The sequence below is a fragment of the Gobio gobio genome, assembly GCF_949357685.1.
Source record: "Gobio gobio genome assembly, chromosome: 3".
Taxonomy (NCBI): domain Eukaryota; kingdom Metazoa; phylum Chordata; class Actinopteri; order Cypriniformes; family Gobionidae; genus Gobio; species Gobio gobio.
The window spans coordinates 11,522,666-11,666,844 of NC_137099.1; the positions used below are offsets into that span (position 1 = coordinate 11,522,666).

General features: G+C 40.6%; 6 protein-coding genes and 1 long non-coding RNA gene across 11 annotated transcripts in view; 4 read left to right on the forward strand and 3 right to left on the reverse strand.

The window, feature by feature from the left end:
- Nucleotides 1–14,592: 14,592 nt before the first annotated feature.
- lancl1 (LanC antibiotic synthetase component C-like 1 (bacterial)) lies at nt 14,593–32,070 on the forward strand. Of its 2 annotated transcripts, XR_013816165.1 has the most exons (12): nt 14,593–14,938; nt 15,964–16,061; nt 16,200–16,317; nt 22,212–22,419; nt 24,064–24,211; nt 25,141–25,287; nt 25,379–25,558; nt 29,292–29,468; nt 29,835–29,907; nt 30,528–30,606; nt 30,698–30,843; nt 31,906–32,070. XR_013816165.1 is itself a non-coding variant. In XM_079811992.1 (11 exons), exons 2-10 carry the CDS (start codon nt 15,975–15,977, stop codon nt 30,602–30,604), a joined length of 1,215 nt encoding a protein of 404 aa, XP_079668118.1. In that variant the 5' UTR covers nt 14,593–14,938; nt 15,964–15,974; the 3' UTR covers nt 30,605–30,606; nt 30,698–32,070. The 2 variants fall into 2 exon arrangements, 1 of the variants encoding a protein (XP_079668118.1); XM_079811992.1 differs by having other exon boundaries at nt 30,698–32,070.
- A 10,431-nt stretch (nt 32,071–42,501) lies between these two features.
- mylz3 (myosin, light polypeptide 3, skeletal muscle) lies at nt 42,502–48,329 on the forward strand. Its single transcript, XM_079812001.1, has 6 exons — nt 42,502–42,887; nt 43,261–43,291; nt 44,891–45,034; nt 45,154–45,324; nt 46,233–46,310; nt 46,775–48,329. Exons 1-6 carry the CDS (start codon nt 42,885–42,887, stop codon nt 46,801–46,803), a joined length of 456 nt encoding a protein of 151 aa, XP_079668127.1. The 5' UTR covers nt 42,502–42,884; the 3' UTR covers nt 46,804–48,329.
- An 890-nt stretch (nt 48,330–49,219) lies between these two features.
- Nucleotides 49,220–56,236, forward strand: pcnp (PEST proteolytic signal containing nuclear protein). Of its 4 annotated transcripts, none has more exons than XM_079812000.1 (6): nt 49,293–49,365; nt 50,014–50,112; nt 50,185–50,341; nt 50,456–50,530; nt 51,193–51,248; nt 53,920–56,236. In XM_079812000.1, exons 3-6 carry the CDS (start codon nt 50,273–50,275, stop codon nt 54,026–54,028), a joined length of 309 nt encoding a protein of 102 aa, XP_079668126.1. In that variant the 5' UTR covers nt 49,293–49,365; nt 50,014–50,112; nt 50,185–50,272; the 3' UTR covers nt 54,029–56,236. The 4 variants fall into 4 exon arrangements, with proteins under 4 accessions (XP_079668124.1, XP_079668125.1, XP_079668126.1 ...); XM_079811997.1 differs by having other exon boundaries at nt 49,315–49,365; nt 50,038–50,064; nt 50,133–50,341; XM_079811998.1 differs by lacking the exon at nt 50,014–50,112 and having other exon boundaries at nt 49,220–49,365; nt 50,133–50,341.
- A 648-nt stretch (nt 56,237–56,884) lies between these two features.
- Nucleotides 56,885–64,392, reverse strand: LOC307123437 (interferon-induced GTP-binding protein MxB; the record flags this gene model as incomplete). Its single annotated transcript, XM_079811972.1, has 12 exons — nt 56,885–57,109; nt 57,194–57,436; nt 58,455–58,531; nt 59,048–59,206; nt 59,441–59,582; nt 62,542–62,664; nt 62,776–62,854; nt 63,044–63,242; nt 63,320–63,458; nt 63,606–63,760; nt 63,837–63,974; nt 64,194–64,392. 12 exons carry the CDS (start codon nt 64,390–64,392, stop codon nt 56,885–56,887), a joined length of 1,878 nt encoding a protein of 625 aa, XP_079668098.1.
- Nucleotides 64,393–73,841: 9,449 nt separating this feature from the next.
- LOC307123468 lies at nt 73,842–89,425 on the forward strand. Its single transcript, XR_013816166.1, has 4 exons — nt 73,842–74,059; nt 82,288–82,414; nt 82,726–82,844; nt 88,497–89,425. It is a non-coding gene; the product is annotated as an uncharacterized lncRNA (long non-coding RNA).
- Nucleotides 89,426–106,234: 16,809 nt separating this feature from the next.
- Nucleotides 106,235–110,612, reverse strand: LOC307123459 (interferon-induced GTP-binding protein MxB-like). Its single transcript, XM_079811990.1, has 12 exons — nt 110,250–110,612; nt 109,899–110,036; nt 109,668–109,822; nt 109,382–109,520; nt 109,106–109,304; nt 108,840–108,918; nt 108,607–108,729; nt 108,356–108,497; nt 107,963–108,121; nt 107,161–107,237; nt 106,813–107,079; nt 106,235–106,728 (listed from the first exon to the last, which is right to left on the reverse strand). Exons 1-12 carry the CDS (start codon nt 110,446–110,448, stop codon nt 106,504–106,506), a joined length of 1,902 nt encoding a protein of 633 aa, XP_079668116.1. The 5' UTR covers nt 110,449–110,612; the 3' UTR covers nt 106,235–106,503.
- A 27,816-nt stretch (nt 110,613–138,428) lies between these two features.
- LOC307123460 (interferon-induced GTP-binding protein MxA) overlaps nt 138,429–144,179 on the reverse strand; it is an 8,213-nt gene continuing 2,462 nt past the window's right edge. The window contains exons 6-12 of the mRNA XM_079811991.1: nt 143,983–144,061; nt 143,765–143,887; nt 143,521–143,662; nt 143,143–143,301; nt 140,224–140,300; nt 139,774–140,025; nt 138,429–139,684 (exon numbers count right to left, since the gene is read on the reverse strand). Of these exons, the coding sequence (XP_079668117.1) occupies nt 139,460–139,684; nt 139,774–140,025; nt 140,224–140,300; nt 143,143–143,301; nt 143,521–143,662; nt 143,765–143,887; nt 143,983–144,061 (1,057 nt within the window). The 3' untranslated portion in view covers nt 138,429–139,459. The remainder of the gene's footprint in view (nt 139,685–139,773; nt 140,026–140,223; nt 140,301–143,142; nt 143,302–143,520; nt 143,663–143,764; nt 143,888–143,982; nt 144,062–144,179) is intronic.

Below are 144,179 nucleotides of genomic sequence, written 5' to 3' on the forward strand. Positions count from 1 at the left end.
TGGCCAGGGTGACCTGAGGGTGACGGTGTGGAATAAAGCTCCGACGCTCGTGCCTCGGCCCACACCCCCCTCTCATACACTTGACCCGCCCCGTGTTCAGGCTCCTGCTGTCCCGACTGTGGCGTTTGGCGCGGCGGAAGACGAAGAAATGTCTATCGCCGCATCACAAGGTGGGCTGGAGTCATCTGAGGATGATGACTCGGCTGTGCTGCCAGCTTCGGGTGCGCCAGCATTGCCTGAGTCGGACCCAGAGTTGACAGCCATGCTCTCTCGGGCCGCCACGACGCTTGGGTTGGAGTGGAACCCTCCGCCCCGACCTGAGCGCTCGCGGCTGGATGATTGGTTTTTGGGGGCGGCGCGTCCGGACACCCGTCCGGCCACCCCTCCAATACCTTTCTTTCCCGAGGTGCATGAAGAGATCGCGCGGTCCTGGAAGAACCCGTTGTCTTCCCGCGACCGTTTGGCGAGCTCTTCCGCCTTCTCTGCCCTTGATGGAGCCGTGGCTAAAGGGTACACAGGGGTTCCCCCAGTCGAACGCTCTGTTGCGATGCAACTGTGTCCTCAGAGTGCTTCGACCTGGCGTGGCGACCCAAAGCACCCCTCCAAGGCCTGTAGGTTTTCGTCGTCTCTGGTGGCGAAGACCTATAGAGCTGCGGGGCAGGCCGCCGCTTCGCTGCATGCCATGGCAACCCTCCAGGCTTACCAAGCCCAGTTGCTGTGCGACATGCACGAGGGTAGAGCTGATCCAGGACTCAGCAATGAGTTGCGTGCCGCCACCGACCTCGCTCTCCGGGCGACGAAGGTGACCGCACGCTCCCTGGGTTAGGTGATGTCCACTACTGTGGTCCAGGAGAGACACCTATGGCTCACCCTGGCCGATATGCGGGACGGCGAGCGAACCCGGTTCCTCGACGCACCCATATCCCAGGATGGGCTATTCGGCGGGGCGGTCGAGAGCTTCGCCCAACAGTTCTCGGCCGCTCAGAAGCAGACTGAGGCGATAAAACATCCTGCCCCGGCGGTCAGCTGCTGCCTCCACACCACCGCTCGCACAGGTGCCTCAGTCTGCTCGCCGCCGAGGACGCCCTCCCGCGGTTCCCTCAACCTCTGCGCCACCCAAGCAGCAGCCTCCACCCGGGCCGCGCAGAGGTAACCACAGGAAGGCGTCCCAGTCCGCTCCAGCCCCGCAGCCCGCGAAGAAACGCCAGGCTAAGCGGCGCTCCTGATGCGGACAGCTCAGGGATGGGCAGTTCTTTCCAGGAGACGGCAGCAGGGCCGCTCCTTCCCCTGGTGGAGGGCCGGGGGAGAATCTTTTGTTCAGCTGCTGGCCCCCGGGTCAGCAGCACCCTAATGTGGTTAAAGAAAGAACTGACAATCCCATCCCTGAGCACCCAGAGATCGGTGATGACAGTGCGCGCCACCCCCGGGTCCCGCCACTCGCATCCCTCTCTGTCGCCAGCCTCCTCTCAGAGCAGACCCCAGTGGAACGTGCGTCCTTCCCTGGTCTCCTCTGTCAGGACGCAGCTGTTAACCTTGCCCCCACACCGGGACGCCCCACAGCCTCCCATGTCCGGGCCGGTAACGCTGCCTCGCTGCCCCACCCTGGGTACGTCTACCGTCCGTATGACCCTGTTGGTGCAGTTTCTGGAAGCCTGGCTTCAGCTTCCGGGGCTGTCCCGCTGGGTCGCGCGGACCATCAGGCGCGGCTACGCGATTCAGTTCGCGCAGGCTCCTCCCCGCTACAGGGGAGTCCGCTATACCATGATCGGGCCAACGCTCCTGTCATGCATGCGGAGATTGCCACCCTGCTGGCGAAGGGTGCGATCGAACCTGTCCCTCCAGCCGAAATGAAGTCCAGGTTCTACAGCCCCTACTTCATTGTACCCAAGGAAACCGGTGGGTTACGTCCGATCCTGGACCTTCGCATCTTGAACCGATCCCTTCACCGGCTTCCGTTCAAGATGTTGACTGCGAAACGCCTTTTCGAATGCGTTCGTCCTCACGATTGGTTTGCAGCGATCGACCTGAAGGACGCCTACTTTCATGTCTCTATCCTTCCTCGACACAGGCCGTTCCTACGGTTTGCCTTCGAGGGGAGGGCATATCAGTACGTGGTCCTCCCATTCGGGCTATCTCTGTCCCCTCGCGTCTTTACGAAGATTGCCGAGGCAGCCCTTGCGCCCCTTCGGCAGCACGGGGTTCACATCCTGAACTATCTCAACGACTGGCTCATACTGGGCCACTCTCGGGAGCAGGTTTGCGGACACAGAGATCGGGTGCTCCAACACCTAGCCCGTCTGGGCCTTCGGGTCAACTGGGAGAAGAGCAAACTCTGCCCAGCGCAGAGGATCTCTTTTCTCGGTATGGACATCGACTCGGTCGCCATGTGCGCGCAGCTTTCGAGCGAGCGCGCGCAGTCTCTGCTGACTTGCCTCCGTCAAATCGAGAGCAAGAGTGCGGTTCCACTGAAACTATTTCAGAGGCTCCTGGGGCATATGGCATCTGCAGCCGCGGTAACGCCGCTCGGATTGCTACATATGAGACTTCTGAGAATTGGCTTCGCGATCGAGTCCCGAGATGGGCATGGCAGTCTGGCACGCTCCGGGTTCAAGTGACTCGGCCCTGCCTACCGACGCTCACCCCGTGGTCGAACCTCAGTTTTCTACGGGCCGGTGTCCCCTTAGAACGAGTTTCCAGGCATGTTGTCGTATCGACGGATGCCTCTGCCACGGGTTGGGGTGCTATGTGCAATGGACAAGCAGCCGCGGGCTCCTGGAGGACCCCAGCGCCTCCTGCATGTCAATTGCCTCGAGTTGCTGGCAGTACGGTTCGCCCTGCACCGCTTCCGAGCGTTGCTGAAGGGTCAACATGTGCTTGTCCGGACAGACAACACGGCCGTAGTAGCGTACATCAACCACCAGGGCGGTCTACGCTCCCGCCGTATGTCTCAACTCGCCCGCCATCTCGTCCTATGGAGTCAGAAGCGCCTGAGGTCCCTTCGTGCTGTCCATATTCCAGGAGTCCTGAACCACGCAGCCGACGAGCTCTCGCGGTTTCAGCCTCTCCCGGGAGAATGGAGACTCCATCCCCAGACGGTCCAGCTGATTTGGGAACAGTTCGGCGATGCACAGGTAGATCTGTTTGCCTCCCACGACTCTTCCCACTGCAGCCTGTTTTATTCCCTGACCGAGGGCACGCTCGGCTCGGATGCACTGGCGCACAGCTGGCCGCGGGGCCTACGCAAATATGCGTTCCCCCCAGTGAGCCTACTCGCACAACTCCTGTGCAAGATCAGGGAGGACAAGGAGCAGGTCCTTGTGGTCGCCCCGTACTGGCACGGCCGGACCTGGTTCCCCGAACTCTTACTCCTTGCGACAGCCCCTCCCTGGCCTATTCCTCTGAGACTGGACCTCCTTACTCAGAGACGGGGCACCCTTTGGCACCCGGGTCCCGACCTCTGGAACCGCCACGTATGGCTCCTAGACGGGACGCGGCAGGTTTGAGTGGCCTGCCACCTACGGTGGTCGCCACCATCACTTCTGCTAGGGCAGAGTCCACTCGGCATGCCTATGCGTTGAAGTGGAACCTCTTCGTCACCTGGTGCTCTTCCCGCCAAGAAGACCCCTGGAAATGCCCGATCGGGTCCGTGCTTGAGTTCCTCCAAGAGGGGTTGGAGCGAAGGCTGTCTCCCTCCACCCTTAAAGTTTATGTGGCCGCTATATCTGCCCACCACGATCTCTTGGAGGACAAAAAGGTAAGTCAGCACGACCTGATCATCACGTTCCTGAGGGGAGCAAGGAGACTGAATCCTCCTCGCTCTCCTCTCGTACCCTCTTGGGACCTCTCAGTAGTTCTAAGTGCTCTGCAGAGGCCTCCCTTTGAGCCTTTGCGGTCGGTTGATATTAAGTTCCTGTCGATGAAGACGGCTCTGCTGACCGCATTGGCCTCCCTTAAGAGGGTCGGGGACCTACAGGCATTTTCGGTTGATGAAGCGTGCCTGGAATTCGGGCCGGCTAACTCTCACGTGATCCTGAGACCCCGGCCTGGATATGTGCCCAAGGTTCCTACCACTCCCTTCAGAGACCAGGTAGTGAACCTGCAAGCGCTGCCTTTGGAGGAGGCAGACCCAGCCTTGGCATTGCTCTGTCCAGTACGCGCTCTCCGCGCCTATGTAGACATGACGCAGTGTTCAGGACCTCAGACCAGCTCTTTGTCTGTTATGGTGGAGAGCGGAAGTGAAGTGCTCTCTCAAAGCAAAGGCTGTCTCACTGGATAGTGGACACCATTGTTTTGGCTTACCAGCAGCAAGGTCGACCATGTCCCCTTGGTGTGAGGGCACACTCCACTCGGAGTATTGCCTCCTCTTGGGCTTTAGCGCATGGCGCCTCGCTAACAGACATCTGCAGAGCTGCAGGCTGGGCGACACCTAACACATTCGCCAGATTCTACAATCTCCGAGTGGAGCCAGTGTCCGACTATGTACTCGTCCCCCCGAGGGGCCGGTAATGGACTAGGCTTTGGTGTCTTCGCTTGCTCGCCACTCCACTCCTCGGACTGGATACGTGCGATATTTTCCCTCAGGTGAGCTCCCAGAGAGCCCTGAGTTCCTCCAGCACTGCCTACGCCGATACCTGTGTGTCTGCCCTCTAAGCGAGCCCAGACCCTCGTCTCCGGCCAGGTGCCCCGTGTGCATGGTTCCCCTCCGGCGACCGCCACATGTGTATTTCACCGTAAGTCTCCGCAGCGAGCGGGTTTCTTACCTTGGCGTGTCCCCCGTCAACCCTAGGGTTAAAAATCCACCTTCGGCTGGTACCCTAGACATCTCCATATGCAGCCCCTAATCGGGTCATATGTGTCTCTTAAGTCCTCCCCACGGGTAGGCATCTTTGGCATTCCCTCACTGGGATATGCTTCCCAGTGTACCTTGGTAATCCTGTGTTAAGTGGGAGTCCTTCGTCCGTACTAGTCTTACGACAGGGTACTCACACTTACGCAGGGCACTGGAAGACAGCTGAGTGGCGTGATTATATTGGGACCCCCATTCGTTAGTCACTAACGTTACGTCGTAGTGACTGAACGAAAGGGAACGTCTCGGTTACGGATGTAACCCTCGTTCCCTGAGGAGGGAACGGAGACGTAACGTCCCGTTGCCACATCAGCTGTGCTACCTGGAATGCAGAGTTCAGTTTGGCTCCTCAAGCAGGTAACATAATGCGATATTGCCACGTACTTCCTTATATACTCACGCAGTGAGGCGGAGTCACGTATGCAAATTCCGCATGCCCATGGCATTGGCACGCCATTGGGCGTTTTCTCTAAGCTCGAAGATGATAGGCTTCTAAGCGAAACCCCCATTCGTTAGTCACTAACGTTACGTCTCCGTTCCCTCCTTAGGGAACGAGGGTTACATCCGTAACCGAGGCGTTTCATATCATTCGATGAATGAAAATTTTCCAGTCAGAAATGACCGAAGAGCACCAAAGGGTTAAAGCTGCAGTCTGTAGTTTTTCCTCTTTGTCGCCATCTCTGTTCGAAATCCGCAATTGCAGCTATCCGTGGAATTATCAATTTTACGTGAATTGTGCCTCAACATTAGCCTGGATGCCAACCGAACTTAGCCCCGCCCACAAAATTTTTACTCGGGCAGTTCGGTCTGGACTTGCTCAATAGAGAAGTAATTATGCCCGAACAGAAGCTGTTCGGACCAATGAAATTGTCAGGGCGGGCTTTAGACGATGATGGACAGATGATCAACAGTAACGTAATCATCCACGTCATCAAAGAGCGCTTGGGTTAAATTTGTTCTAATCCTAAACGGAGAACTTGTTCGTATATGCATTCACCTTTACTATTTCTCGATGATCGTGTTGGTAAGTACTCTGTGTATCCTTAAGTTCTTTTTTTACAACACCGGCAAAGATCGTTTACACTCATCTTTTTCTTCTAACGTTAGGTTACTTATTCCAGCGTGCGTGCAGACAGGGTTGCCAAGTTTTTACAACGAAACCCGCCCAATTGCTAACGTTCCTCAAAACTAGCCAAAAACAAGCCCAATAGCTTTCCAGGGGGGTTCTCCGGGAAAAAAAGGCATTTGGGGGGTAAAATATGTGTTATTTTGGCAGGACTGGCAGCTAAAATTCGCATTCCTGGGTCTGTACATCACATAATTGGGGTCGCTTCAACCCGTGGACTTGGCAACACAGTGCCGTTGAGTTCTGTTGACATTTGACAGCTAACGTTATGTGTCGCTCCGTTGCTCTGATTGGTTGTAGGTCTATCCAATTGAGGTCTTTCCTGGTTCGGTTGAAACACGCCCCATAATCACAGCCCAACGGAGCAGTATCCGACTCATATTCTGACTAGAATTGAGTATGACAACGTCAGGCTACCTCAACATAAGAATTTTCACCGGAATATGTCATCTGAACAAGTAGCTAACATCCACTTTTGTTCTGACCAACTAAGGGAAAAAAGCATTGCAATAAATTGTGATGATCAAATCTAACGACCACTTATCATATCACGTCAAACCGTGCAAATTATTCTTTGTTTTCAAATTTGTAATGTTAATAACAACATCAGCATTGCGTGACTACATTTCATGTGTATTAGGGCTACCTCTAGTTCAGTTTCCATTTCTGTAGGTACAGTCTCATTTCTAACTGTCATATGCCAACAAATTAGGTGAGGTGTAAAGGTGAATTGTTCCCTCTCAGCTAGCACAAAATAATTTATATTTACCATTTGCACATAGCAAAACGAGAAAGGCACAACAAAGAAAACTCAGTAACTGTATGAATTAAGTGAGCAATTGTGCTACTGTTACATAATTTAACCTTTGAAATGTCTTACCTGTTCAGCAGAAGAAAAAAAACCCGTCCCTGCGTCCGTTTTGAATCCCTTCAAAACAGTTCACTCCACCTTTCAAAAGTCCTTTTTATCGTTGTTTTCGCATGGGCCCGGTTGCAGTCTCTTTTTTTCTGTCTTTTGCATTTTACAGCAGGTGAATCTCCAGTTGTCACTGATGATTGTCGTTTGAACCTTTCTGGATCCGCCATCAAATTATATCAAGTGCTTTGAGAAAAGGCTATAAATCTCCACCTCCAACATCCTCACACGCTATATAGCCTACTAGCCGGGACACCAGGCACGTGCAGAGGGGGGGGGCTTTGGGTGCTCGAGCCCCTGCCCTTTTTCAAAATGAATCAAAAGTGCCCCTCTCAGACAAATATCAATGATAATATCGTGGTCAATAAAACTAAATAAATGTGATTATTATAACATGACAATGTAAACAATAGTAACGGGCTCAAAAGTCGGACAATTTCTGTTGAGGCGTTGCCGTAACGCGTTGCTATGGGTTGCGCGCGTTTTGATTGACTGCTGATTTTCCTCTGTTCGGAAACGGCTCTCGAGCCAAATATGGTCCTTTCAGAGAGTGTGTGGCCTCAGGGAAAAAATAAACCAATTTTTTCCCCCCTCCATAATCAGAGCTAATGTGTTGATTTAATTACAAATCTATATATTATATATTTTAAAGTATTACACAATTCACCAATGCCCGTTTGTCATGTATATACACCAGTGATGCGCGGGTTGATCCAAAATGAGCGGGTGCCCGCGGCCACCCGCGGTTACGAGTCATCCAAAAATATTTTTAATGATATTCGGGTCACGGTCGGTCGGATCGTCAATAAATCCTTATTTACCTTTTGAATGTTGAGCGTTATTAACTTTTGAATAAATGCTGACGCGGGACAAAATGCCCGATTTCCCAAAACGTTGAACTGAGCAATGCCATTGTACCATTTTAATAGGCTACTTTTAAACGCATTTAAAGTCAGTTTTATGTATTTTCTGAGAGGGGGCGGGATTTTTGTTGGGAAAGTCGGGGGAGAGACGCACACTTCGATTAGACTGGATAAACACATGCAGCATCTTAATTGTTAAGAAAATTAAACGAAATAAATGAATAAATCAAGCCTGTATTACATAACACTAGGCTATATCATAGGCTACAGCATTCAGAAAAATAACAGTTTGCGCTCCTAAGGGCTTTCACACTTTTCCAAATGTGGGCTGATGAATTCTTCAAGCCGGGTCGAAACATAAACATCGCGTTCATCAATAATATGCATCTGGAGCTGAAATGGAAAATGATGGGCCGCCGCAAGAACTTCCTGCTCTCGCTGCTGCACCTCTGAGCACACCACGCCAGGGCCTGAAACATTTTCTCAATGGCCCAATGAGCTACGATGAGCATTTACTACTTTTAAAAAATGCGGGTCAGGAAGCGGGTCGGGTACAATATTTTCTTCTTTTTTTTTTGCGGTCCGAGTTGCGGGCGGGTTAGTTGAAAACGTCGGTCGGGTGCGGGTTGTTTATACATTGACCCGCGCATCACTGATATACACCAACCAATCGTGATCTGGCAAAGCAAGTTAAAATTCCATTAGGCGATGTGAAGTGGTAATTTTCTGTTCTTATTCATAAATCGGTTGAAAATGACATGGACAGACGAACTAACGTTTGTGGAACGATTTCCTGCGGTTTGTCTCATTTTATAAATTGCATCACTGACAAAATGGATTTTAACTGACAACAAATAAATCACTGCACAAAACCATGCAGCAGCAAAAGTCGCATTAATGGTAAGTAGTGTTAAATTCACTTGTATTTATGTATATTGATACACTGTTTACTATTTCATGAAACTATCAAAGTTAACAAAACCCAAGTGCCACCGGCATCTACAGACCTATTATGCGAAGTGTAGGCTGGCGAAATGGTTACGTGAAAGGACTTTATTATATTAACGTTACCAGTTTTTAATATTATGCAGCATGATTTATGAATGAAGTCTCTTATGTTCATCAAGCCTGCATTTATTTGATAAAAAACAGCAATATTGTGAAATATTATTAAAATAATGGTTTTCTATTTTTAAATAATTTTAAATATATTTTGTTCCTGTGATCACAGCTGTATTTTTAGCATCATTACTCCACTCTTCAGTGTCACATGATCATTCAGAAATCATTCTAATATGAGGATTTAATGTCAATGATGGAAACTGTGATACTATTTTCAACATTCTTTGATTAATAAAAAGTTAAAAAGAACATTGTAATAATATTTCACAATATTAGGCTACTGTTTTATTTTTGATTAAATAAATGCAGGCTCGATGAGCATAAGGATATATATATTGCCCCTTTTTTACATTTGAGCCCCTGCCCCTGAAGAACTCTCTGCACGGCCCTGCGGGACACCTTATTTATGTGTACAGATGTGACGTAATGACGCGAAGATATGCTTGAATTTCCCGCGGAAATCCACCAGTACCACTGGAATTAAAAACATTATTACAAGCTTACCGTTGTAAATCGAGCTAAGGTGAGCAGATAGTATTGAACACTGGCTGGTTATCACTCTAAAACAAAAGGCTCGTAATCATAGGGGAACCTTTTTTAGTGCTATATAGCACCAATTTTGGTGCTTCAGTGGTTCTTCAGCGGTTCTTCAGAGGTGCTATATAGCACCTTAGTCAAAGAACCGGTGAAGAACCTCTGAAGAACCGCTGAAGAACCTCTGAAGAACCGCTGAAGAACCACTGAAGCACCAAAATTGGTGCTATATAGCACTAAAAAAGGTTCCCCTATGATTACGAGCCAAGAACCATTTTTGGTGCAATATAGAACCTTTTTTTTTTTAGAGTGTATGTACTTGCTCAAAAATTTATTTTGGTTAATTTTAAACCCAAAAAAACCCTAACCCTAACCCTGACTCGTCTCTATTTTTTAACGCCAAGGTGCACTATGTAAAAAAAAATTCAGTAAAATATCCAAAAACCACTAGGCCAGTGTTTTATAATTTTTGTTCAGTTGAGTACTTACAATATCCCAAATGTTTCCAGCTATTTGTAAATCGTGAGAAATTTTTATTTTACCCAAGGAACCGGGACGTGTGAGGGAGTCGCCTGTCAATGGCGTCATATCTGCGTTCCCCTCGGTTTCCGGTTTTATTCTACAGAAACGCTTTACTCAGCCGCCGAGAGAACGCACAGAGTAACGTCATAACCTCATTTTCAACCCACTCAGATGTATCTAATATGTTAAACAGAGCTGCGTTACCTCACAGGCCCTGTCCCAAATGGCACCCTAAACCCTCACGGTCTTCCTCTGAGTCCGCACTTTCACTACGTAATGCCGCTTTGACTGCTGGGAAGAAGTCTGCTGCGTGACCCACACCAGTGCGGGCTCGGCAGAAATGCGCATCGAGGGCGCATATCGACCTCAAAGGGGACCCTCACGAGCACCCTTCTGAGACCTAAAATGACAAATGGAACACCCTGCGGTCTTGTGGACTTGAAAGTGCACATAAAGTGTGCCATTTGGGACAGGGCCATACTCATGACCAGAGTTGGGGGTAACGCATTACAAGTACTTGAGTTACATAATAATATTACCTTTTCCAAGTAACTAGTAAAGTAACGCATTACTTTTGAAATTTACAACAAAATATCTGAGTTACTTTTTCACATTAATTTGACTGACAGCTCTCCTGCCCCCATGTTGAGAAAAATAAGTGCAGAGGCGTTGTGTGTAAACATGATGGTTATTGTAGTTCTAGACTAAATGTGAGCATTTATTTATCTCACTTGCACAATAAAGATTCTGTACTCCTCAAAATGAATAAAATCAGTCAAATGCAAAATCAGAATACTATGCAAACCTCCAATAATTAAATGTTAAATAAAACAACTATTTTTATGCATAATCTACCTTTATATTTCTGTAGTAAAGTTCGTTCGTGTGGGAAGAAGGAGGCGGGAACCGGCGAACAATACAACATACTTTAATCAAAAAGAATACAAACAAAGTGAAAGTAAAAGCGGCAGCCCCTCACGGACGACTGCCGCACACACATAACAAAACATAAATAAAACACAAATTAAAATCCAGGCCTGGTCCTCTCTCGTCCTTCATTTGAGTCGCTCGTCCTGTTATGTCTCCGTGCTCCCTCATGAGAGGACTCGAGACCGGTGTGCCTCGCAGGTGACGTTCATTCTCAATCACGCACACCGATCTCGCTCGCTCCTCCCATGTCTCTCGCTCGTCCACCTCGCCACAATTTCATTTACCAATGTCTTGCTGCTGACCTTTGATGATGAAAATTACTAGATTTTTTGTTTTTATTGGTAAAGCTTTTTTCTCCTGCATCCTATTCTACCATTATCCAGAAGGGCAGCACAGCAGAGCTGCGCCCTCTACTGTTCATGCGTGAATTGACATTTTTACCTCAGCCTGGGGCTTATTATTTCAATATTGGTATGAAGAGGTCTTTACCGTTGCTCAAAAATAGAACTTTTTTGTTATAAAACAAAAAACAAAAACAAGCCCAGGTCAGAAAAAGTAACGCAAAAGTAACACAACGCATTACTTTTCTTAAAAAGTAACTAAGTAGTTACTTTTTAAGGGAGTAACGCAATATTGCAATGCATTACTTTTCAAAGTAACTTACCCCAACACTGCTCATGACCGGAAAAGCGGAAATGGCGCCGGCGACTGTGGCATAAAAAAAGTCCCGCCGGCGACTATGCCATAATAAAGGTCCCGCTGCTTGCGAGGCTTGTGTTGCGCTCTTCTTATTAATAGTCACTCCTGCTTCTGCTTCATACTACAGTAACATTAATAATCACATCCATGAACATGATTTCTGCCCGAGTCCTATCCTGAGTCTTTTCCACCGGGATTCCCAAGATTCTGCGCTCAAACTTGGCGTCACCAAACTACGCCTTTGTTTTGAATAGGCAACCTCTAGTGTACGGAAAAAAAAAAAAACATAGTGCACTTTTAAAACTACATATGCTTTCAAGCGTGTATTGTAGCCTAATCTCATTTTTTAATGAATGGTTGTTATGTTAAATAAAATGTACTATTTTACCTTGGAACAGCATTGTTGACTCATCTTTCCTCAGACTCAATCCGTTGATGGCGGTCTTGCGTGCAATTAACAAAATACCCAGAATATTCCACACCAAAACCATATGGTGAAAAAATAGGCTGAATTCTGAAACTGAAAGATAGTGCGCCAATAAAGACACATCCTAGTCATGGGATAGTGATTTTCCAGGTCTGGAAAAGTCTAAAATTATTAATAAGTTGATGAAAAAACAAAACAAAATCAGGGACAGTGAAATGCTGCTTTAAAATTTAAATTTGGTAGATATTACATTTTGTTTTGTGCAATTTAAAATTTGGAGTGTTTTGTCTTATCTGTGACATTCAAACACTAACAGTTTTCAACGATTTTTAAACATCAGAAAGAAGGTTAGGGGAACATTTGATAACTTGAAACAAGCATATTTTCTTGAGTCAGATGCATTGCTGAATATCAGTCTATCAGAGCTCCATCGCCATGACAGCAACATGACCGCACTCTTGAGTTTCAGGATACATCTCTATCATGCAGTCCCTCATGAATTATTTAAGTTCTGATGAGACTCTCAAGGATGTTAGAGTAAATCAGATAATACATATTCAAAAGAGATCATCTCTTAGCTGTAATGAGTTTTTCAAACTTTCTTTTTAGTTTATTCCTTTGTTAAATGCTATGCTGTTTTAAGTATCTGAACTGTCTCTCTGGTTATTAATATCATGATACACATTTTATTGATTTATTATATTAAACCTTTAATTAAAATGTTACAATAAATGGAGTAATGATGGAGTTTTAGTTCCTTGCCTCTGTCGCCTTTAGCTTTTGACTTGCTCAGTTGGGGACACTAAATATTCAACTACTGATCCGACCGCATTGACAGATAATTGAATGTGTTGGATGACATCACTGTTTTCTCCAGAGCGGCTGTACAGCTGAATCAAATTCTGTTGCATGATTTTCCTGTTTAACACTGTGAAGCTGCTTTGAAACAATCGGCATTGTAAAAAGCGCTATATAAATAAAGGTGACGACTTAACTTGTAGTTCAGGCTATTACTATAAATTATTACTATTATTACTATTATTTGTAATACCTTCCTAATTGAGAAGCAAGACTCTAGAGTAAACTTAATTTAATTCATGTAAATTAATACATTTGGTGACCAAAATGTAGCAACAAAAATATTTGCAGTGAATTACATTAGAAGCAATGCTTCTCAAATTTCTTATTGAGGATCACAGTTTACATAACATTTAGACAGTTTAACTTTGATTTACCACTTAAAGCAATGAAAATCTAAAAATAAAAAATTCCTATTTAAAGCCACAATATGTAATCTTTGGTCGCTTATTCAAAACAAAGGCGTAGCTTGATGGCGCCTCGATTTCGCGGGGCTTTTATTATGTCGCAGACGACCACTTCCGCTTCTTCCGCTCATGCGAATGTGGGGTAACGCAGCACTGTTCTATAATATTAGATCAATTTGAGAGTGTTAAGATATGTCATAATGCATTCTCTGTGTGTTCGCTCGGCGGCTACTATGAGACACTTGTTGTGCACTGCAGTAAGCTAGATCGATATTAGGCATGGTAAAACATATCAGCGAATCAAGAAACGAGATTTAAACAATAAGACTAACTGTGTTGAGCTATATAACAATGGTTCGTTTTCTGTCGAGGAATGTATCCAAACAGTTGCTCACCTGTCTAATAAAACACATATTAAAGCGTAAATCAAGGTGTAACGATGTTTTTTCGTGTGGGAAGAAGGAGGCGGGAACCGGCGAACAATAAACAATAAACTTTAATCAAATAAACAAACAAACAAAGTGAAAGTAAAAGCGGCAGCCCCTCACGGACGACTGCCGCACACATACATAAACAAAACCATAAATAAAAATACCACTTAAAATCCAGGCCTGGTCCTCTCTCGTCCTTCACTGTCGTCGCTCCTCCTTTATACTCCCGTCACTCCTCCGCGAGAGACGAGGCCAATGCGGCACTCAGCTGGCGCTCATCATCATAATAATGACTCTCACGGTCCCTCAGCCTCGCTGCTCGCCACATACCCCCAACGCCCTTCGCAGGCCGGGGGGTACCCACGAATCATGACAGATTTTTCACTTTTGGGTGAACTATCCCTTTAAGCTTTCAGCAGCAATGTGGATTGATAAAGGCTGATTGGCAGACGTGGTGCTCTGCAAATTCAAACAAGAACCAATCAAAAGCATAAGAATAGCATCGCTCAGATCTAACCCTTTTTGTAATCATGAACATTTTTATAATTAACTGTAATTGAATTACACAATTTCTTCAGTAACTGCAACTGATTAGTTACATTTATTTTTTAATTAAATTCTGTAATCTAGTTACATGTTAGTTACACGCCAACATGGTCATTGCTAGGCGACGCACGGTCCGTGTCCTGGTTAAAATTACTTACTTCACAGGATTTTAACATTCTTGAAACATTTGGGATAATGTAAGTACACAAGTCAACAAAATATGTAACATTGTAGTGTTTTTTGGATATTTTATTACAAAAATCTTACATATTGTGCCTTTAATCTCAACTGTGAATTCAAACCAGTATCATGTTGTGGCCTCAGCTAAGTGTAGTAAACCTCCTCGACACCAGATGGCTGCAGTCATACAAGCACACGCATGCTCAGTATAAGCAGCTCGAGCTCATCAGTTCACTCTCAGCACAGCATGTCTCAGTTCACTGGACTGTTGGAGTAACATATAACTTGGGAGAGTGGCTTATTTTGCCATTTAGTCGGAGTGACTGTCGGGCGCGTCCGAAAGTGTGTAACTTTAGAGACTTGTGGATCAGCGCTGATTTGAGACGCGCACTGTTTTGAACGATTCAGTCCGCTTTGGTAAAGTAGTTCGACCAGTTCACTAAAAAGAACCGGTTCAAAAGAACGATTCGCTCACGAACCGGACATCACTAGTGAGCAGACGTGAAGATTTCTACAGCGCACTCATTCACGGTATGTTCACTGTTTTAAAATAAACCTTGTTTTTGACGTTATTTAGCTAGAATGCATTTGATTAACACATTTATAACCTATAGATATATTGTGCTTTTGATACAAGTAGCCTCGTATCGCTCGAGAGTGCAGAAGGCGTGCGTGTATTTCTAGACCTCCGTTTTATTTCACAAAGAATTATTCACAAACAAATTATTGCAGTTTTATAAAACGGACAATTAAGTAAAGATGGAATGCTCTTCATTTTATTAGTGCGTAGCGGAACGTTGGGTGTGTACGTATTCATGCGAAAGGCCTTAAGGCCTGTTTCTCACCACACGCGTAAGCAGCACGTAGTTTTTTTTTTTTTTTTTTTACCAATGTCATACTTCCGGGTCTTTGGCTTCCGGACTGGCCCACGCAGAGTAAACTGTTTTCCGGTAACCGCGATGGCTGAACCTTACAGCAACCATTTCGGAAATCAAAGTCTGTGTACGAATGGACATGTTTGAACGGTCTTGGTGATTTATTAGTAAAACTACAACGCTCTTATTAAGAGCTAAATTTAGGATTAATTCGAAATGGCGTCGCTTAACTTGGTTATATCCTTCCCAGTGTCTGTTTGGTGCGGCTGTGCATGATTGCGTTGCATTCTCTGAATGTCGGAGATGGTCGAAAGGGGGGCTTTAGCCGCTCTAAATTCACTATAAACCACGACTTCACGGGGCATATTGCTTTTATAAAACGGTTACGCCATAAACATTTATTTTATTCATAATTTAACGTTAAACATATAGCAACGACAACCAAAAAAATACTGAATCTTCCGCCAAGCAATGTAGTTCATCAGAAACAATGCAACCAACGCAGACGCAGTGGCGCAGTAATTATTAATGTAATGAGGGCATGTGTATGTTTATTTACAGCAGCTTAACCAATCAGAATCAAGAACCGGAACTATTTGTTTATGAATGGGGGTTTAGGCACAACTAGTACGCAGTGCTTCTATCCTTTTAAGTTTTTAGTCTGTGCTTTTTTTTTTCCAGATCACTCCAAAATGTCTGAACCACGAGCCTTAAAGAATCCCTACCTAGATTATACTGGGCCTGGATGTGCACAAGACCTGTTTGACATGCAGGGAAATGTGAGTGATTCCAAAAAGACACTATCTTACAAATACTGTGCTAGAAATAATTGGTGTACCATAGTATATGAATATTGTAATCATTCATAACCTTCACTGAATTACATTAATGCACTGCTTTACCCTGTCTTCATGCAGTTGACCCAGCATTTTGCCAGCTGTGTAAGCAGTAAGATCGGTGAGCTTATGGCAATCATGGAGAATGGACTGAAGACAGCCGACCCCAGAGACTGTACTGGCTACACTGGCTGGGCAGGTGAGGGAAACCTTACATGTGTATTAAAAAATAATTAACACCTGTTCAGTGAAACTGTATATGGCAAAATATCAGCCTCTATAGATGGGGTTCCTTAAAGGGGTCGTCCACCCAAAAATTAAAATTCTGTTATTATTCAAGGCCTGTGCATACTTCGTTTTCCGCATCCAGACGCGTCTCGCGTGCAGTCATGTTCCGCACAGCTTGCAAAGTACACCGTGTGCACAATTATTAGGCAAGTTGTATTTTTGTGGATTCTTTTTATTATTGAACAACTACAGTGCTCTCGGTCGATCCAAAATGTTAATAAACCTCAAACCTGAATATTTGCGGAAGTAAAAGTGAGGTTTTGGCTTGTTTCCACCGAGCGGTATTTTTGCAGTTTCCATTGTCAGAAGTTGTGAATGGTACGCTAATTCTTAACCGTACCAGTTTTTCTTAGCACAGTAGTCCGGTGCTAAAGGGTGGAGCTAGACCACTGTTGATTGGTTGACAGAGAATCGTCACTTGCACATGCTTTTTTGGCTGTATCTTTCCTTGCAGCCTTGGCTCAAACAAAACATGTCTTCTTGAGACAACAGCCACATGCCAAGAAGCAAGAACAAGATCTGCTGTATGTCGTCCACTGTTGTTTACTGTGTCGCTTGCTCCTTCGCGTGAGAATGACGTCGATCGCTCCACCTATCATAAGGGTATTGTTGGCGGTGGAAACGCAAGCTGGATCAGGGTTTATGGTCTTGAACCGTACCACACCACTTAGTGGAAACAAGCCAATAGTGTGCAGAATTATGCAACAAAATAAAAAAAGAGAATTTTCCCATGTCACTTTTTTTCATCTGTTAAAGTGAGAATAATAAACAAACAACTCAATTTACGAATAAACATTTCTGAAATGTACACACAAAAAAAAAATCAGTGCCCAATAGCTACCCTTCTTTTCAACAAGTCATAAGCCTTCCATCCATGGAGTGTGTCAGTTTCAAATCTGTTGACTATCAACTTTTTGTGAAGCAGCAACCACAGCCTCCCAGACAGAGGTGTATTGTTTTTCTTCACTGTAAATCTGCCCACAAGTTCTCAATAGGGTTTAGATCAGGTGAGGAAGGCCATGTCATTATTCGTTCATCTTTAAGGCCTTTACTGACTAGCCACGCAGTGGAGTACTTCAATGCATGCGATGGAGCATTGTCCTGCATAAAAATCTTCTTGAAAGATGCAGCTTTTGTCCTGTACCACTGCTCAAAGAATGTGTCTTCTAAAATCTGGCAGTAGGTTTGGGAGTTGATTTTGAGTCTGTCTTCAACCTGAAAAGGTCCAGCTAGCTCCTCTTTAATATTACCAGCCCATACCAGTACCCCACCTCCACCTTGTTGGCGTCTGAGTCGAAGTGGAGCTCGGTGCCCATTACTGATCCAGCCACGGCCCATACATCCGGTCCTGCAAAAGTCACTCATCTCATCAGTCCATAAAAACGTTGAAATTTCTGTCTTCAGATATTTCTTTGCCCAGTCTTAATGTTTCAACTTGTGTGTCTTGTTCAGTGATAGTCAGGTTTCAGCCTTCCTTACCTTGCCCTACCTACGTTTCTTGCGACCTTGTTGACTAACAAAACGTTTGTTGGTTCTGTGATCATGCCCCAATATCTTAGCAATTTCAAGAGTGCTGCATCCCTCTGAAAAGTAAAAAGTTTCAGAGTCAGTTAAATCAAGCATTCTGCATTAGTTCAGGCAGGCCACTTAGTCAAGCTGTTATCAGCTGACATCAGCTGATTTGCTAAATGTAAACCCTACCCATATCAGCTGATCTGATTCTTATGCACTCAATTGGCAACTCTCAAACATGTCAGTTTAAGTTTAGTCTGCCTGCTTCCACTGCACGCTGCTTTGCAACCCACCTCCTCCCCAGCTGCTCCTTAAACTAGTGTTTAACTTAATCAATGTCATTCTGTTGTCATTGAGGCATGCTTTGTTCTCATTGGGGGGATTTACGCTGCTCTCCCAGTTTAAAGAAATGGGAGGTTGTCCCCAGAAGCTGCTGCTGTTCCTTGTCTTGGCTTTTCATGAAACTCATGAAAGGGATGGCGAATTTGGAACACAGCCATATCTGCAAACTTGTGCAAAATATGCCGATTAAAAAGTTTTTTTTTTTTTAAATTATTTTGTCTAATAATTACACACACCTCGATATAGGGTGTTGATCTCCTTAGGCCACACCCTCCCTCATTTCTCAAAACACATCACCTGTGGCCTATACCATGAAGCTGGTTTAGCTGGCTAGCCAGATATGTTTAAGCTTAGTTTGTGCCAATCCTGGGTTTTAGGTACCATTAAAGTGGTTTGGCTTTTAGCCGTGTTCATCTCCATAGTAACTTACTCTCCACGGCTAACCTGCTCGAGGGCAGGTTATGTTCTGGATAAGAGATCTCAAACTGAAATTGGACCAATCAGCTGTGAGCAAAGTGACACACCTCTGATGCAATAAAGTCACTCCCTCTGTTTCTATCCAAATTAAAGGTCAATATAGCAAATGGTTTTTAAAGACTAACGCGTCTGGCTTTTAACAATGCTTATTTATAATAATAATACTTTTGAATGATTTAGATATCGTTTATGTAATTATACCCTTATATATTTTAGTTAATCAATCATTAATAGGCACTTAGTTAAAATTAATATTAATAGCCTATATAAAGGTCATACAAATAAGCTTTAAAATCAATAAATAAAGCTATAAAAATGACTACATGATCTTAAATGTTCAATTCTCTCTATATATCAACTAAACAAACTTCATAACTTTTACTTGCATTGACGTATAATATATTCCTTTAAGTTATCCTCTTTCATAGACAGCTCTTTTCTTCCTGTCTATTTGTTTAAATTCTTAATATATTTTCAATCATGTAATATTCTGCAGAAGAGAGAAATGAATCTCAGTTTCACTGATCCACAGCATGTGATTGGCTGTTCACTACTGATATCACAGGCTTTGATCCTGAGTTTAGGAGTTTAGCTGAGTTGACAGAGAAAGCTGATGATCAGCATCATGGGACCAACAAAGCCTGAATAGATTGGTTTGGTTTTGTCAACTCAAAACTAATCCTGTAACCCTGAGTTTGTTAAACTACCATCATGGTACAGGCCCCTGATATGCTTAAATCCAGTTGGAAAATATTTATAAAAATTATATGGTCAAAATACTCACTTGCCTAATAATTCTGCACACAGCGTATACTCAACCGCGGATGGTCGAGTTTTAACATGCGCCGTACAATTGTGACTCGTCTATCTTTCTTGCGCATGCGCACCTTTCTCGTAATCTCAAAAATTGGGCTGCACGTGGATGGCCGAAGTATACTTTGGGCTTTACTCAACCTCGTGTTGTCCCAAAGCTTTCTGGTAATACTTTATCCAGGGTTCCCATGGGTCCTTGTAATCCTGTGACTCGGATACAAAAAAATTCAAGGCCCTGGAAAGTTTTTGAAAATAAACATGCATGGATACAGGTCCTTGAAAGTGCTTGAACTTATTTTGTGCAAGAAGTTTTCTGGAAAAAAATGTCTTATTCCCTCCGGTTCCACTAATGTGTAATTTTGCCGACACTTCATGGCCTATGTATACTAGCTTGCTTGATTTACGTTAGTTGCACACATTTACACGTTTCACGTTAAGTGTTTACCGCATGAGGTACTTTATGTTGTACGTTGCTATGACTGTCACATGCGCACAAAACTACTATGATGGTACCTCAATATTTCACAGACACGTGAAACATGGCAAAAATAGGCTGAAACCGCTAATTACATGATGCCTGGAAAATACAAGTTTCAAGATATTTGAATGTGTCCACCTTGAAAGGTCCTTGAATTTGAAGTTAACCAAAGTGTGGGAACCCTGTTTATTTCCACTTTAGACATTCTACTAACTAGGGATGCACCGATATATTTAATAAATATAATACTGCGCTCATGTACTCATACTGATACAAATGCTTTAATACCATTTGAATTAAAACTAAATTGTATACTGTATACTTAATTGAATTCTTGAAGTGAACTTAAAAGGTTGAGAAATTAACTGCATGTGTAACAGTATACCATGTATTCGGTCTTAAAGGGACAGCAGCTTAATAAACCTGCTGCTTTGTTTTTAATGTTTATCGAACAACAAAGGACAAATAAATAACTCACTGCTCTTTAGTAAATTATGATGCTTTAATAAAGAATCATCTATATTTAATTTGTACAGTGAAGACTATGCAGTGTTACATTTGATTTATTCAAATTCTGTACCTGTAACTACTGTTAGAATACCTGAAAAATCTGAAAAGCACTGTTTATTTCTTTTGTTTCTTTGTTCTGTTGCATTTATTTGTGCTATTTGTAATTGGATTAGTTATTTTATTGCTGACTGTTTACTTGTCTCCTATTAGTGCTTTAAATTTACATTAATTAGGCTAGTCATTTTTGAAGTAGTATCAAAATTGTAACTGTAATTGTAACAGAATTGTGGTATTTCTCCAGGATCTAAACATTTGAACCACTGAGTCTTGCTGAAGCAGCTCTAAATATGCCCTGTGCTGATAAATGAAATATAGAAAATAGTAGAGCAATAGAATGAACGGTGAAAGTAACAGAAGCTTGTACAGTTTGAACAGGCATAATTAAGAATTAAAATTAACTGAAGGAAATGTATATTTGTTAAACCAATGAACATAATTCATATTATTTTGGTTTCTCTATACTATTATGACAAGTACAAATGCAATGAAAAAACGGGTATCGGAGACTGCCTCGTTCTGGAAAAAGTGGTATCGATGCATCCCTGCTACTAACAATAAGTAACTTTGCAACTACATGTCAACTAGCAGTCATTATATATTATTTAAATGTGAGTTCAGCAGACAGTGTACTAATACTATTTCATATCAACATGACCTGTCCCATCAATGTTTATGCTGAAATAGCGTCAAAAAACATTTTACCTTATGTGACGAGTAGTATGTATTCCCAGTACTCATAAAAGAGTAGGCAAAAAGTACCCGGATGACCTACTATCCCATGAGGCCACAGGAGAGGATTTGTATATTTCAGTCATGCGACGTAACTGATGCTGGTTGGTCATACGATAATGGCAACATAGCAAATGTAGTATGTCCAGATTACATTCATAGTGTATATAGAGCATACTTTATTAGCATTCACAAAGTACTTATTCAAAATAAGTACCAACTCAAGATAGTATGCCAGTCTGTTTCTGTAGCCACCGAAGCTTCTATCAGCAGCTGCAGTGATGACCTTATCAATCAGAGATTGGCTCCCTTATTAAGAAGGCGGGACTTGTTATTGTCATTGCACTTTTTCCCATTCATAAGGAATATGAGCATCCTCTTTGTATATCTCAAGATTTTGGTATAAATAACTTTGCAAGTGCACGTAGAATAAGTTGAAAAACCCTAACCTAACAGAGATAGTTAGCATGTAGTTGCAAATGAACAAATTGGCGTAGTTACAAAGTTACTTATAAGTACTAGTATGCTGATAACCAAGTAGTTTTGGCTTCTATTGTATTTTTTTGTTCATTCAATGGGAACCGAAACATGTTTGGTTGCCAACATTCGTCAAAATATCATCTTTTGTGTTCAGCAGAAGAAGAAAAATACAGGTTTGGAACGAGGGTGAGAAAATGATGAGAGAATTTTTGGGTGGACTATTCCTTTGAGGGATGCGCTGGTATAACTTTGTCCAATATATTGAAATCTGATTATTATTATTATTATTATATTATTTTTTTGAATGATTTATTATAGTTCACTGCTCATGTTCATGGTTTTATATCATGAAACTACGTGGCCCACATTGCTAAGTCGTCCCCCCCCCCTTCCCCCAACTGCAGGCGTTGCCCTGCTTTACCTGCATCTCCACAGTGTCTATGGAGATCCCTCTTACCTCCAGAGGGCTCTGGACTATGTCAACCACAGTCTGAGGAGTTTAACCCAGCGCTGGGTGACCTTCTTGTGCGGGGATGCAGGACCGCTGGCTATAGCGGCGGTGGTCTATCATCGCCTCCAGAAACCCCATGAGGCTGAGGAGTGTGTGAACAGGTCTGACCCTGCTCTACCTCCATTTTTGTGTATGTGTTGGGTTGGTGACATCACGCTTCAAATTAGAATTGCACATCTAAATATGTAATCGTATTATTTTTGTCTTGAGTCATTCAAAGATATATTAATCATGTCATTCACAGGGACGTTTTTAGTATTTCTGAATTGAAATCTGTTTTGATAGTTTTCGTGTATTTAAACTTAATCAGTACATGTCTGAAATTCTTAAAGGAAAAGATTAGCAGTGAAGCAACAGTCTCTCAGACACCCTTATTTGTCACTGACCCATGTAAACATTAGGAATTTACATTATTTGAATAAAGTAGGATAGTTAAATATCATTTAAGTCCAAAAAGATGATATATGTTGAAGGAATGACTATCGAAATGTATTGTTTGTTGTCAGATGTCCACATTTAGTCTAATGTCTTGTGTTCAGAGTTTGAAATTAACTTTTTCACTCACCGGCCAATTTAGCTTTTTAAGTTACCAGCCATTCAGAACTTCTACTAGACAAAAAGAGAAATAAACCAGATCAACTATGTCGCAGCTTAAAAACAAAACAAAATTAATCGCACGTTGTTTCTGTAATTAGTTTTTTAAACATTTTTATATTGTAATTTCAGTTACATTCCAAATTAATGTAGAAACAATTTAAAGACAGTATATTTTAAATATTTGTTGTATTGGCATATATTTATGAATAAAGGCCAGCATCACTGTTACTGCTACTACTGATGTCTCTATGACATTGATTTTGTTTTTAACGTTTAATGATTAGACATTCAAAATTACAGTATCATTGAAAGCTATATCAATTTCAACCTTTTTTTTTTAGGCTTAAATAAAAAAAACTTTAAGTAAACTTAAACCAATCCTCACATAAATTACCTGTGGCCCTTCCTACCTGTCTAACAGGTTGGAAATATACAGAAATTGAATAGTTATCTTAACAGTCTGCACTGCAAAAATAATACATTAAATATAGATTAATTCTTAATAAAGCTACAAGTTTCTGTTACCTTTGTTCTTTGATTAACTTTAAGATCTGCCACTGCTGAACATCATGCGGATCTGAAACAGTCACGCACAACTCATTTGCAGTTCATTTAAGACGTTATTTAACTAATTTAAGACCGCTCTTATGAGGATACTTGACAAAGCAGGCACTTTGGCATAAGTCTGTGTGTTACTGTTTGTTCAAGCGTGAAAGAACTCGATTCTGGTGCGCTGTCTGTGCGTCACAGATAGGACATTCACAGACAGCGCACTCGTATATAAAAAGTGAGTAAACATAAGTGACCCTCCAAATTGGCTAGTGATTTGACCGCGTTACCCGCCACACCTGATTTTTACCTGCATTTGGCGGGTGTTAATTTCAAACCCTGCTTGTGTTGTATATTTTGTAGTGCTGACTTGTTTATAACTTAATACTGCTTTAATAGAATTTCCCTGGAATACTCCCAAGAGCTGGTGTTCATTAAAAATCTCATACTAGGATTTCAGGATGAGGGTGAAATGTGGAGGATTTTCTTAGTCCATAGGGCAGCTCAGCTCTTTTTGTGTCCTGTTTCTCTTTCCTTGTCTTGACAGGGTTTCATTCCCAAGGGATCTTATTGTGATCTATTTGCTCGAATGTTTCCAGGCTGCTGCAGCTGTACCAGTCTGTAGTGCAGGGGAAAGGCAGTCTCCCCGATGAGCTGCTTTATGGCAGAATGGGCTACCTATACTCCCTCATGTTCATTAACCAGCAATTTCAGCAGGAGAAGATCCCCATTCAATACATTCAACAGGTCAGTCACCACTCATTTTGCCTCGAAGCTGAACGAAAGTGCATGATATCACATTTTAACCCAGGATGCATGGCTAATAGGAGTTATTCATGATAGTCAACGTGTTATACTCAACATGACCAAAATGTACAATTTTTATTACATCCGTAAATGCCCCTGGTTTTATTGGGAAAAAAGTCAGTTTTAAATAAAATGTAATGCAGTTACCGTTGTCATCTGCTGATGTAACCAAGAACATACAGGCAATGAAAAATAATATATCAAAAATTGTGTTGTTTATATACAATATCAAAAGGTAATATTGTAGCCTAACTTTCATAATCCAATCAAATGGAGAAAACCAAGCCTACATTATTTCTTGTGGTTAAAATATATAGTTTTCCATGGCTGGTAATACATGTAGAAAGCAGGGCAGATGAACAATATATACTACCATTCAAAAGTTTGTCAGTAATATTTTTGATATAAATAATGATTTTATACAGGAAGGAATAAAATCTGTCAACATTAATTCAATTATAATAGTGATCGATGTCACAGAATATTTGTATACAGCTCAACTGTTTTCTACATTGATAATAAGGAATGTTTGATGAGCAGTAAATCAGCATATTAGAATGATTTCTGAAGGATCATGTGACCCTGAAGACTGAAGTAATGATGCTGAAGATTCAGCTTTGCCATCACCGGAATAAATTACTTAATTTTATTTAGAAAATAATAATATTGTATAATATAATTATTTCAAAAGCATTAAAGTCTTACTATATATTTTGGAACTGTCAGCAATTTACAAGTTGAATGTCAATTGTCAATCTCAAAATATTGGCCGATTTACAAGAAAAATTTCACTTTATGGAAGTTCAATGTGTTGTGAAAAGCGTGTGCGTCGTCTTAACTTATTAAACATGCATGTGCATTTATTTCAGATCTGTGATGCTGTGCTGGCTTCAGGGCAGACCCAGTCTCAAAGGAACAAGATCCAGGAACAAAGCCCTCTAATGTACGAGTGGTATCAGGAGGAGTATGTGGGTGCCGCCCATGGACTGTCAGGGATCTATTACTACCTGATGCAGGTGAGCACACTCAAAAAGCATACATTATTGACTGGGGGGGATATCATTTTGGTCAAAGTCATTCAAACAAACATATTTTCTCTCCATATAGCCTGGGTTTGTTGCTGAGGACAGGCTTTCATATCTAGTCAAACCCAGTGTGAACTATGTGTGTCAGCTGAAGTTTCAATCAGGCAACTACCCACCATGTGTCGGTGACTCTCGGGATCTTCTGGTGCACTGGTGTCACGGCTCTCCAGGAGTTATCTACATGTTGATACAGGCTTTTAAGGTACAAATCTCCAAGTCCGTGATATATTCTTAAATCTTAGTTATCTGTAGTTTCAAACTGTCACTCTGTTTGTTATATGAAATTTTTTTTCAGTACTTTTACAATCACAATCTGAGTCCGATCTTGCTAATTTTGAGATGTACTATCGAGAATGTCCAGACTGGAACAAGCTATGGACTTTTTTGTGAAATTTGCACATTTTAAAACAGTATTGCATTAAAAAGTAAAGTTAACTGAAGTTATTCAGTCAAGAGCAGCGAGTGATTGTTTTTTCAGGGTTCCCGCGGTGTCTTAAAGCCTTAAAGGTCCCATGGCATGGCATTTTTCTATTATTTTATAATGTTTCCTGAGGTGTACTTGTATTGTTAGTATGACTTTTACATCATAAAATGTCATAATTTAGAAATAAAAGGCATTTTTTCTATACTGCTGTTTGCCCTGTGGCTGAATGCCCTGCTTCAAGAGGCGTGTCTGCTGTGAGACTTCAGTAAAAACGCCCACTGTTGTGATTGGCTGACATCTTTGCATTTTAAATGAGCGGAGGGGGCGTGGTTTAACGAGGTCTACGAGGCAGGAGCAGGCACAAGCTGCTGCCAGAGACACGGATGGACCTGAGTTCACTTCACAGCAGTTCTCAGCATGTCTGAACTGTTGTAGTTACAGCATATACTTCAGGTTATTAGTCTATTTCTAGTCGGAGGGACTGTCACTCATGTCAGAAAGTTAGTAACTTTAGTAAATTATGGATCAGCGCTGACTGGAGACGCGAAACGTTTAGAACGATTCAGTCCGATTTGGTGAACTGATTCGGTTCACTAAAAAGAATTGGTTCAAAAGAAAGATCGTTCGCGAACCGGACATCACTAACGTACTAGAGACTGAGCTCAGCGATTGCTAACAAAATTATTTATAGTAACAACTGAGTTATGAGAGCGCTGTCAGTCAGCGTGAGTTTATTGTGTTTGTATCTGAGAGTTCTGAATAAGCACGAGTCCCAGTCACACGAGTCCGTCTTCATCATTATTACCAACTTTGTAACGCATGCAAAGTACCATTACAGCTGTCGAGATGAACGAGTTAAAAGTAAGTGTTGATAATAGCATTATTTTTAAAATAAAATAAAAGCGTCAGTGACGCGCGTTGAGTACACAGCGCAAACAAAGACACAACAGCAGTAATCGAATGTAATCCAGTTTATTGTGGGGCTAGGCTGGCTAGCCCGGATATGCTCACGCTTACCCCCCTTCTGCTTAATCTCACGCCGCGTTTGGTGCCTCCGCTGTGGGCCAGATGCAGTACTGGGGGTCGGGGATGTTGAAGGCCAACGGCCAGTGCAGCCCGAGCCTCGGCGCGTGTGGGGTTTATCTCTAAAGATCTGACTCTGCCGATGTGAAGCAGAAACTCATGACTGTATGCACGTTTTAGAACCGATAGACGTGACGAGGACGTACAAAAACACTGACTCACAAGATAGAAAACACCGTTCTGTCGGGAGAGAAAGAGCTGCGTGTGCACGAATAATAAATAATTAGCTACACATCAGATATCACTGATCACAGATCAGAAGGAACTGAAAAAAGACTTCTGTTTTCATTTGTACATCCAAACACTGAGAAACTGCCAGCGTTCACTCGTTCACAAGCAATGATCAATGATCTCTCGAGCGTTTGCATGGGCGTGCCAGATTCTCTGGGCGGGGGAAAGGGAGGTAACCGTTCCTGCTTGGACGTCAAACCAGGAGACTTCAGGATTGGCTCGTCTGGCCTGTCATTTTCTCAAAGGCAGAGAAAGACAGACATAACTCGGTTTTACACCGATCAACATTTCTATCCACTTGGGGACACTATTCAGGCTAGGGGAACTCATATTAATGTTGAAAAACCTCATAAAATGAAAAATTAATGCCATGGGACCTTTAAAAGCATTAAATTTATCAATTTGGAAATAATACCTAAAAAGTCTTGAATTTTGATGTCTGGGTCTTACAAATTGTGCTGTATGTAACTTCTCCGTATTGTATTTTTACTCAAGTTTCATTTGTCAACCACGATTATTTTGATTAAATAACATAGTATAAATAAAGAGTGGCGGAACCAATAATTGAGAACGCAATGCAGCCCCGGGTCACAGTACAAAATACTGCGAACACATGATGCCTTCAGTAAATGAAGATCATGCGCTACAGCACCATAGACTGCAACTCAACACAGACCTCAAGCAACAAGCAAAGGAGAAGCGTGAAATGGGTATTCATTTTTTTATATAAATGGTCTTAAAAAGACTTGAATTTAACTTGAAGAAACCTGTAGGAACCCTGTCTTTTGTTTAACTCTGACACAAACAGCAGCAGGCAAAAAGCAGACTTTCCAGACCGAAAGCATGGATCAAATATAAGGACACTCATTCGTTCTTCAACTATTTATTCACTTAAGACATAACTGACTCTTTTATTTAAATACTCCCCAAGACATTTTGACATATTTTTGTATACGCTTGACTGTTTAGGCGTGCGCCTGAAACCCCCAAGCATAATTCTCATCCGTGTTCTGCTGTCTTGCAGTGTTCGCACAGAAAGCGTATTTTAATATTATTACGACATTATTAACATCTTCAAGATCGGTCGCGATATAAAATCGCCGGATCGCTAACTATGCATGTACACCATATTGTCAAAAGTTTTGGCATTCTTTCACTGATGTTTGTAGAAGCGTCTGCTTGCCTAGGTGCTTGATTTTATACACCTGTGGCCATGGAAGTGCAATATAGTGCATGCATGGTATGTAGACTTCAGATACAAAAAAATCCATCTGGCATGTTTTCTTTTAAATTAGCATTTTTATCAGCCTCCTATATTTGGGTTCAGTGAATGTCACTTTAGTGAATTCATTTTGATTGTCTTTTGATGCAAAAACCTTTTACGTCTGTCTTGTTTCACTGTTGTTGGTGGAATAGAGCTGGTCTTTAATATATTTCTGTCAGATTTACAGCAGCACATGAAACAGTTGTTAGCATGCTACTCGCACAATCCTGTCATTGCCTCTGTAACAATTTTCTTTAGCCTTAGAACGGGCAGAAATATGAGATTGATGACATTTCCTTTTGCCAGTGACTTAAACTCACAGGGTCATCCATTTTATTATACTCCTCCATCTTGTTTGGTTAAATATCTCTTTAAACAGGATAAAAACTTGCAGCTTGGCAATTGAAAGCCAGATCATGTGCATGTCTTGAAATCATTGGATTTCATTCGTGCCTTCTGATTGGTTCTGTGAACTTAGAGGCTTTTGCTGGCAAAAGGAAGTGGCGTTTAGAGGTTTCTGCCAATGAACCGGTATTTCTGAATGGACTGAGGCTGGGATTTAGCTGATTTTAACTATTTGATGAACGTATGCTATGTGCGGAGAGCATTCGCTCAATATCGTTTATTATACATCAAATTTTTGACAGAGATGCCGGTTAGCGGCTTTGTTTGTGTGTGTACACTGTGTGGGTGTATTTCATTTCCAGCTGTTTTTAACTGTTGGTATTAGTCATCAAGTGTGAGAACCACATTAGACACAAGCTGACATGCAGAAACCTCAAAGTATTTGAACTCGAGAAGAATTTGAAGTAATTCACTAGTATTTAAGATCATACTTGTGAATAGTGTTCTACCAAATGCATTGTTTGCAAACATATGGAAACGTCATATTCGTGTGCAGAACAGAAGACTATAAGCCGTCTTCCTCCCCAGGTGTTTGGTGTGAGGCAGTATTTGGAGGACGCTCTGCAGTGTGGAGAGGTGATCTGGCAGAGGGGTTTGGTGAAGAAGGGCTACGGCCTCTGTCACGGAGCTGCTGGAAACGCGTATGGCTTCCTGGCCCTTTACAAGGTCACACAGGATCTCAAACACCTCTACAGAGCCTGCATGGTGAGTCTGACCCCTCTCAAGCCTAGAATGTCATTTTCTTAAGAGCCTCAAAGGTATAAAAGCAATACATTGTCATGAAGTACTCGTTTATGAAATACTAAATTGTTTTTGATTTCAAGTGACCTAGCATTATGAACTAGCATTAAGTGAACTCCGGGGAAAACTACAATAATCTTGTAAAGAGTAAAAGGTGCCTTTTAACAGGTGAAGTCTAATTTTTTAAAAAGTACTTCAATTAAATAACTTTGTGGTGGAGTTAATACATAAGCAAATGCTTATGCATATTTTGTGCTGTGAGGAGGGGACCTGTCATTGCCTGTTGTGTGTACAGAGTCATGATGGGATTTGATGTCTTCTCATCTGCAGTTCGGAGACTGGTGCATGAATTATGGAAGACATGGCTGCCGGACTCCAGATACACCATTCTCATTATTTGAAGGTAAACATTATGCATGTATATTTACTGTTCCAAAGATTGGGGTCGGTAAGATTTTTGTTTGCTTTTTAAAAGAAGTCTCTTATGTTCACCAAGACTGCATTAATCTGGTAACAAATACAGTAAAAACAGCAATATTGTGAAAATTATTTTTACAATTTAAAATAACTGTTTTCTATTTTCAGATTAATAATTTTTTTTAGATGCAATTCATTCCTGTGAGATCATTCTAATATGCTGATTTATCACCAATGTTATGAACTGCTTTATATTTTTGTGGAAACGATGATTAATTTTGTCAGGATTCTTTGATAAATTCAACAGCATTTGTTTAAAATAAACAAATCGTATGTAACCTTGCAAATGGCCTTACTGTCACATTCGATCAATTCAATGCATCCATGCTGAATAAAAGTATTTATTTGAAGAAAAAAAATACTGACCCCAAACTTGTAAACGATATTGTATATCATTTTTTCTTTAACAGTCATTTTGAGAAGTGTCTCATTTTGTCTGTTTATTTATTTGTAGTTGTTGTGTTCAAATTCTGAATTAGTGAGGATTACAAACGTTTTATTTTCTACCAGTTTAACTAATATAATTTATCATATTGTCTCACGAAGGAATGGCAGGCACAATTTATTTCCTGGTTGACTTGCTGCAACCATCTAAAGCCAAGTTCCCTGCTTTTGAGTTGTAAAGGTAACTATACCACTGATTTTAAACGTTTGACTGTCCAGACATTTAATTATGCAAATAAAACCCTTGCTAACGTCAAAGTACCTCATTCCAGACTGTTCCGGATCAATGAGCTTTTCCGCTTGAGCTTCCTAGAGCTGGAAGAATGCGTCCTCTGATGGTGGAATAGTACTGTCTCACTCTGCTTGTGCGTCTGCATGCTTTGGATGCAATCTAGGCTATATAGGGTTCTTTGGAACTATAATGGGAAGCTTTTTAAATATGCTTAACAGATTGCACATTTTATTTGTGAATTTTTGATGTTATGGGTATATGTTTGTTAGTATTATTTGTATTGCTAAGACTCATTGATAATGAATTATTTTGATGTGTTTGTTAGAATATATATTGATATGACGGCAAGGTAAAGTTTAACATCTCTTTAAATTTTTAAGTGAACTAATTGCACAAAAGTGATTGCTTTTAAGATAACACTAAAATACAGTGTCAATATGCTTTCAGTTCGCTTGAAGGAATAGTTCACCCAAAAATGAAGATTATCCCATGATTTGCTCGCCCTCAAGCCATCCTATAGGTGTTTATGACTTTCTTCTTTCAGCTGAACACAATCTTGAGTTATAGTAAATGATATCTTGGCTCTTCCCAGCTTTGTAATGGCATTGAATATTGCCCAAGTTTTTGAAGCTCCAAAAAGCGCATCCATCCGTCCTGACAGTAATCCACATGACCAGTGAGTTCATAAATGCCTTCTGAAGCAAAGCGGTGGGTTTTTGTAAGAAATATGTCCATATTTAAACCTTTATAAACAAATCACTGGCTTCCGGCAAGGGCTGTACTCGGAAGAGTCACCTCTGACCCGAAGTATGACGTTGCTCTTTTCACTTTAGACTTCTAATTCATGACCTTTGTTTTGCATACCCTATGCCTACGCATATGTGGGGTCAGAGGTCACCCTTCCACTAGAACTCAACTCTTGTGAACACTCGTACAGCTGTTGCCAGAAACCAGTGATGATAGTTTATAAAGTTGTAAATATCTAAATTTATCTTACCAAAACCCTTCGCATCAGAAGACATTTATTAACCCGTTGGAGTCGTATGGATTACCGCTATAATGGATGGTTGCCTTTTTTGGAGCTTCAAAAACTTGCGCACCATATTCAATGCCATTACAAATCTGGGAAAAGCCAGTATATTATTTAATATAACTCCCGATTATGTTCAGCTGAAAGAAGAGAGCCATGTACACCTATAGGATGTCCTGAGGGTGAGTAAATCATGGGATTTTTATTTTTGGGTGAACTATTCCTTTAATGCTTTGCTTTCTGTATTAGTAATGTCTTTTTTTATTTCTTGATAATACTAGTAGTGATATCAGAGGATGTGCTGCAAAAACGATTTTTTTTTTTTATGGTGGAACAATCTGTTAATATTTTCATCTGCACAGCAATAAAATTAAAGAAAACAAGTACGTTTTTATCTTGGTCTGTTAACATTCTCACATCACATTAAAGGTGCAGTAAGCGATTTCTGAGAAAAAAATATGGACGTATTGTCTGTGACGTCACCTATAGGATTCTGTAGAGCCGTTTTGAAGCGCAAAGTAGGGTCGAGCTGGCCGTTGTCAGTGGGTCACTCCCGGATAGCAGAAAATGGGCTAAGAGGTGGGATGTGGGTGGAGCTGAAGTGACGCGATAACTAACAGACGGCAGATAAATGGCTATTCACCTGTCACTCAAAGTGGCCACGCCCTTAATTATGCAGGACTTTAAAGCTTTATATAATGTAAATGAATGAGTTATAAAAAAAATTCACCCCTCCCTCAGTTAAAATTATCCGTATAGACCAAAACCACAATTTTTACCAGACTGTAAACATGTTTTTCTGCTGTAAAGTTGGGCATTTTAACATGGAGCTCAATGAGATTCTGCTCCCTTCTGGAGCCTGTCTCTAGCGGCCAGTCGAGGAATTGCAGTTTAAGTCACTTCCGTATTGGCTTTAAGAGAAACTGCGGGAGGTTGCTGCTTATGAGAAACACAGGCCGAGCGCCACAACACACTTGTAGCCAATCAGGAGCAGGGGGCTGTGTCCACTCATGATGGGTGAGGAGAGAGAGTGGGAGATTTGAAGCAAGACTAGAAAGAGAGATGGCTGAGAAACATTACAAAAGAGATGAGGTCAGGAATATCGCTGGAAAAAGGGTTATGATCAGGCAAGAGCTTTAGAACCCGTGTTAATATTAGAAAAGCTATCCAGCTCCGGAGTGACCTAAGCGGGAAGGCCCGAAAACAGATGCCAAGGTTGTTGAAAATAGCAGTTTGCTGCGGTTTTTTGTTTTGTTTCTAGACAGCCCCCAAATCAGCTGTGCTGTCATGGTGCGAATGACGCGAGTGATTTACATGTTAAGTCAATGCAGAGACGCGAATATGCATTCTGCGGCGCGATTCGTGCGAATGACGCAAATGGAGCGTTTTGAATGCGTGATTCGCGCAAAGTGTGTGTGCGTGTCCCCTAAAAATAAACACTTAACTTTGCCCTCAGCCTAAATGATTTGCCAGGGAACAAATTATAGATCCATGAGACCAAAGATCGCCCGTTACATATACACAAGACAAGTTCTAGCTCGAGACACACCACAGAGCCAGCGGCAGAAGGACTAGCTGAGGAAAGGCTGCTCTCGCCGGGGTAAACTAGCACTGAGCGCCGCTGATCCACTGGAGCTCACAACTCCGAAAACGGCAGATAAAATTTTCAAGTGGGCACTCTTTTTATAAATACACCACAGATTTGAGCTTTAAACAACTACATTATCGCCTGAAAAGGTCTTAACTACGTTGTCACACATTAACAGTAGATTTTAACAAAAAAGACGTGCAAACACAGCCCATGTCAGCCATTTCTCAACGAGACGAGCCGGCTAGCAGAAGCCCCTCCCATGACGCGAATTCGCATCTGTTGTGTAGTGAATGTCACACGCGGCGAATGAAGCGAGTAAACTCAATGTTCAAGCGTCCAACTTCGCGCTAATTATTCGCGTCCAGTGTGAACGCCAGATCAGTCTAATCAAGATAACTGTCACAACAACTGAAGGCCCGCCTCTCCATTCATTCGATTGGACAATGGGGAAAAAACGCAATTACGTCAGGCGCTTTTCTGCTCTGAGTTGATTATTTTTAAATTTTTTCAACTTCATGCGCTCAGAGCACTCCTTCAAAAACGCGAGGCGCAGCAGGCAGTTAAAACGGTGTTAAATACGCCCGGGGTGCATAAGCAGCGAGCATAACGCTCTCTGCCAAAAGAAATCTATTAAAAAAAGGCGCCTCTCACTGCAAAAACGCGTTCTGCCTAACATTGGTTTTGAGTGTCATTTGAAGCATTTTTTTGCTTCGCTTCAGCTGTTAAAGAGACATCCACTTTTCAGTTGCGTGTTCATGAGCCAATGAAGGGAGTGTTTATTGATTTAAAATATCAATAGTGTTCAGAAATCACTTACTGCACCTTTAACAATGTCAAGGCTTCTAGAAGTGACTGCCACAACCATTTGTCTCCACTGGATGGAGCTATGCAACTGCAATTTTAATATTATTTAGTACATATCTTTAGAAAGTCACTTTTTTTCATTTAGCTGTACTGAGATGTGTGCCTTATTTTATTTCAAACCATTTAATAAAAGGAAATGAAATCCACTGATGCAAAATGTAGACTTAACACAATTCAGTTCTCAATCCAGAGGGCTTTGTGTATTATTTATCAACATGATTTTTTTTTTTTTTGTGTGGGTTTGCAAATTGTGAGCAGTTCGATCAGTGGGTAGCAACTTAAAACTTCCACTTTTTTCCTCTACATGCAGGAAATGAAGTACTGAATCGAACAGTCTCTTGTTTTTCAAAATACTGACACTTAAGATGACCTAAGCTTATCGTAAAGTGGATTTTAGTAGTTTTGTTTGAAATTGTATACACTACCATTCAAATGTTTGGAGTCAGTATTATTTCATTTTAAAGAAAAATAATACTTTTATTCAGCAAAGATGCATTAAATTGACCAAAAGTTCAGTATAGACATTGACATTGTTACAAAAGAAAAATCTATTTCAAATAAATGCTGACTTTTTATTCATTTTAAGTCACACTTGTCATGGCATCACAAAGGAAGAGAGTCGAGAAATAAATTGCAAATGGTGTACTATGAGAATGGTGTCATTTATTCCGCAAGGGTGATGCAAACTTTCCTCTTTGTTTGAATGAATCAAAAGGATTGCTTTAACTTTTTTCCGCACTATAAACCCGGATAAGTTGGCGCAACTCAAAATGTTTAGATATTTGAAGTTTAAGCAGATTTTTATTTTGTACTCAAACATTTTAATTGCTTGAAATCTTTGAGTAAGCTAATTCATACATTTAATTTTTTTTTTGTAGTGGCAACTTGGCAAGCTTTAACTAGCCACTTCAACAAATGCTACCTTGTTTTGATAGCAATTGCTGAATGAGTACGACAATCTAGAACATCTAGAGCTCATGCTCCAAACAAAACCAATATAAGAGACTCCTCTAGCATAACGAAACATTAAACACTACTAAACCCCCCACTTAACATTAATCTTGCACAAAAAAAAACATTATTTTAACATTTACTCTCCCTTTTGAGTGTCATGGAAAAGCATGCTGGGAAATAGAAATCCCAGCCTAGTTTTAGATACATTTTAAAGGGTTAGTTCACCCAAAAATTAAAATTCTGTCATTAATTACTCACCCTCATGTCGTTGGACACCCGTAAGACCTCCGTTCATATTCGGAACACAAATGAAGATATTTTAGTTGAAAGCTGATGGCTGAGAAAGGCTTCAGATAGGCCACCATTGGCATTCAGTACATTCACACTTCCAAGATCCATGAAAGGCACTTAAAACGTCGTTACAAAGTCTATCTCACCACAGTGGCTCTACAATAATTTTACGATGCGACGACAATAGTTTGTGCGCAAAAAAAAATCAAAATAACACCTTTATCCAACTTGTTCTCGACTTCCGTGTGTGCCTCCACGACGCATGCGCGAGAATATGACGTAGCGCCGGCGTTCGGGAATCCATGAAATACACACTTAAGCCCCATTTTTAGCACTATGCCGAGACCTAAAGCACGATCAATGTAGAATTCAACAGCTTAGACACGCGCGTCTTCCTCTGCTTGTAAACAAATCGCTTCTGGGTCATGTGTCCGAACGCCAGCGCTACGTCATATTCTCGCGCATGCGTCGTGTTCAACTAAAATATCTTCATTTGTGTTCCGATTATGAACGGAGGTCTTACGGGTGTCCAACGACATGAGGGTGAGTAATTAATGACAGAATTTTCATTTTTGGTGAACTAACCCTTTAAGTTTGTCTAAATTAAAAGAAACCAGTTCATAAAACTCAAAACAATGAAACAATTTAGAGCACTTAAAATGTGTCCGTTTTGTGAACTCAAAGGAAAAAGAAAGTTCTAAATACTCAAAATGAATTTGATTGAACCCATTTGTTTGAGTTGGCGCTACTCCAACCAATTTTTTTATTGGGGGTTTAGGTTTATGGGGGGGGGGGGGGGGGGGGGGGTTTACAGTGCACAAGTGTTGAAAGTCTAAACTTTATTTTCTTGCTTGCTGGACCTTTTAATGCTTTAGAACAATCATGAAAAGGGGATCATTTAATTTTAATGTTCATTTTTCTGAAAATATAATTTGTAATCAAAATGCAAAACAGAAGCATTTTCACCAGTGCTGTCTTTTGGAGCCCACTGTATATTTCACATACAAAGATCAGTGAGTTGAGGGGTCGTTTACTCTCTTTACTTGAACCCCTCTGGCAAATCCAAATAAGGCTCATACTTTCTCAAGGGCCGATGGACAATGCTTGGCCCATCTGACGGCTTTTTTTAAACGCTGGACTCCTCAGTGTTCCTTCCAGCTGATCTGAGCTCAGTCTCACTCTATGTGGAGTGTAATAGCACCGGCAATGTCAGACATCGGAGAAACTGACCCATGTCAGAACAGAGCAGCGTAACCCGAGCAGCCGCTTTACGATCTGGAGTTTGCTCGCTTAGTTGAGCATGGGGGTGTAAGGGGCTAAGACGTGTCAACCACCCTTGAGGTGCTACCGTCCCTCTAAGAGAAACTCTATACCCCCTAAAAGAATGGCTAAATATAGAGCTCATCTGCCCAGGGGCGCGGTCTGCAGATCCATGACTTGTGCAGCGTTCAGAGAGAAGAGTCAATGTCTCGGGACGGGAATGGAATGTCTCTGCAATGGCTGCATTGGTAGTTTGTAGTAAGTCTAATTGACTGAAGTACAGCATGAAATATATGTTCAAAGAATATTTAGCGAAACCCTGCTGTGCACTGCAGACCTTCTATTCAAGACCCCAGGCTTGGATCCAAGATATATATTTCTTTTAAACTTTTATTTTCAGTGTAGTATTTCCAAAAATGTGAAATTGGGGCCTGGAGACACATACTGATGATTTACAAAGGATTAAACTGGTGGCTAATGTGTTATTTTGCAGAATGTCCAAGCTCCAAAGAGTATCACAAATTAAGTACTAAATATGTACACAACACTCCAGATATTGTAAAGTCATATGTGAGCAACTTGTATAGTAATATATACAGTGGACATCAAATCATAAACTCATATCAATTGAGAATGAAGTTAAATGAATATAAATAAAAAAACTGCACTGTAAATAAAACTCTTAAAGGGGTAGTTCCAACGCTATCTCACGACCAATTTGTACGCATTTTACGAGGTGGCTGATGACGAGTGAGGTCGGACAAATTCGTACGATTTGTCTAAACCCCAGTGACGGGTTGGTTTAGGGGTAGGTCATTCATACGAATTGGGCTACTCATAAAATATATACGATTTAGTAAAAATCGTACAAATACGTACGAGTGAGGTCGTACAAATTAGCCACCTCGTAAAATACAGTGGTGTTTGCCGCCTTGTTAAATATGATCAAAGATGGCTGTAAAAAATTTATCTGCATTGTTAATCCTTTTGATATATATATATTTTTTTTTAATTAGCAAAAATCTAACCTTTCATTGAAGTAAAAGAATTGAAAGTGCACTCTCAGAAAAAAAGTTACAGTGCTGTCACTGGGGCGGTACCCTAAGGCAGGGTTCCTCAAATCTTACCCTGTAGGGCCAATGCGCTGCAGAGTTTAGCTCCAACCCTAATCAAACACACCTGAACATGATAATCAATGTCTTCAGGTTCATTACAAAACTACAGGTAGGTGAGTTTGATTAGGGTTGGAGCTAAACTCTGCAGCGCATTGGCCCTCCAGGGTAAGATTTGAGGAACCCTGCCCTAAGGTACAAAAGTGAAAAGGTACATCTTTGTACCTTCCCCACCCCTAAAAGGTACATATTAGTACCTCAAAAGGTACATATCAGTACTTTAAGAGTGCGTATTAGTACCTTACAGGTACATATTAATACCTTAAAGGTACATATTAGTACCTTTTTTGTTTTGTACCTTAGGGTTCTGCCCCAGAGACAGCAATGTACCTTTTTTTTTGTACCTTACATTGAGGGAGGGAGGAATTATTGGGAACAATTATTTGCCCCCTTTTATTAAATACTTTTTGCAACCTCCTTTTCCAAGATAACCGCTCTGAGGCTTCTCCTATAATGCCTGATGAGTTTGGAGAACACCTGACGAGATCAGAGATCATTTCTTCATACAGAATCCCTCTAGATCCTTCAGATTCCCTGATCCACATTGGTGCCTCTTCTCTTCAGTTCAGCCCACTCATTTTCTATAGGGTTCAGGTCAGGGACTGGGATGGCCATTGCAGATGCTTGGTTTTGTGCTCAGTGAACCATTTTTGTTTTGATTTTGATATTTGTTTTTTGGATCAATGTCCTGTTGGAAGATCCAAACATGGCCTATTATAAGATTTCTAGCACAGGCTGTCAGGTTTTGATATTTTATCTTTTGGTATTTGATCGAATCCATAATGCCATGTATCTGAACAAGAGGTCCAGGACCTTTGGCAGAAAATTTGGCCCACAGCATTAAAGATACAGTATTTCATTTTACATATGGGGTACTTTTTTATCCCATGTGTGCACCAAACCCATCTTAAGGGTTTGCTGCCAAAAAGCTTGTTTATGTTTGTTTCATCTGACCATAGAACGTTTGAAAAGTAACTGACACTTCTGGAACTTCAAACGAGACGGGTTCTATGGTCAGATGAAACCAAAAGAAAATAGCTTTTTTTGGCAGCAAACACTTCAGATGGGCATAAAGGAGTACCCCATGTGTAAAATATGCTGTAGGATTGCTGTGGACATCTTGTTCAGATACATGGCATAATGGATTTGGTCAAATACCAACAGATAAAAAAAAATCAACCTGACAGCCTGTGCTAGAAATCTTATAATGGGCCATGTTTGGATCTTCCAACAGGACAGTGATCCAAAAACAAAAATCAAAACAAAAATGGGTCACTGAGCACAAAACCAAGCATCTGCAATGGCCATCCCAGTCCCTGACCTGAACCCTATAGAAAATGAGTGGGCTGAACGGAAGAGAAGAAGTGCCAACATGGATCAGGGAATCTGAAGGATCTGGAGAGATTCTGGATGAAGGAATAATCTCTGATGTCTTGTCAGGTGTTCTCCAAACTCATCTGGCATTATAGGAGAAGACTCTTGGCAGTTCCCCAGGAGGTTGCAAAAAGTATTTCATAAAAGGGGGCAAATAATTGTTCCCAACGTGTTTTGAAGAAAAACATTTTCAATTATTTTACTTCAATGGAAGGTTTGATTTTTGTTAATGTTTTTAATAAAACAATGCAGATTTATTTTTGAAGCCATCTTTGATCATATCTAACAAGGGGGGCAAACACTTTTTCACACCACTGTATGTATGAACTGCCGTGAGATCGGGTTGGATAGTTCACCCAAAAATAAAAATTCTGTCATCATTTACTCACCCTTATGTTGTTCCATACCTGAGTTAAAACAAGAGAAGATATTTTGAAGAATGTCGATAACCAGACAGATAACCACTGACTTCTATAGTATTTCATTTTCCTGCTATGGATGTCAATGGCCGTCAACTGTCTGGTTACCAACATTGGGTGACGGGGTGAAGTCCCTTAAAGGGATAGTTCACCAAATATGAAAATTAGCCCATAATTGACTCACCCTCAAGTCATCCTAGGAGTATATGACATTCTTCTTTCAGACGAATAAAATCTGAGTTATATTACAAAAGTCCAGGCTAATCCAAGCATTAGAATTGGATTCATAGTTGCTCTGTTTTTGAAGTCCATAAAAAGTGCATCTGCACATCAAATAACGTGCTCCACGCGGCTCTAGGGTGTTAATAAAGGCCTTCTGAAGCGAATCGATGCGTTTGTTTAAGAAAAATATCCATATTTAAAACTTTATCAAGTAAACTTTTGACTGACCGCCTTCCATGTTCAATTTATGGAAAAATTGTTGAAAGTTCCCCTGCGGATCGAAAGACTAACGCGACCAGGTAGAATCATCATGAGTTTCACTTTCAACATTCAACTCTTTTCCACGGAAGGCGGTCGGTCGAAAGTTTACTTGATAAAGTTTTAAATATGGATATTTTTCTCACACAAACGCGTCAATTCGCTTCAGAAGGCCTTTATTAACACCCCGGAGCTGCGTGGAGCATGATATTTGATGGGCAGATGCACTTTTTATGGACTTCAAAAACAGAGCAACTATGAATCCAATTCTAATGCTTGGATTAGCCTGGACTTTTGTAATATAACTCAGATTTTATTAGTCTGAAAGAAGAATGTCATATACACCTAGGATGACTTGAGGGTGAGTAAGTTATGGGCTAATTTTCATTTATGGGTGAACTATCCCTTTAAAAAGCAATGACAACTCTGAGAAAGACAGAACAACTTAATGATTGATCTGCTAAATTTTGGTTCCTTGCCACCGTCGCCTTTGGCTTGCTTAGTTGGGGACACTAAATATTCAACTATATTCCTGATCTGCCTGCATTGACACCACACGAGAATTGGACTGAGCTGGACGATGACATCACTGTTTTCTCCAGAGCTTCTGTCCAGCCGAATCAAATTCTGTTGCATAATTTTCCTGTTACCACTGAAAAGCTGCTTTGAAACCCTCTGTATTGTAAAAAGCACTATATAAATAAAGGTGACTTGACTAAATGTATGACCATTTGTTTGAGCTGTTTCACAATGATATTTTAACGGTAAACAACAGATCCGACATCCGTGTGTGTCATTTCACTTGAAAGCATGTAGTATTTGGACACAAGCCAAGTTTTCACTGCGTAGGTGACAGAATATTAAACCAAGTGAAGCACAAGTCTTTCTCAGAACTAACTTCACTTCTCTGAGCCATTTTTGCAATGACATTTAATCAGCCGGTGTCATGGTAGTTCAGTGGATGAAGTCAGTTCAAACCGGTGTAACCATAGACTTTATCACATTAACTATTAACGTGATCCACTAATGTTTGACAACTACAATGTCCAGGTTTTGTCTAGTTCACATACTATTTTTTAAAGAATAGTAATGCAGTGTATAGGGTGCAAAATGCAGTTAGCACTACCACTCTGAATATTGATTTTGCTAATAAGACATGTTCCTGGATCAACATAAAAATTCAGTCCTAACCCTATCCCTATCCCTAAACCTACACTCAAAAAAAAAAAGGTTCTATATGGCACCAAAAATGGTTCTTGGCTCGTAATCATAGGGGAACCTTTTTTATTGCTATATAGCACCAATTTTGGTTCTTCAGAGGTTCTTCACCGGTTCTTTGACTAAGGTGCTATATAGCACTTCTGAAGAACCGCTGAAGAACCTCTGAAGCACCAAAATTGGTGCTATATAGCACTAAAAAAGGTTCCCCTATGATTACGAGCCTTTTTTTAGAGTGTATATAGCACCAATTTTGGTGCTTCAGTGGTTCTTCAGCGGTTTTTCAGAGGTGCTATAAAGCACCTTAGTCCAAGAACCACTGAAGCACCAAAATTGGTGCTATATAGCACTGAAAAAGGTTCCCCTATGATTACGAGCCTTTTTTTAGAGTGTATATAGCACCAATTTTGGTGCTTCAGCGGTTCTTCAGAGGTGCTATATAGCACCTTAGTCGAAGAACCTCTGAAGAACCACTGAAGCACCAAAATTGGGAACCTTTTTTAGTGCTATATAGCACCAATTTTGGTGCTTCAGTGGTTCTTCAGTGGTTCTTCAGCGGTTCTTCAGAGGTGCTATATAGCACCTTAGTCGAAGAACCGGTGAAGCACCAAAATTGGTGCTATATAGCACTAAAAAAAGGTTCCCCTATGATTACGAGCCAAGAACCATTTTTGGTGCCATATAAAACCTTTTTTTAGAGTGTAACCCTGACCATAACTTATCATAGGGAAATGATCAGTGAATAACACTGATGTAGAATCACCTAACCCTGGTTGTAAGCCTAAACTTGTCCCTCAACCCCTCGGTTGATTGGAATGTTGATCCAGGTTCATGTTGTATTTGGTGAAGTCACGTTCACCTTCTGAATGTAACCAGGGTTTACCTTGAATGTTGGTTTCACTTTCAAGTATTGGAAGCCCTCAAACAACACCCAACACATTACATCTGTCAAAGAACTGCTCACATTATTCGCAATCGCATTATAAAAATAATTCAACAAGAAAAAAAAAACTATTACTGTTTTAACATGAATGAATTATATTTTGAGAGAGAAATGTGGCCAAAGAGCAAGTTCATTCATGCCGTGGTAACAGGCCCCGAGGAGTGTTTTTTCTGGCTTGCCATATAACCATAAGTGGCCGAGACCACCATATGCAAGTTATAAATATCAACACTGTAATCAAAAGCCTCCCTGAGACGCCTTCAGTGCATGCACAGAGCCCATAACAGGTGACATCAGTATCATCCCTGGCTAGGGATACAAAATATGCCGAAACCGTGTAAATAAAGACAATGCATGAAATTAAAATGCTGACCAAAGCCAAGGGGTCTTACAAGCAGCCTGGAGCATAATCTAAAAATACCACCACGCATGTACACTGGAGAAAGCAGCAACCTTCCTTCCAGCTTGACCTAAGAAAGTTAAAGAAGTTCCACGGCGTCACAAGATCCGCCCCGTGACATCATTAGCATAGCATAAATAAGAAGGAGCTCGACCATGGCTCAGGACCACTCTCCTGGGACTCCGGCTTCTTGACTTCTGCCCCTCTGCTCCTGCACCCCAAAACTACATCATGGTGTGTACTTGGATTACGCTTGCTATTTTATCGTACCTTTTTCATGCTCGTCTGGCTCAAAAAACTGGCAATAAGCCTACTGAAATGAAGTAGGACACCTTTCTTCGATTTTCAAATTGACTTTGTTGGGGAAAAGACACTACGGTATCATAAAGAACCCCGATCTGTTTGTCAGTGTTAAAGAGAAAATCATGCAGCTGATTTATCCCTTGCTGGATACATGTGCACGTTTGAAGCAGCTATTTTGCTGATGTCCAAAGAGGGCTTATGTTTCCAAATGTCTTTTAAATAATTCCTTAGTTCAGACTAGTGTGTATTGTGAGATGTCGGCAGGTTTGCCAAAGGGACTGATGTATTGTTGTCTTTCTGGCAGGCTGGAGAATTCTCTGCTGACCAGATTGAGGGTGAGTCTTCAAACATTGGAGTTTATTATGATGGGGAAATGGCGTTATGACTGTACCCGTCTCTTTTCTTTTTGTTACAAATGTAATGGGAATGTTAAAAATGTCATTAATTCAGGATGAAAGACTTGTATTCCTTATTAGAGTGGAGAATTACTTTGGGAAGCTTTTAAATATATATGGGCATTTTTAATAATACTATACTAAAAATGATAACATTTTACAAAAAGGTTTCATTTGTTAACATAAAAAATATGTATTACGCATTTACTAATAATGTTAATCTCAACATTTACTAATACATGATTCAAATCAAAAGTTGTATTTGTTGATGACCTAACAAAGAACAGTTTTAATTTTATTAATTAATGTTAACAAAGATGAACAAGTACTATTACTAATGTATTGCTCATTGTTTGGTAATATTAGTTAATGCATTAACTAACCTTAACTAATGGAAAGTGTTAACAGAAAATTAGTATTGGAGAATATCTCTAATAGTAACCAAAATATTACAATTGAGGACAATACTTTTGTGGGGCTATTATTATTATTAATATTACTACCACTACTACTACTGGTTGTTGTTACTGTTTATTTCGTAATTTATTTAGATTTTTATTGTTTTATGAAATACAGACTGCATGGCAACCCTTTTTCCTCAATTAATGTTACATCAAAATATTGGAGGAATCTGTATAATTTTTTTTAACCTAATTTAACCCATACAAATTAGTTTTGCTGGTATAAATTGATGTATTTAGGTTGATTTAGTGATGCTAAATAATATGTTGCTATCAAAACCTGTTTAATTTAAGCAAAAAGCAGGTCGACTGATAAATTGAGTAATCAGTGTGTAGAGTAGGAATTATTTGCCATGCCATGTTGCAAAGTAGTCTGATCAAAAGCATAAATTTACTTCTCTACAGAAAGAATTCATACCTAACCCCTCGGGCAGTTCACAGCCTGATGTTACTCATTTAGGATGCAGAAAGTATGCGGTTGGTTGTGGGTGTAGGTTACGTTCCTGTCAGCATTCTTGCGTTTGACTTGGGTCCGTCGAAGAGCGCCATATCCATGTAAGGCAAGGGCTACTTTCTCCGAGGGTATCGCCTGTCACGTCACGCATTAAGTGCCACCTTCATCCAACGGCGGGGCACAGCTGTCAGAGCACAGAAGTCTTAGGATGCTATTTTTCTGTCAGCAGATCACTTTCAACTTAGTCTCCCTCACGGCCCATGGAAATGCAGTTGCTAAGCTCTTTTTAATTTTGCTTCCTTCCTCCTCTGCTGCGTGCACAGTTGGCAGAGGAGGAATGTGTAGGAGGCAATGTTAGGACGTGAAGTTTCCTTGACCTCGCCTGTTTTGAAAGCGATAAGATAGATAGATAGATAGATAGATAGATAGATAGATAGATAGATAGATAGATAGATAGATAGATAGATAGATAGATAGATAGATAGATAGATAGATAGATAGATAGATAGATAGATAGATAGATAGATAGATAGATAGATAGATAGAATGAGATTAAAACCCGTCTTAAAAATGTCTATCTACTTTCAGATAACTGAAAAAGTCCCTTGTGTCCTTCTGTTACAGACTTCAAAGAGGCTTTTGGTCTCTTTGACAGAGTTGGTGACAGCAAAGTTGCCTACAACCAGGTTGCCGACATCATGCGCGCCCTGGGTCAGAACCCCACCAACAAGGACGTGAAGAAAATCCTGGGTGACCCATCCCCTGACGGTATATACTACTATATTTATATATTATATAATACATAATACTAGCTTAAAACGAATGGACACAATTTGAAATGCTTTACAAACCCTCACTGATTCGTGTGTGGGACCGTGTGCACACAGATTATGCCAACAAAAGACTCGACTTTGAAGGTTTCCTGCCCATGCTGAAGGCTGTTGACGCCATCCAGAAGGGTACCGTTGATGACTACGTTGAGGGTCTGCGCGTCTTCGACAAAGAGGGCAACGGCACAGTGATGGGCGCTGAGCTGCGTATTGTGCTGTCAACACTGGGTGAGTGAAAATGAAACGATTATGTAGTTAACACAATGAGCTTAAAAGAAAATGGCCTCATATACTCTGCTTATAAAAAAAAGTTAGTGGTATTTTACTATATACACTACTTTTCAAAAGTTTGGAGGCAGTAAGTCAAAGAAGTCTCCTGTGCTCACCATTGCATTGATTTGATCAAAAATACAGTAAAATATTGTTATAATTCAAAATATTTTTGATTTGAATATAGGGTAACACTATTTTACAGTGTCCTTGTTAAACGTTACATGAAGTTACTATAGTAATTATTATAAATTCTGCATAATTACAACAAACCTAATCCTAACCATAAACCTATAGTAATTATTATTACTCATACTTAAATGTAAAACATTTAAAATCTTAAAACCTTAAAATAAAGTGTAACCTGATGCATTTTAAGATGTAATTACATCCTGTGATGACTAAGCCATCTCTCCAGTCTTCATTGTCACATGATCCTTCAGAAATCATTGTAATATGCTGAATTGGATCTAAAGAAACATTTGTATTATTTTCAACGTTGAACACAGTTGTGACGATTAATATTTTATCCGTGAGATCTGTGATGCATTTTTTAGGATTATTTGATGAACAGAAAGTTCAAAAGAACAGCATTTATTTGAAATAGAAATCTTTTGTCACATTATAAATGTCTTTACTGTCACTTTTCATCACATGAATGTGGCCTTGCTAAATAAAAGCATTTAAAAAAATGTTTTAATGGGAATATATATACCAGTTTTCTATTGATTAACAAACAAATATGGCTGTGAATTATATTCATTTGATTAAAAGTACTGAATTATTACCATATTTATATACCATTGTAATCTAAGGTATTTTAATCTAAGATTTGTCTTAACCGATACCTTTCATGGCACCAACAGGTGAGAAGATGTCCGAGCCCGAGATTGACTCTCTCATGCAGGGACAGGAGGATGAGAATGGCAGTATCCACTATGAGGGTATGTGTTTGGAAAACCCCTTCCGTTTTAAACCTTCACTCTTAAAAATGAAAGTCCTTCATTGCAATCTATGGTTCCATGGTGAACCTTTAACATCCCTGGAACCTTTCCATTGCACAATTTTTAAATGTTCTTCACACTTAGAAAAACAATGGTTATTTTAAGAATAATTCAATGAAAGATTATTTGTGGAACCAAAAACGGTTCTTCTATGGCATCACTGCGAAAACCCCCTTTTGGAACCTATATTTTTAAGAGTGTTGTAACTTGTTTTAGGACACGCTGCATAACAGTGACTGTACTGACAGTCTTTTCGGCACTAATTGGAATGATAAGCTCATCTGTTGGCTGCTCACCTGTCACTGTATCATTAGGACCATTATTTTTAGAAGCCACCTCAGGCCTTGTATGGCGAGCCAGTGGGGATGTTCTTTTCTTATGCACGTCTGCTTCTCCTCTTACAGCTTTCGTCAAGCACATCCTGTCCGTGTAAGAGGCTGTCCGTTGAGGGAGTGGTGAAGAAGGCTGAAATATCTGCAGACCCCATGGTGTCAGGACATCCATTCTGTTTCGAAGACCAATCAATAAAAAGGACTATGGGATGTCACTTCTAAACCATTCAGTTTTTTTGTTTTCCTTTATTTGTTTTCTCCCATCTCGCCCACCTTTTTGGAAGTTACATCGTCATGCAGTTGACCCTCCTTGCCTTCTTGTTCCGCCCGGGGCGGCTGTCCGCAGTGGGATGGAGACCGGGGAAGAAGGAAAAGGCCACTCATGAAGTGAGGGTTGGTTTCCTCTTTCTCCACCCATCCGGGGTTACAACAGCACCGCCAGCTGTGTGTTAAAGGCACATGACATTGCTGTGGTCAGGCTGCCGATATTCCCCATCCCAATTTTCACACAGTCATTTCACAATAAACCTTTTTTCCAAAAGTACACAGAGTTCTTCCTTTGTATGCTAACCGAAATTGATCACAATGTGAAACACAAATGTATGTTAAAGTTCTAACTAAGCGATGCTTATACGGGCGATGCAAGTTTGAATTTGGCTTGCATCATTTGCAGATCTCAAATAAAAAAATAAAATGATGATGCATGTGTATCTTTAAAAATAATTAAGCTTAGTTTATGTTGGAGGTGAAAATCATCCATGCTGGATAGTCTTTCTGAAACTGTATACATTTTGTGAGGCCATCTTTGCCGGAAATGCAATGTGAGTTACTTAATCAGATTACTTTTTTTTTCTTCAAGTAACTATAAAGTAATGCATTACTTTAAGCTGAGTAACTTTTTCAAATGCAAGTTACTTTGTTTTCCCATTTATTGACAGCTCTCCTGTCCTCATATTGAGAGAAATCGGAAGTAAGTGCAGAGGTGTGTGTGCTGTGTAAACATGGTTACTGTAGTTCTACTCACTCGCACAAAAAACAGATTAAGTTTTCCTCAAAATAAATTTGTGAAATGCAAAACTATTATGCAAACCTGCAGGGTTTGTTTGAGCTGCACCCTTTACTGTACTGGTGTGAATTTGCATTTCCTTAAGGCTTATTCATTCCACTTTTGGTGTGAAAGGGCCTTTACATTTGATTAAAAAAATTAAAAAACAAACAAGCAAGCCCAGCCAAGGTGAGAAAACAAAACGCAACACAACACATTACTTTACACATTACGTTTTTAGGGACTAATGCAATATAGTAAGGAAAAGTATAGCAACATATAAAGGAATAAAACTGGACATTAATATGGAGAATTTGAGTCTGTATTCATATGCAACAGGGTCCCAAAAGCCTTTTCTTTGCGTCGGGCGGTTCTTTGCCTCCACGTTGTGCATTAAAATCATGGATTATCCCTTACTTAATGTTAATTTCAACATTTACTATACATTATTATTATTAAAAATCAAAAGCTGTATCTATATTATTTAATGTATCTAAGCTAACACAAAAATAAGAATGAACATCAGAATTTGTATTACCTAACGTTATCACATGTTAATAAATATGGTAACAAATGTATTGCTCATTGTTCGTTAATGTTACTTCATGAGAGCTGCGCTGTTATCAAAAATGTTGTAGATTTACACTGAATTTATTTCTGTTCAAACTATATGCAAGCACCTTTAATTTAATTTAATATTTGACTGATGACACAGGGGGGAAAAAAACTTGTGACAAGACCAATAATAGCCACATACAAAACGCTTAGCAAAAATCTCTAGACATAGGTTATATAGTTCTTTATTTTACTTTGTTTTAAAGGGATAGTTCACTTCACCCATAAATGAAAATTTTGTCATCATTTACTCACCCTCAAGTTGTTCCAAACCTGTATGAGTTTCTTTGTTCTGCTGAACACAAAAGAAGATATTTAGAAGAATGTTTGTAACCAAAAAGAGAGAGCAACCATTGACAGTATTTTTTTCCCTACTATGGTAGTCAATGGTTGCTCTATCTGCTTGGTTACAACTTACTAGCATTCTTCAAAATATCTTATTTTGTGTTCCGCAGAACAAAGAAATGTATACAGGTCTGGAACAACTTGAGGGTGAGTAAATGTGACAGCATTTTTATTTTTGGGTGAACTATCCCTTTAATGCTGTTTACAGTGCCATTATCCACTTAAAAGAACACTTCAAAAAGATTTTAAAAAAGCAGCAGTCAGATAGATAGTTCAAAGAGTCATTCAAAAAGTAGACAAAGGCAAGGTATTATTGTGATTTTAGACATGATACCACCCATGGTAACACGATAGTCTTCTGTGAATTACCTTGAATATCATCTAAATACCGTGTAAAATGAATATTATCATTTTCTCACTACTGTCACTTCATTTCCAGGATTTTATGTAAAATAGATTATTTTACGGGGTAGTTTGCTCATTCTGTACGCTAGATGGGGTGGTTTATAAGCGGATGAGCAAGGGCAGCACAGAGGAGGGTTTTTTTCTTGTTGCGACTGCAGAGGTGTTTTGTCCTATCCGGTTGCCGTACGTGCTAAGCAGATTCATACGATGGCGAATGTGAAGTGCTGCAGCGAAGGCCCCTCTAAAGAAGGAGGTGAAACTGCCAAAACTGGTTTTATTTTGCAATTAATATACACTCGAAAGTGTTCGAGAATATTTGTAGTACTTGCATTTTTGGATGTAGGTATAAAATAAAGTTATAGCCATAGATTTGGACTTTCTTGTTAACTAAATTTAGCTGCTAGCTAAGTTAGCTGGTAACGAGCTGTGTTTACAGATGCGTAATATTTAACAGTAATATTCTATATACCTTTACGACACTAAATGCATAACAGTGTTGCATATTTTATGTCCAGCTGAAATTTACACAGTGAACCCTTGATCCATACACTAACACGAGCTCAGAAATTACCATGGTTTTTGGATTTGTACCATAGTAGAAACGTTACCAAAAATAATTTGTGGAAGTAAATACTATGGTACATGCATTTCAGTACATGCTATTTATCTATTTAGCATCTTATACTATCATTGTTGTGTTCTTGGAAATGCCTTGACGTACATATGATAATTATATGTTTTAGTGATTCTACCATAGTAAATGCCATAGGTGATATGGTAATACTTATTATGGTAAATATCAAAGTATTATGGTATTACTGTTGTATCTGTCAGTCAGTTAAGACTATTTAAAGACAAATAGTGTTAATCAAATGATTCAAACTAATCAATTAGATTTTAGGCTCAACAGCATCTCTCTGAGCAGGTCCTCCTGGCGTCCCTCATCTTTCAGGTAACTGTAGCTCACCTTTGGTCTCCAAGGCAACAGTCGCTCACCTTGGTAAGTTGTTTCGCCTCCAGCAGGACCAGAAGAGAAGGGAAGCAGTGTGAAAACTAAGACTGTCTCTTCCAGCAAGGCATCAGGGGACAGTCTGCGAAAGCGGCCTGCTCATGAGACCGACTCAGAAGATGAGGCTGAAAGCAAGCCAGCGCCCCCTAAAATGTTTAAATCGGGGTTTAGCATGACTGCAAAGAAGCCTACGTCCATCTCTATCAAGCTTGGAGCAAGTGTATGTATATGTTGTTCTGTATACATTCTTCTATATAGATTTAAAAAAACAAATGCTTCCTTGAGTTTTGGGGAAAAAAATGGTTTAAATGGTGTTTTATTCCTCCCATTTTAGAAACCTAAAGAACCCACACCTGCCTTACCTCCCAAGAAAGCTGGCCTTGCATCTGTTTTTAACGAGGATGATGATGTACGTGTCATTCTTTAATTCATTTTTTTTTTATATTAATGCTGTGTGTGAAGTAATGTAGTAATTGATGAATGTTGTGCTGTGCTCATTAAATTTTCTTATATTTAATATTACAAAGTACGTGCATAATTAGGCAAGTTGAGATTCTGATATTTTTTCCAAGCAAATTTGACCAATTCCAAACCACATCACTCTCAATAACCACTAATAATTTTTTCTATAATACAATTCATATTATTATAGCCTTTTGCCATTTGATAATATTTTATTCTTAACCTGTTTTTTGTGACCCTGCTGTCCAATGGTCACGCCTTAATTTTGAAATGTCTGTAGTATTGCATCCTTCTCATAGGCATTAAATTATTTTTGACACTAGTGTTAAATGTCTTTTTTAGCCCATTTTACCTGTAAAAAAAACAACCCTATTTAATAATTAGTTATCTGAATATATGGCGTTTTTCACTTCCGTCCCTTGTTAACAATGATATATAATTAGTAAATTATTATATGCGACGTATAATAGAAGTTAAGACTCCTGTGGTTTGGAATTGGTCAAACGTGCTTGGAAAAAAGTATGATCAGAATATCGACTTGCTTAATAATTTTGCATGCACTGTATGATAAAATGACAGTTTCCTAACCTTTTTAATTTCATGTTTCAGAGCGAGCCTGAAGAAATGCCACCTGAGGCAAAGATGAGGATGAAGAACATTGGCAGGTTGGATTTAATTTTACTTCAGTTAAAGGGTTAGCTCACCCATAAATGGAATTTCTCTCATTAATTACTCACCCTCATGCCGTTCCATACCTGCAAGACTTTAGTTCATCTAAAGCCGGGTGCACACTGCGATTTTGGCCCTGATTTGGCAGTCTGAGACAAATTTTGCAAATCCTAAAAGATTCCTCTGATCCTAGGCTAAAATCTGAAGTCTTGGATCGTTAGTGTGACATGTTCACCGGCAGCCGATTAATGGCCGCTGCGATCAAATTTTTACCTCAGATGAATTTCTAGCAGTGTCAGAAGATTTGGCGTACAATCCTGCAGTGTGACTTCTCCTACAACGACTGTCAAATTATCTTCATTTTTCAAGACAAACTATGACCAAAATGAGTGCTTGAGATTTCTTTGTAGCCACCATTTCAATCCCGCGTGTAATGCAGCTCACTGTCACCGAATGTGTCATTGATTGATGATATAAAACTCCGGACAAGTTTTCTTGCAAGCGTCCGTTTTTAGCGCGGCTTGACTATCGTACAGCCTAACATTTAATGACAACTTAGATCTTACAGTGTGACATGGCTTACAGCGGGGATCATGTTCGTATAGTCTGACGAGGAACAATCCTAAAGAACTATCAGGGCTCCAGACTAACTTTTTTCACTAGGAGCACAGTGGCCCCCGACTGAAAATTTTAGGTACACAACCAGAAAATTTAGGGCTGCACACCGTAAATCAACATGCTAACCAAATCTACTAATTTCCACTGTACTACTAAATACTTTGATAACAGGGCTCCAGACAAACATTTGAGAGCAATGGCACCAGCACCTGATTTGGTGGCGCTGGAAGAAAATGTATCATGAGTTTAATTTAATCATAAAATTACTATTGTTTTGCAAATTTAACAGTGAAGCGCTGAGCTTGAATTATGCAGAAAAAATGAACTTTTATTAACAACAGTAATGTGCAAAAACCTCATTTTTATAAGGAAAATTTTAATATTCCACTCTTATTTAATGTATTATTGTTCTTCTATGGTATCATACTGAACTAAAAGGAACACTCTTTACTTGTTTTCTGTGTAATCCAGTCACAATTTGAAGAAAAGTTTTTTTTGTGACTTCCTACTTTTTTCTAGCATAGAAATCTAGACGCACCCTAGCGGCAGAAAATTTATTTTGCCGCGAGTGTAGTCTAGCAACTCTCGGTAGAGCTGAGAGCTGGAAAAACCAAACTGGTCAGGCCAATCACAGCGTGTGTATAGAGTCGGTGGGCGGGCTTAACATAATGACGGCACGTCACGGCAGAGTTGCGGAGGTCCTGCGTGCTACCCGTAAACAAAGCTGACGAACAGCGGTCTTTTGAATCGGCTTTGGCCACGACTCTGGAAGACTTGGAGTTAAGAAAAGAACAAAGAACGGCACTGAAGTCATTCTTAAGAAAGGAAGATATGTTCGAAGTTTTGCCTACCAGATACGGCGAAAGTCTATCAACTAACGTTAGCTAGGCTTGACGGCTTCACCTTTTTCTTCGCTCTGATTGGTTGTGGCGGTCATGGAGCTATCAAATTGCGTGCAGAGGGAATTTGAAAGAAAGCCGTTTATCCCGCCCCTCGGATTGAGCCCTGTCAATGGTGAGTTTCCAGACCAAACATCTTGATGTGGGTCTGGGTTGTCAGGCCAACTTTTTTCCATAAATTAAGGAGTGGAAATGTCCAAGTCAAATAAGTGTTCCTATGCCGCCACCTACTGGTTATAGTGGTATTTTTTTATTTTTTGCCATTAAGTGGCCAGCACCTTTTTAAGCTTTTAGTTTTACAAATCATCACACTAAAAATAATAAGCTTTGAAGTGCTGGAAAAAGTGTGAAGCGCTTGAAAAGTGCTTGAATTCCAAAAAAGGTTGTAGATGAATAATGTAAAAAAAACAAAAAAAGAAAAAACATTCGACTATTTCTTCCACAATACCATGGGGTGTTACTACATTAAATCCATGGTGAATGTTTATGATTTGTGGACTGAAACCCCTGAATGTTTCTTCTGGTCTCCACGTCAGCTCTGTTTGATCTGATATCTGTGGTTTATAACAGAGAAGTTTATCTCAGCGCTGTTTAGTAACGGTATCGCGAGATCGGCCCATGTATGAGCTCGCGCTGCGACGTCTTATTATTGCTCCGAGCTGATAACCGGTCCGCGCAGCACAGCTCAAACGAGTAGCGTGGTTCCATTCCGCTTTTGTTTCGTTTGCCGTCCGCTGTTTCTCATATGTAACAGAAATTACAGCTGTTATCAGTTTGGGCAAATTCAGTCGCTCCAGCAGGAAAAAAGGTCCATTACGTCGCAGTCTGGAGCCCTGACTATTATAAATCGTACAGTGTGCACCTGGCTTAAGGTACACAAAGTAAGATATTTTATGATGGAATCCCGAGAGCTTTCTGACCCCTCCATAGACTTCAACATAATTTCACGTTTCAACGTTGAAGTCTATGGCGGGGTCAGAAAATATCTTACTTTGTGTTCCTTAGATGAACAAAAGTCTTACGGGTTTTGGAACGACATGAGGGTGAGTAATTAATGACCGAAATTCAATTTTTGGGGGAACAAACCCTTTAAGTTCTAGCACTATACAGCATTGTTGACAACCTCCTCACAAGCTGTTTTTATTTTTAGAGAAACGCCCACATCAGCTGGACCCAATTCCTTCAACAAAGGAAAGCAGGGATTCTCAGACCATCAGAAACTTTGGGAGAGGAAGCTCAAAGCCCAGACAGACCAGTAGTGTCTGGCTTATTTCAATAGCTTGCTTTTTGGCACAAATGTTTGTCCTTTTGTCTCTTGTTTGATGAACATTGTACAAATGTATATATGTAATGAATGTTTATGCTATCAATCATCTTTTTATTGTAGCTATTTAGTTTTTTTTTTAACCACACTGTGGTTAAAATGCCTTCCTGTGTAAGGTGCAAACCACAACAGAGAAAATGAAGATGAACTTTATCGCTGTACACTAGAGTATGTGCCGCACCGATCCCTTTTATCATTTGCTTATAGTTTAGTTGTTCTCCATAGAAGGAATGCAGTGGCCCAGTGATTTAGGATTGCTTCTGTTTCGAGAAAGAAGACTGTAGTTTGTAATGTCACTAATAAATGAGACGTGCTTCCATTTTGTCGATCTAAAGAACGTTTTTTCCTGTTGTAATCAGTGTGATGATCAGTTTTTGTATGCAGTTTTTTTTTTTTTTTTTTATGTAGTTTACTCCTTTCAAACCTGTATGCTTTCTGTGGGACACAAAAGAAGATATTTTGATATGAACGTTTGGGTCCAAACAACACTGGACCCCACTGAAATTTTTTTAGACAGGACAATCTGAAATGAATTAAGTTCGGTTATAACACAAGAAAATAAAAATACTAGCGTTGAATATGCTTTGGTTGTAAACAAATAAAAATAAATAAACAATTGCATTAAACTCCGCTTAACAATAGTCATTATTATTATGACATTTTGTGGTGCCATGAAATTTTATTTTCAACATTTGTTGAAATACAGGTTCTGCTAACTCACTGGCGCTCTAAGATGCTACAATGTATTGCTTAAGAATTAGTACAAGAAACTTTTTCAGCACATCAATGTTTATTTATAGATCAAATTTAAACACCTGTGGCCTGTTGCACAAAGCTGGGGCCTGTTGTATTAACAAATTCAGGCTTACAGGATTAGTTTCTAGTTGACAAAACCAAACCAATCAATTCAGGCTTTGTTGGTCCCATGATGCTGATCATCAACTTTCTCTGTCAACTCAGGCTTTGATCCTGAGTTTAGCTGTGACATCAGTGGTGAACAGCCAATCACACGCTGGGGATCAGTGAAACTGAGATACATGAGAGCAGCAGTGAGATTCATTTATCTCTTCTGCAGGATATTACATGATTGAAAAATATTAAGATTTTAAACAAATTTACACAGCAAGAAGAAAAGAGCTGCCTGTGAAAGAATTAAATATCTTATACGTCAATGCAAGTAAAAGTTATGAAGTTAATTTATTGATTTTAAAGCTTATTTGTATGACCCTTTATATAGGCTATTTATATTTATTTTATTTAAGTGCCTATTAATGATTGATTAACTAAATTGATACATGTGTAAATGATTAAGGGTATAATAATTACATAAATTATATCTAAATTATTATTATAAATAAGCATTGTTAAAAGACAGTTGCTTTTAAAGCCGTTTGCTATGTAGTGAGTTTCCTTTCATTTGGAGTTCGAAACAGGGGGAGTGACTTTACTGTATCAGAGGTGTGACCCTTTGCTCACAGCTGATTGGTCCAATTTCGGTTTGAGATCTCTTACCTGGAGCAGGTTAGCCATGGAGTGCAAGTTACTATGCAGATGAACACGGCTAAAAGCCAAACCACTTTAATGGTACCTAAAACCCAGGATTAGCACAAACTAAGCTTAAACATATCTGGCTAGCCAGCTAAACCAGCTTCATGGAATTGGCCCCTGGTTTCAGTTGCTACCCAGGCAAGTTCGAGATTAGTTTGAGCAAACTCTGGTATTTCTTTGATTCACATCATGCATTGATATAGTCAGATATTCTTTCAGCTGCCTTCTCAAACTTTCGCTGCAGCAGAAAGTTATTCCTGCTTTGTAAACACATTTAATTTCATGATCATTTTCTAATCGATCTCTCAATATTCAGAAGAGAAGTGAATCAAACGGACACTGTGATTGGCTGTTTGCCGCCCGTGTGACACTTACAGGTGCATGCGCTTCAGAGTTAATCGCAAACTCTGGATTAAACCTGAGTTGACAGAGATCGTTTATACCAAGCCGTTGAACTTGATCTAAACCAGGTTGGATTTATCTGGATTTGTCAACTCTGAAACTCAGAGTTTGTTTAGCTAGCTTCATGCAACAGGCCTCTGAGGTAGACCAACGTGCTTTACAGTGGATAAAAGAATCCAACGAATTACAAGAGAACAAAATAGAGAAATAAAAGCAAAAAAAACAATAGGCAATCGACACTATAAAAAGACCCAAAATAACACACTAAAGGAATGTTAAAAACAAAAAAAACAGTGAGAATAAATGTCTTAAAATAGGATTTAAAGGCATTGACAGATGGTGCACACTTAATGTAAAGAGGAAGGCTAATCCAAGGTAGTGAAAGTGCAATCACCAAGATTTTTAAGTTTAAATCTAAGGATGTAGCTCTTTACGGAGCAATAAATCAGTGAAGTATTGAAGTGCCAGAGTTTTAATCTGATACTTGACAGGCAGTCAGTGTTAAGAAATTAAAATAGGTGTAATGTGGTCATGTTTGTGCTTCCCTTTGATCAGTCTAACAGCTGCGTTTTGTACCAGCTGCAGACGAGAAATGGAAACCTGAGAAACGCCATAATACAGTGAATTTCAATAGTCGAGACGATGTTGCAAAGGCATGGCAAAATTTAAGCTGCAGTCAAATAGGATGCCCAAAATTCCTGCCACACTGCGTATTATATGGGGCGAGACAGCATGATTCAGTGATTAAATGTAATGTAAATGTAATATTTCAAGCTATAACCTCATAAGCATTTGATTTTGTTGCATTAAAACCGTTGCAATCGATTATATGAAGTGAATTCTAATAGCTAACCAAGAGGCTGCGTGCTTTCATCAGACGTTTCTGGCGGCTCAGTAAGCTCTCACGCTTTTGGCCAATGTCAAAGTCCTCTTTAAGTAGGTTGTTTACATCATCTTTATCTTGCAGCAACTGCATCATGCTCCTTTGCAGCTCCAAAGCTGCTTCCTGGAGCAACATGTAGCGGATCACCATTGGGATCTGGTCAGCTAGACGCTTGCTTGCAATCTGTTAAGATAGATAAGACAGCATCTCAGATATACATTACAATTTGAGCTACCTCTGACAACACAGAAAGCTTGGCATGCTTACCGAGTAGTAGGACTTAAGGTGCAAACTCATCTCGCGCAAGGTGGCATGACTGCCTGTGCTAATGCCTATGCAATTAAAAGGTTCAATAGTGCCTTCGTCCTGTTCCAGCTTTTCCTTTGCATGCCGCAGGCTCTCGGTGTATGTGCCATCTTGACTGTAAACAATGAGCTCCATCTTGAACTGGGTCCTCAGCATGGATTCTGCCAGGGATTCTTTATCCAGCTTGATGGCTTCAATCTTTGTCTTAGAAAGTATTACAAAAATTGCTGAAAACTTATAATTCTATAAGTGATTAAACAACAGAAAATTCCTTTAAAGGTGCACTATGTAAAAAATGTTCAGTAAAATATCCAAAAACCACTAGGCCTAGTGTTATATATATTGTTCAGATGAGTACTTACAACGTCCCGGTTGCTTGGGTAAAATAGCAATTTTCTCACGATTTACAAATAGTTTGGGATGTGTGAGGGAGTCGCCTGTCAATTGCATCATATCAGCATTTTCAGAAACGCTTTACTCTTACTGCAGTGTGCAACAAGTGTCATAGCAGCCGCCAAGCGAACGCACAGAGTAACGTCATAACATCATTTTAAACTCACTCATATGTGTCTAATATGATAAACAGAGCTGCGTTACCTCATACTCATGACCGGAAAAGTGGAAATGGTGCCAGCGACTGTAGCATAATTAAAGTCCTGCTGCTCACAAGGCGTGTGTTGCGTTCATCTTATTAACAATAACTCTAGCGGCCTTGCTCAGCTCCCACAACACTCGTCCTGCTCTGCTTCATACTACAGTAACGTTAATAATCACATCCATGGACATGATTTTTGTCCGAGTCCTATCCCGATACTTTTCCACCGGCTGTGAGGTGAAGACCACATGTCCCAAGATTCTGCTCTCAAACTTGGCGTCATCAAACTACGCCTTTGTTTTGAATAGGCAACCTCTAGTGGACGGAAAAGTTACATAGTGCACCTTTAAAGGGTTAGTTCACCCAAAAATGAAAATAATGTAATTTATTACTCACCTAAAATAAATTACATTATTTTCATTTGTGGGTGAAATAACCCTTAAAACCTGTATTATTGTTATTTAAAGACACCACTGAATATTTGTCACTGAGAAGTAATGCGGTTTAATTGTGTGAAATTTGATATCAACACTCAAATCATTTGTCAAAAAGCCAACTGAAAGTAGTTCAATATGAACACTTTGAATTTGTGTATTGACAAAAACATTGGCTTTCAAAAAAAAGTACCTTTGCTATTTTCAGAAGATTAGGGAATCCAATGAAGCTAGACTGGGCCAGTTGGATGAACTTTCTTCTAACCACATCTATGTAAACACAAACACACTGTTAATACAGCTTCTTCACCAAACTTGCAGCTTGCATGCTTGATTGTCCAGTGAATCCATGTGTCAGGAGAAACGGAACTAAGCTAAGCCACCTTTATCCAAAGCAAGATGTAAATGTATTTTTTTTTTTATCTACCTGTAGCAACTTAAGGTTACATGCTTTACTCAAGGACAGAATGTTGAGTAAATGGGCCGCCTTTCAATGTGATCTTAAATATTTGTTTCACTAGGCAACAAAACTCATTGTCAACTAAATTTGAAACAATCAACAACTGTATTGGATAAACTGGAAAGTTCACTTGTGGTTAAAATGGATTTACACAGCCTGGTTTGTGGTTTTCTTGGCAATTCAGATTCCACCAGGTTTAGAATGACAAAGGGCCTGTGCACAAAGCAAGATCCATACGAAACTATTCAACACATTATTAAAAGACTTCAAATAAAATATGCATAAACGAAGTGGGTGGGATTTGAAATATACAGCAGAACACAAACCAGAGATGGTCTTCAGTGTCTTTAAGGCAGGTTCCTCCATCAGCTTGATCTGATCCCTAACAAGCCCCTCAAAGGTCTTGTAATTGATGAATCCTGGAAGCTCTCTTCCCCGATACTTGGCTTCATAGTTATCAACTTCTTTCTCAATCTTCCTGTTGACTGCAAAGGATTAATGTCAGGAACAATGTCAGAAGGCACTCCTACGTTTACATTGCCACAGAAGTCTTATCTTAAAGAGTCTTTTAGTAAAAAGTTACTTAGATTAAGTTAGCACTTTAGGTTGGTAATTTACTGATTGAAACTGATAAAGAGGGATAAAACAGATGTGAATATGGTTCAAGTATTTTTAAACAAACAACAACAAAAGCAACAGTACATATATACTTCACTCACAGGAATATCCTGAATTATCCAAGAAGTGATTCCATTTAGCAAATTCTACACGAAGTTCTGGAAAAATCAGTAGATCTGATCCACATTTGACCTCTTCCCCAGTGGTCAGATTGAGGGTGTCATGTGTGAAAGATGTAACTTTCTAAATTCAGTGATAAAATGTAAAAGAACTTTGTTACTCACTGATATTAATGGGTGATTCTTCAATTAGGGGAACTTTTATGTCCCCAGGTTATACATTCATGTTAAAATTACTATATTTTAAAATAAATAGTTTAGTTATTTCAAATAATGTTCATTGCACCACCAAAAAATGTTTTACACTAAAATCAGTTTGATTTCCATTTTTAAAAATGTTTTCATCACTAATATTTGGCTACTCAAGCCTTGTCCCCAACCCAGACTTTAAAACTTATCTGCTCTGAAAATGTGATAAAATGTTATCAGTTCATTAAAAAATCACAATACATGTTTAAACAGTAACTTAAAAAGGCACTTGATGCATAATTCTGGTTCATATCTGTGCAATTTGTGAATATTTTTAACAATTTAGAATTGTCCATAACAATACTGTCATTACCGCGACAGTCTATGATTACAACAAGGGTTTTTTTGAGGGTAAGACTTGTTTATGATGTAACCATGGAAATGAAGACTAGCAGGGGAGCACATGTCAGCCATGGAAGAACAGTGATATTTGATGTCTGAAAAAGTAAGTAATTTAATCATGAATTCCTTCTGATCATGGAGTAGACTTATTCAGCGTCATTACCATAAATGCTGTAGCAGCAATATTTTGATAAATATATATTTATATTCACATGATTTATGTGTATTTAAAGTTCTTTTTGTACTAGCTGTTGAATGATGTTAACAAATCCATGACCTAGCATCTTTTTTCCTGAAAAAAATAAAAAATGTCATTACCGCATCACGTCATTACCAACACACAACTTGTTGTGATGGTAATGACAAGTGATGGTGGTAATGACATATTCTGTGTCACTATCTATATCATATTATGTGTTTATAAATTAAGTTAAAGAAGCATAATAGTGTGATTTTACAATGAAACTTAAGTGAGATGCCTTACTTCCTAAAACAAATTTTTCTTATTTTTTTAACCAGAATGGCTCCCAAGAAATCAACTGAAAGGTCTAGACTCTAGAGATTATAGAAAAAAGGCTGGAGTTGATCTTCAGGACACTTTGCTCATTGAGAGACTACACTATGCCTGTCATTTAAACTAGGGCCCAGTATCTCTTTCTCTCCACATCCCATCCATCTCCCTTTATCATCTCTAATTCACATTTTGAATGTTCAAATACATGCACTCAAAAAAATGATACGTGGGTTTTACTTAATTTTTTTTATGTCAACAGGTTCCACGTAATTGGGTTATGTTGAATTTAATTAAAATTGTATATTTCAGTAAACTTAAGTTTTTTACGTAAGGTTAATTCAATGCCATTTATTTAAATCAGTTTAACATTATTAATTTTGTCCAAAACTACTCAATTTAATTATTCTAAAACGAATATTATAAACAAACCAAATCAAGTAATACAGTTTAATTGATTTTTTTTATTTAGTCAAATACTATTTTTTACAACTTACAAAACCTTTTACAAAGTCTTATTGGCTAGCCAGAAGATGGTTTTGTTACATCCATGGCATGTCCAAAGTAGTTGTTTTTATTATTAAAATAACTTTAATTGTTATTAGCAGGTCCTCATCCCAAGCACATGCTCTACTTCACCACAATGGTAACCTCCAAAAACACTAACATAACAAAACATTTTAAATACCAACATAACAAAACATTAAGCATTAAAAAGTCTCTCCATTTTCTCATCTTGTTAAAAAGGCATCAAATAGCACTTTATTTAAACATTTACTCTCCGAATTCAGCCCCTTTGCAAAGCATGATGGGAAGTGAAAGTCTTGTTTGATTGGGTTACTTAATTGAAACGTGTTATTTCAAAATGAAAACATCAAGTTATGTCAAAGAGTAACGGTTTTAAGTCAGTTTAACATGAATCAATTACATTTGAACCAGAAACCTGATATAATTGTGTTAAATCAAGATGAATTGCTTAAATAAAGTGAACAGCATCATAAAATAATTTTTGTGAGTGTGAGTGTGTTTGAAAGCAAACACGTTTCATTATGCATTGTTAGCTTTAACCCAATGCAACCCAAACATATAATATTTCACCTAATGGTAATAGTCATAGTTTATGAAGGATATTTATGCTGTTTTATCCCATTGTAACAATTGATTCTCTAAAACATATTGTATGGTTTCTTCATGATTGAAATAAACATGTTCAAGTTGATGGTTGTGTCATATTTATATATATCTCCTCACATCTGTCCATTTCTTTCAACAACACTCACCAGAAGTCATTATTTAAGCCTTTAAATTTGTTTTATGTATCAGTGCACTTTTCATTTATGTCATTACCAAAACACTATGTCATTACCAGAACAGTATGTCATTACCGCCACGTTGCTTAATTTACAGCAAACATATATTTAAAACTGTTTTATGTTCAATCTTCAGGTGCTACATGAAAAGCCTAATGAAATACTCATCCACCTATTCAAAGAAAAAACATCTAAAAAATTAATTTTCCAGAAATTAAACAAAAGTGTGCTTTGATGAACACAGAAAAATACATTTTGATGGTAAGAACAAGAAAATATATGTAATTCGCTGAATGGAAACATTTAGTTTTTTATACGTATTGTTGAAGGTTAACAATGTTTGCAAGATAAATGAGTTTAAATTATCTCCTTGATACATTCTTTGCATTATGATACTTTTTGATGTTGTGATGGTAATGACGTTTTGCAGTGCCAGTTGGCAAATAGATATAAAATACTCAAATTATATTCAAGCTCAGTCGTGGCCATTATTATATCTTTACATCAAAGCATGTAAACATTGTCTTGACATAATTCTAACAAAATTCAACCAAATTTCATTCATCAAAATGTGAGATGGCAAAATAGCCCCCAATTGAAGAATCACCCTAATATGCCTTAATATTTACACTTTGATATAGTAGCTGTGTAGATTTCAAGGCTTTACTCACATCGATGAGAAAGCTCAGTCTTTCTGCAGGGTCTGATGGGGGTCCGTTGCCATAGGCCTCCAGTTCCTTCTGTGTTTCTGCGAGCTTCGTCTCGATTTGCTCTTCTAACCGAGGCAGGGATCTCTACACAGCAATTATGAAAATTAGCTATGTTTATGAGTCTATTTTTGAGTATGAGTATGTTTATGAGTCTATAAGTCTGTAGACCTATTTTGTTAATACATATTATTTCACCTGAATGTGATGAACTAACTCAATTGTTAGTTTCTCAGCCAACTTAGGAATAGTAGCAAAACCTTCTTCATAGAGTTTGCTGGGTGAAAAAAAAAAACACACACACAAATGCATCAAGTGACCTGTAACTGAACAGCCCTGATTTACTAAAATCCTAAATAACAGGTACTAATCTGCATGTGCACTTCGTGGGCATACTGCAGGTGATTCACTAAGAAAAGTTGAAATCTCAGTAAATAACTAAATGTTGTGACCATTCATCACCCACCTGAAATGAGGGTGGTCTTTGAAGAAGGCAGTCTCTGTTACTGTGGCCTCATTAAGAGTGACCTGATCTATAATCTCTTTTTGTCCCCTGCACCTTACAATCATGTAGCCTTTAGTAAGGTGAACGACCTCATTGTGCACAATGTCTACCACTGTCCCTTCAGTGCCCTTATCCACCAGGTCAGGCTTCGTTAAGATGCCTGTAGTAGACAAACGATAGTTATACCGAGTCCAATTCAGTTTGATTTAGCATTGAAATGCAATGTGTAATGCACACCTAAAGTCCTTTCTCCCTCAGGGTCCTCCCCCTGGGCCATCTGCAATGCTTCTGTGGTCGCGATGTCAACGTTGCATGGCACCACAACCAGGTTGATTGTTTCTTGCTTTGAAACAAACTTCTTGATCAGTCTCTTAATCTAGAAGAAAGGCATTTGATTAATGTCCCTGTGTCTTTAAACAGACCAAACAGACAATGGTCTTTCCAACAAAACATCATATGAAAAATATAGTGAATGTAAAAAAAGCATAAACTAAAAAGAACATCATGAGAACGTTAAATTTACCTGATCTCCAATATTTTCAGGCTGACCCTTGACAGCCACTCGTGCAATCCCAGGGAGGTCAATGAGTGTGAGGTCAGGAACATTGGCAGAGGTGATTTTCAGACTGATGAGTTCATCACTAATACCAACGCCTACTCCAGCCATCTTATTCTGGGCTACAAACATAATTAGATATTGTTGAAATGTTGACTTAGAGAGACCTCTGAATACATTCAAGCAAGCATCTTCTACCTTCCCGAATCTTTTTCTCCACTTCTGCTGGTTCATCAATGTCTTCCTCATGGTTATCGTAACTGATTTTTGCATGCCATTTGTCCTCGCCTTTAGTTCTTATCATCTTGATCTCAAGTGGGCATCGTGTAACAATTCCTGTACAGAATGGTGAAGGCCAGAAAGTTTTATTATGGATGTTCTTCAAAGATCCTTACAGTAGCATGTAAATTATAATTACCATCACTTGGCCATATTCGTTGGCAAGACTGTAGTTAATCACATAAAAGTAGCCTACATACCCACTCTATATATTTCCATTTTAATTTTATATACGAAGGCTATATTTAATATTTTAATTGTATATGTTGTCCTTACCACTTCCCCTGGGTAACGCGACTCCTGACAGCGCTTCCAGAACAGAACTCTTTCCTGAGCTTTGGTCTCCGATGACGGCGATGGCAGGCAACGCCAGGTCCTTCTCGACTCCTAAAGACCGTAAATTGTCGATAGTGTCGATGCAAGGGCGGATTTTTTCCTCGTATTGCTGGCTGAACGTGTAACTCATTTTCTCCATCCTTAAACAACGTCAGAAATGTCAAAATAACAAAGATAAATGCTTCACGGCGATGTCAGGCGCGGTCTATTCGCGCACTCCTCCAATCGTCTCAGAGTGATGCTGTTTCTTTGCCGGTAAAGTGAATCCTAGAGCGGTTTTATACGTTGCTAAGATTCATTTCCTGGGAATCAAAATAGTTTCGTTTCATCCTCTGAAGTAGGCTGCTGTTTCATTGTTCAATTTCAATAGGCTACATTAAAAAAAAAAAAAAAGGTTTATTGTACAGTCAGGTCTCGCATGTGGTAGGCTATTGACAAAGTGTAAGGGAAATTTATTAGGGAAAAGGAATTTGTTTACATGTAGCCTATGGCTACCACACTGAGGGGGACAAGGACGTTTTGAATTGAGAATATGCATTTGCGTGAATAATGTGTGTGACGAGTAAAATAACCATTACGTTTTTTTTTTTAAATATTATGGATAAATATACCTAAATGTGTACATATTTTAATGCAAATATTATTTGTAAATAGTTCAAATCATTGAATTATTATTTCGCAACTAGATTAAGAATTAGATGTATTTCCGTGCCCATAACAGGGGTTAGACGAGCATTCTGCACACGGGTGCGGTCCGGGAATAGCCTAATTCGTCTCTACTGTGTTTTACAGTCAACATGGCTTTTTGCCTCGGGAAAAGTACGTACACTTTATATCATTTTAATGCGACATAATGGATGGCACTCGTCTCTTCCTGGAGATGTAAAAACACGTTTTTTGTTACCAAAATAACTTGTAGGCCTATCGGTTATCACTAGTCAATATAACACCTGCTCCAGCAATCTCATCATGGGCTACAAACATAATTAGATATTGTTGAAATGTTGATTTAGAGAGACCTCTGGATGCATTCAAGTAAGCGTTTTCTACATTCACAAATCTTTTTCTCCACTTCTGCAAAGTCATCGATGTCTTCCTCATTTTTCTCATTACTGAATCTCCCATGCCATTTGTCTTCGCCCTTAGTTCTTATCATTTTGATCTCAAGAGGGCATCATGTAACAATTCCAGGACAGAATCAATAGTGGAGGGAGGCCAGACATAGTTTTACCATGGATGATCTTCAGCAACACGTTCTTACTCCCAACTCGTCACATATTGACGCTTGGCCAGGACCCCTCGGCGTCCTTTTTCGACGCGCAGCTGGGTACTCCCATTTCAATGAGAAACCTTTGGCGTCATGTACAGACGCGTTGGGCATGTGAATGTTATCATTAGGGTTGCCAACTTCTGGGAAAGAAAATCTTAGTAATGCCTGGCTCACACTACAGGAGTTTTAAAATCCTATCCGATTGTAAAATCTGGTTGCAGCACACACTTCAGGAGAATCTTTGCAGATTTTCTTCCCTCAAATCTTAAACATGCTCACACTACAAGATTTGAAATTCGTGAAGCATCACACACTACAAAATGTTATTAAGATTATCGTGCCAGAGGAAGCGCGTCACGTGATCTACGCAGCAGATCGGAATCGGGGAAAATGGATACTGTAAACCGAAAACTTGCTCTATCAATAATGATCGCTTGTTGTGAAAAAAAAAAAACAAAAGCGTAAGAATAAACGAGTGTGGATGAGAAAATGGTTGGGGAGACGGGATCAACATGGACTGTCAGTTCTTCAGCGAGAAATGGAGGTAAAATTTACCTTATATTACTATCATAAGCCCTTGTATTCGCACGGGATTAGTATTATCTGGGGACCTCGTGTGATTTAGAAATTACTCCCCACATCTGAATTTTGCGTGGCGCATTCGCACGGGATAAGCAAAGCCTGTGATTTTACTCGAATTTACTGACTTATCTCCCGGATATGATGTCAAGACTTAATGTTTTTTTTCGTTATAGATATAGCTGTATGAAATTATAAACAGTTGTATCAATATCATTTTGATTGTTTTATAGTAATAAAAATAATAATTTAGTTAAGTTAGAGAACAGACGCTACAATTAAAAACTGAACTGAGCAATATAATATAGTGCCATTCTTCGTTAAAGATAAAGATAAAAATGCACACAGGAAACAAAAACCTTGCAAAAATGATATCCGCCTAAACCCAGCCAAATCACAGAGATGCCGATTCGCACGGGACTAATATTATCACAGGGCCTCCGTGTTTGGCGAAATATGGTAGGTCATTTGCGGGGGAATATTTACTTTACATATTACAGACATGGCCGATTCGGACGGGATTAAGATCACAGACATTCTCTGCAATTAATACAAATCACCAGATGTCCCCAGATAATAGCCTACTAAACCCGTGCGAATAGGGCTATAGTGTGCTAGAATGTTTGCCGTTATAATATTGCCTGCCTAGTTCAAAAGCGACAGTGTCACCTTTTACAGTGTAGATTTGTGCTGTAATATGAAAATACAATTGGTGCTAGTATAGTAGGCTATGTATTATGAAATGTGTCTACTTATAAGAAACAATGGTTTGCAGCTTTCTCTCTCTCTCACACAGCGCGCGCGCGCACATAGACACACACAGACACACACACGCGCGCACATACATAGTCGTAGACTTGTTTCCTATTGGCTATTGTGACAGTACTGACGTTATTACAATCTTGCTCATCCCGATAAATATCAAACATGTTTGATATGATCGGGGCGAGCCCGATTTGTGTGAGAGCAGATCGGGAGGGGCAAGATTTTATCTGTGAACGTCTCACATTACCAGATACTCTGCGCCGAACATCGGAACCGATCGAGGTCGTGGACAAGATTTTTTCTCAGAATCTCGGGAGGGGAAAATCGGCCATAAATCGGCCTAAAACTCCTGTAGTTTGAGCCAGGCATAAAAAGGGACACTCAAAATATTTGTACTGTACCACACAGTGTAGGCTACACCAGTTAAGTAAAAGGTGAGGTTCTCAGACGAACACATTTGGGTCATTAAAATTTAAATTTTTAAAACGTTTTACTTTGGGTTTCTTAATTTTGGTTCAGTCCCATAGATATAATGTGGCTCCATGCTCAAATTATTGAATATTTATTTTCTACTCCAAGGGATATTAAATATATCATCAACCTCTATTCAAAATGATAAACTGAAAAAAATTTTGTTTTTTGGTCAGGAATATACATGGCATAAAATTTGAAAGAATAATAATTGAACATCTTTGAAATTCCAGTCAATAAAACCTTTAACAATGAAAATGAAAATGCATAGGCCTATTTTTTCTCTATTAAAGAGAACTTGATTGCTTTTGGTACGTGAGACTTTATTGATTATTTTGTTTGAATAATGAGGTTAAGAATACGCTACAAGTTACTTAAATATAAAATGCTGCGGATTATATATCATAGTGAAATACTGTATAAAGACAACTTCCTTTTTGACCACGTCTTCCCTCAGGGAGAGTGCATGTTTTCTTGCATGGCTGAATGTTGGACTTGTGAATAATCACGTTGTTTGCATCCCTGCCCAAACTGATTTGCCGATATCAAAATGCGAACAGTGAAACAGCGGGAAGCGACCAGCCGGCACCGGCATATTTCTGCTGGGTCTTGCCTTCCACGAAAGGCTATGTTCGCAAATCACACAATGATTTGTGTCAAAGGAATGATTAATTCTCAATTTAGAGCGCATGCCTGAATATACGGGCGTTCCCTATAGCTTTCACAGGGGCGTCGGACTGGGGGTAAAACCAGTACTGATTACCAGGGCCCCAAGGGGAGAGAGGGCCCTTGAAAAGTCTGGGAAATATTTTATTTTATTATATTTTCATTTCCTAATTAAATTTCATAATGAATGTAATGTAAAGTTAGTGTATTGGATGAATAACTTGGTTGATTGACCAACTACATTTTTTATACAAAAAAGTAAAGACTATCTAAGTGTAAAAAAGGCCCCCTTGTGGCCGCTAAGCATCAGACACTTTACTGTGACTCTCTCTCCCTCCTACTAGAAGACGCCTCGCTTCACCTGGACTATTAGCCAATCACAAGTGACTCAGGATCGCTGCACGCTGGTAGCATTCCCCAGCCAACATGTATATGTGGGCCCCACGTGGTTTATGCTTGGGCTACATGGGAACCAAGTGGGCATGGTCCAAAAATGGGCATCTTATATGGGGCCCACTCGGGTCAGCTAAGTAGGTCCCATATGGGAGAAAACTGGTGGGCTACCAATGTGGGTCCTAGCTGGGTCACAAATGGGAAATGAGTGCATGGGCTTAAAATGGGCAACACAAATGGGCCCCATATGGGTTTACCAAATGGGGTAGACATGGGCAAACACAATCAGTCCCATATAGGCTGCCTACATGGGCCCAAGATAGTACCCACATAGGTAACCTCTATATGGGTTCTGAATGGGGAAATACATATTGGGCCCGCTTGGGCAAACCATATGGGTCAGACATGGGCAAACACAATCAGTCCCATATAGGCTGCCCACATGGGCCCATGGTAGAACCCACATAGGTAACCTCTATATGGGTTCTGAATGGGGAAATACATATTGGGCCCGCTTGGGCAAACCATATGGGTCAGACTTGGGCAAACACAATCAGTCCCATATAGGCTGCCCACATGGGCCCATGGTAGAACCCATATAGGTAACCTCTATATGGGTTCTGAATGGGGAAATACATATTGGGCCCGCTTGGGCAAACCATATGGGTCAGACATGGGTAAACACAATCAGTCCCATATAGGCTACCCACATGGGCCCAAGATAGTACCCACATAGGTAACCTCTATATGGGTTCTGAATGGGGAAATACATATTGGGCCCGCTTGGGCAAACCATATGGGTCAGACATGGGCAAACACAATCAGTCCCATATAGGCTGCCCACATGGGCCCATGGTAGAACCCATATAGGTAACCTCTATATGGGTTCTGAATGGGGAAATACATATTGGGCCCGCTTGGGCAAACCAAATGGGTCAGACATGGGTAAACACAATCAGTCCCATATAGGTTACCCACATGGGCCCAAGATAGTACCCACATAGGTAACCTCTATATGGGTTCTGAATGGGGAAATACATATTGGGCCCGCTTGGGCAAACCATATGGGTCAGACATGGGCAAACACAATCAGTCCCATATAGGCTGCCCACATGGGCCCATGGTAGAACCCATATAGGTAACCTCTATATGGGTTCTGAATGGGGAAATACATATTGGGCCCGCTTGGGCAAACCATATGGGTCAGACATGGGTAAACACAATCAGTCCCATATAGGCTACCCACATGGGCCCAAGATAGTACCCACATAGGTAACCTCTATATGGGTTCTGAATGGGGAAATACATATTGGGCCCGCTTGGGCAAACCATATGGGACAGACATGGGTAAACACAATCAGTCCCATATAGGCTGCCTACATGGGCCCAAGATAGTACCCGCATAGGTAACCTCTATATGGGTTCTGAATGGGGAAATACATATTGGGCCCGCTTGGGCAAACCATATGGGACAGACATGGGTAAACACAATCAGTCCCATATAGGCTGCCTACATGGGCCCAAGATAGTACACACATAGGTAACCTCTATATGGGTTCTGAATGGGGAAATACATATTTGGCCCGTTTGGGCAAACCATATGGGTCAGACATGGGCAAACACAATGAGTCCCATATAGGCTACCCACATGGGCCCATGGTAGAACCCATATAGGTAATCTCTTTATGGTTTCTGAATGGGGAAATACATATGGGGCCCGCTTGGGCAAACCATATGGGTCAGACATGGGCAAACACAATCAGTCCCATATAGGCTACCCACATGGGCCCAAGATAGTACCCACATAGGTAATCTCTTTATGGTTTCTGAATGGGGAAATACATATTGGGCCCGCTTGGGCAAACCATATGGGTCAGACATGGGTAAACACAATCAGTCCCATATAGGCTACCCACATGGGCCCAAGATAGTACCCACATAGGTAACCTCTATATGGGTTCTGAATGGGGAAATACATATTGGGCCCGCTTGGGCAAACCATATGGGTCAGACATGGGCAAACACAATCAGTCCCATATAGGCTACCCACATGGGCCCAAGATAGTACCCACATAGGTAATCTCTTTATGGTTTCTGAATGGGGAAATACATATTGGGCCCGCTTGGGCAAACCATATGGGTCAGACATGGGTAAACACAATCAGTCCCATATAGGCTACCCACATGGGCCCAAGATAGTACCCACATAGGTAACCTCTATATGGGTTCTGAATGGGGAAATACATATTGGGCCCGCTTGGGCAAACCATATGGGTCAGATATGGGCAAACACAATCAGTCCCATATGGGCTACCCACATGGGCCCAAGATAGTACCCACATAGGTAACCTCTATATGGTTGCTGAATGGGGAAATACATATGGGGCCCGCTTAGGCAAACCATATGGGTGAGACATGGGCAAACACAATCAGTCCCATATAGGCTACCTACATGGGCCCAAGATAGTACCCACATAGGTAACCTCTATATGGGTTCTGAATGGGGAAACTCATATGGGGCCTGCTTTGATAAACAATATGGGTGAGACATGGGCAAACACAATCAGTCCCATATAGGCTACCTACATGGGCCCAAGATAGTACCCACATAGGTAACCTCTATATGGGTTCTGAATGGGCAAACTCATATGGGGCCCGCTTTGATAAACAATATGGGTGAGACATGGGCAAACACAATCAGTCCCATATAGGCTACCTACATGGGCCCAAGATAGTACCCACATAGGTAATCTCTATATGGGTTCTGAATGGGCAAACTCATATGGGGCCCGCTTTGATAAACCATATGAGTAGGACACACAATCAGCCCCATATAGGCTGCCTACATGGGTCCAAGGTAGCACCAAGTGGCAACCTTCCAGCTGGCTCCGTCCACTTTGGGCTTTAAAAATGCTCTTCAGAAACCTACTGGAGACGTCATGTTTTATACAGTCTATGGGTAGTACCCACATAGGTGATATTTGGATCAGTGTCAGAATGGAGAAATACATATGGAGCACTTTTGGACAAACCAAATATGGGCAAACAAGCCAAAAATGGGTGGGTTGGGTAAGAGAATAATGGGGTTAGGAGTGCATTATATGTGAGTATAATATATGCCAGGACTGTTCAGCTCCAGTCCTGGAGGGCTGGTGTCCAGCAGACATTAAAACCAACCCCAATCAAACATACCTGTTTTAACTTACAAGTAATTTGGAACATTGTTATTAGCTTGTTTGGCATGTTTGGTTAAAGCTAGAATTAAACTCAGCAAGAAAAACGATCTTAAAGGCTGTTGATGAGTTCAGAAGTCAGGAGTTGAAGAACCCTGGTAGAGGTAAACTAGGTCAAACCCTGGTGGTGTCAGAAATGGCCTGGTACACATATTTTAGTGTCTGAAATTGGGCAAGAGACACAGTCATTAACATTAAATATCAAATGTGTTTAGTGCCTGATTTTGTGAGTTACAGCAAATGCTTATCTCCATACAGTTATTTTAAAATGTATACAAATTGTTCAAAATATTTTGATATGAAGAATATGAAAATGAAGAATGGGTTACACAAGGCTACTTAATCTATCAAAATAATGGGATTATAATGGCTGTTGCACATGGTTGTTGCTAGTTTTGATTTCTTCTACCTGGGTATATAATTCAGTATATAAATAATGAGGTATATTATCTTGAACATTGAAAGGTAAGGCTCATCAGATGGTGAAATAGCCCAAGTAAAGAAAGATAGAATGGAAATTCATATTTTTGAAGGGAATCCAATGTAAATTACAGTTTTTTTTTTATTCGCTTTGGTACTATTTTCACAAGTAAGGTGTACATTTTCAAAACTCTTGGTACAAAAATCCAAACTGCTCACACTTGTAACAGCTCGTCATTCTTTCAAAACCTGATCTCATGCTTTCATTCAGTTGCACATATTTTCAGCCCACATAATCATTGTTTCAAACACAAGATTATTATAATATGTTGGTTTAATCACCGAAACACAATATTATCTTCTTTCAGTTTAGTACTTTAAACAATCAGTTCATCCAACAGCGAACAATGCAAGATACTTGTTTCAAATCTCCCTCGTTGCTGAATTATTTACAGTAACACAGGCTACATATGCCTCATTAGAAAATACACTTACATTACCTAACTTGTGTCATTGAACCCATGATGTTTGTAATAGTATTCAGTGTGTTATCTGGTGTGATAAAGTTATGACACTGCCATGAGGTTCTGTGCTATATCAGAGTTTGCTGCCAATAAGTGTTCTCACTGTATATGACTGAATCTACTGTAGTTGAGCTTTATAAGGGTTACAGTTACAGTAATGTGACAGTCTCTACCATGGTAATCGGTTTACAGTATCACATGGCATACATACTGTAATATAAAATGCTATATTTCATGCCATCTGTCTGATGTTACACCGTCATTGACTATTTCCACTCCCTTATACTCTATTCTGCTCTATTCACAAATTGCAAATATTTCGGTCCAATGAACTGTGAATTAAACATTTATAAAGATGAAACACTTATTTTGTATAGTGAAAAGGATACTTTGTGGTTTTGTGTATTGTATTCACACAATTGAAAATATGCTGAAATGTTTGAAAAAAGTGCACTTTTGATGATCTGTTGTGATATTAGCACTATGAGTTTTGAAAATGTACACCTTGCTTGTGAAAATAGTAACAAAGCGAACAAAAAACTGCAAGAAATTATACTTGCAGCAAACAAACTTTTTTAATAAAGCAAACGTTACATAATAAAGTGCAGTTTAATTTTCTTTTTCAATCCTTTAGTCAGCACTTTCCTTCAAAGTTTAAATATGGTTAAAATAATGTAAGTTGTTGTTTCAACGTTGACACAATGTTGATATAACATGTAATGCTAAGCTGTTGAAAAAGGTTAAAAAAAACCTTATAAATCAATATACATTTTTTTTCCAGATCTGTATGTTGACTCAATGTCATGTCTTCAAGAAATATATGCCTTTCAAATTATTATTTTGTTAGCATTTTATCTATTTCGTTCAAAACCATTCAAAAATCTAAATGTATATGTTAAAATATAATTATTATAAGTATCAATAATAATAATAATGGATGTCATTTAATCCTGGAGAGCAGTGCAACATAAACTTTTTGTGTGATTTTGTGTACAATTTTGTGTGTGAGGCTATAGTTTACCATGCAGTAATGTATTTTATTTATACTTTGTCATGAAAATACTATTCGACCAGCTAATCAAATAATACAGCCTACAAATAACACTAAACACATACATTTCTTTGAAAAATAAAATAATCTTTCCATTACCATGCTGAAACAATTGCTATTGGTTGTTTCACCTTGCTTCTTTGCATCATGATTGGTTAATCGTGCTGTCATCTACGTAACTGGCCAATGACAACTGTGCGCGCCCTTTTACCGGTCGAGTTTCAAAATACGTGGGTTTGAATTGGTAACGAGTCGCGTGCTACTGCTCAGCAAGATTTCTGTCAGTCCCCGATTATTGTGTCTGTTAAGTTATTATTTTTTAACTAATTTGAGTTGTGGCATGTTAACGGAGAACAAAAGCTGGAATGAGAACACAGAGGAAGGGTCAGACTCAGACTGGATCTGTGAGGTACTGCAAACATATGCAATATCAGGTAAGAGAATATTTTTCAGTCATAGTAAAGTTGTGTTGTGTGTTCATGTAACGTTACTTAATGTATGTATCCCAATATCATTTTAGATACACAGATAGATGAATAGCCTAAATAAATATATTTGTTTAAAAGGTATCCAATTAAAATAAGCGGATGAGCGTGTTAATATAGTTAATGGAATATTAAATAATGCAGATAAACAAATCTTGTGTTAATGGTGTTCATTAACTTAAATAAATGCTCTGTGTACACATGAGAGCTTTAGAAATGGGTAACAGACGTAACGTTACAACCTGCAGTGTCTGTGTAACTTACTGCTTCATTAAAGATGTTGAAATGAGATGCTAATCGCGATTAGCGTATTTGCACGTATTTCAATGTTTCCTCTCATGTATCATAATGTTGTAACGTTAGTTTAAAACGAGGGACATTGGAATTAGTAAAGTGACTGATAAAAGCATCATTTACACTAGGAAACTCTATGTAGATCACAGCCAACTGCTAATGATAAGATGTCTGTTTACATTTATTTTTGATCAAGCACTGGAAGAAGATCCAGAAACGAATCCATTTATCAACTGCAGTAAGATATTAGTCTGTTTTAACCATTGTTTCTAAACCTTACTGTAAAAACTGCTGTTCACCCTCTATATTTCTGGTTCGGAGTAATTGAACGGCTACAGGATGTCCGGTCAGAACATTATGTCTCACACCAGTCTGTACTTCAAGATTATTTATTAGAGTTTGTCATGGGAGTGCGTGTGGTTCTGTAAACAAGCAATATACAAATATGAATAAACATAAATGCACAATCACAGATCTATAAACAATACTTAACTATAAAAAAACACTTCACTATTAGTTTTAAGCATCATATTAAATTGCACATTAAATAAATAGCTATAAACCCAAATATATGCATTACAGACTCAATAAAATGTTTATGCTATCGCACCGCCAGCCTATTGCACGTAGTGTTTACAGCGCATGCGTCTAACTTGTATGAATAACATGCTCGTACATGTTCCCTGAGACACTTCAAAGTCTATACAATATAAGTGCAGCATCAAATACTTTACTGATAAGAACACAGTGAGATTATATGGCCTTAATACAAGGTATTTATGCAACAACATAATGTGCAAACCGAATTATTACTGTAAACATTCACGCGGAATGCCGCGGCAGCGCTCTTTCCTGTCTCTTAGCAATAATCACTAATGACGCGAAATACTTACAATCAGTTGCACGCACACACAATCCACAAGAACTGTCAATGGCACTTCTGACTAATTTAAATGTTAATAACTATATACAATCGCATCTCTGCAGCCTCACTCACTGATAGCTTGTTTACAACTCCGCGGAAAGTTTTTGGAACAGTCCAAATCACGAACAGAGGTGGGGGAGTTTGGAAGAATCCATTTGTGAAGGGTGGACTTTTTTACAGCCGCCCCCAAATTCGCAATGTGAATTTGAACAATTAAAAGGCCTTACTAAGTATTGGAATGTCACTCAGGCAAGGGAGGTAGGCTGATAATTTTGGTCGCTGGCCTCAAGTAAGTTCTGTCCTTCACTTTGATTTCAGCTGATCTGACCCGATTATCCTTTCCTGGGTAGACCTGTGTAATCCTTCCCACAGGCCAAAGTGCGCGAGGTAGCTGTTGGTCCACAATCATAACAGTTTCACCTACTTGTAGATTTTCCTTCTCTGACATCCATTTCTGTCTGGTTTGAAGGCTAGGTAGGTAGTTACGAATGAATTGCCTCCAAAAGTGATCAGCTAGCAGCTGACTATGCCTCCATCTCCTTCTGCTAAGGAGTTCAGAATCCTGATATGTCACTTGTGGAAGTGAGGCATCCCGCCGCCCCATCAACAGGATGTTGGGTGTAACTGGATCTGGGTCGGCGATGTCTGAAGATGTGTAGCCAATTGGTTTGGCATTCAGTATACCCTCGATTTCAATGAGAACAGTCCGCAACACTTCTTCAGTGACTGTCTGTGCTCCGAGGGTTACTTGCAGAGCTGTTTTCAGGGATCGAATTTCCCGCTCCCAGCATCCACCGAAATGTGGTGCACTGGGTGGATTTAAAGTGAACTTAATCTGCTGGCTTGCAAGTTGAGCCTGGAGCTCAGGCTGAAGAGCTGCAAAAGCATCCCTAAGTTCCTTTTCCCCACCTTTGAAATTCGTTCCTTGATCTGAAAGGATTTCAGAGGGTTTGCCTCGCCGTGCAATGAAGCGACGAAGGGCCATCAGGAATGAATCACTGTCCATACTTGTGAGGAGATCAATATGCACTGCGCGTGAGGTCATACACTTGAAAATGATCCCCCAACGTTTCTCATTTCTGCGTCCCACCTTTATAAGATAGGGACCAAAGCAATCTATCCCCGTAGAATAGAAAACTGGCTGGTGAATTCTCAACCTGGCTGGTGGGAGGTCTGCCATTCTGGGGGGATGCGGGTTGGCCCGCCATTTCTGGCATTCAATGCATTGGCGTTGATGATGTTTGACTGCTGCTCGTCCCCTTAATACCCAGTATTTTCTCCTGAGTTCTGAAAACACCCTTTCTGGTCCAGGGTGATGCAGACGATCATCATAGTCTTTGATGATCAACTTGGTGAGTGGGTGATGTGGATCAATGACGATGGGGTGGATGTTATCCTCTTCTAGCGGACTGATCTGTCTGAGACGACCACCAACACGAATGAGATTGGTGCTGTTATCCAGTTCAGAGGCTAGACATAGCAGTCGACTACTGCTTGGCAGTGGTTTACCAGCTTTCAAGTGCGACACCTCGTCTGGGAATGATTCCTCCTGGATCTGACGGAGGGCTGTGAGCTCGGCTTCTTTATAGTCCTCTGCAGTAGGAATTGAAGGAGAGCTCTCATTCGATGGTTGTACGAGAGCCTTTAGGTAGTCCGTGAAGGTGCGAAATTGGTGAGGATCTGGTAATGACAGAGCAGAAATTACCAGTCCACAGAAGGTTGACCTTTTCAGCTCACTGTCTTGTGTTACGTGAGCAAATGGTGGCATTTTTGGCCAGCTGGCTGGTGTCTGTCTGAGGAATGCTGGACCTTGATTCCATCTGCTGTCTTTGGTGAGATCAGAGGGAGATTTTCCTCTTGTAATGTCATCCGCTGGGTTGTCGTTCGACTGTACATAACGCCAGGTATCAGATTCAGTTAAGTCCTGGATCTCTGCCACTCTGGTTCCCACAAAAACCTTAAAGCGGCAAGAATCTGATAAAAGCCAGGTCAGTATTGTAGTGGAGTCCGACCACAAAGTGACGCTGCTGAGTGGTAATGTTAGCTCTGTTTTGAGGACTTTAGCCAGTTGCGCCCCTGTAAGTGCTGCACACAGCTCGAGACGTGGAATGCTTTGTTGTTTCTTGGGGGAAACACGGGACCTGGCTGTTACAAAGGCAACCTCCACTCTACCTTGAGGGTTCTCTGTTCTTAAGTACGCCACAGAGCCATAGGCCTTCTCTGAGGCATCACAAAAGATGTGAAGCTGCCTATTACTAGTGGAACAGTCCAGTTCTTTGCTGCAATAACATCTGGGCAAAGTGATGTGCTGTAGGTCTTCCAACTCGCTCTCCCAATGTTTCCAAGACTCAAGTAGGTTCTCTGGTAGTCGTGGGTCATCCCACTCTCTCTTTTTGTCCCACAACCTTTGTACTATTACCTTAGCTCGAGTAGTGAAAGGGACAATGTAGCCAAGGGGATCATATTGGCTAGCAAGTATTTGGTAGATACTTCGCATTGTGGGCACTTGACAGTCAGGTTTGCGTCGTTTGTAAGAGAGGTTATCTGATTGACAATTCCAATTTAGGCCAAGAGTTGATTCCTGGGCATCTTGGTGACCTTCACCGAGCCAGAGGATGCTGTTCTGAGACTGAATATCGACTGGCAGATGGCTGATAACTGAAGGGTCATTGCTAGCCCACTGTCGTAGCTCAAAGCCACCAGACGCTAGGAGGCTGTAAAGTTTGTCGACTAGATTCTTGGCTGTTTTGGGGGAAGCAAAGCTCTGAAGGCAATTGTCAACATAGAATGACTTCTCCACAGAAACCTGTGTGTCCTCTCCAGGCTGGCTGTGATCTATGACATGCTTCTGTAAAGCAAACGAAGCACCACATGGACTGCAAGTTGTCCCGAACGGCAGCACCTGCCATTCATAGACATCAGGGAGTCTGTCTCTTTGCATATCTCTCCAGACGTATCTCAGCAGTGGTTTATCCTTTGGCAAAAGGCGTACCTGATGGAACATGCCACGGATGTCACTACTGATGGCAATAGAGTGTTCCCGGAAACGCAGAAGGACTGCCAGAAGTGATGGACCAAGTGTTGGACCAGGTAATAAGAGCTCGTTTAGATTGTGCCCTTGGTATGAGAATGAACAGTTAAAGACTACCCTGTTCTTCCCATTATGCTGCACTATGTGGTGCGGGATGTACCAGGCTTCTTTTGTTCTGTCCACCTGCTCCTGATTAAGTTTGACAACATACCCAGCCTGCACTAGCTTGGCCAGCTCCTCTTGGTATGCTGCAGCCAGATCAGGGTCTTTTTCAAGCCGTTTCTCTGTTCCCCTCAGCTGTGGTAAGACAGCTTCCTTACGGGCATATAGACGAGGCATGTTCTTGACGCGAAGCAGAGGAGTAGCATATCGCTGAACACCATCAATATCCACTCTTACTGTGTTCTCTTGCAGAAGCTGAATTGACTCTTTGTCTTGGCGTGACCTGGTGATCACCTTTTCACTCTGATAGGGCAGAACATCCATTTGCCACAGTCTCTCCACATTTGCATAAAGGTCATTGATGGGCTGCAGCGAGGTGAAGAAGCATTGCTCAGGGGAAAGATGGCTGCCCAATTCTCGAGTTGGACCCTGCAGGGTCCATCCCAGACGTGTTCTCACTGCTGCCGGACCACCAGGGGGACCCAGTCTAACTGGCTGTATAGATGTGATAAGGTGGGGGCAGTCAGAGCCAATGAGAAGTACAGGATGTACCTTGTCCAGCTGTTGTAGTGGTAACCCAGCAAGATGTTTGAACTTCCTTTGCAGGGCACTGACTGGGTGGGTATGTTCTGCTAGACCAAGTGCTTTAGCTGTGAATGCGTTTCGGATCTTGTAGGCTTTACTGGGTTTAACAGTTGGGGACACAGTAAAAGTCACAGCCGCCCCGTGAATTACCTGGGTATCTTGTCTCACTGTGCGAAGCACAAGGTCCTCGGGCTCCCCCACAAGTCCCAATTTCTCCACTGCATCCTGCAGAATGATGGTCCGCTCTGATCCATCGTCCAACACTGCATAAGCCTCAATCGCCCTGTTACCATTCCTGATCAGAACCTTGGTCACTTTGAGTAGCACTTTACTGCCAGATGTTGGACGGTCAACATACAAAACAGCACTAGAAGGAACTGTACTCTGCTGAGGTGGCTTGACTTGATCATTGATGTCATGCAGTACCAGAAGGTGCTTCCTGTTGCAGGTTGGGCAGAGAGTCTTAAGTGTGCAGTTAGCTGCTTGATGTCCACGACCACAGCGCCAGCACCGGTTCTTTGTCTTTATCCAGTCTATCTTCATGTCTTTGTTAAGAAGCTTGAAGTTGTCACAGCTATTCAAATAATGCTTGTTGTTGTCACAGTATGGACAAAAAGCCTTTACCTTCTCTGTTCGGAATGAAGCTGGTTTAGACATGGCTGAAGACGTCAGCATGGACGGTGCCTTTTCAGTCCCAAGGAGAATAGTAGTTGGTCTGCGAGGCTGGTTAGGCTCTCTTCTCACCTCTCTGATGCGTGTCGAGGAGTCCTGCTTTGGGTGACAAGCATACTGGCTACTGTCTTCCTGTACCTGAAGCTCATATTCCAGCCAATCAGCAAAATCCAGCAGTGTTGGAATAGCAACTTGCAGAGGGTGGGTGTACCGTTTAAAACTAGATCTGAGGTCATGTGGCAATTTACTTAGGAGTCGAGACACATGTGATCCACATTCCAGCTCTACACTGCCTTTGTGGCCCAGCTGCTGCAACATACTGACAAGCGAGCGCACCTGCAACCCAAACATCCTGAAGGCTTTGACATCTCCACTGCGTATATTAGGTCCATCCATCAACTCAGCAATTCGTTGCAGGGCTAATTGGTGAGGTTGACCATACATTTTATTCAGAGCTCTCATAGTGTTCGTGAAGGGAAACCTCGAATTGCTATAAGAGTCCGCCACCAGGAGGGCCTCCTCCAATTTCAGATGGTCTGTGAGGATTTGGAACTTGAAGTGTTCCGTAGCATCGTCAGGCAGGATGTTCTCTAACGCAATTCTCAGCCTTGAAAACTCCCTAGGGTCAGGAGACGTCAGGAAAGGGATGGTAGGGGCTGGACCTCTATAGGGTTTCTCATGGATAGATGAGGTTAATTGATGCTCTGAAGGGTATTCAGTGTGAACTGGCTTCCTCTGGTCCTGTAATGTGACCATAAACTCAGGCTGCTGATGTGACAGGGAATATGGTTTAGAGTCTGGATACCTGAACTGCGGCGAGTCGAAATACTGTGTTGGAAAGGAGGCTCTCTCATGTGAGGAGGAGGAAATGTTCATGTTTCTCAGATCATCGATCAGCTCTGTGCTTTCCTCTGGCACAGCTAAGCACAGCTGTCTTTTAGCGGCAGGCGGCGGCCTCGAACGTGGGGCTGGTATTGGATGGTATGGCTGGGGAGTTTGAATGTGAGCTGCTGGAGAGTGAGAGCGTGGTGATGGCATCGGGGAAGTGACTGATTCAGGTGGAGCTCTCCGCTCAGATTTCAGGCTTTGAAGCTCATGAAAAAGTGCAACATTTTGTTGACGCATCTCTTTGACTGCAGAGATTATCTCCGGGAGCTGGCTAGCTTGTCGTTGCAAGGCTGCGTTCTCCCTCTTCATCTCCTCTAACATGGTTGTAAGCTCTGGTAGCTGTCTCACTTGCCGTTGCAATGCAGCATTCTCCTCTCTCAGTCTTTCAGAAGTGCGATCCCACTGGTCATTCAGTATCCATTCTGACCGCTCCGATGCTTGGCTAACTGGTGAAGTGGATCTGGAATGACCTGTAGTACTTGGTGGTTTATCATCATGTGCACCCTGGTAGCTAGGTGACCGTGGTTGCTGTTGACGAGGCCCAGGTATACTGAGCTCGTAGTCTTCGAAGTAAACTGGAGGGTTAACTCTTCTTCTTGGTCGCACAGCAGGGGGATCTCTTTCTGTGTGAGACATGGCTGCAACAGTCCACTAATCCGGCTCGAAGGACCATGTAAAAACTGCTGTTCACCCTCTATATTTCTGGTTCGGAGTAATTGAACGGCTACAGGATGTCCGGTCAGAACATTATGTCTCACACCAGTCTGTACTTCAAGATTATTTATTAGAGTTTGTCATGGGAGTGCGTGTGGTTCTGTAAACAAGCAATATACAAATATGAATAAACATAAATGCACAATCACAGATCTATAAACAATACTTAACTATAAAAAAACACTTCACTATTAGTTTTAAGCATCATATTAAATTGCACATTAAATAAATAGCTATAAACCCAAATATATGCATTACAGACTCAATAAAATGTTTATGCTATCGCACCGCCAGCCTATTGCACGTAGTGTTTACAGCGCATGCGTCTAACTTGTATGAATAACATGCTCGTACATGTTCCCTGAGACACTTCAAAGTCTATACAATATAAGTGCAGCATCAAATACTTTACTGATAAGAACACAGTGAGATTATATGGCCTTAATACAAGGTATTTATGCAACAACATAATGTGCAAACCGAATTATTACTGTAAACATTCACGCGGAATGCCGCGGCAGCGCTCTTTCCTGTCTCTTAGCAATAATCACTAATGACGCGAAATACTTACAATCAGTTGCACGCACACACAATCCACAAGAACTGTCAATGGCACTTCTGACTAATTTAAATGTTAATAACTATATACAATCGCATCTCTGCAGCCTCACTCACTGATAGCTTGTTTACAACTCCGCGGAAAGTTTTTGGAACAGTCCAAATCACGAACAGAGGTGGGGGAGTTTGGAAGAATCCATTTGTGAAGGGTGGACTTTTTTACACTTACATTGGGATTAATGTAGTTAAAAGTTATTTTCATCATCAAAATTACATTTGTAAGACATTTCCTTTTCCTCCACTAGTGATAATAAATCTGAGTAACTTTTGTCTTTTCTTCCTCTGAAGTGACATAAAGAAAGAAGAACTTATCACCATCATCATCATCAGTCCTTTATTTAATTCACTGGAGAACATCAAGGGAAAGACCCTCATGACTCTCAGAGATGTCATGACAGGAAAAATGCGGCTGCAGGTAAATTTATTAGATTGATATCTGTGTGCCATTTGGCTTTTTTAAAGCTACAATTTTGTTTACCTTGCTATGATACATCTAGGAAAAGAGACCGTTGTTGTGAATCCAATGTAATTTGGGTATTTCATTTTTTATATATATATATATATATATATATATATATGAATATAAATATGTTTAACATTTTAATTGTATACAAACTAAGTCTCAAAGTTCACCATTTGTTCATGTTGTCTGAATGTTTTATAATGGCAAATGTTGTTAGAATTTCAATACATTTTGTTGTATTTTTCAATACATTGCTTTTTAAGGACTTGTCAGCCGACCCCACCCCAGATTGACAGAGGATTCCGCTGATTAATGGCGATTTGGTGGAGGATTGTTCTTCATCTGCTACACTGCATGGAGCACTGCTGCACTATCACTTATGGTATGGAATGGATTCATGAACCTTTTGTGATATGTGAGGTGTTTTGATTTTACTTAATTTAATTAAAGGAACACTCCATCGTTTTTAGAAATGGGGCTTATTCAACATCTTTCCTACATTTAGATATGTGGGCAAATGCATTTTTGTCTCCGTGCATGCATTGTTTTAGTTTGGCAGGGTCGCTGCTAGCTTAGCTTAGCATAATGAATGGAATCCTATGTTGCCAGGTAGCATGTCCCGAGTAAAAGTGATCAAAAAAACACCTAATTACTTCTTGTGGCCTGCGTATACACAATGAGTACAAATAGCGATGCAGTTTTTTCCAGTTCACTTTATCACACCGGAAAAATCCTCCTCACGTCCTCCGGCTGTTGAGCGATCGCAACTTCCTCCTCTTGTCATTCTATTTCCAAAGCACGCAGGCGTAGCTCCTCTTCTGAAAACTCAAGCTATGGTTCTGGATCTTGACTTTCTAAGTAACCCTCTTCGTCTCTAACAAAATAAGCCATGTTCATCGCCATTCATGTACTGTATGAAAAATAGCCACCTACTATTCACGGAAGTTTGGGGATTTCATGTGTTGTGTGATATCTCTGCGCCCAAGTAGCAGTGCTTCGCCTGTGCTTCCCCATAATATAGTCCCAAGTCAATATCTGGGGTGCGTTTCCCAAAACCATAGTTGCTAACTAAGTTAGCAACTTTGTTGGTTGCAATGCAATTTCCCATTGCCAACGACCTAAGTTGCTAACAGGTTAGCAAATATGGTTTTGGGACACGCACCCCGCCTAGGAAATCGCCTAGTCTTAATCTGCATCGCTGTTTGTACTCGTTGTGAATATGCAGGCCACAAGAAGTAATTAGGTTGGGTTTTTTTTTTATCATGTTTACTCAGGACATGCTAGCTGGCAACATAGGATTCCATTCATTATGCTAAGCTAAGCTAGCGGCGACCCTGCCAAACTAAAACAATGCATGCACTGAGACAAAAATGCATTTGCCCACATATCTAAATGTAGGAAAGATGTTGAATACCGTAAGCCCTATTTCTAAAAACGGTGGAGTGTTCCTTTAAATGTACTTACTTAATTAGATTTTACACAATTAACATAATACAATGTGTAGTTAGGATTTTGAAATAAGTGTAATAGTTCTACATATCAGAAATGTACAGAGCCACATATTATCAGAAAATAGAGCTACTGATTAATTGTTAAATTGTGATCTCGCTTCAAACACCCACACAATATTTTTTCCGAAATGACAACGATTCGTTGTACAGCTAACATTCATATCTGCGTTTTCACTGCCAGTAGAAATAAACGAAATAAAGTGATCAGGTTGATGTGTGCGTTTATGTCACAAGCGTGTAACGTTACCGAACTGTTTCCGAATGCAATCTTTAACAGTTCACAGTCGGCTTGTTTTAAGCGCAGAACACACTTCAATTTCGAGTTTCCACACGAACATATTAAGTATTCAGTCCATTTTACCACGAAATTCAAACGATAAATGCCATTTTGACGCTCGATGTGGTGTGACTGATCACTGACCAATAAACATGAATGCCCATCTTGTCATGTAATGTTAGCATCACATTTACCTCAGGCAGTCATTCAGTGTCCACAGAATTTAATTCACTGGAGAAATCAACTCTTTCAATAAATATATGCACTATATTAGCCTATTTATTAGGGCTGTGCAATTAATCGAATTTCGATTTCGATTTTGCCTCCCAACGATCACCAAAATAGTACAATCGAGAAAAAACGATTATTTTGCCATGTTCAGTTTTGCAAGAACACTCTTATTTTGTCTTGCGTTCTGAATGAAACGCGCTCACGCGCTCATCCGCCCCTCCCGAAGCCACAAATCTCTCTCAGGTCGTGAGTCTCGTGTGCATATCATCCGCTGGAATTTAAAAACTCGGCGCGAGTAAAGATGGCAGAAGGAGGGCAGTTACAGCAGCGTTTGGTGAGCAAAAAAGGCAAAACCAACTCCGTTGTCTGGGAACAGTTTGGCTTCGAGGAATCAGACGACGAGCAGAAACATGCGTGCAAGATTTGCTACATCGTAGTGGCTGCAACGCAAGGGAACACCACGAATTTGTTTAACCACTTGAAAATTAAACAGAGTGACCTATGACAATCTAATAAAGAAACAAAAACTGACGAGAGCAGGGGTGCCGTGTAAACGTCCTTTTTTCCCCTCATATTTTTCAAATAATTCTCTCTTTGTAAATTTTGTTCAATGCATGCGAGTGCTGCCATATGTTCGAATATGACCAGTCGTTTTCACCGTCGTCACCCGGGTTTAGTGCCAGAAGACGCGAATGAGAAGCCGCGCGCGCTGTGAGAAAATGTATCTCTGTGCTCATCCGAGAGCGCGCACACGTCTCTCAGCGCGCAAATATTGAGTTATCTTTCAAGTCTTGCTCTTGAACGGACAAACTCACACAAAACGTATGTCAACATGTCCATCTTGATGAGTATCCTAGCAGACATAGTCTGTATATGCCGCAGCCTTAAATAAACTTTATACAGTCGATAAAGACGACGCATATCCGATCATTAGGTCTTAAAGAGGCAGTAGCCTTTAATGTCAAACAACAAAAGACAAGGACATCACTCACCGCTCTTGATTGAATAGCTTTTGTAAGTTTAATAGGATTAATCTTTAATTTATGCACTCAAATTTGCAATGTTATTTTACATTTGATACATTTCTGTACCTGAAAACTATAATGTTAGACGTACCTGAAAAGCATATAGCCGAACCATATGGTTGATCTTATTTAGTTGTGGTTATCATTTTTACGTGAATACTTTTATACTTTGATTTGAATATATGTTATATTATTTATTTTAATAGTTCAAAAAGTACAACAAATGTTACAATTTCAATTGAATTGTTGAAAGGTGTATTTTTAATAAATACAACACATTCCCAAAGTCATGTGAAATAATCGTGTTACATAATCGTGATTTCAATATTGACCAAAATAATCGTGATTATGATTTTTTCCATAATCGAGCAGCCCTACTATTTATTCATTATATTCTACTTTACCTGTTAGTGATGTCTTGATTATTTCAAGCATGTTAAATAAACCTGTCATGAAAATGACAGACACTGTATAAATTATTATATTTCAACAATGAATTGGATGAAAAACAATTTTACAATTCGATTTAGAAGTTAATGCAAAAACTGCCTTATGCGAAGTTTACATGTTTGCATACAATGTGTTATTTGAGTGTTGATTATTATACCTAAAAATAAATAGCAACTGAATTTAGGCTAATAGTTTTGGCTCTGTTGTTAACCTTTAAAGGTCCTGTTCTTCGTGATCCCATTTTTCAAACTTTAGTTAGTGTGTAATGTTGCTGTTAGAGCATAAATAATACCTGTAAAATTATAAAGCTCAAAGTTCAATGCCAAGCGAGATATTTTATTTAACAGAAGTTCCCTTTCAAAGCCTACAGCGAACGGCCGGTTTGTTCTACATACCTGTACATCCTGCTTTAATTACGTCAGTAGAACAGTTTGTCGATTAACCGCCGCCCACAAGAGTACGCGAAAAAGGGGGCGTGGTCTTGTTGCTCCCGCGTGGAGAAGAGGAAGTGCTGCGTTCGGTTGCGTTTGTATAATGTTTGTCGCCATGTCGTCGAGACGCTGTTATTTTCATCCCGGAGTCAAGTCACCTTTGTTTGGCTTTCCCAGGGACGCTGTACTTAGAGATCATTGAGCGCATGCATCCCCGTTATGGTGAGAGGCGCGACCTTTCCGGTAACGTGCGCTCTGCGTGCCCTAAGCTGCTGTCGAATCACAACACGGGAACCGCTGGCACAATCAGAACTCGTTACGTGTTTCTGAAGGAGGGACTTCATAGAACAGGGAAATCTGTCAAGCCGTTTTGAGGACAGTGAAAACAGCGGTATACAGATAAGTAAATTGTGTGAAAAATACTGTGTTTTTTTACACGCGAAACATGAACACATGTTATATTGCACACTGTAAACACAATCAAAGCTTAAAAAAAACCACGAAAAACGGGACCTTTAATATTAGTGTGCAAGTAAGGGCTCCCTATATAGTTTACAGAAATGTCTTCAATAAACTTTTAGATATAATTGAATTAATTCAAGGACAGACACTTTTTCTTCTTCAGTAAACCACTGTTAAATATAAAAATAAATAAAAAGCAATTTTGTAAAACTGCTGTACCGAACTCGTACCGAGCCGTGATTTCTAAACCAAGGTACCGAACCGTCAGTTTTGTGTACCGTTACACCCCTAATGTCAGTCTTTTCTTTTTATTTGTGTCATGCCTCACAACACTTCCCTGAGTTGCAGGCGTTTCTTTGTTGTAAATAAAATTATTTTTAAAATATTAAATGTCATTCACTTTAAGTCACGCTCAGAAATGTGTAATTTGCATATTAAAATCACAAACAAAAAAAATCGAGCCAGGGGCACGCACCCCCCACCCCCCACTGTCACCTTTTTTACTCTGAGTTTGCAGGTCTGCATACTAACCATCCTCCTTTGTTTTAAAATGCAGACTTAATATTCAGGTCTTTTTAACCACACTATTGTTATTTCTGTGTTACAATTATTCAAATGATCACAGAAGTAAAAAGTTTATGGTTTAGATATAAACACTGTCTACAGTAGCAAGTAAATCACCTTTTGAAAGGAACTTGACACTTAAAATAAAAATTGTCACATTGTTACACCCGTAGGTGGCGACAAGAGATTTGTTAAAAAAGTAATGAAACATGTATTTTAGTGAGTCATTAAATCATTCATTCAAACTAGGGGTGTCGATTTAACGCGTACATTTTGATTATTTACTTACGGTAAAAAATAACGCGTTAAAATTATTAACGCATTTAGCGCACTTGCCCCGCCCCTACTTAGGTCATGAAAAATATGATGCAGGGCAACAACTGACTGCGTAATGAACCCTATAGAATGCAATTCTATAAAAGGCTTAAGAAAACGGTGTGCCTAAAATGCAAGATATAGGGCAAAAAATGTTCAGTCTCTGGGCGTTTTTACACTGTCCGTGTCAGAGCGCGATGTTCCTGCCGGTGCTGTGTGCGAATACACATACACTGCAGACTCACTCTCGTATCCAAGGTAAATCATCAACACCATCATCCCTTACATGTGTTTTATTGAATTAAATACAACATCATCTGATAAAACGCATGCGCAGGTTACTTTTCTTGCCCACCCGGGTCTGTGTTGCGTTCACATTTGAGCGAATCGAATGAATGACTCAATGACTTACTCCATTAGACATTTAGTTTATTATTTAGAGTATAATTTCATATTTCAATATGAATAAAAACAAACAGTAAAGTTCACCCAAAAATATTTCTATTTGATTACTTTAAATTATATTTTGGGACTAACTTCTCAGGCAAATTTTATGTGTGATTAATTAGATTAAAAAATGTAATTGCTTGACAGCCCTAATTCAAACAGTTTTTACATTCAGATTAAACATTTTAAATCGACTGCAGAAAATAACATTTAGTCAGATTTAGCACCATTTTTAATATTACCCTGATTAAACCAAGCAAAAAAGTGAAATTTTTAATGTTATATTGTATAGCTATATCTAAAAAACAAATTGTTTTGCAGAGGCTCTCAAAAAGACTGCACTGGTGATGTCAAAGATCAACCGGCAAGAAGCTGAGTGGGAACTCTCAAAATGGTTCACTGGGACAAGAGACGGAGGAGGACTGAGGGTGTCTAGAATGCACAAATGACTGTCTACAGTGTAAGCAGTACTGAAAAATGTATAGTGGCTGCTGCTTATAATTGTCCCCACTGTATGTATTTTAGTGTTCTCAAAAGTACAGACTGCGATACCAAGTCGGTACTGAAATGTTAAAAATGCTGCTATGAACGCTGTTGAGCTGTAATCGTAAACACCTCTGACTGGCCATTGTGCTCACACGCTCATTGGATGTGTCTGTGATTGGATACAATGATCAACGCACGGGAGCGTTTGAAAGCAGAAAGAAGTGTTTGAAAGTGTTTTCAAAGCGGGAGCATTTGAAAGCACAAGCAGGCATCAACCAGCGGACCGGTAGGTTAATAGGCACCTGCATTCAAACACTCCCGTGTGTATCTGTTTAAGCGCTCAGTGAAAAGCATAATTGATTTATATTAACAACATGTTTTTGAAGCGCTGGTCATTGTAGCCAATCACATTTGATGAGCGTGTGAGCACAATGGGCAATCAGAGTTATTTACGATTCTGATCAACAGTGCTCAAAGCGTCAAATTTTTTTTAAATTTCAGTACCGACTTGGTATTGCGGTCTGTACTTTTGACAACACTAATTCACTGTATTTCCTGTTCAAATGCCCAAAGCTTTGAGTAAAGATTGTTTAAATACAGGTTCAAAATGTGTATTAACTTTAATTATTACAATTATTTAAACATTAGGTATATACCTTTAAAAAGATACTCTTCAAACAGCTTAAATATTGTCTCCGCAAATGTCAGAATATAGCATAATGTGATTGGTAGTTTCAATAAAATTGATATTTGAAAAACTTTTAATCTCACTGTGTGCTCTAATGCTTTAAAATGTATTTGTGTGGTGTTGCTACTCATTTAGATGGAACCCAGATGATCCTTAATGGGGCCCCATGCGTATGATCCCTAGTTGTGCCCCACCTAAAGCCCTGTGAATTCCTGCTTAAAACCCACATGAACAAGTTGCTGGGGCCAACATGGAACCCGTGGACAAACCCACTTACAGCCCGTATTTCAGCCCATATAGAAACCATGTAGTACCCACATAAAACCTAAAGCTGGGACTGAGATGGGTCTTCTGTATGTTGCCCACTTGGGTCCCACCTAGTGGCAAGTGTCATCTTATATGAAATCTATGTGGGCAAGTAATATGGGGCCATTATGGAACCCGCGGACAATCCCATATTGAGCCAATTTTTCAGCCCATTTCAAACCCACATGGGCCCCACATATAAATTTTGTCTGGGTTAAAGCTGGGACCGAGATGGGTCTTCTGTATGTTGCCCACTTGGGTCCCACCTAGTGGCAAGTGTCATCCTATATGAAATCCATGTGGGCAATTGGCATGGGGCCATTATGGAACCCGCGGACAATCCCATATTGAGCCCATTTTTAAGCCCATTTCATACCCACATGGGCCCCATATATAAATTTTGTCTGGGTTAAAGCTGGGACCGAGATGGGTCTTCTGTATGTTGCCCACTTGGGTCCCACCTAGTGGCAAGTGTCATCCTATATGAAATCCATGTGGGCAACTAACATGGGGCCATTATGGAACCCGCGGACAATCCCATATTGAGCCCATTTTTCAGCCCATTTCATACCCACATGGGCCCCATATATAAATTTTGTCTGGGTTAAAGCTGGGACCGAGATGGGTCTTCTGTATGTTGCCCACTTGGGTCCCACCTAGTGGCAAGTGTCATCCTATATGAAATCCATGTGGGCAACTAACATGTGGCCATTATGGAACCCGCGGACAATCCCATATTGAGCCCATTTTTCAGCCCATTTCATACCCACATGGGCCCCATATATAAATTTTGTCTGGGTTAAAGCTGGGACCGAGATGGGTCTTGTGCATGTTGCCCACTTGGGTCCCACCTAGTGGCAAGTGCCATCCTATATGAAATCCATGTGGGCAACTAACATGGGGCCATTATGGAACCCGCGGACAATCCCATATGGGGCCCATTTTTCAGCCCATTTCATACCCATATGGGCCCCACATATAAATGTTGGCTGGGTCTGTCCGAGACTTTGCCAGTAGTTTAAATTAACCGCACGGACTTGCAACCCGCCTTGATACAACTGCTTTATTCTGTGTGCGTCTTTACAAGTAAGAATCAGTATTTTGTTGATCTTTTACTGTCATTGCTAAGGATAGATTGGTAGTGTTTTGTCTGTTTAGTGTTGCTAACTGTAAGCTCAGGCTTTCCTGCCCGGTTAGTCCTCGTATCGTGATACTTCTTTCTATCAATGTATAGGTTGCCACTCGGGCATTATTCTTTGGTTACACATTGTAGAATACCAGTTAAGCACCCTCTGCGCATAGTTTGCGGTGATATTCGCCTTCAATCTAGTTAATTGGTTATAGGGCACGCACCTCCCGCATGTACGCTGGTCGTCACGTGACACCTCTCTGAGCGGCCTGATGCAGTTATTTATATGACCAGCAGATGGAGCCATTGTATAGCGAATGGTTCATAATTACTCATTGTTATAGTTGTAGCTGCTTAGACCTACAGTACAGCCCTTTTCATTCTTTAATGCTAGTTTTGGCCATGTTAAAATATAATTGTATTTATTTCTGTTACATTATTAGAATAGGATGCAGTTAATACAAATAGAGGTTTGTTGCATGAGAACCATTCATTTGCATCCAACTAATTATGTTTGTTTTATTTTTTTATTTGTTCAGAACCACTCCTCACTGTACATATTCAGCCATGCAGTTGTGCATTCAATAAATACTTCCAATGAAGAAAATCTTGCGTGATTCTGACCGATCACCCGCTGTGAGCTCTACTTAACGATCCTCACACTCTCTGAATCAAAGAAGCCAGTCCTCTTCTACAAAAGTGGTCCTTGGAGCCAGAGCCTGCAGCGGAGCAAGATGTCTACCACCTCGGATAAAGAGTCTAGTGCTCGATGCAGGAGGCAGCGGTCCCTCCCTAACTACTTGCAAGATTATGACTTATCTGATCTCCCGACCAGATCTCAAACCAAGAAGCCTTCTGAGTCACCGTCCAGAGAGCGGCTAGACGAAGAGGACCACAGTAGATCTGATTCACGCTCTGCAACCCCAGAAGGTCAGCTGCACCACAGCCCAGTGCGATGGTCAGTCACTGATAAAGGGGAATCTTCTGCAGATGAGTGGAGAAGGGAGTGCCGCTTACTAGAGCGAGAAAGGGAAGATCTTCTGGCATCAATGAAGGAATTAAAATTACAGAACGAACAGCTCAAAGCCAGAGCGGAGCCCAGCAAGTCCCGTTCAGAGCTACGTACTGTAGCTGCCAGAGATAGACTTTGCCGAGAAGGGCTGGATTATGGAGGTGCTTCAACCCAGTATAAATCAGTCTACTTCCGGGACAGGGAGACACCACCACAACGGTCCTCTGACAGGCGTCATGGCCACAGTAGAGAGACAAAGGACTACAGGGAATCAACCAGGTATGACTCTCCTTCACCTAAGCGCTCTCCCGATCCAATACGCACCAAGCACCAGGCCTCGCGACGAAGCGATGAGTCCAGAGAAGGGCGCTACAGTTCTCATTATAATTATGAGCAGTGCAGCCACCGCCGCTCACCTGAGCGCTACGCCAGCTACAGAGACTCTTGTTATTCCTCCAGAGAATACAGAGAACCATCATGCCGAGGTGACTACTCTCCTGCACACCGTTACAGCTACTCTCCAGACCAGCGTGAGAGACGTAGACCCCCTTCACCTCGGCACGAGCCCAGACGCCGACGCTCAGTGACTCCCCCTGGTGGACAGGAAAGAACCTACAGAGGGCCCACTCCTACAATCCCAAACTTCAACCGTCCTAACCCAAGAGACTTTGCAAGACTCCGTATTGCCCTAGACAATCTCCTTCCAAGGGATGCCACTGAACGTTTCAAGTTCCAGATATTAGTGGATCATCTGAAGCTGGAGGAAGCATTGTTGGTGGCAGATTCCTATAGCAATTCAGACTACCCCTTCACTGACACTATGGCAGCTTTAAACCAGCAGTACGGGCAACCACACCAACTCGCCCTTCAGCGTATTGCTGAATTGATGGACGGCCCCAACATTCAGAGTGGAGACATCAAGTCATTTAGGTTGTTCGCCCTGAACGTCAGATCACTGGTGAGCATGTTGGAGCAGCTCGGTTTAAAGGGGCAAGTTGAGCTGGACTGTGGTTCTCATGTCACCCGTCTACTGGGCAAGCTACCGCACGACCTGAGGTCCAGTTTCAGGCGCTACATCCACCCGCTCCGTATTCCTATCCCCACTCTTCTGGACCTGGCAGATTGGTTGGAATACGAGCTCCAGATCCAGGAGGATATAGCACAGTATCGCTTGAGAAAGGACACTGGATCTAAGCCCAAAGATATCAGGAGTACTGTCAAGTCGTCACCTAAGGCCTCAGTCCTCATGCTGGGGGCTGAACCTAAATCGATTAGGGAGTCGGCCAAATTCACCCCTCCAACCATTCTAGATGCAAAGAAGTTCTGCCCATTCTGTGAGAACTACAAGCACACTCTGAATAATTGCGCAAATTTCAAACTGCTCAGCGCCACCCAGAAACGTAACTGGATTCAGGACAACAACCGATGTTGGCGATGCGGCCGAGAACACAGATCAGCTGAATGTGATCTGAAGATGTGTTGTAAAACATGCAACAGCAGACACCTGCTTGCTCTGCACGATGTCAGCGAGAGAAGGCCTGACCAGGTGAAGTCTAGTGAAAGCAAACCTTTGTCCATACCAAGTGCAGACCAAGTGTTATACATTGGCAAGCCACCGCAGGGCCATCGTGTGCTTCTCAAGGTCAGTAAAGTTATCCTCCGCCATGGTGACCAAACTCTAGAGACATACGCTGTGCTAGACGACGGCTCCGAGCGCACCCTGCTCCTCCAACCGGCTGTCCAACAACTGGGACTTGAAGGCCAGCCCGAGGACTTGCCCCTGCGTACAGTTAGACAGGAGCTGCAGACGCTTCATGGGGCGGCTGTTTCATTTAGCATTTCTCCAGCCTGTTCTCCAGCCATGGTATACAACATCCAAGGAGCCTTTACCGCACCCAAGCTCGGGCTAGGCCAGCACACGTATCCCTTCAAAGCACTGCAGAGTAAATACAGACATTTGAAGAAACTTTCTATCCCTTCATTCAAGGACATTGTCCCACTACTGCTCATTGGCTCAGACCACCCTCATTTGGTGACTCCAGTTGAGCCAGTCATCTTTGGTCCCCCTGGTGCACCGGTTGCTGTCCGCACCCGTCTCGGATGGACGCTGCAAGGTCCAACCAATAATCTAAAGCAGTACCTAATCGAACAACGCTGTCTTTTCACCACCTTTGGGGCACCTCCGGCTGACATCTACCAGCATGTTGAGAGGCTGTGGCAGCTGGACGTCCTTCCATGGCGCAGCGAAAAGGCCAGTACGAGGTCACGGCAGGACAAGGAGGCCATTGAATGCTTGGATAAACAGACGGTGCGAGTACAGGTTAATGGTGTCCACCGCTATGCTACTCCTCTCCTCCGCGTGAAGAACTTTCCCCAGCTCTGCGCACCAAAGGAGGCAGTACTTCCTCAGCTTCGGAACACGGAAAGGCGGCTGGCGAAGAACCCTGAGATGGCCCAAGTTTATAACGCAGAGATCCAGAGACTTGAACAGGCTGGTTATGTAGCACAACTACCCCCTGGCACAGAGAACACCTCAAGCAGCTGGTACATCCCTCACCACATTGTCGAGCACAATGGCAAGCACAGAGTGGTTTTTAATTGCTCTTTCCAGTACAGCGCCGCTGACTTGAACAAACTCCTGCTCCCTGGTCCAACCCTAGGTCCATCACTCCTTTCAGTTCTCCTGCGATTCAGAGAACATTGTGTGGCCTTCAGCAGTGACATACGGGGGATGTTTCACCAGGTCAGGCTCCTTCCAGAGGATGAGCCTCTCCTCCGCTTCCTCTGGAGGGAGCTCAAGCGTGATGAACAACCTACAGTCTACCAGTGGAAGGTGCTTCCCTTCGGCACTACCTGTAGCCCCTGCTGTGCTACATATGCCCTACAGAAACACGTCACCGACCATACTCAGCCAGCTGATGCAGTGAGAGACTCTGTGTTAAGACATTTCTACGTGGATAACTGTCTACAAAGCGTGCCTACAGTTGAAGATGCCAAGCCCATCATTGACAAGCTGCAGACTCTCCTTGCCGAGGGAGGCTTTGAGCTACGCCAGTGGGCCAGTACACATCCAGACACCATCCGTCACCTCCCTGCTGAGGCAAGATCAGCTAGTGCTGAAAAGTGGATCGCCCAAGGTCACCCAGGCCAAGAAGAATCAGCCCTGGGCCTGCAGTGGGACTGTCGAGAGGACACTCTGTCCTTCAAGTGTCGAGAGGCTTTAGCCACTGAAGAAGTCGTCACTATGCGCTCCATCTATAAAGTGGTGGCAAGCCAATATGACCCCCTTGGCTTTCTAGTACCTTACACCACCAGAGCCAAAGTTGTCATCCAACACCTGTGGGACAAAAAGCGGGACTGGGACGACCCTGCTCTGCCAGATCACCTGCTAGCTGCATGGAGAGAGTGGGAGGACGAGTTACCTCATCTACAGAGCATAGCACTTCCGAGGTGTTACACTGGCCATGAGTTAGACTCTCCCACCTGTGAACGTGAGATCCACGTGTTCTGTGATGCCTCAGAGCGAGCCTATGGCTCTGTGGCATACCTCCGAACCGAGAATCCTCATGGAGTCGTCCAAGTAGCTTTCGTCACTGCAAGATCCAGAGTTGCTCCAAAAAGGCAGCAGTCAATCCCACGCCTGGAGTTATGCGCTGCTCTGACCGGAGCACAAATGGCTCAGATCCTCAAATCTGAACTCACACTGCACATCAAGCGGGTGGTGCTCTGGTCGGACTCTACCACCGTGCTCCAGTGGCTGCAGTCGGAGTCATGCCGATTCAAAGTGTTTGTTGGTACACGCGTGGCAGAGATCCAGGATCTCACTGAGGGCGATACATGGCGGTATGTGGATTCTGCGCAGAACCCTGCCGACGACATAACACGCGGCAAACCTCTCGACACATTGACACCAGACAGCCGCTGTGGGCAGGGCCCAACCTTCTTGTGTTGTGCCCCCGACAAATGGCCACAAAGTCCTCAGATCCAGAAAGAGGCAGAGCAGGGTGAAGAGCTCAAGAAACCTCATTTCTGCGGCCTCACCACTACCGCGCCAAGTCATCTCCCGGACGCTAAGCAGTTCTCGTCCTTCAGAGACCTCCTGACTGCCACAACAAAGACTCTACATGGGGCGGCCTCAGGCAACGTCACAAGCTACAGCCAAGCCCAGCTGGCTCTGCTACAACAGGTCCAACAAGACAGTTTTCCTATTGACTATGCCCAGCTGCAGTCAGGGAAACCAGTCGCCAAAAGCAGCAGACTTCTCAAGCTTGCACCAGAGTTCGACCACAGTGACAAGCTCATCCGTGTTGGTGGACGTCTGCGCCATAGTAATCAGCTGGAACCGGAAACTGTTCACCCGGTGGTGCTGGATGCCAAACACCCAGTCACGCAGCTGCTCATCCAAGAGTATGATTATCAGCTGCACCATTCAGGCCCAGAGAGGGTCTTCGCAGAGATGCGCCGCAAGTATTGGCTACCAGGAGGGCGAGAGGCTATCCGCCGCTTTCAGCGCAAGTGCCAAGAGTGTCAGAAATGGCGTGGAAAGCCACAAATCCCTAAAATGGCAGACCTGCCTCCATCCAGAGTCCGACTTTTCAAGCCAGCATTTTACTCAGCAGGAGTAGACTGCTTCGGGCCATACTCTGTGGCGATTGGAAGGAGGAGTGAAAAGCGCTGGGGAATAATCTTTAAATGCATGACCACCCGAGCCGTGCATATCGACCTGCTCTCCAGTTTGAATACCGACTCATTCCTCATGGCCCTGAGATGGTTCATCGCCCGCAGAGGAAAGCCGTTCGAGCTGATTTCAGACCAGGGGACTAACTTCAGAGGTGGTAATCGAGAACTCCGGGAAGCATTCGCTGACCTTGCTCCAGACATCAAAGCTCAACTCGCCTCTCAGCAAATCGACTGGAAGTTTAATCCACCTAACGCCCCCCACTTTGGCGGCTGCTGGGAGCGCGAGATACGCTCAGTAAAACAAGCCCTGCAAGTAACCCTTGGAGCCCAGCTTGTTACAGATGAAGTGTTGAGAACCCTACTAGTTGAGATTGAAGGGATTCTCAACTCCAAACCATTAGGTTACACATCTGCGGATGTTGCCGACCCTGATCCAATAACTCCCAACTCACTGCTCATTGGGCGGCCAGATGCCTCTCTCCCACAGGTGGTGTATCCTGACTCCGAGCTCCTGAGCAGTAGGTGTTGGCGCCATAGCCAGCTGTTGGCTGACCACTTCTGGAAACATTTTATCCGTTTCTATCTGCCCAGCCTCCAGGCCCGACAGAAGTGGAATGCTGAAAACCCAGACCTGCACATCGGCAAGACGGTCCTCATCATTGACCCTCAGCTCCCTCGCTCACTGTGGCCAGTGGGTACAGTGACCAGCGTCTTCCCCGGCCTCGACGGTAAAGTACGATCTGCTGAAGTGAAGGTGGGAGACCGGGCGTACACCCGCCCTGTGGCTCGACTCATCCAGCTTCCAGAGTTGTCAGACTGACCACTACTGGACGAGTGGGCGCCTTTTCTTCTTCTGCAGATTCCCTTCAGTAATCTGGGGGCGGCTGTAAAAAAGGCCCCCTTGTGGCCGCTAAGCATCAGACACTTTACTGTGACTCTCTCTCCCTCCTACTAGAAGACGCCTCGCTTCACCTGGACTATTAGCCAATCACAAGTGACTCAGGATCGCTGCACGCTGGTAGCATTCTGTCCGAGACTTTGCCAGTAGTTTAAATTAACCGCACGGACTTGCAACCCGCCTTGATACAACTGCTTTATTCTGTGTGCGTCTTTACAAGTAAGAATCAGTATTTTGTTGATCTTTTACTGTCATTGCTAAGGATAGATTGGTAGTGTTTTGTCTGTTTAGTGTTGCTAACTGTAAGCTCAGGCTTTCCTGCCCGGTTAGTCCTCGTATCGTGATACTTCTTTCTATCAATGTATAGGTTGCCACTCGGGCATTATTCTTTGGTTACACATTGTAGAATACCAGTTAAGCACCCTCTGCGCATAGTTTGCGGTGATATTCGCCTTCAATCTAGTTAATTGGTTATAGGGCACGCACCTCCCGCATGTACGCTGGTCGTCACGTGACACCTCTCTGAGCGGCCTGATGCAGTTATTTATATGACCAGCAGATGGAGCCATTGTATAGCGAATGGTTCATAATTACTCATTGTTATAGTTGTAGCTGCTTAGACCTACAGTACAGCCCTTTTCATTCTTTAATGCTAGTTTTGGCCATGTTAAAATATAATTGTATTTATTTCTGTTACATTATTAGAATAGGATGCAGTTAATACAAATAGAGGTTTGTTGCATGAGAACCATTCATTTGCATCCAACTAATTATGTTTGTTTTATTTTTTTATTTGTTCAGAACCACTCCTCACTGTACATATTCAGCCATGCAGTTGTGCATTCAATAAATACTTCCAATGAAGAAAATCTTGCGTGATTCTGACCGATCACCCGCTGTGAGCTCTACTTAACGATCCTCACACTCTCTGAATCAAAGAAGCCAGTCCTCTTCTACACTAAGGTCTCACGGTCCGACCCCTTGCTAATGCGCAAAATGGTTTACTCCATCTGCACGCATTTTGTTAATGCTAGTTAGTTGAGCATCCGGTGGAGCATACTTCTGCTGTAGAAATGTCTTTAGGCTTGTTTGAGATGAGCAAAATCTGCGCAGAACCGATCACCGGTGATCACAGAGATGCATGCCGGTTAGAAATGTGTCCGAACCTGGTCCGACTTGCTCTGATGTCATGCTGACGTGTTTCAAAAAACACTCGCGATGGCAAGGCGGATGTGTCGGATTCTGCAGTCGGGCGCAGTTGCTCTCCACTGACTACGCTGATCAAAAGCATGATGGGAAACGACTTGCTGACGACACAGCTTAATGCTTATTGGTTTAATTATCTTTTTTAAAATGTTTGATTTTAAAACTCTGATATCATGTTTTTATGTGTGAATATTCCCAAACTCTTAGACAGTGCGATCTCTCTGTGGGTTATGTGATTGTTGTCATATTTATAAAAACATATATAAAAACATGTATGTAATTAAAGTAAAAATGATTGATAAACACGTCTTTCGAATGGAAATAAATAAAAAAAACTTTGGGTGTCTTGCAATATTTATTTTCATATAAAAGTAACAACTTAAATTACATCCAGTTTATCAGCAACAAAGAGCACGAGTGTGAATCCCGCGATATCCGCCTTTGATCTCGCAGGTGTCTGATCAACTACGAGAAGAGAGAACTGTCCGTCTTGCCTGCACTTTTTTCACTCCACCCCTCACTGCAGTCGCCTATAGTCTCGGCTGAATTTCAGGCGAGGCGAGGTGCATCTCAAACAAGCCTATTCTCAAAAAAAGCCAAGTAAGAAGGAGAAGGAGAGAAAACAAAATGAGGGGAAACAATTGGTAACTGACTTCTTTTCAAAGAAAGGGGATCACAAACTAGAACACGAAATCTATAGTGCCCCCTATTAATCAGTTTCATTTTGATAAACATGACAATATAACATCACGACTACATGAAAGGAGGTTTTACTGTTATAAAAAACTGATTTTGTGCGCATTAGTGGAGCTGAAGGTTTTAGAATAAACATGAAACACATGTGATCACTGTCATGCGGTGAATCCGGGCAATCGTGGAACAGCTGTGTCGTCATCAGAGTCCGTGCAGCCTCGTGCAGTGGCTGTTGCATGCGGACTGTGGTCTCGAAATTTGGGCTGCGCGCGGACTGGGGCCGAAGTAATCCTGGGCATTTAGCCGACTGCTCTCGAATCGCACTTTGTTGGCATACGTCACTGTCACCTGCCGTCGGCGCTGCCTCAAGTCGGACAAAATTTCTGACCGGCATGCACTGCTTCAAGTCAGCCGCCGTTGGGTCTGCGCATCGCTGGGTGCAGTCGAACAAGCCTATTGTCTGAGCAGAACTTTTTTCTTGTGGGTGTCTGAGAACTATTGTGTGATTGGTCAGAATTTTAAAGTGGGCGGGGTTAATGCCGAGAAACGGAGATGTTCGGCATCTGCTTTTCTCGTGAAGTATGGAATGTACTGGCCAGAACTAACACATTTCTTTGTTCTTGCAGAGTATGTACCAAGCTTTAAGCTTGTAACATACTCTGCAAGAACAAAGAAATGTGTTCGTTTTCTCGAGGTGGCAAGAACAAGAACAAAGTTCGTTTTGGCCAGGACATTCCATACTTCACGAGAAAAGCAGGTGCCGAACATCTCCGTTTCTCTGCATTAACCCCGCTCACTTTAAAATTTTGACCAATCACACAATAGTTCGCGGACACCCACAAGAAAAAAATTCGGCTCAGACGATGTGTCGAAAACGAGCTGCGAGAACTCCCAAACCAGGGCTCCGAGAACAAAATTACATCATTTTGTTCTCGCAGCCCTGGGAGCGAGAACTTTTTTCTCTGTTCTTGTGGAGTATGTAGCGGCCTTTAGTCTGGTCTGCCTCAGGCCTAATGGCGCTCGTCAGTGTCAAAATGATTGAGATGGCCAATCAAATCAAAGTAGGCGGGGTTTACGTTCTCTTTTGGCTCATGCACAGTCTTCACACAAACGAGTGCATCAATCTTGCAGATACTCTATTCTTTCCGGTGAAATCATAAAACAAAATACACACAAAGTGTCACCCCCCTCTTAATATACAATCATTGAACATTGATTTTAATGAAGAAAAAATCTATAAGAGGGCGGATTAGAACCTGTAACCTTTGACACGGTTTACAAAGACAACTTAAGTAATAGCAGCGGATTTATGTACTCATTCACTAACGGGAAGAATCTCGAGACTAACGATATTTGACGCAAATTAATTAATTAATTTGTTACATTTATATAGCGCTTTATATAGCTAGGCACTCAAAACGCATTACATAGAAGGGGGGAATCTCCTCAACCACCACCAATGTGCAGCATCCACCTGGATGATGCGACCGCAGCCATATTGTGCCAGAACACCCACCACACACACCAGCTTATTGGTGGAGAGGAGACAGAGTGATGAAGGCAATCATATATATGGGGATGAATAGGAGGCCATGATGGACAGGGGCCAATGGGCAAATTTGGCCAGGATGCCGGGGTTACACCCCTACTCTTTATCAAAGGACATCCTGGGATTTTTAATGACCACAGAGAGTCAGGACCTCGGTTTAACGTCTCATCCGAAGGACAGAAGAAATTAATGCAAATATTATTTGCAAATAGTCCCAAAATGATTATTTCCCAACTAGAATTAGACCTAGTTTTCCGTTCACTGTTCTGTTTCGTTATGCTTTACAAAAAAAATAAAAAATTGCCCCCAACCTTTAAATGTAAAATCCAAATATTGTAATGTAAATAGTACTTTTTCCTGAATTTAATGCTATTTATTTCTTTCTTTTACCTGAAAAGACCAGAAGGGCCTTTCGGACTCAGTCAGCCCTTTCTTGTTAGTTGAGAAGTAAACGGAGAAGACCGAAAGCTGCAACAGCAAATATTTGCAATGGTAAGTATGTGTTGGTTTGAACCCTAAATCGCCTGAAATAAGGTTTAATTTTTTTAAACTTTATTGTGTCTTAAAAACGGTGGTTGCTAACAAGTTGCTAAAAGGGACTACATCCTTTGGCGGGGACTTTAAACGTCATCGTGACAAACAGGAAATCTTTCACTAGCCCGCGTTTCAGCCTCACATATGAAGAACTTATGTGGCGTGAATAAATCGCGCTATTCGTGCGAAGTTGGATGCTTGAACATTTTGAGTTTACTCGCTTCATTCGCGCGTGACATTCACTGCACAACAGACGCGAATTCGCCTCATAGGAGGAGCTTCTGTCAGCGGCTCGTCTCGTTGAGAAATGACTGACTGATTTACACGTCTTTTTGTGTTAAAATCTACTGTTAATGTGTGACAAAACGTAGTTTTAAGACTTTTTCAGTCGATAATGTAGTTGTTTAAAGCTCAAATCTGTGGTTTATTTATAAGAAGAGTGCCTATTTTAACATTTTATCTGGTGTTATCGGAGTTGTGAGCTCCAGTGGGTCAGCGGCGCTCCGCGCTTGTTTACCCGGCGAGAGTAGACTTTCCTCGGCTAGTCCTTCTGCCGTCTGCCGCTGGCTCTGATGTCTCTGTGGCGTCTCCAGCTATAATTAGTCTTGTGGAGATTTAACGGCCCATATTTGCTCTCATGGATCTATAATTTGTTCCCTGGCAAATCGTTTAGGCTGAGGGCAAAGTGAAGTTTCATTACTTGTTTATTTTTAGGCTATAACTGTACGTTGCAGTTGTAACGTTAGCCGACTAGCACTGACTGAATGTTTGACTGAATTGTTTGCTTTATTTAATGTATAGCTTATTATACCTTTTACTTATACTTTTGTGTTATTGATCATACATAAACTTGCATTTAACAAAAAGGGACTGGGTTGTGTTTCATGTCATTTAATGTTATCACAGTGATAATCATATTGTCTGAAAAAACATTAACAAAAGATAAATCTCAGAGAGGCACGCATAAACAAAATTAGTTTCTAACATTTTTGGAAAAAACGAATGGGCAATATTTCTCATGAAAAAGTGGATAAGTGTTCATACACAGCGCAGATCATAATGAGCGAGCGTGCTTTTAAATAAAGTTTGAGGAAGCTTGATGATGACGTTGATCCGCGACCATGGTGTGCTGTAGTCCGTTTATAGCCTACCGTTAGCATTTTATATCTGACGGCTTTATTTAGGCTTCAAAATTTATACATTTTGGATTAATTTGTAAGATTATCTTGATAGACAAAACGTGTAAGGGTCATAACTCTTTGTTGAACACAGATCTTATTTTTTGCTATTTTCCAAAATTCTATGGGGAAAATGCATGGCCTTTCGATCGAGGGAACCCATGCGCCGCTAACTTCCGGGTTGGCCTACAAAGTGACGTCATAACTTCGGCCCTCCCATCACTTTTACTTATTTTCACCTATCTTGCTCCATTAAACCCTTGTGCAGCAGGTGCATAAATACACTTACTTTGTTTTTGCTTACTCCATGTAGTTCTGAGGGCTGAGGTGCATATTTTGATTTTCTCAGTGTGTGTGTACAAAGTACCCCCCCCCCCCCCCACACACACACACACACTCACAGTAATATGCTGTTATACTCTATAAAAGTCTATAGAAAAGCCAGAAACTAAGCTTTTTTGTTTTTCTTTTCACTGTCTTTTCTAAAGGGTTAATGGTGCCACCTGCTTATCAACTGTAAAAAATACAAATTGTACCTCTTTTCATCAGGGAAAACCATCAACAATCAAAAATGCATGAGTATATATGGTCATGGCTTTGCAATCAAAAAATGTGGTTATAATGGAAGTCAATGGGGCAAAAACAGCCACGAGGAGTAAATGAGGGAGAAAAATTTAATATCTAATGCTGCACAAAAACTAACAATGCATCAAAGCCAATGTTGTTTCTGATCTTTGACATGTCCAAGACTGTGATAAAAGGGAAAAAAAATCCAGTCAACAATTACATTTTATATTGAAAATAAGTCATTTTGTGTTTTATTTTTCCCCAAATCAGTGACATAATTTATGAAATTGGCAATTAAAGAGTTAAAATCCTGATTTAAAAAACATTTAGTAGTTTGGATCAGGACTGAGGTTGATTAATAGATTAATGCAAAACAATAAAATATATATATATATATATATTTGATACATTTTTACAGCAGTTTAATTTAGTGGCTGTTTTCAGCCACGAGGGTAACGAAGGGTAGTGAATTTGCCCACAGTGTATCGTTGCGTTTGCAAAAATTTTCAAAGCATTTTCCCAAAATATGTGTAAAAATAATATTTGTCACCAAAAATCATTCCATTTGCTGGAACACAGAGAAAGTTATGGCCAAATTAAGACTCAAAAACACCCCATAGTGGATGAAAACGTACCCATGCATAAGGGTTAATATTTCCACCATGTAGGTTATACATGCATCTCTTTGCATCTTTTTAGATAAAGACAACAATAGTACTGTGTTACCAAATAAACATTACTATATACACTGATCCTGAACCGCAGATTTAACAGAAGAATGAAAGAAAATCTCTTTTATATCTCGCTTAATTACAGACTGCATAGTACACAAAATAAACATGTTTCTAATAGACCACCATCTTCTCTTTAATTTTAAAAACATCATCCGGTGTCATGACGAATCGGGTCCTCCCTCGAAATTGGGTCTCCATCAACTATTAGTTAATGATTATACATTCAAACAATAAATGTATAATATGTAGGCCTATGTGCATTATAAAACAAATTGAACTTTTTTTCACTTGATAAACTGTTAGTTAATTAAATAACAGGAGATAAGAAAGTTTATTCAATTGGCATGTGGATGTTCTCTTTTATTCTGGACGACAAGGGCAGTGACTGTAACATTGAGCGTATTTTGCAGTATTAAACATGTATTTATACAGATTTGATCAGGATCTGAAAATTCTTCAAAAAGAACACAAAGAATGGCCTTCTCAGCTACCATATTTGCAACTCTTGCTTCATCAGAACAGGGTGTTCAACGCAGCACCGTTTCCGTTTAAAAAACGTTTTGTCTCCCCTGACCTGTAATTTGGGCCTAATGGATGAAGAATATCCAACCACACCCTAACCCTACCCATAACTCTATCCCTCCACCAGTTAGATGACCAGAGAGGTGGAGCTGGACGTCATTTGACTCTGCAGTGAGCACCACTTAAATGGAATCACTTGGGGTCCTAATGGAGAACCGATTTTGAGGAGACCCTGATTCGTCACCAAGTAAACATGCCATCTTGTGCCCATAGCACTGATCTATATAAATGATGTCATGATGCATCATCTAGCCAATCAAGATGCCACTTAAGGAGCAACCAAAGATGAACATAACCAATGTCCATCACATATGCAGATTAATATCTAAAAGTAGTGATGGGCGCTTTGTTTAACTTTTGCTAAACAATATAGTTGTTTCGAACCTACGTCCCTGTAATGCTTAGTTCCAGTTCAAACTGATTTCTATGATATCTGAAATATCCTCTAGAGGGGGGTGTTTATCCATATTCAGATTTCAGAGATGATTAGGTGAACAGAGCAGCACTTTCTGAATAGCAGGTCTTCTGACAATGACAGTTCAATCCCCCATCCCACAATAAGTAATCTTTAGTTTTAACACAAAGAGCTACATGCTGTATTATGTATGTGTTGTGACCTGTGAAAAGAAAATGCATTAACCAGCCTGTCATTTGTACTATTGGAAGTCCTAGAACAGCTGAAATTATTTTATTTACGCTAGCTCATTTTGGCAAGTGCACTTCTTTCATCGCACAGGTTACATCATTTTGTGTAAAATTGGTGAAAAAGGACAGGAATTCAACTGTCAATAATTTCAAAATATGTTTTCGTGAATCGGTTAAAGCAGTTTATGCTGTTTGTTTACTAAAACTTGATTCAATTCATTTTGTGCTTTCTTTTGGACCATTCTTCTGAAAACCAATAAGACGCAAGTACAAGTAGGCTAATACACAGAGCTCTGCTCAAGCCTTGAAGGACTGTTATTATCACTGGCAGTTTGACCAGTGTTCATTGACCAGAACACATTTTCAGAGACATTGATGTTGTAAGTACTGTTATAAATGAGCTTTTAAAATATTTATTCTGTGTTAGATATTTCCCATTACATCTAGTGTGTTGAAGATACATTATTGTGACCTCATTTGATTGTGACTTTATACATTAGCTGGTTCTCCAAGCCCATGCTGTGGTTAAAAATGCCTTCCCGTGTAAGGTGCGAACTACAGCAGAGAAAATTAGCATAATATGTATTGCTGTACAATGGTATTTGCCGCACCCATTATCATTTGCCTATATATAGTTGTTCTCCAGAGAAGGAATGTATTGGTCCAGTAATTTAGGATGGTTTAAGTCTCTGTAGTTTATAAATCACTAATAAATTAAAGATATTTGGTCACTCTAAGGATCCGAAGGATCTTTTTTTCTATATGTTATAATCAGTGTGGTATTTGTCATTTACTCATCCTCATTTTGTTCCAAACCTGCATGAAGTTTTCTTCTGTGACTTTTAATTTTTGGGTGAACTTGTTTTAATAAAGATAATAAAGACAGTGGACAACCACTTTAAACCCCAGAACTCCTATTTAATAGGAAGAATAATAGTATTTGAAAGAATATCTGTTGCAATATTCCTGCTTAAGAATTTATCAATAGACTACAAGAACTTTATACAGTTTCTGACATTTTGTTTGTAATAGATCGACAAGTCTTCTGTAAATCAACAATTACATTAAACTATAATTCTGGAATTTTGAGGTGCCATGAAGTTTCGTTTTTTTGGAAATAAAAGTTCTGACGCTTCACCAATAGATACTCCGATATGACACTACAACGTCCTGCATGACCCAAACGTAGTACACAACTTTATTGACATTGAACAATAGTAACAAAAGTTTTGCATAAAGAGGCACTTCAGAGGCTAAAAGTAGCTTCACCAATATTTATATTATTAAAAGATTGAAACGGGGGGGGGGGGGGGGGCAGCCTCTGTTTCTTTATAAAGTGCTCAATTTCTATTTCTCCATTTTTACATTCTTTGCTGCTAACGCTGCTCATGTTCTTCACTACCAGCATATGATTGCAATCAACTATATTATGAAGTGAATCCTAAAAGCTAACCAAGAGGCTGCGTGCTTTCATCAGACGTTTCTGGCGGCTCAGTAAGCTCTCACGCTTTAGGCCAATGTCAAAGTCCTCTTTAAGCAGGTTGTCCACACCGTCTTTATCTTGCAGCAACTGCAACATGCTCCTTTGCAGCTCAATAGCTGCTTCCTGGAGCAACATGTAGCGGATCACCATTGGGATCTGGTCAGCCAGACGCTTGCTTGCAATCTGTTAAGATAGATAAGACAGCATCTCAGATATATATTACAATTTGAGCTACCTCTGATGGCACAGAAAGCTTGGCACGCTTACCGAGTAGTAGGACTTAAGGTGCAAACTCATCTCGCGCAAGGTGGCATGACTGCCTGTGCTAATCCCTATGCAATTAAAACTTTCAGTAGTGTCTTCGTCGTCTTCGTTGTATTCGTCGTCTTCCAGCTTTTCCTTTTCCTTTGCATGCCGCAGGCTCTCGCTGTATGTGCCATCTTGACTGTAAACAATGAGCTCCATCTTGAACTGGGTCCTCAGCATGGATTCTGCCAGGGATTCTTTATCCAGCTTGATGGCTTCGATCTTAGTCTTAGACAGTATTAAACATTTTTTTACTGAAAACGTATTTTTTTGTGTATTGACAAAAACATTGGCTTTCAAAAAAAGTACCTTTGCTATTTTCAGAAGATTAGGGAATCCAATGAAGCTAGACTGGGCCAGTTGGATGAACTTCCTTCTAACCACATCTATATAAACACAAACACAATTTAACTGTTAATATAGCTTCTTCACCAAACTTTTAGCTCGCAGGCTTGATTGTCCAGTGAATCCATGTGTCAGGAGAAACTGCACTGAGCTAAGCCACCTTTATCCAAAGCAAGGATTTTTGTTTTTTGTAAATCTACCTGTAGCAACTTAAGGTTACATGCCTTACTCAAGAACATAATGTTGAATTAATCGGTCGCCTTTCACTGTGAACTTAAACTGTATTGGATGAACTGGAAAGTTGTGGTACAAATGGATTTACGCATCCTGGTTTGTGGTTTTCATGGCAATTCTAAGATTCCACCAGTTTTAGAATGACAAACGGCCTGTGCACAAAGCAAGATTTTCATTTCATTTTCAAAAAACATCTAAAGACACATATTTTCCAGCAGCACCTGACCAATCAAGAATAGCACTTATCTCTCTATTCTTTTTCTGTTTGTCTATTTAAGAAAAGAAAAAAAACTGTCCTATGTGTTCTGTGCTAGATTAACTGAGACTTGTTACAGCACTTTCATATTGTTGCCCTTGACTGTTCTAGTTGCTTCTATTGCACTCATTTGCATGTCACTTTGGATAAAAGCATCTGCTAAATGTAAATGTAAGATCCATACGAAAATATTCAACACATAAGTAAAAAAAAATTTTAATTTAAATATGCATAAACAAAGTGGGTGGGATTTGAAATATACAGCACAACACAAACCAGAGATGGTCTTCAGTGTCTTTAAGGCAGGTTCCTCCATCAGCTTGATCTGATCCCTAACAAGTCCCTCAAAGGTCTTGTAATTGATGAATCCTGGAAGCTCTCTTCCCCGATACTTGGCTTCATAGTTATCAACTTCATTCTCAATCTTCCTGTTGACTGCAAAGGATTAATGTCAGGAACAATGTCAGAAGGCACTCTTATATTTACATTGCCACAGAAGTCTTATCTTAAAGAGTCTTTTAGTAAAAAGTTACTTAGATTAAGTTAGCACTTTAGGTTGGTAATTTACTGATTGAAACTGATAAAGAGGGATAAAACAGATGTGAATATGGTTCAAGTATTTTTAAACAAACAACAACAAAAGCAACAGTACATATATACTTCACTCACAGGAATATCCTGAATTATCCAAGAAGTGATTCCATTTAGCAAATTCTACACGAAGTTCTGGAAAAATCAGTAGATCTGATCCACATTTGACCTCTTCCCCAGTGGTCAGATTGAGGGTGTCATGTGTGAAAGATGTAACTTTCTAAATTCAGTGATAAAATGTTAAAGAACTTTGTTACTCACTGATATTAATATGCCTTAATATTTACACTTTGATATAGTAGCTGTGTAGATTTCAAGGCTGTACTCACATCGATGAGAAAGTTCAGTCTTTCTGCAGGGTCTGACGGGGGTCCGTTGCCATAGGCCTCCAGTTCCTTCTGTGTTTCTGCGAGCTTCGTCTCGATTTGCTCTTCTAACCGAGGCAGGGATCTCTACACAGCAATTATGAAAATGAGCTATGTTTATGAGTCTATTTTGAGTATGAGTATGTTTATGAGTCTATAAGTCTCTAGACCTATTTTGTTAATACATATTATTTCACCTGAATGTGATGAACTAACTCAATTGTTAGTTTCTCAGCCAACTTAGGAATAGTAGCAAAACCTTCTTCATAGAGTTTGCTGGGTAAAAAAAAACCACACACACAAATGCATCAAGTGACCTGTAACTGAACAGCCCTGATTTACAAAAATCCTAAATAACAGGTACTAATCTGCATGTGCACTTCGTGGGCATACTGCAGGTGATTCACCAAGAAAAGTTGAAATCTCAGTAAATAACTAAATGTTGTGACCATTCATCACCCACCTGAAATGAGGGTGGTCTTTGAAGAAGGCAGTCTCTGTTACTGTGGCCTCATTAAGAGTGACCTGATCTATAATCTCTTTTTGTCCCCTGCACCTTACAATCATGTAGCCTTTAGTAAGGTGAACGACCTCATTGTGCACAATGTCTACCACTGTCCCTTCAGTGCCCTTATCCACCAGGTCAGGCTTCGTTAAGATGCCTGTAGTAGACAAACGATAGTTATACAGAGTCCAATTCAGTTTGATTTAGCATTGAAATGCAATGTGTAATGCACACCTAAAGTCCTTTCTCCCTCAGGGTCCTCCCCCTGGGCCATCTGCAATGCTTCTGTGGTCGCGATGTCAACGTTGCAAGGCACCACAACCAGGTTGATTGTTTCTTGCTTTGAAACAAACTTCTTGATCAGTCTCTTAATCTAGAAGAAAGGCATTTGATTAATGTCCCTGTGTCTTTAAACAGACCAAACAGACAATGGTCTTTCCAACAAAACATCATATGAAAAATATAGTGAATGTAAAAAAGGCATAAACTAAAAAGAACATCATGAGAACGTTAAATTTACCTGATCTCCAATATTTTCAGGTTGACCCTTGACAGCCACTCGTGCAATCCCAGGGAGGTCAATGAGTGTGAGGTCAGGAACATTGGCAGAGGTGATTTTCAGACTGATGAGTTCATCACTAATACCAACGCCTACTCCAGCCATCTTATTCTGGGCTACAAACATAATTAGATATTGTTGAAATGTTGACTTAGAGAGACCTCTGAATACATTCAAGCAAGCATCTTCTACCTTCCCGAATCTTTTTCTCCACTTCTGCTGGTTCATCAATGTCTTCCTCATGGTTATCGTAACTGATTTTTCCATGCCATTTGTCCTCGCCTTTAGTTCTTATCATCTTGATCTCAAGTGGGCATCGTGTAACAATTCCTGTACAGAATAGTGAAGGCCAGAAAGTTTTATTATGGATGTTCTTCAAAGATCCTTACATGTAAATTATAATTACCATCACTTGGCCATATTCGTTGGCAAGACTGTAGTTAATCACATAAAAGTAGCCTACATACCCACATTATATATTTCCATTTTAATTTTATATACGAAGGCTATATTTAATATTTTAATTGTATATGTTGTCCTTACCACTTCCCCTGGGTAACGCGACTCCTGACAGCGCTTCCAGAACAGAACTCTTTCCTGAGCTTTGGTCTCCGATGACGGCGATGGCAGGCAACGCCAGGTCCTTCTCGACTCCTAAAGACCGTAAATTGTCGATAGTGTCGATGCAAGGGCGGATTTTTTCCTCGTATTGCTGGCTGAACGTGTAACTCATTTTCTCCATCCTTAAACAACGTCAGAAATGTCAAAATAACAAAGATAAATGCTTCACGGCGATGTCAGGCGCGGTCTATTCGCGCACTCCTCCAATCGTCTCAGAGTGATGCTGTTTCTTTGCCGGTAAAGTGAATCCTAGAGCGGTTTTATACGTTGCTAAGATTCATTTCCTGGGAATCAAAATAGTTTCGTTTCATCCTCTGAAGTAGGCTACTGTTTCATTGTTCAATTTCAATAGGCTACATTAAAAAAATAAAATAAAAAAAGGTGTATATGTGGTAGGCTATTGACAAGTGTAAGGGAAATTTATTAGGGAAAAGGAATTTGTTTACATGTAGCCTATGGCTACCACACTGAGGGGGACAAGGACGTTTTGAATTGAGAATATGCATTTGCGTGAATAATGTGTGTAAAATAAATAGTAAAATAACCATTACGTTTTTTTTTTAAATAGGCCTATTATGGATAAATATACCTAAATGTGTACATATTTTAATGCAAATATTATTTGTAAATAGTTCAAATCATTGAATTATTATTTCGCAACTAGATTAAGAATGTATTTCCGTGCCCATAACAGGGGTTACGCCCGTTTCACGCCCGTTTCATACATACTCCGTCTGCAGTGCGTATGCGGTGCGTGTTGCGGTGTGTATGCGGTGCAGGAGCAGCACGTGCTGTTGTGCTTTCATATATGCTGCGTTTGCAGCACGCAACTGATCCGCGGTTGTAGGCTATACCACAAACACAGCATTTATTCTTTATTTTTTATTTCAAATCCAAAAGTTGTTACTGAACATGGCTTGTCAGAATTGCAATTATCTTTGTTTACACTTTCATAGATGTTTAAACGTAGGCCTAGTTGTAGGCTGCTTTTAAACAACGTTTTATTCAATTAATTATTTATATTTATAGCCTATAGATTTAGCTCACACAAGTGTCAAAACATTTAAATATAACTTATAGCCTATAAACATTTTAAATTAGAAACGTACAATAGGCTATGCAAAAACTGCCGACTTTCGTCTTTTCTTTCGTTTTTAAACCCTTTTAAAAGCAGGTCATAAAGACCTTTGTTTTTCCCCCTCCAGGAACGTATGTGCTCTCCATTATTTCAATTTTTTTTAACCTAAATGCCAGGTACGTGTCGTTTCCTTGCTTTACCCGAGAAAAAAAAGCCATGTGTTGACTTTGAAACAGAGTATATTTTAAATTATATGCATCTGTGGTAAAATTACTAGATTTTCGCGTCAGTACATGTTTATTTTAAAGCGAACAATGTTCTGTCACTTTAATTCCGCAGTGCAGCACAGCAAAAAATAGACTCGGTACGGAAACGATCGCCGGACTGCTGCAGACGCAACGCACCTGGAACGGACTGCGCAGTGTGAAAGCTGTAATCCGTTAACATGGGTGGGTACGGAAAAAAATACGCACCGCATACGCACTGCAAACGGAGTATGTGTGAAAACACCTTACCTGGCATTTAGGTTAAAAAAATTGAAATAAGGAAGAGCTAGCTGTCTCACTCCTCCATAGGCTTTCAGAGGGAATGAAACTTGATGGCCCAGAATAGTAAGTAAAAACGTCATTTAAGGAGTCCAAATGACTACAGTGGCTCTGTATTTAGTCTATCATGCGACGAAAATACTTTTTGAGCGGAAAAAACACCAAAAATAACGACTTTATACCACTATTATAGAGTGCCGAAGTAATGACGTCACTTTGTAGGCCAACCCGGAAGTTAGCGGCGCATGGGTTCCCTCGATCAAAAAGCCATACATTTTCCCCATAGACTTTTGGAAAATCGCAAAAAATAAGATCTGTGTTCAACAAAGAGTAATGACCCTTACACGTTTTGTCTACCAAGATAATCTTTACAAGTTAATCCAAAATGTATACATTTTGAAGCCCAAATAAAGCCGTCAGATATAAAATGCTAACGGTAGGCTATAAACGGACTACAGCACACCATGGTCGCGGATCAACGTCATCATCAAGCTTCCTCAAACTTTATTTAAAAGCACGCTCGCTCATTATGATCTGCGCTGTGTATGAACACTTATCCACTTTTTCATGAGAAATATTGCCCATTCGTTTTTTCCAAAAATGTTAGAAACTAATTTTGTTTATGCGTGCCTCTCTGAGATTTATCTTTTGTTAATGTTTTTTCAGACAATATGATTATCACTGTGATAACATTAAATGACATGAAACACAACCCAGTCTCTTTTTGTTAAATGCAAGTTTATGTATGATCAATAATACAAAACGTATAATAAGCTACACATGAAATAAAGCAAACAATTCAGTCAAACATTCAAAGTCAGTGCTAGTCGGCAAACTTACAACGGTAACGTACAGTTATAGCCTAAAAATAAACAAGTAATGAAACTTATCTTTGCACTCAGCCTAAACGATTTGCCAGGGAACAAATTATAGATCCATGAGAGCAAATATGGGCCGTTAAATCTCCACAAGACTAATTATAGCTGGAGACGCCACAGAGACATCAGAGCCAGCGGCAGACGGCAGAAGGACTAGCCGAGGAAAGTCAACTCTCGCCGGCTAAACAAGCGCTGACCGCCGCTGACTCACTGGAGCTCACAACTCCGATAACACCAGATAAAATGTTTAAATAGGCACTCTTCTTATAAATAAACCACAGATTTGAGCTTTAAACAACTACATTATCGACTGAAAAAGTCTTAAAACTAAGTTGTCACACATTAACAGTAGATTTTAACTCAAAAAGACGTGTAAACACAGCCCATGTCAGCCATTTCTCAACGAGACAAACATGTGAAGAGAGTAAACTCCAAATGTTCAAGCATCCAACTTTGCGCGAATAGCGCGATTTATTCACGCCACATAAGTTCTTCATAAGGCTGAAACGCGGGCTAGTGAAAGATTGCCTGTTTGTCACGATGACGTCTAAAGTCCCCGCCAAAGGATGTAGTCCCTTTTAGCAACTTGTTAGCAACCATCGTTTTTAAGACACAATAAAGTCTTAAAAAATCACAAGCAGGTTATAACTAGTGTGTTTTATGTCATAGATTAAAACGTGAAAATATATAGAGGCTTTGTTAACCACAGACCTTATTTCAGGCGATTTAGCAAAAACCCATTCAAAAAACCCATAGACTTTAGGGCGAGGGAACCCATAGGGCTAAAATGCTAACTCACTTCCGCGTTTTGGCCTACAAAGTGACGTCATTACTTCGGCACTCTATTGTTGTTAAATTTGAGCCTCTGACGAGAGTTTGCGGGAGGGCCACGACGCATGCGCGAGAACTGAGATTAACCCTACTCCGAAAGAGTGAGCAGCCAGTAACAAGTAGTAGTAGAAGAAGAACGCCGTAATCTCAGTTCTCGCGCATGCTTCGTGGTACTCCCGCAAACTCTCGTCAGAGGCTCAAATTGAGAGGAGTGGAGGCTATGGAGGAGTGAGACAGCTCTCAGATTTCATCAAAAATATACTAAATTATGTTCCGAAGATGAACGAAGGTCTTACATGGTTGGAACAACATGAGGGTGAGTAATTACTGACAGAATTTTCATTTTTGGGTGAACTAACCCTTTAACAATGAAAATGCATAGGCCTATTTTTTAATTTTTTTCTCTATTAAAGAGAACTTGATTGCTTTTGGTACTTGAGACTTTATTGATTATTTTGTTTCAATAATGAGGTTAAGAATACGCTACAAGTTACTTAAATATAAAATGCTGCGGATTATATATCATAGTGAAATACTGTATAAAGACAACTTCCTTTTTGACCACGTCTTCCCTCAGGGAGAGTGCATGTTTTCTTGCATGGCTGAATGTTGGACTTGTGAATAATCACGTTGTTTGCATCCCTGCCCAAACTGATTTGCCGATATCCAAATGCGAACAGTGAAAGGGATTTGGCGAGCCACTCGCTGTGAAGCGGGAAGTGACCAGCCGGCACCGGCATATTTCTGCTGGGTCTTGCCTTCCACGAAAGGCTATGTTCGCAAATCAAACAATGATTTGTGTCAAAGGAATGATTAATTCTCAATTTAGAGCTTATGCCTGAATATACGGGCGTTCCCTATGGCTTTCACAGGGGCATCGGACTGGGGGTAAAACCAGTACTGATTACCAGGGCCCCAAGGGGAGAAAGGGCCCTTGAAAAGTCTGGGAAATATTTTATTTTATTATATTTTCATTTCCTAATTACATTTCATAATGAATGTCAGATGTTAGTGTATTGGATGAATAACTTGGTTGATTGACTGACTAAATTTTTTATACAAAAAAGTAAAGACTATCTAAGGTCTCACGGTCCCACCCCTTGCTAATGCGCAAAATAGTTTACTCCATCTGCACGCATTTTGTTAATGCTAGTTAGTTGAGCATCCGGTGGAGCATACTTCTGCTGTAGAAATGTCTTTAGGCTTGTTTGAGATGAGCAAAATCTGCGCAGAACCGATCACCGGTGATCACAGAGATGCATGCCGGTTAGAAATGTGTCCGAACGAGGTCCGACTTGCTCTGATGTCATGCTGACGTGTTTCAAAAAACACTCGCGATGGCAAGGCGGATGTGTCGGATTCTGCAGTCGGGCGCAGTTGCTCTCCACTGACTACGCTGATCAAAAGCATGATGGGAAACGACTTGCTGACGACACAGCTTAATGCTTATTGGTTTAATTATCTTTTTTAAAATGTTTGATTTTAAAACTCTGATATCATGTTTTTATGTGTGAATATTCCCAAACTCTCAGACAGTGCGATCTCTCTGTGGGTTATGTGATTGTTGTCATATTTATAAAAACATATATAAAAACATGTATGTAATTAAAGTAAAAATGATTGATAAACACGTCTTTCGAATGGAAATAAATAAAAAAAACTTTGGGTGTCTTGTTCATAATATTTATTTTCATATAAAAGTAACATAACTTAAATTACATCCAGTTTATCAGCAACAAAGAGCACGAGTGTGAATCCCGCGATATCCGCCTTTGATCTCGCAGGTGTCTGATCAACTACGAGAAGAGACAACTGTCCGTCTTGCCTGCACTTTTTTCACTCCACCCCTCACTGCAGTCGCCTATAGTCTCGGCTGAATTTCAGGAGAGAAGAGGTGTATCTCAAACAAGCTTATTCTCAAAAAAAGCCAAGTAAGAAGGAGAAGAAGAGAAAACAAAATGAGGGGAAACAATTGGTAACTGACTTCTTTTCAAAGAAAGGGGATCACAAACTAGAACACGAAATCTATAGTGCCCCCTATTAATCAGTTTCATTTTGATAAACATGACAATATAACATCGCGACTACATGAAAGGAGGTTTTACTGTTATAAAAAACAGATTTGTGCGCATTAGTGGAGCTGAAGATTTTAGAATAAACATGAAACACACGTGATCACTGTCATGCGGTGAATCCGGGCAATCGTGGAATAGCTGTGTCGTCATCAGAGTCCGTGCAGCCTCTTGCAGCGGCTGTTGCACGCGGACTGTCCGCACGGTCTCGAAATTTGGGCTGCGCGCGGACGGGGTGTGTGGCCGGCCGTGAGCCCTCCGCATGACGGAAATTACGTCATGCGGACGGTGCACGAACGCGGACGGCCGAAGTATACCTGGGCCTTTAGCCGACTGCTCTCGAATCGCACTTTGTTGACATACGTCACTGTCACCTGCCGTCGGCGCTGCCTCAAGTCGGACAAAATTTCTGACCGGCATGCACTGCTTCAAGTCAGCTGCCGATGGGTTTGCGCATCGCTGGGTGCAGTCGAACAAGCCTATTGTCTGAGCAGAACTATTTTCTTGTGGGTGTCTGAGAACTATTGTGTGATTGGTCAGAATTTTAAAGTGGGCGGGGTTAATGCTGAGAAACGGAGACGTTCGGCACCTGCTTTTCTCGTGAAGTATGGAATGTACTGGCCAGAACTAACACATTTCTTTGTTCTTGCAGAGTATGTACCAAGCTTTGAGCTTGTAACATACTCTGCAAGAACAAAGAAATTTGTTCGTTTTCTCGAGGTGGCAAGAACAAGAACAAAGTTCGTTCTGGCCAGAACATTCCATACTTCACGAGAAAAGCAGGTGCCGAACATCTCCGTTTCTCTGCATTAACCCCGCTCACTTTAAAATTCTGACCAATCACACAATAGTTCTCGGACACCCACAAGAAAAAATTTCTGCTCAGACGATGTGTCGAGAACGAGCTGCGAGAACTCCCAAACCAGGGCTCCGAGAACAAAATTACATCATTTTGTTCTTGCAGCCCTGGGAGCGAGAACTTTTTTCTTTGTTCTTGCGGAGTATGTAGCGGCCTTTAGTCTGGTCTGCCTCAGGCCTAATGGCCTCGTCAGTGTCAAAATGATTGAGATGGCCAATCAAATCAAAGTAGGCGGGGTTTACGTTCTCTTTTGGCTCATGCACAGTCTTCACACAGACGAGTGCATCAATCTTGCGGATACTCTATTCTTTCCGGTGAAATCACAAAACAAAATGGACACAAACGTGTCCCTGCTCTTAATATACAATCATTGAACATTGATTTTAATGAAGAAAAAATCTATATGAGGGCGGATTAGAACCTGTAACCTTTGATATGGTTTACAAAAACTGTACCACCAGACAACTTAAGTAATAGCAGCGGATTTATGTACTCATTCACTAACGGGAAGAATCTCGAGACTAACGATATTTGACGCAAATTAATTAATTAATTTGTTACATTTATATAGCGCTTTATATAGCTAGGCACTCAAAACGCATTACATAGAAGGGGGGAATCTCCTCAACCACCACCAATGTGCAGCATCCACCTGGATGATGCGACCGCAGCCATATTGCGCCAGAACGCCCACCACACACACCAGCTTATTGGTGGAGAGGAGACAGAGTGATGAAGGCAATCATATATATGGGGATGAATAGGAGGCCATGATGGACAGGGGCCAATGGGCAAATTTGGCCAGGATGCCAGGGTTACACCCCTACTCTTTATCAAAGGACATCCTGGGATTTTTAATGACCACAGAGAGTCAGGACCTCGGTTTAACGTCTCATCCGAAGGATGGAAGAAATTAATGCAAACATTATTTGCAAATAGTCCCAAAATGATTATTTCCCAACTAGAATTAGACCTAGTTTTCCGTTCACTGTTCTGTTTCGTTATACTTTACAAAACAAAAAAAAATCCAAATATTGTAATGTAAATAGTACTTTTTCCTGTATTTAATGCTATATATTTCTTTCTTTTACCTGACAAATACCAGAAGGGCCTTTCGGACTCGGTCAGCCCATTCTTGTTTGTTGAGAAGTAAACGGAGAAGACCGAAAGCTGTAACAGCAAATATTTGCAATGGTAAGTATGTGTTAGTTTGAACCCTTTATCAAACATTTGTGGTTACTTAAACATATTCTTACAAACCCCATGGCTCAATCAGTAAGAACATATTCTCAAAGTCTTAATACTTCACAAGACTTAACAAGTTGTCAAATTCGTATGATACTCGTACATATTTGTATATATATTCGTACATAATCTTGCAGCTTTTAAAACTACTGCTGCCATTGGCTACTGCCTCAATTCCTGTACATATGTATCATTCTTTTTGTAAATCAGTTGTGCCCCTTCTTGGAAAGTAGTCAGATGTCTCACACACTAGGTGTTTCTCAATGTCAAGGATCCTTCCTCTGCAGGACTGGTCCTTCCAAGTCACTTCCTTCAGAGGCTAGGCGAGGCTCCTCTTTAGCATTCGGAGGACACGTAAATGGAACAGGCTAGCAAGTGCGCGTCAGCCTCATTACATCAGTGAAAAGGTCCGTTAGCCACCAATAACGTCATTTGTTTAATATCAATACGCGATTTTGCGATTTTCCAAAAGTCTATGGGGAAAATGCATGGCCTTTTGATCGAGGGAACCCATGCGCCGCTAACTTCCGGGTTGGCCTACAAAGTGACGTCATAACTTCGGCCCTCCCATCACTTTTACTTATTTTCACCTATCTTGCTCCATTAAACCCTTGTGCAGCAGGTGCATAAATACACTTACTTTGTTTTTGTTTACTCCATGTAGTTCTGGGGCCCGTTCTTCGTACCTCGCTAACTCAGTTAGCCGGATTTGATTGTTGACGATTTGGCATGATCTTGGATTGTTTGGTTCTTCAACGCTCATCCTGGACTTGCTGTCATAGCAACAGGTCCGTTAGCTTAAACCTGCTCGCGGGCAGGCTTATTTCATGTAAACAGGATTAGATTGCATCTTGAGGTAATACTTAAAATCTGTCCCAGCCACTGCTACTTTATTACAAGAGTTCATTACTGAACCAGGGGTAATAATAATCATTTTAAATAATAATAATATACAAATTTTAAATTGTATATGTATATGAGAATGTATATAGCCTAATATTATAATGTTGTGTATAATACTATAGACACAGCCACTTGATTAAGCGATTTATTTGTGATGGAATAATTACTTTATAATTTTATTGGAAGTTTGCACACATGTTGTACAGTTAATCTGACCCGTACATTAATTTAAGTGACGGATATTATGGGATGGCTTGATGCAGCGCAGGAGATGCAGAGAATTTGATCTTGACCCTTAAGAAACTTTAATACTGTCACGTTACAAATCTGCTTCAAATTGAATTAAAAATGTAATTACAACATTGAAATAAAAATGTAAAGGGTGTACAAATACTGTATAAAATCGAAAATATAAATAATTGGTAATCATGTAAAAAAAAACATTTATCATTGATCTATTATAACTTTTATGTTGGTTTGGTCGTTTAGCTGTTTCCTTATAAAGGTCCAGATATTCGTGGTTTTTTTTTTGTGTAATTTGCCAAGTTTTTTGCCAGGTGGCTTTTTTAATTATATGATGTCATTACGTTGCTCTCTTGACGCCAGCCAATCGCTGCATTGCTGATCATGGTTTCGAGTATCGATGCATCTGCCCTCTTCAGGGAAAACAAGAACGCGCAGTGATCTTAGATCATTTAATCCAGATATTATAATCCAATCCGCAAATTCGTTTGAAGAATCAAATTAGCCAGACATTAGTTATCACGATTAAAAGATCTGGGATCTGTCAAATCATCTCAGATGTATTAAGCGAGGTACGAAGAACGGGCCCCTGAGGGCTGAGGTGCATATTTTGATTTTCTCAGTGTGTGTGTACAAAGTACCCCCCCCCCCCCCCCACACACACACACACACACACACTCACAGTAATATGCTGTTATACTCTATAAAAGTCCATAGAAAAGCCAGAAACTAAGCTTTTTTTTTTTTTTTTTTTTTCACGGTCTTTTCTAAAGGGTTAATGGTGCCACCTGGTTATCAACTGTAAAAAATACAAATTGTACCTCTTTTCATCAGGGAAAACCATCAACAATCAAAAATGCATGAGTATATATGGTCATGGCTTTGCAATCAAAAAATGTGGTTATAATGGAAGTCAATGGGGCAAAAACAGCCACGAGGAGTAAATGAGGGAGAAAAATTGAATATCTAATGCTGCACAAAAACTAACAATGCATCAAAGCCAATGTTGTTTCTGATCTTTGACATGTCCAAGACTGTGATAAAAGGAAAAAAAAAATCCAGTCAACAATTACATTTTATATTGAAAATAAGTCATTTTGTGTTTTATTTTTCCCCAAATCAGTGACATCATTTATGAAATTGGCAATTACAGAGTTAAAATCCTGATTTAAAAAACATTTAGTAGTTTGGATCAGGACTGAGGTTGATTAATAGATTAATGCAAAACAATAAAATATATATATATTTGATACATTTTTACAGCAGTTTAATTTAGTGGCTGTTTTCAGCCACGAGGGTAACGAAGGGTAGTGAATTTGCCCACAGTGTATCGTTGCGTTTGTAAACATTTTCAAAGCATTTTCCCAAAATATGTGTAAAAATAATATTTGTCACCAAAAATCATTCCATTTGCTGGAACACAGAGAAAGTTATGGCCAAATTAAGACTCAAAAACACCCCATAGTGGATGAAAACGTACCCATGCATAAGAGTTAATATTTCCACCATGTAGGTTATTTTGCATACACACCCTGTTCTCTTTGCATCTTTTTAGATAAAGACAACAATAGTAGTACTGTGTTACCAAATAAACATTACTACATACACTGATCCTGAACCGCAGATTTAACAGAAGAATGAAAGAAAATCTCTTTTATATTTCGCTTAATTACAAACTGCAGAGTACACAAAATAACTATGTTTCTAATAGACCACCATCTTCTCTTTAATTTTAAAAACATCATCCGGTGTCATGACGAATCGGGTCCTCCCTCGAAATTGGGTCTCCATCAACTATTAGTTACTGATTATACATACAAACAATAAATGTATAATATGTAGGCCTATGTGCTGCATTATAAAACAAATTGAACTTTTTTTCACTTGATAAACTGTTAGTTGATTAAATAACAGGAGATAAGAAAGTTTATTCAATTGGCATGTGGATGTTCTCTTTTATTCTGGACGACAAGGGCAGTGACTGTAACATTGAGCGTATTTTGCAGTATTAAACATGTATTTATACAGATTTGATCAGGCTCTGAAAATTCTTCAAAAAGAACACAAAGAATGGCCTTCTCAGCTGCCATAGTTGCATCCCCTGCGTCATCAGAAGAGGGTATTCAACGCAGCACCGTTTCTGTTTAAAAAATGTTTTGCACCGTTTTGTCATGGCTGAATGCAGCCCAGCTCCCCTGACCTGTAATTTTGGCCTAATGGATGAAGAATATCCAACCACACCCTAACCCAACCCATAACTCTATCCCTCCACCAGTTAGAGGTGGAGCTGGACGTCATTTGACTCTGCAGTGAGCACCACTTGAATGGAATCTCTTTTTTTCCCTTTCTTTTTTATAGAATCTCTAATGGAGAACCGATTTTGAGGAAACCCTGATTCGTCACCAAGTAAACATGCCATCTTGTGCCCATAGCACTGATCTATATAAATGATGTCATGATGCATCATCTAGCCAATCAAGATGCCACTTAAGGAGCAACCAAAGATGAACATAACCAATGTCCATCACATATGCAGATTAATATCTAAAAGTAGTGATGGGCGCTTTGTTTAACTTTTGCTAAACAATATAGTTGTTTCGAACCTACGTCCCTGTAATGCAGGGGTGTCCAAAGTCCGGCCCGCGGGCCAAATGCGGCCCGGGGATGAATTTCAAACGGCCCGCAGCGCGTCTATTAAAGTGTATTATATAGCCGCGTTTCCACCGCAGGAACTTTACCCCGGAACCAGGAACTTTGGGGGGGAACTCGGTGTGTTTCGACCGCAGGAACCAGGGTCTAAATGAAGTTCCGGGTAAATATTTCCCCCTCCAAACGGCCCTGCTTGCGAGGTGGGACTTTTGAAAAGTTCGCGAACTTTCGGGGGTGGGACTTGGGCGCTGAACATGCTGATTGGTTGAGCTCTCGCAGCGATTTTTTTTTCCACCGCCATATTTACAAGTCTTTTGCAAGGTGGGTTCCGTGGGTTTTGCGTTCAGTAAATATTTTTTTTGCAACAATGGAGTTCAACAAAAAATTCGACCGATGGACCGACGACGAGGTTCAGGCTTTATTGAGCATATATGCGGAGGAGGACATCCAGCGGGAACTGGAAACGGCGACCCGTAATGAAAAGGTATAACTGAAGATATCGACCTCTTCCAGTCACACTGGAAAACAGTGCAGAGAGAAGTTGAAGAAATTAGACAAGATTACAAGAAATTAAAGGATCATAACAACCGGAGCGGTTCCGACCGGCGTATCAACAAGTGGTATGACCGCCTGGGCGCGTTGTTGGGACACAGACCGTCCTTTTCTAGGGCAGCGGTAACGAAAGACTCGGCTAGTGCGTTGTTGGAAACCATCCAGGAATCCGAGTGGGTTGAAGGTAAATATCTCATCTTGGTATCATCTATTAAACTCGTTGCAGTGTTTAAACACGTTGCAGTAACTTTTTTCAACGTGCTTTTCCAGACGTAACGAGTGGCCCTGATGAATCGCAGGCAACGGAGACCAGCGTGTTTTCCCCCGCGGTCACCAGTACGTTATAAAGCTGACAAAAATGTGTATATATTTAAAAACTGATGTGTAATCCTTAATGGTTTTGTTGTTTTTAATTGTAAACCTAAATTGCCCATGATAAAAATTGCACACTGGGCATTGTTCAAGCTGGGCAAACAATTGTTCATTATTTGTAGTGAAAACACTTTAAATAATTAATTGATGTTTTCTATTGTTTCATGGTTGCCTTGTGTATTAATTTGTATTAAAATGTGTTTCTGTGCAATTTTTCTACTTGGAGAAAAGGAAAAGGGACTGTGACTTTTTTGATGCACTGAGGGACATGGAGGATGCTAACCGGGCCATCCTTCAGCATGGACAAGAACAGCCTGACCAATATATGCAGCTGTTACTGGAGAGCCAGGCCGAGGAGAGATGAGGAGGCAAGAGCTGGCATTCCACCAGTCAGAAGCGGAAGAAAGCAGACGGCAGCAGAGGGACTTTCAGACCGGGTTTCTGTCTGTTCTTGGACAGTTTGTCCAGTCGTTCAAGAAGTAGCCACAATGACCAGCCGCTTGAATGAAGCATTTGCTCTACCACACTTGATTCAAGATTCAAGATTCAAGAGTTTTATTTGTCACATACACAGTTATATACACAATATACAACTGGCAGTGAAATGTAAACAGGTCCGCTCCATGGACAGTGCAAATAACAGTTACAAGAAATTAAATAGAAATAGAATAAAATTAGAATAAAAAGTATTAACATAAGTAGAATTATAAATAAATCAAGTTAAGATAAAAATAGGAAATAAGATAAAAATAAAAATATAAAAAATATGTGGATATGATAAGTGAGATAAACTGTAGACTTAAAAATAAGTGGTTAACATAAAATATATAATATGTATATATAAAGAAGTATAATGTGCAAGGTTTATTACAGGTTGTTACGCAGTAACAATAGGGACGTAAAGTGCAGTGCAATTGCAGTATGTGGATGTTAATGTTAAAAAACTGGATGTTTATGTGTGTGCGGGGTGAAGTGAGTCACGTGACTGAGTTCAGGAGTCTGATGGCCTGGGGGAAGAAACTCCTCCTGAGTCTTTCAGTCTTTGCCATCAGGCTACGGAAGCGCTTACCAGATGGCAGCAGGGTGAAGTGAGAGTTTGCAGGGTGATTAATGTCTCTGATGATTTTAGTAGCTCTACCTCTGCAGCGTTTGGTGAAGATGTCCTGCAGAGACGGGAGAGCTGAGCCTGAGATGCGCTCGGATAAGCGCACCACTCTTTGCAGGGCTTTGCAGTCGTGACTGGTGCTGTTCCCGTACCACGCTGTGATGCACTGAGTCAGGACACTTTCTATCGCCCCTCGATAGAAAGTTTTCAGGATGGCTGGTGAAACCCTGAATTTCCTCAGCTGGCGCAGGTGGTACAGTCTTTGCCTGGCTTTTTTCACCTGTGTCTGGATGTGTGTAGTCCAGGTCAGATCCTCGGAGATGTTCACACCCAGGTATTTGAAGCTGCTCACTCTCTCTACCGGTGTCCCGCTGATCATGAGAGGGGAGTATGACCGATGCTGTCTCTTCCTGAAGTCCACAATCAGTTCTTTGGTCTTGTTAACATTCAGAGAGAGACAGTTGTCCTGGCACCATGATGTCAGTTGCTCCACTTCGTCCAAGTATGCCGTCTCATTGTTGTTGGAGATGAGACCCAGGACAACAGTATCATCAGCAAACTTGATGATAGAGGTGGAGCTGTGTGTGGACAAACAGTCATGGGTGTAGAGAGAGTAGAGCAGGGGACTCAGCACACAGCCCTGTGGAGCTCCAACACTCAGGGTGATGGAGGTGGAGGTGAACTGGCCTACTCTCACCGCCTGGGGTCTGCCAGTGAGGAAATCTTCAATCCAGAGGCAGAGAGAAGAATTCAGGCCTAGATCCAGGAGTTTGTGTGTTAGCTTAATGGGAACTATGGTGTTAAAGGCTGAGCTATAGTCAATAAATAGCAGCCTGACATAGTTCCCACTTTTGCTGTCGATGTGAGTGAGGCAGGAGTGAAGGACGTGAGAAATGGCATCTTCAGTCGATCTATTGGGACGATAGGCAAACTGAAGAGGGTCCAAAGTGTCAGGAATGGAGGAGCAAATGTTGTTTTTAATGAGTCTCTCAAAGACCTTCATGACTAAAGATGTGAGAGCCACTGGACGATAGTCATTTAGGCAAGAGGGTTTACTGATCTTAGGTACAGGGATGATGGAGGATCGTTTGAAGGAGGTGGGGACAACAGATGTAGCAAGGGACTCGTTGAATATGGATGTAAAGAGCCCTGCGAGCTGATCAGCACAGGACCGCAGAACACGACCTGAAATACCATCCGGCCCAGCAGCTTTCCTGACATCCACACGTTTGAGTGCCCTCCGAACCTCGTCCTCCGAGACAGAGATCACGTGACCGTTGCTGCTCTGAGGGACTCTCTCTGACGCGTCACTCGCCGGAGTCGCGCTGCCGCGATTACCATCAAAGCGAGCGTAGAAAGAGTTTAACTCGTTCACCAGTAACGGATCAGCTCTCACCTCTGCAGAGGATTTAGTTCCAAAAGCACAGATGGTTCTCAGTCCCTGCCACATCCGCCGGGAGTCGTTGAGTTGGAAATGAGATTCCACTCGGTCTTTATAGCGGAGTTTTGCGGCTTTAACGGCGCGCCGGAGGGCGTAACATGAAGCTTTGTACTCCCTCATATCCCCCGTTAGGAGACCGGCATTGTAAGCGGTGGTGCGCGAGTTTACTGCAGTGCGAATTGAACTGTCCACCCACGGTTTCTGATTAGGGAAGGACGTTATAGTTATTGTTTGTGTGGCTTGCTCTGTCAGTGTGTTAATAAAGCAGAGCGCCACTTCTGTGAACTCGCTGACGTCTTCAGAACTCGCGCGGAACATGTCCCAGTCGACGTCATCAAGAGCTGCCTGTAGCGTGATCTCTGAATGGGATGACCAGCGTTTGACTTCCCTCCTCACCGGGGGCTCTTGAACGAGCCTTTGTTTATATTCCGGTGTGAGGAAAATGGCGGCATGGTCCGATTTGCCAAAAGCTGGCTGTGAACGAGCTTTGTAGGCGTTCTTAAACGGAGAGTAGCAATGATCCAGTGTGTTTGCTCCTCGTGTGGGACAGGAGACATGCTGGTGAAAGTTTGGCAATACTTTCTTTAGGTTTGCTTTGTTAAAATCACCCGCGACGATGAAAGCAGCGTCGGGGTGTTTGTTTATGAAGCCGCTGGTCACATCATGGAGGGCAGATAAAGCCAGCCCCGTGTCTGCTTGTGGTGGAATATAAACGGCAGTGGAGATGACCGAGGAAAACTCCCTCGGTAGGTAGAAAGGCCGGCACATGATAGTTAAATGTTCCAAGTGAGGCGAGCAGGATCGCGAAAGAATGGAGATGTTCCTAGGATCGCACCATTTCTTGTTTATCATGAAACACACTCCACCGCCTTTAGATTTCCCGGCCTCGGCTGTTCTGTCCATCCGAAAAACAGAGAAGTTCTCGGACGGCGTCACAGCTGTATCCGGGACCGCTGGCGTGAGCCATGTTTCGGACAGACAATAGATGTTGCAGTCTCTCATGTCCCGTTGAAAACTTATCCTGGCTCTAAGATCGTCCATCTTATTCTCCAAGGATTGGACATTTGCGAGCAAAATGCTCGGGAGAGGAGGACTGAATGCTCTTTTTCTCAGTCTGTTGCGGATCCCAGCGCGTTTCCCGCGGTGTCCCACTTGTACTTTATATATTGTACGTGTTGGCACAGCTCTTGGAAAGGTTACTGAAAAATACACTTTTTTTTATATTGTTTTTTTAACATTTTATATTTTCATTTTATTGTTCTAGTAATTTATTTGTCTTTGCACACTTTTATTTTAATTTTGTAAGAACTAATCTGTCTAAAATAAAGTAAAATGTGTAAAATGTCACTGTGTCTTTAATTTCCACATTCTAACTATATAACCACATTCTAATTGTATTCATATAGTGTAGGAAGCAAATAAAAGGGCTGCTGCTCGCAAGTCTTTCTGAATATGCACATAAACATATCTAGAAAACCCAAATATTATATTTTTAAATGTATAACTATGTGAATGTAGTATAATAACTTATAACCACAACTTAAGTGAAGCCATAAGTGTGGTCCTGCTTCATTTCAAATTTGAGGAAGAAGTCTCTAAAATTATGCATTTAATGAAGCATATTGTAATACTAGTCATGTGAATTTTTTTTTTGTGAATGTTAAAAGAGATGTTATTGATAAAAAATAAAATACTTGCAGTCTAGTACCTAATCTTTCAACTGCTTAATTCAGTCTATTGTTTTCATTCAATTAACTTTTCACACATCTGTCATGAATGACTGAAACCTCATTATCCTTTTATAGAAAATATTTTGGAATTGAGCTATTACAACACATTCAGATTTTGGATTGCCCATCATCCCATTTTGCATTAAAATGGTCAAACCAGGTGAAAGTGCACGTTTAAATAAGCAGTGTTGGTAATGTGTATGCAAAAGCAGCGCTGCTTGCATCACCTACACTTGTTATTGTTGCAGACAGTATCGCGCAAAAGTGATTCATGTCCGTCGGTGACTGGGAGAAGCAGCCGCGCGCATTCTCACGTCACCGGGCTAATTTGCCTAATCTCCCCGGTACTTTAGACCGCGGTGGAAACGCAGATTGTAGCAGGTCTGGGGGAGAAAAAGTTCCTGGGAAAAAAGTTCCTGGTACAAATAGTTCCGGGTAATTTCGGTGGAAACGCGGCTTATGTGGCCCGCCACGGATCATTTACAAATCATGCAGTTTCACGATGTCGCCGCAAGGTGGCAGTATGGGGGTAGATTTGTTGCATTATTCCAAACAAATAGATTGTTATCCACAAATAAATGTAAAGAGATTCACAAAAATGAAATAAATTCACAAATAAATAGAATGAGATCCACAAATATATGCAGGAGTTTCACAAAAATGAATTAGATTCACAAATAAATACAATGACATTTGTGAATAAAAAAAATATCCACACATATGTTTTTATGTCACAAACACAACTCTGCCTTGCATTCATTTGTGAATCTCTTCCTGTGCATTTGTGAATCTCTTCCTGTGCATTTGTGAATCGCTTCCTCTGCATTTGTGGATCGCTTCTTGCACATTTGTAAATCGCAGCACAGCGCGTGGATTTTGAAACATTTCTAGCGTACACTCAAACAAATCCACAAATAGGTAGACTCCACCCACCGTCTACTTGAGCCAATCAGATAACGGCCATATTGTGCTGACTAAAGCCATAGAGCTCTCACTAGTTCTAAACATCTCCGCGCTGTCAGTCTGTTTTAATAAGATTTAGCAGGATTGTAGCCTGTGAATTTGGGGCGCTCTCTTTTCTCCCTCTTTCTCCGCCTCTCGCGCACTTTCACTTTTTCCCGTATTGCTACGTCACCTAATATGGGTGGGAGAGGTTGGCAATTAAGCGCAGGCAGGTGTATAGGCACCTGGGGTCCTCATGCCGGTAGCCATTCATTGTAGCTAGCTACTGACGCGTTGGAGTGCAGCAGTGTTCCTGGGTGCTGTTTGTCGGGCAAGGTGTTACCGAGTGATTGCCAACGGCGCTACTGTTTTGTGTGGGTGCATGCGTTTCCAAAACACGTTTGGAAAGCCTAGAGTGACAAGCGTATAGAGAAGCGTCCAGTGACCATGGTGAGTGCGTGAAGCACGGAACACTGTCTACTCACCCAATCGCTAGCTTGCAAAAAGAGGCTACAGCAATCAGATTGTCGGCTGCTGTTCTCTTGAATGTGTTTGAATGTGTTTGAATGTGTGTATATACAGGTGCTGCTTCATAGACATTTTTTTCCGTTTGGTTTATTGAGTTATTGTATTTTTTTTTTCCTTTCTTTTCTTTTCTTTTCTTTTCTTTTACCACTAGTCGGTGGGCTGTAAGATATGCGTGTTAGTGAACTGATGGTGGCCACCGGCTAGTGGTTTCTTCTTTTTGTTTATCTCCCTTCCCCTTCCCTATTAATAGCCTATTGTGGATTGGGCCCATAGAATCGATTCGCCTACCGGGTTCTAGTCTGGTTTCCTTAGAGTGTTTCACCCATTTGAACCCGATGTGTGCAGTGTACTGCTGTGACGTGTGCATCTGTTGTAATAGCTTAACAAGCAATGTTGTTGTGGTGGGTAAGCTAAGTTTGTAGTGGTTGTTCTACTCTAAAGTGGTGTGCTTTAGCTCACGTGTGGTATCGAAACCTGGGCCTGTTTAAGCTTACATTCTGGTGGCTCACTCTACTCTGGCTTATCCCTGTTAAATGATAAATTTGTGTTATTTATTGACTATCTAAAGCGACTCATTATTTTAACTAAGATAAAATAAACATTGTATCTTTTTACTTTGCTAAACTAAGCCTGTGTGTGGTTCTTTAAGAAAAGAGTCCCCTTGCTCTTACCAGTCTTGTCCAAGGGGTATGGAGTCAGAATAGACTCATTAATAATTCACGCAAAAAACAAGATGCACACATGTGTAACCAATTTCACATGCATGAAACCAAATTCACGTGCACAAAAAACAATTCACGTGCGCAAAATAAAATTATATATTCATAAAATACATTTCACAAATGCAAAACACAATTCGTAGATTTACAACTGTGCACAAAAACTTTTGAATGTTTAAAATGTACACATTCATCCTGTAATGCGAATGTGCAAATCGTCATTCACGTGTGTGAATTGCCTTGGATGTGTGTGTGTGTTTTTGAGACTTTCCTGGCAGCGCAATCCTCCCTACACAGAGGAGTCGTACTCTTTAGCCAATCAGATTTAAGCTCATCAATCGGCCAATCATAACCGCGTGAGGGCGGGCCCACCTGAATGTTACGTCATCAGCGTTCGACCGCAGTTAGAGATCATGGCTAAGCAGCAGAGGTATGTATGTGAAGTTTGATCGGTTCATTTCTGTGTTTAATGAAACTAAGAACTTAGCAGTTAAGAAACTATCACTTCAACTGATCTCTGTGTGAAAATAAACATTTAGTAGTATTGATGGATTCTTATGTTTACTTCATAAAGAATTCTGCATATGCACACCATACAAATGTAGGATTTTAGAATCATAAACTCCATAGAAAGCATAACAATGGTTTGAATGATGAGAGAAAGTGTATATAAATAGACGAATTAGATAAATAGATATTTTTCACGTGGTCTTTTATTTAACTATTATTTAATTAGGAAAGAGCAGTCACAACAGTGTGTTTGTACCTGCATGTCATGTCCACCACACATTCAACTGATAATAATTTATGTAATGAAGTGCATACATTGGAGACCATTTATATTTAATATATGCTTTGTTTGAACTTTAAGCTGCACATATATGCAGTTTTATTGTTTCAGATTTCCCAGACAGATGATGTATGAAGTTGCAGAGACCAGTACCGTTACCTTACCATTCCTACTGTAATTCTTTCAAAACACTCATGTTGCATCCCTTCATTTTGACTGTTGTTTCAACAAGAGGCTGAAAGTCATGCATTGTTACTGTATTAATGTACACACTCAAGGAATTAAGCCCTGCTATGCATTATTAAATGTTCTTGTTTTATGTCAGAATTAAAAGATTCAAAGAGATTTGCTACAGTTGATGTATACGGTTTATTAATTTGAAAGTGTCTGAATCCTTTGGGAATAAAACCTATATGAAATGACTTGGCCATGATTAAAGAGAGTTCACCCAAAACATTTTTTTTTTATTCATTTACTCACCCTCAAGTTGTTCCAAACCTATATGAATTTCTGTTCTGCTGAACACAAAGGAAGATATTTGTAAGAATGTTTGTAACAAAGCACATCTCTGCAGCCATTGACTAACATAGCAGGGAGAAAAATACTATGTTAGTCAATGGCTGCAGAGATTTGCTTTGTTACATTCTTCTAAATAACTTCCTTTGTGTTCAGCAGAACAAACAAAACTCAGTACAGGTTTGGAACAACTTGAGGGTGAGTAAATGATGAAGAAGCACAACATGTAGTACAGAGCAATATAATATATATATATATATATATATATAAAACATTGTATATAAATATATTCTGTAGTTGTGAGATTGGCTGATTAACAGTTTGAAGCTGGGTTAGTTCTTCAGTCACGGGACACTGGAAACACAATGTCATTGCATGGCTGGTCAGGGATGTTGGTAGTGTTCCAGTAAGTGTCTTCTTTTCTTTTAAAGTAGATAAATGTTTATCGCCAAATGATACATTTAAGTGCAATACATCAGGTGAAAGTTAACAAATGAAATGTGTTCAATCTAGCCACCACTAGCCCTTTCTCTGTCAGAACACATCAGATTTTGGTTTGATATTTAAAGCAGTCAGCACGCAGTACAAGAGCTGCAGACAGAGGAAGAGCAGGAAGCAGGACATGAAGTCATCATAATTGAATAATATATAATTGAATATAGTGTACGGAGTAATCTTAGTAGTATGATGTTAATTGCATCTTTGTCTGATCAGCATAAAAACGCTTTTTTGCCAGGCAAAGTAAAATGAATGCTTCACAACATTGTCCTGTGACATTAAAAATCTTGAGATGACAATACAGCACAGAACATGTAAGTACATGTGTACTGAATAGATTAAGACATTAATACAAATTATAAAAGAGAATAAGGAAACATGAATTTAGATGTTTGTGACTGGGTCACGCCAAAGGTGTACAGGAACAATACGTGTAATAACAATTTAACACTGTATACTGTTGCACAAATGGCAAAATATCTTCATCACTAAACAATGAGTGCTCATAAAAAAAATTGTACATAGTGAAAAAATATCTTGATGAGGCCAGTGCTAAATGGGAGCTATTGTCCACCCAGATTATTGTTTTACAATCATTTGTGTGATTGTAACTGAGAGAGATGTCTGTCTCTGTACCTGCAGCTAAAATACAAAACAAGCATCATTTCCTCTTCATATGGGACATCTGATTACCACAGCAGTTGCTTACATCTGTTAATATTGAATAAACTCACTTCAACTGATCTCTAAGTTCTTAGTTTCATTAAACACAGAAATGAACCGATCAAACTTCACATACATACCTCTGCTGCTTAGCCATGATCTCTAACTGCGGTCGAACGCTGATGACGTAACATTCAGGTGGGCCCGCCCTCACGCGGTTATGATTGGCCGATTGATGAGCTTAAATCTGATTGGCTAAAGAGTACGACTCCTCTGTGTAGGGAGGATTGCGCTGCCAGGAAAGTCTCAAAAACACACACACACATCCAAGGCAATTCACACACGTGAATGACGATTTGCACATTCGCATTACAGGATGAATGTGTACATTTTAAACATTCAAAAGTTTTTGTGCACAGTTGTAAATCTACGAATTGTGTTTTGCATTTGTGAAATGTATTTTATGAATATATAATTTTATTTTGCGCACGTGAATTGTTTTTTGTGCACGTGAATTTGGTTTCATGCATGTGAAATTGGTTACACATGTGTGCATCTTGTTTTTTGCGTGAATTATTAATGAGTCTATTCTGACTCCATATGTCTGCTGTGAGACTTCAGTAAAAACACCCACTGTTGTGATTGGCTGACATCTTTGCATTTTATATGAGCGGAGGGGGCGTGGTTTAACGAGGCACGAGCAGGCACGAGTCTGCCAGGGAGACGCATGGACCTGTGTTCACTTCACATCAGTTCTCAGCATGTCTGAACTGTTTTAGTTACAGCATATACTTTAGGTTATTAGTCTATTTCTAGTCGGAGGGACTGTCACTCATGTCAGAAAGTTAGTAACTTTAGTAAATTATGGATCAGCGCTGACTGGAGACGCGAACCGTTTAGAACGATTCAGTCCGATTTGGTGAACTGATTCGGTTCACTAAAAAGAACTGGTTCAAAAGAAAGATCGTTCGCGAACCGGACATCACTAATGTATCAGAGACTGAGCTCAGCGATTGCTAACAAAGTTATTTATAGTAACTACTGAGTTATGAGAGCGCTGTCAGTCAGCGCGAGTTTATTGTGTTTGTATCTGAGAGTTCTGAATAAACAGTCACACCGAGTCCGTCTCTTCATCATTATTCTACCAACTTTGTAACACATGCAAAGTACCATTACAGCTGTCGAGATGAACGAGTTAAAAGTAAGTGTTGATAATAGCATTATTTTTAAAATAAAATAAAAGCGTCAGTGACGCGCGTTGAGTACACAGCGCAAACAAAGACACAACAGCAGTAATCGAATGTAATCCAGTTTATTGTGGGGAAAGCTGGCTAGCCCGGATATGCTCACCCTTACCCCCCTTCTGCTTAATCTCACGCCGCGTTTGGTGCCTCCGCTGTGGGCCAGATGCAGTACTGGGGGTCGGGGATGTTGAAGGCCGAGCTTCGGCGTGTGTGAGGTTTATCTCTGCTGATGTTGAGCAGAAACTCATGACTGTATGCACATTTTAGAACCGATAGACGCGACGAGGACGTACAAAAACACTGACTCACAAGATATAAAACACGAAAACACCGTTCTGTCGGGAGAGAGAGAAGCCGCTGAGTGTGCACGACTAATAAATAATTAGCTACACATCAGAAATCACTGATCACAGATCAGAAGGAACTGAAAAAAGACTTCTGTTTTCATTTGTACATCCAAACACTGAGAAACTGCCAGCGTTCACTCGTTCACAAGCAATGATGCAATGATCTCTCGAGCGTTTGCATGGGCGTGGCAGATTCTCTGGGCGGAGGAAAGGGAGGAAACCGCTCCTGCTTGGACGTCAAACCAGGCGACTTCAGGATTGGCTGGTCTGGCCTGTCATTTTCTCAAAGGCAGAGGAAGACAGCCAGAACTCGGGTTTACACCGATCAACATTTCTATCCACTTGGGGACAATATTCAGGCTAGGGGAACTCATATTAATGTTGAAAAACCTCATAAAATGAAAATTTCATGCCATGGGACCTTTAACACAATATGTGCATTGACTTCGATTAGGCTTTACAGTAGCATTTTATTCTGGGGAGAGATAAAGAAAAGACAACGTTAATCTTTTTTTGAGTGATCTGGTCATTTTATTTGGGTCATGACAGTACAACATGATATTACATCGTTGAGTATTGTAGTCAATCATGGGCATTTCTGTTGAAAATAATAACCAATCACAGTGTTTCCCACACATAGACTAACTTTTTTTTAACGCTATTTAAAACGTTCAGCTGCATTCCCTTTCCCTGCTCTCCCTCCGTCTCTCTGTCACTCACGCGCGTCTCTCGCTCTCAAATTGCCAAACCTGCTTTTGATATGAAACAAAGTCTAAGCGTTTACATGTTTTTTAAGTTTTAAAACGAAATTCAAACAATAAAAAGTGGTGTGGCACTAATGAGTAAAGTCAGAGGCGTTGAAAAACTACCTGCTCTCATCTCCCAGCGGCACGCGCGGTCATGTGGTTCATGGAGCTCTCAGACGCTTTTGACTGAAAGATCTCAGAGAATCTAAAAACTGTTGAAATTACAGATAGCATCTGGATATAGTAGCTGTTGCAGTGGTGCTCACGTTATCTAACTGAAGTCTAACGATATATTATATAACACTAAACATTACCTCTAACGTGCTTCACAAAATACATCTTCTATCAAAATTCCTGAGAGGTCAACTAATGTCATAAAATCTCAAAATATGCAGTAATTTCATCAGTTTGCCAGGAGTGTGCTTGAGATAACCTACACTGAAAAGAATGGGGTTCAGGGTTCAATGCTGGAACTATTATTGGTCACTCCATGACCACTCTATGGGAGTGGTAACTAACGGCTCTGGACAAAACGTGATTGGTTGGAGCGAGAATGTGCTACGATTGGTCAGCACAATATGGCCGTTATCTGATTGGCTCAAGTAGACGGTGGGTGGAGTCTACCTATTTGTGGATTTGTTTGAGTGTAGACGCTAGAAATGTTTCAAAATCCACGCGCTGTGCTGCGATTTACAAATGTGCAAGAAGCGATCCACAAATGCAGAGGAAGCGATTCACAAATGCACAGGAAGAGATTCACAAATGCACAGGAAGAGATTCACAAATGCACAGGAAGAGATTCACAAATGAATGCAAGGCAGAGTTGTGTTTGTGACATAAAAACATGTGTGGATATTTTTTTTATTCACAAATGTCATTGTATTTATTTGTGAATCTAATTCATTTTTGTGAAACTCCTGCATATATTTGTGGATCTCATTCTATTTATTTGTGAATTTATTTCATTTTTGTGAATCTCTTTACATTTATTTGTGGATAACAATCTATTTGTTTGGAATAATGCAACAAATCTACCCCCATAGTACTAGACTTTAGGCCAGGGAAACAGCGCCCAAAGCGGAACGAAACAGCGCTACTGCTTGTGCTCTGCGCAACTCGCGAGCTCTGACTCTGAACAAATGTGTTTACCTGTTGAGTGTCTCGATCACGCGCCCACTAAACAGCCCGTGAGAAGTGTTCGAGTTCGGCACAGAGGTCTCCGGTACTGAATCTCTCTGTGATTTGATTTAATTTAAATCCAGTTAAATAGCGCTGGCTTAATAAACAACACTAACGTGCAAATCAGCTGAGCCGATTCAAAATCATTTTCAAACAACAATTCGCATTTCGAATGTATCATGGATTTACTGTGGTAACACCTGTAACCGTGGTAATTTGTCAGAAATGTAGGTTAATATCTATTCAATTTGTAATGTAGACATGTATTAAATGAGTAATAAAGGCCAAATTGCAGACTATTTTTTGTCATAAACTTGCAGTTTTGTGCTTTTGTATTTATATGTCTACAGACTAAATACCATTCTAGATATATATATATATATATATATATATATATATATATATATATATATATATATATATATATATATATATGTATATGTATATGTACGGAGCCCCTAAAGGGACGTGGTGGTGGAAAAAAATTAGGATGGGAGGATATTTTTTTTCCAAATCGTTTGCGTTCCCTCGCAAAACTTTTGCGTTCCCCCGAGAAACTTTGCGTTCCCTCGCAAAGATATTTGCGTTCCCCCGAGAAACTTTGCGTTCCCACGCAAAAGTTTTGCGTTCCCTCGCAAAGATATTTGCGTTCCCTCGCAAAAGTTTTGCGTTCCCTCGCAAAGATATTTGCGTTCCCTCGCAAAAGTTTTGCGTTCCCTCGCAAAGATATTTGCGTTCCCTCGCAAAAGTTTTGCGTTCCCTCGCAAAGATATTTGCGTTCCCTCGCAAAGATAGATGTCCCACGGGCCGTTTCAAACAGCTCAGTAGGCTACGTTAACAATATTGTATCCATTAATGGAGCGGTTAGAGTTATTTTGAACTTGGGCTTAAGTATAAATAATACAGTCAGTGCTTCGGAGTTCAGTAGTTGGCAATGTATACACAGATTTTAACTTCCCGGATCAATAACTCGTGAGCTAAAAACGTTCAAAACACAAATGACACCTTTAACGTAGACAACGAGCTGCAACATAATTTTCCTCAAAACGAGCCTTAATATATGAGAGACAAGTAAAAAGGGACCGTCTGCAAAGTGCAAAACCCGAAAGGCGTTACTAAAAAATAGGCAATAACAATCAATGCTCTCCTACTACAATATACTAATACAGTAGGCTATACAGTGTAATGCCATCAGAATTAGTAAGCAATTATCATACAAAAGCTATGGAACTTGCAACTACTGTATTTTAGCTGGGTACCAACGTAAAGAATAGGCCTATGGCTATGTGCTATTACTTTTATTATTTTTATGTGCTATTGCCAAACTAAGCGTTGTAGTATAACCAGCAGGAGAGCGTGATGTGTGAACTGAATTTGGTGACAGTAGGCTACAGTAGGCTACAGTGCATTTCAGTGAAGTTTGCTGAACATTTTTCCTAATAAAATAATCCTAACAATTATATGCAAAAGCAAATTTTATCAAACTAAGTGTTTTTATCAAACTAAGTGACCATTGATGTGTAAACTGAATTTGGAGACACAGTGTGTAACATTGAAGTTATGACTTGTAGTAGGCTATACGCTTTTCGGGTTTTGCACTTTGTAGACAGTCCCTTCGGACTTGTCTCTCAGCCGCCTGCTCATATAGACCCAATTAATTTATATTATAAGGCTCGTTTTGAGGAAAAATAGGTTGCAGCTTGTTGTCTACGTTAAAGAGACATTGTGTTTTAACAACGTTTAGCTCACCGAACTCATTGAGCACTTGCCTAGGCTATAGCCTAAGTCCAAGTTCAAAATAACTCTAACCGCTCATTTAATGGATACAATATTGTTAACGTAGCCTACTGAGCTGTTTGAAACGGCCCGTGGGACATCTATCTTTGCGAGGGAACGCAAATATCTTTGCGAGGGAACGCAAAGTTTTGCGTGGGAACGCAAATATCTTTGCGAGGGAACGCAAAACTTTTGCGAGGGAACGCAAATATCTTTGCGAGGGAACGCAAAACTTTTGCGTGGGAACGCAAAGTTTCTCGGGGGAACGCAAATATCTTTGCGAGGGAACGCAAAGTTTCTCGGGGGAACGCAAAAGTTTTGCGAGGGAACGCAAACGATTTGGAAAAAAAATATCCTCCCATCCTAATTTTTTTCCACCACCACGTCCCTTTAGGGGCTCCGTAGTATATGTATATGTATATGTATATGTATATATATATATATATATATGTATAGCCTATGTATTACTTTTTGCCTTGTGTGCACTGCAAAAAATGCTGTCATTTAGTATTTTTGTCCTGTTTCTAGTTTAAATATATCTAAAAATTCTTAAATCAAGATGTTACGAGATAAGTTAAATGACATTATATATTTTTTCTTGTTTTCTGGAAAATAAAATTTAATTGAAGTGAGTTTTTGTTTAAAACAAGCAAATATATCTGCCAATGGGGTAAGAATAATAATGTTTCTGTTTGGAATCTTTAAGGAAGATTATTTTTCTAATCCATTGGCAGATAATTTAGTTTGTTTCAAGCAAAAACTCAATTTATTTTTATTTTTCCCCCCAGGAATCAAGAAAAAATATGTAATTTTCCTTAGTAAAAGCATCTTGATTTAAGAACTTTTTGATATTTGGACTGGAAAAAAGACAGAAATACCAAGTCAGAAAAGCATGATATATATATATATATATATATATATAATAGAAAAGGGACCGGCCCCCGGGTATGTCCAAAACATCGAATCCGGCCCCCTTTAAAAAAAGTTTGGACACCCCTGCTGTAATGCTTAGTTCCAGTTCAAACTGATTTCTATGATATCTGAAATATCCTCTAGAGGGGGGTGTTTATCCATATTCAGATTTCAGAGATGATTAGGTGAACAGAGCAGCACTTTCTGAATAGCAGGTCTTCTGACAATGACAGTTCAATCCCCCATCCCACAATAAGTAATCTTTAGTTTTAACACAAAGAGCTACATGCTGTATTATGTATGTGTTGTGACCTGTGAAAAGAAAATGCATTAACCAGCCTGTCATTTGTACTATTGGAAGTCCTAGAACAGCTGGAATTATTTTATTTACGCTAGCTCATTTTGGCAAGTGCATTTCTTTCATCGCACAGGTTACATCATTTTGTGTAAAATTGGTGAAAAAGGACAGGAATTCAACTGTCAATAATTTCAAAATATGTTTTTGTGAATCGGTTAAAGCAGTTTATGCTGTTTGTTTACTAAAACTTGATTCAATTCATTTTGTGCTTTCTTTTGGACCATTCTTCTGAAAACCAACACGACACAAGTACAAGTAGGCTAATACACAGAGCTCTGCTCAAGCCTTGAAGGACTGTTATTATCACTGGCAGTTTGACCAGTGTTCATTGACCAGAACACATTTTCAGAGACATTGATGTTGTAAGTACTGTTATAAATGAGCTTTTAAAATATTTATTCTGTGTTAGATATTTCCCATTACATCTAGTGTGTTGAAGATACATTATTGTGACCTCATGTGATTGTGACTTTATACATTAGCTGGTTCTTCAAGCCCATGCTGTGGTTAAAAATGCCTTCCCGTGTAAGGTGCGAACTACAGCAGAGAAAATTAGCATAATATGTATTGCTGTACAATGGTATTTGCCGCACCCATTATCATTTGCCTATATATAGTTGTTCTCCAGAGAAGGAATGTATTGGTCCAGTAATTTAGGATGGTTTAAGTCTCTGTAGTTTATAAATCACTAATAAATTAAAGATATTTTGTCACTCTAAGGATCCGAAGGATCTTTTTTTCTATATGTTGTGGTATTTGTCATTTACTCATCCTCATTTTGTTCCAAACCTGCATGACTTTTTCTTCTGTGATGGAGTTTTATTTTTTGGGTGAACTTGTTTTAATAAAGATAAGTGCACAGTGGACATCCACTTTAAACCCCAGAACTCCTATTTAATAGGAAGAATAATAGTATTTGAAAGAATATCTGTTGCAATATTCCTGCTTAAGAATTTATCAATAGACTACAAGAACTTTATACAGTTTCTGACATTTTGTTTGTAATAGATCGACAAGTCTTCTGTAAATCAACAATTACATTAAACTATAATTATGGAATTTTGAGGTGCCATGAAGTTCAGTTTTTTGGAAATAAAAGTTCTGACGCTTCACTAATAGATACTCCGATATGACACTACAACGTCCTGCATGACCCAAACGTAGTACACAACTTTATTGACATTGAACAATAGTAACAAAAGTTTTGCATAAAGAGGCACTTCAGAGGCTAAAAGTAGCTTCACCAATATTTACATTATTAAAAGATTGAAACGGGGGGGGAAAGCAGCCTCTGTTTCTTTATAAAGTGCTCAATTTCTATTTCTCCATTTTTACATTCTTTGCTGCTAACGCTGCTCATGTTCTTCACTACCAGCATATGATTGCAATCAACTAAATTATGAAGTGAATCCTAAAAGCTAACCAAGAGGCTGCGTGCTTTCATCAGACGTTTCTGGCGGCTCAGTAAGCTCTCACGCTTTAGGCCAATGTCAAAGTCCTCTTTAAGCAGATTGTCCACACCGTCTTTATCTTGCAGCAACTGCAACATGCTCCTTTGCAGCTCAATAGCTGCTTCCTGGAGCAACATATAGCGGATCACCATTGGGATCTGGTCAGCCAGACGCTTGCTTGCAATCTGTTAAGATAGATAAGACCGTATCTCAGATGTACATTTGAATTGGAGCTTCCTCTGATGGCACAGAAAGCTTTAGTTGGCACACTTACCGTGTAGTAGGACTCAAGGTGCAACTTCATCTCACGCAAGGTGGCATGACTGCCTTGTTCAGCGGCTGCTCTCACAAACTTGACCTTTTGGGGCCTGTCATTTTCCATCTCTTCCAATTTCTCCTTTGCATCTTGCAGGCTCTCGCTGTATGTGCCATCTTGACTGTAAACAATGAGCTCCATCTTGAACTGGGTCCTCAGCATGGATTCTGCCAGGGATTCTTTATCCAGCTTGATGGCTTCAAACTTGGTCTAAGAAAGTATATAAAAGATTTACTGAAAAATGTAACAAGAACACAATTTCTATAAATTTCAATTGTGATTCAAAGACATAATTGAATATAAAAAAGCAATGTGACTTGTAATTCTATAAAATGTATTAGTATCATCAACATGCATAATTAAAAGAAAAGCCCATAAAAATGCCTTGAAAACACTTGAAAAAAGCACCTTTGCTATTTTCAGAAGATTAGGGAATCCAATGAAGCTGCACTGGGCCAGCTGGATGAACCTCTTTCTAACGACATCTGTTAACACAAACTGATTTAGCAAACTTTCAATTCCAAGGTTGATTATCCAATGAATCCGGATTGCATGCCTTACCGAAGGAGAGAATGTGGAGTTCATGGGTTGCCTTTCATTTACCCCTTTTCCACCAAGGCAGTGCTGGTGCTAGTTCGGAGCCAGAGCCTAGTTTCAAATCGGTTCTTTGTCTCCGAACCAGGAAAAGTGGTTCTTAAGTAGAACCAAATCATTGCTGGTCTAGAAGTAAGAACCGCTTGCGTCAGGGGCCGGGGGCGGGGTTACCGTGACCAACAAGACGAACACAAACTTGTGACCACCATTTTTGAAATAGCAGCTAATGGAGCTAATAGCTGCTTGTTTGTAATCTCCGTCTATACAAATTACGGCGAGCTGCACGAATGCGTTGGATTCGCTGTGTTTTGATGCCGATGTAGGATCGTAAAGCCATATGCATCAATAGTAACGCAACGTTTGCCATTGTTGATGGAAGGCTTGTTCGAGATGCATTGGTGCTGTGCAGACCGATCGCCGTATGACAACGAGTCCAACGAAGGCATACGACTCATTATGCTTTTGATTCACTCATGCTGTGTTTTGATATCATACGCTGATCGTCTGCGCAGCCCCGATGCATCTAAACAAGCCTGGTGTGTTTGTGTTTCCCGCCGCCTCGCTATACAGTGACTTAAGACCTGGCTATGAGGTGGCTCTCTAGCCCATGGAAAGGCAAACCGGTTCTTAGAAGGCTCGTCAGTCGAACCAACTCCGAACTGTCACTAGCACTGGCCCTGAACTAGCACCCGGTTCATTCTGGTGGAAAAGGGGTAATTGTGATCTTTGATAATTTTTCCACTAGGCAACAAAAGTACCTACAAATGCATTGTGCCAACTGGGTTGCTATTTCCTGGTTTTCTTGACAATTCTAAGATTTCATCTTTGAGGCAACAGCCTGTAGAATGCCCTTTTCATTTTGCCATTTCATCATGACCAAGAGCCCAAGCACGAAGTGACGCCCGCATGAAAATAGGGATGCAACGAATCCAGATTTTTGGGGTTCGGCCGAATACCGAATCCACAGGTTAAGATTCTGCCGAATCCGAAAAGATTCTGCCGAATACCGAATCCACAGGTTAAGATTCTGCCAAATCCGAATACCGAATCCTACTCCCATCCTCAGTCCATTATCACAGTAAACACATTAATGAAGTAAACAACGTCCACAGCAGTGTAGGGATGCTCATATTGCAAAATATGCTATGCGGTATTAAAATACAGCAGTAGTACAAGCTCCTGACTGGTGGAAAGCAAACAAAAGGCGCTTCCTGAGGCTGGCCGCTCTAGTGAGGCGTTAACTCTGTATTCCCGGGGCATCAGTGCCATCTGAAGCCTTGGTTAAGGCTTTTCATAGTGTGGTTTTGGTCAAGTTTACTAAAGTATACATTGTCACGTATGTTCTTCTCGCCGCTGTTTCCTGATGGTTTAGAGTTACCCCGAGTCGCCCTTTGTCATTTCAAAGAACAGCACAACGGAGAGCGCAGAAGGCGCGTGCACAGTCATTGGAGGCTCGCGCTGCAGAGACAGACGAAAGTATAGACAAGGCTTAATTTTCAACAGGCTGCGCTCCAGATGTTACTTTAAAAAAAAACTAAAAAACATACAGGGTGAGGGTTGAAGTAGGCCTGCTATTTTTATTTGACAAAAAAATATTCAGTGTATTTTTGTTTTGTCATCTTAATTTGGTAATTATTTAAGTGAAAAATATTTAGTGTAGGCCTATTTATTTTATTCTTTTTATTTATATTTGATCTGATCTGTATGCTGCTGTTTGCACGGTAAAATAAACCCGTCTTTTTAACGGGTCACAGACACTCGTCAATCGTATTTTTATTTAATGCCAATTCAATATTATAATCTCATCAGTTAACGGTTAATAATCGGATAATGAGCAGCGGTTGTCGATTGGGAAAATTAACCGAAATGAGCATCCCTACAGCAGTGAATTTTTAATTTAACTTAATTTAAATTAAGAACATGCAACATTATGCCAGGATGACTGTCCTTCCTTTGCCGTAACGTTTCCTGAAGTTGCTGCATTTTGGCTGCTGTCTGTGTAGATTCCCTCATGCACAACTTCTTTTGGATGTTTCATGCGCAAATGTTTTAACAGCGGCTATTGTTTAGGGTCCTTGTCACCACGAGACAAATCGGGATTGCAAATTGAACATGTAGCTCGACTTGAATCACCTTCTTTCGACTGAAAGTACTGCCAAACAACACGTTTTCTATTCACGAGTTCCATTTTCACTTTCTCACAGCCGACTGCATTCGAACGGTCCACCTAGTAAATACATTCCCATAATCAACAGCGGCGTCACTACGTTCGACCAGCGGAGCGCGCGTAGTTTGAGCCTAGGGTTCGGTTCGGTGGAAAAAAATTATAAGGTTCGTCAGAAACCGAACCCCGTCAAAAAGCCCAATAATGATTCGGTGCATCCCTACATGAAAATGGTCAATGCTGTATATGCTAAAGATGTTAATGGGATTGTTCACCCCAAAATGAAAATGTTGTCATTACTTACTCTTACTTACTGTCCTCAACAGAAGAAAGAAACTCATACAGGTTTGGAACAACATGAGGGTGAGAAAAAGATGACCAAATTTTCATTTTGGGGTGAACTATCCCTTTAACTATCCCATAATTTGGTCGTGTAGAGCATTATGAGAGTATACTCAAGTAGAACAGTATAGTGTGAATAACTTTACAAAGTACTGTAGCAACAATCTGAAAATGACTGAAAACTGCATAAGTGCATAAGTGAATTTGAAATACAAAACAACACTAACCAGAGACAGTCTTCAGTGTCTTTAATGCAGGTTCCTCCATCAGCTTGATCTGTTCCCTGACAAGTCCCTCAAAGGTCTTGTAATTGATGAATCCTGGAAGCTCTCTTCCCCGATACTTGGCTTCATAGTTATCAACTTCTTTCTCAATCTTCCTGTTGACTGCAGAGTTTTTGAACATGGTCAGAAAAAACGAATTCAGTTGCACAACTCTGTTACGAGTTGTACTTCTAAAAATTATTTTTAGTAAATTGAACTAACTTAGATTAATTTAGAAATTTAGGTTGGTAATTGATTGCAGCTGGTAAAAGGAAAGTATAATGCTTTTTAAGCAAAAACACATTGTCCAATCAGAAGATACCAAGTATATGCTTCACTCACAGTTATCTCCTGAACGATTCAAGAAGAAATTCCATTTTGCAAATTCATTCCGAAGTTCTGGAAAAATCAATAGATTTGAAGCACACTTGATTTCCTCCCCAGTGGTCAGGTTGAACATATCGTGAGTGAAAGCTGTGACTTTCTAAATTAAGTGATGAGATGTGAAAAATTTCAGTGACTCAGTATGACTCTTTAATAACTATTCATATTTTGATATAGTAGATTTCAAGGCTGACCGACTCACATCGATGAGAAAGCTCAGTCTTTCTGCAGGGTCTGACGGGGGTCCGTTGCCATAGGCCTCCAGTTCCTTCTGTGTTTCTGCGAGCTTCGCCTCGATTTGCTCTTCTAACCGAGGCAGGGATCTCTACACAGCAATTATGAAAATGAGCTGTTTATAATAAGTCTAAATATCATGTGGTTATCTTGTGTTAAAATGATGTGTGAAATGAATTATTTCACCTGAATATGATGAACCAATTCAATCGTTAGTTTCTCTGCCAACTTTGGAACAGTAGCAAAACCTTCTTCATAGAGTTTGCTGAGGGAAAATGGGATAACATGCTAATACAGCACTGATATACTCAAATCTCAAACAATGTACTAATCTGTGTTTGCACTTGCTTGCTCATATACTGCACCTGATTTACTAAGCACAG

Coding starts and splice junctions, on each gene's coding strand:
- mylz3 (XM_079812001.1), top strand. Junction 45,035..45,153: donor GGGTGACCCATCCCCTGACG/GTATATACTACT, acceptor GTGTGCACACAG/ATTATGCCAACAAAAGACTC. Junction 46,311..46,774: donor TGGCAGTATCCACTATGAGG/GTATGTGTTTGG, acceptor CTCCTCTTACAG/CTTTCGTCAAGCACATCCTG.
- pcnp (XM_079811997.1), top strand. CDS start 49,320: ATGGCGAATGTGAAGTGCTGCAGCGAAGGCCCCTCTAAAGAAGGAG. Junction 50,342..50,455: donor CTATCAAGCTTGGAGCAAGT/GTATGTATATGT, acceptor CTCCCATTTTAG/AAACCTAAAGAACCCACACC. Junction 51,249..53,919: donor AGGATGAAGAACATTGGCAG/GTTGGATTTAAT, acceptor TTTTATTTTTAG/AGAAACGCCCACATCAGCTG.
- lancl1 (XM_079811992.1), top strand. CDS start 15,975: ATGTCTGAACCACGAGCCTTAAAGAATCCCTACCTAGATTATACTGGG. Junction 16,062..16,199: donor TGTTTGACATGCAGGGAAAT/GTGAGTGATTCC, acceptor GTCTTCATGCAG/TTGACCCAGCATTTTGCCAG. Junction 24,212..25,140: donor CCATTCAATACATTCAACAG/GTCAGTCACCAC, acceptor CATTTATTTCAG/ATCTGTGATGCTGTGCTGGC.
- LOC307123459 (XM_079811990.1), bottom strand. CDS start 110,448: ATGGAGAAAATGAGTTACACGTTCAGCCAGCAATACGAGGAAAAAATC. Junction 109,823..109,898: donor GGAGAAAAAGATTCGGGAAG/GTAGAAGATGCT, acceptor TTATGTTTGTAG/CCCAGAATAAGATGGCTGGA. Junction 107,238..107,962: donor GACACTGAAGACCATCTCTG/GTTTGTGTTGTG, acceptor GTGTTTATATAG/ATGTGGTTAGAAGGAAGTTC.